Source organism: Papaver somniferum, chromosome 6, assembly GCF_003573695.1.
Source record: "Papaver somniferum cultivar HN1 chromosome 6, ASM357369v1, whole genome shotgun sequence".
In the NCBI taxonomy this organism is placed as follows: domain Eukaryota; kingdom Viridiplantae; phylum Streptophyta; class Magnoliopsida; order Ranunculales; family Papaveraceae; genus Papaver; species Papaver somniferum.
In genome coordinates, this window is record NC_039363.1 from 114,372,195 (window position 1) to 114,516,373 (window position 144,179).

At 36.2% G+C, this 144,179-nt stretch overlaps 5 protein-coding genes across 17 annotated transcripts; all 5 read left to right on the forward strand.

Annotated features, from left to right (window-relative positions):
- The first annotated feature begins 53,011 nt into the window (after positions 1 to 53,011).
- On the forward strand, positions 53,012 to 55,214 carry LOC113288934 (ATP-dependent DNA helicase Q-like 5). Of its 12 annotated transcripts, none has more exons than XR_003330777.1 (5): positions 53,012 to 53,334; positions 53,828 to 54,421; positions 54,538 to 54,611; positions 54,701 to 54,827; positions 54,928 to 55,214. XR_003330777.1 is itself a non-coding variant. In XM_026538092.1 (5 exons), exons 1-4 carry the CDS (start codon positions 53,287 to 53,289, stop codon positions 54,604 to 54,606), a joined length of 276 nt encoding a protein of 91 aa, XP_026393877.1. In that variant the 5' UTR covers positions 53,012 to 53,286; the 3' UTR covers positions 54,607 to 54,611; positions 54,886 to 55,214. The 12 variants fall into 12 exon arrangements, 6 of the variants coding, with proteins under 6 accessions (XP_026393877.1, XP_026393878.1, XP_026393876.1 ...); XR_003330779.1 differs by lacking the exon at positions 54,701 to 54,827 and having other exon boundaries at positions 53,828 to 53,972; positions 54,368 to 54,421; positions 54,886 to 55,214; XR_003330775.1 differs by having other exon boundaries at positions 53,828 to 53,932; positions 54,368 to 54,421; positions 54,538 to 54,827.
- Positions 55,215 to 66,996: 11,782 nt separating this feature from the next.
- On the forward strand, positions 66,997 to 70,499 carry LOC113288933 (protein EARLY-RESPONSIVE TO DEHYDRATION 7, chloroplastic-like). The gene is made up of 4 exons (XM_026538089.1): positions 66,997 to 68,269; positions 68,415 to 68,581; positions 69,388 to 69,472; positions 70,024 to 70,499. Exons 1-4 carry the CDS (start codon positions 67,332 to 67,334, stop codon positions 70,211 to 70,213), a joined length of 1,380 nt encoding a protein of 459 aa, XP_026393874.1. The 5' UTR covers positions 66,997 to 67,331; the 3' UTR covers positions 70,214 to 70,499.
- Positions 70,500 to 71,869: 1,370 nt separating this feature from the next.
- On the forward strand, positions 71,870 to 80,874 carry LOC113288932 (histidine kinase 1-like). Of its 2 annotated transcripts, none has more exons than XM_026538086.1 (13): positions 71,870 to 72,284; positions 73,076 to 73,318; positions 73,425 to 74,216; positions 74,559 to 74,806; positions 75,047 to 75,206; positions 75,459 to 75,585; positions 75,710 to 75,799; positions 76,027 to 76,206; positions 76,291 to 76,360; positions 76,927 to 76,969; positions 77,054 to 77,194; positions 79,000 to 80,184; positions 80,355 to 80,874. In XM_026538086.1, the coding sequence occupies exons 1-13, from the start codon at positions 72,000 to 72,002 to the stop codon at positions 80,568 to 80,570; spliced, it is 3,780 nt and encodes a 1,259-aa protein (XP_026393871.1). In that variant the 5' UTR covers positions 71,870 to 71,999; the 3' UTR covers positions 80,571 to 80,874. The 2 variants fall into 2 exon arrangements, with proteins under 2 accessions (XP_026393871.1, XP_026393872.1); XM_026538087.1 differs by lacking the exon at positions 71,870 to 72,284 and adding an exon at positions 72,498 to 72,809.
- Positions 80,875 to 110,192: 29,318 nt separating this feature from the next.
- On the forward strand, positions 110,193 to 111,422 carry LOC113286065. Its single transcript, XM_026534782.1, has 3 exons — positions 110,193 to 110,918; positions 111,022 to 111,243; positions 111,338 to 111,422. Exons 1-2 carry the CDS (start codon positions 110,403 to 110,405, stop codon positions 111,199 to 111,201), a joined length of 696 nt encoding a protein of 231 aa, XP_026390567.1. The 5' UTR covers positions 110,193 to 110,402; the 3' UTR covers positions 111,202 to 111,243; positions 111,338 to 111,422.
- A 23,961-nt stretch (positions 111,423 to 135,383) lies between these two features.
- On the forward strand, positions 135,384 to 138,389 carry LOC113288936 (proteasome subunit alpha type-7-like). Its single transcript, XM_026538096.1, has 3 exons — positions 135,384 to 135,647; positions 136,820 to 137,234; positions 137,952 to 138,389. Exons 1-3 carry the CDS (start codon positions 135,475 to 135,477, stop codon positions 138,111 to 138,113), a joined length of 750 nt encoding a protein of 249 aa, XP_026393881.1. The 5' UTR covers positions 135,384 to 135,474; the 3' UTR covers positions 138,114 to 138,389.
- Positions 138,390 to 144,179: the final 5,790 nt, after the last annotated feature.

The following is a 144,179-nucleotide window of genomic DNA, read 5'->3' on the forward strand; positions in this document are numbered from 1 at the left end:
TCAGCATAAGTTAAGATCTATTCTACCTGATTTCCTTCCTTAGGTTTGAATTGGCCATCCAATATATCTTCATAGAAAATCGGACCAAAACACCTATTGATTTCCTTTTGATTATGTAACAAGTTTGTATATCTACTTCCTTAAAATAATGTAATAAAACAAAGTTTCCTAGGATGAAATCATACTTATATCCAATACGTAATCAAGTAACAAGTTACATAGATTATGTCGATATCGCATTTGCGTAGTTCAAAAGATAAATGTCATACCTCGTAATTCACATACTTCCTTGACACGTTGATCATACTAATATGATGGAGTATAATACTAGAGCATCATATATAACCTCGTATGTTATGTTTTTAATATGTTATGGTTTTTTTATCTTAAACGATTTGAAAGAAACGATAGGAATGGAAACAATTCAATTCAGTATTACTAACCACAAGTGGAAGGATGATGTTTTCGTTGTAGTCATTACGTCTTCACGTTTTTCGGGTCTTCGGAGTAATACTTGTATGTCTCAACATTCGTAGACTTTCTAGTCTAACCTAAACGAAGTTGTCTCTAGTAATCTTAGTCAAGCGACTCTAGTTGAGTTTTGATACTAAAATATGAAAACCAACGCTTGGTGGGTTCAACCGAGCAATGCTCTAACAATGTTGGTGTGACAAGCAAAGACACACAGAAGAAGCTTGCAAGTATACAAGGCCAAGTTATGATATAGAAGGTAAGAAGGGGAAAGTCCACAGGGAGTGGGAGCAAACTAGAGAGAAACCTAAGCTAACAATGGAGACAGGGCACTATGGCAGTGAGCAAAGCAAGGTAATGTGGCAGATTCAAAGAACTAAAACAGTTACACAACAAAGCAGCACAGCAGAATAACAATAGCAGGGAACCAAGGCTATAAGCCAAGGGCAAGGTGAGGATTGTACACTGATTTCAGTGCACAACAGCTAAAAATTGCAGGAATTTAAACAAGAAAAACAGGCAAGGAGAATAACTGATCAGGAAGCAAAATAGAACTGAATAGAGGTGACTGCAAAGGGATTGGTGGTTAAGCCAAGGCTTAGGATCCACCTTGTGTCCTAATCAAACAACATGTTTCTAGGTTGAGTTTGATCCTATGCATACATCTAGAAATAGAAGAATACTAAATTGCTCAATAGTTTGCCCCTAGCATTGGCTGTCTTTTGACAGCACAGCCAATCACAGGCACTATGAGCATTGGTATCTCCCATTTGCTCAATCAAAACATACATCAGGAGAACTATCCTAGCAACCTGTCAATTGACAGTACACAAGGCTTCAACAGAGCCTTAGCTTAGTGCTACTTAGCTCATGCTCAACATGTTACAAACACAAGCATTCATCATACAGAAATAATTCAAACATAACATAACAATCAACTGTTAATTGCATAAGAAGACTGAAATTGGAATTGCATAAAATTTTGTGGCAAATTCTCTACTGGCTAGTCCAGAGAGATACACAGTGTCCTTCACACACACCACATAATACCAATTTATACCCCCCAATTATCAGTTTAGGGTTCACAGCCCCTTTTCCCCAAAAACAGAAAATTAGGTAAATTTGGTTTACCTAATTTTGATGAGATACTCACTCCATCTCGTCGACCCACTCTCCAATTACTTCTTCTCGTTCATCTCCTGCTCCAATTGCTGCTCTAACATCAACTTATATCTTCAATTTCTCACCTAGGGTTTCAGTGATGAGAGATGAGAAATTGAGGAGATTAGTTGATGAAAAAGAGGTAAAACGTGATAGTGATGATGGGTTTTTGGTTATAGGTAGAGTAGAGTGATTTGGTGGCGTAGATGGTGGAGTGATTTGGGGAGAAGATGGTGGTGATGGAGACGGACATGGTGGTACTGTTGCAGAGAGGGGGGGGGGGGAAAGATGGTGTCGATGGGGTTTGAGGAAGGGTGTGTTTGGCAATGGGTATAGGTATTAGGTACTAGGGTGTTGAGCAGGTGTAGAGGATTTTGATGTTTCGCGAAGCTGGACCGATGGATGGGAAGATGGTAGGTGGATCTGACGGCGATGCGGAGGCAGGCGATGAGCGACCGTCGGATGAAGAGATACAACGAAACGAACGGTACTTGATGGAGTTAGGTACTGTAGTGTAAGGCGGAGATATCAAACTTCGATGCACAGCAAGGGAGCGACCGTCGGATGCTTCTGAGAACTGATCTGACGGCTGAAGACGCAAGCGGGTATGGATTTGGGTTTTAGGCTTTTGGGTATAGAATATGGGTTTGGGAAATGAGTTTGGGCTTGGAAAACCTTGAGCCCACTTCTTCTTTAAGAACAACTTTCTTCTTCTTGAGCCCATTTCCAGCTTTTTGGACGTGCGCTCCATTCTTTGCGGCTTCCTTGCGTAATTTCTCCCGGCTTTTCACTACTTTTCTGCTCTTTTTGCTCCGCATCATCCAACTTTATTTATTACCTAAAAATGCAAAATTAATAAGTAAAAATATTTATTCTTGAAAACAATGAAAATACAGAATATGGGATAAAATGTAGAATTAATGCATAAAAGATGAGTTAAATGCCAACAAAAAGGGATAAATATATACAATATTTGGCACTCATCAAATACCCCCAAACCTGAATTTTACTTGTCCTCAAGTAAAACAAAACTAAGGAAATCCTAACTATACCACTGTCGCTGGTCTCTCGAATGCATTTAGCGTATGCACTAAGCCTTTTAAACCACTAAGTGTCCCTAGTGGACGAGTTGAAGTCTCGTGAAGGTTTGCTTAGAACGTACCTACAAAGTTCTAGGTCAAAATATAAGCTCAGATTCCATCAAATGTGACATGTGCAAAACAGTTTAAGCTCACAGCAAAATGGAGATGTCAATCTAGCTATCGAAGGCACAATCCTAGCACTGATAACAAAAAAAGACATGTGATAAGAGTGTAAAGTGTATCTACACATGTGTAAAGAAAGATCTGAAGTTATGACTACTAATCACCAAGAGATAGTTTCTCAGGCTAAGAACTGAGGTCGAAATCTAGCTAGCTGTCCGGACTTTACGAGAATTGTGAATGAGTTGGAGGTATTTCACAATTACTCGCGTTGTACATCAATGGCATACACCCTCCTTGCTTATTACAAAAAACAACAAAATGACTCTTTACATGACTCTTATTTACATTGACTATTCTCTTTTATTTTTGGAACAAGAGATGGAATTGATAAATACTTGATTTTTTTTGTATTTTTCTGATTTTTTTTTTTTTTTTTTTTTTGAATATTACATTTTTTTTTTTTTTTTTTTTTTTTATAAGGAAACACTTTTGATACATACAAAAGGAAACAAAAATTACATGACACTTTGCAAGAGGTAGCCCTTTTTGATGCACCCAGTTAAATTCGATGGTTGTCTTTCTTAATGTAACCTCCACCTTCTATCCCAACCAACCAAAGAACAAGCTAGTCAAGTTTCGTTCAGTATTCTAAAGTGATTGGCAATCGTAACTTCCTATCAAACACCTTGAAGATCGAGGCCATACATGTATTGGTAGATCGTGCGCGTGCAAATTTCTTATCACTATGTGAATTGTGCTAGAATCAGGGTGCCTAAATATCTAGACTAAGACTCCTAATAAAATACATATTTGCACAAGAGTCAACATTTCAAGGTAAATGAGCTCCATTTTTTATGATTTTTTTTTTTTTAATTTTTTTTTTGAATTTTTCAATTTTTTCAAAAGAAGAGAGTTCGTTTTCAATTATAGCATTATCATGGTATCTACTCTATACCCCCAAACCTAAACTAAACATTGTCCTCAATGTTTCAAAATATGGAAAGAATTATAAAACAATATATGAAGAGGAACATGCTGAGTAGAGTAAAGAGAGTAAAAGGAGAGAATACCCGATTGTACGGCGAAGCTCGATTAAAACTCCGTTATTCAAGGCAAAAATCCATCATATTAGGAGTCACAATGGATGAGCACAAAATATACAAAAGGAAATTTAACTAACACATTATCTACAAGAAAATTTGGTTTTTAATGGGATTGGACTTTTTGGAAAAAATTTGGTTTTGTTGGGAAACATTTGGTTTTGATGGGAAAACGAAAAATTTTGGTTTTTAGGGAAAGATTTGGAAAACTTTTTGGTTATTTAGGGAAAGAGTGGACCAGTTTAGTCCACATAGACTGGGTCCTCCAGGTTGGTTGTTTCAATGTCGGGTGGAAATGGCTCAAGGAATGGCTTTAATCTCTGCCCGTTGACTTTGAAAACGTTCTTGTTGGAGACATCCTCCAGCTCTACAGCTCCATGAGGAAAAACTGTGCGTACTAGGTACGGACCCTTCCATCTGGAACGCAGTTTTCCTGGAAAAAGATGTAATCGGGAGTCATACAGCAAGACTTTCTGACCAGGAGTGAAGGATTTGCGCAGAATACGCTTATCATGAAACATCTTCATCTTTGCTTGTACAGCTTGGCACTGTCATAAGCCTCATTTCTCAATTCTTCCAACTCGTTGAGTTGAAGTTTCCTTTGAATTCCAGCTTCGTCCAGAGAAAGTTCAGCTCTTTGATTGCCCAGTAGGCACGATGTTCTAATTCCACAGGTAGATGGCACGGCTTTCCATACACTAGACGATAGGGGGACATGCCAATTGGTGTCTTATAAGCTGTTCTATAGGCCCACAAAGCATCATTCAATCTCAATGACCAATCTTTCCTGGACGGGTTGACCGTCTTCTCCAGAATGTGCTTAATTTCCCTATTAGAACTTCCACTTGTCCACTAGTCTGAGGGTGGTACGGAGTAGCAACCTTGTGAGTTATGCCATACTTGCGTACTAAAGACTCAAAGTACTTGTTACGAAAATGTGAACCGCCGTCACTGATGATAGCTCTAGGGGTACCAAAACGTGCAAATATGTTTCCTTTAGAAATGAAAGTACCACCTTGTGGTCATTTGTTCTGGTTGCTATGGCTTCTACCCACTTAGAAACGTAATCAACTGCGACTAGGATGTACAACTTGCTGTCAGACATGGGAAATGGACCCATGAAGTCTATCCCCCAAACATCAAAAATCTCCACAATCAAAATGGGGTTCAATGGCATCATGTTTCTCCTCGAAATGCTTCCTAGCTTTTGACAGCGTTCACAAGCAACACAATAATCATGGCAATCCTTGAACAATGATGGCCAATAGAATCCACACTGCAAGATCTTTGCAGCGGTTTTCTTGGCACTGAAATGGCCTCCACATGCTTGGTCATGACAGAAAGATATCACATCTTTCTGTTCAGTGTTGGGGACACATCTCCTAATGATTTGGTCTGGGCAGTACTTAAACAAATATGGGTCATCCCAAAGGAAATGTTTGACTTCAGCCAGGAATTTAGAGCGGTCTTGTCTCGACCAACGTGAGGGCATCCTACCTGTAGCGAGGTAGTTAACAATATCAGCAAACCAAGGAAGGTCTGAGATAGACATCAGCTGTTCATCTGGGAATGATTCTCTAATCAGCTCAATTCATCAATAGACTCTAAAGTTAATCTAGACAAATGATCAGCAACCACATTCTCACAACCTTTCTTATCACGGATTTCGAGATCGAATTCCTGTAATAAGAGTATCCATCGAATAAGGCGAGCTTTAGCATCCTTCTTGGAAAGAAGATACTTCAAAGCCGCATGGTCTGTGTATATGATGATCTTAGACCCTATCAGATAAGATCTAAACTTGTCTAATGCGAAAACGACGGCAAGCAATTCCTTCTCGGTAGTTGAATAATTGAGTTGGGCATCATTAAGGGTTTTGCTAGCATAGTATATCACATATGGTAGTCTATCAACTCGCTGTCCTAAAACAGCACCAACAGCATAATCAGAGGCATCACACATAAGTTCGAACGGAAGCTTCCAATCGGGTGGTCGGACTATAGGAGCGGTGGTGAGAAGGGTTTTTAATTCTCCCATGCCTTCACACAGCATCATCGAAATTGAAGGCAACATCTTTGGAGAGAAGACTGCACAGAGGTCTGGAGATTTTGCTGAAATCTTTGATGAATCGCCGGTAAAAACCAGCATGACCTAGAAATGATCTGATCTCCTTCACAGAGCAAGGTTGTGGTAGATGTTGAATGAGGTCAACTTTAGCTTTATCCACTTCAATTCCTTTTTCTGAGATGATGTGTCCTAGAACTATTCCTGAATTCACCATAAAATGGCATTTTTCCCAATTTAGAACAAGGTTCTTTTCTTTACATCTGGATATCACGAGGGCAAGATGCTTCAAACATTCGTCAAACGAGGAACCAAAAACAGAGAAATCATCCATAAAGATCTCGAGAAAACTATCTATCATGTCAGAAAAAATGCTCATCATGCAACGCTGAAAAGTAGCAGGTGCATTACACAACCCGAAGGGCATACGTCTATAAGCAAACGTCCCAAATGGACACGTGAATGTAGTTTTTTCCTGATCTTCTGGAGCAATGTGAATTTGGTTATAACCGGAAAAGCCATCTAGAAAACAGTAGTGACTGTGTCCAGACACACGTTCTAGCATTTGGTCAATGAAAGGGAGCGGGAAGTGATCCTTCCTTGTTACTGTGTTCAACTTCCTGTAGTCGATGCATACTCGCCATCCTGTGGTTGTACGAGTAGGGACTAATTCATTCTTGTCGTTCTGAACTACAGTAATGCCTGACTTCTTAGGCACAACTTGAATGGGACTAACCCATTTGCTATCGGGAATTGGGTATATGATACCCGCATCAAGTAGTTTCAGGATCTCTCCTTTGACTACATCTCTCATGTTAGGATTAAGTCTCCTTTGCATTTCCCTCGATGGTTTGGCATTCTCTTCAAGGTTAATGTGGTGCATGCAAATGGTGGGACTAATTCCTTTGAGATCTGAGATGGTCCATCCTAAGGCCTCTTTGTGTTCCTTAAGTACTTCTAAAAGCTTACTTTCCTGTTCCGTGTCTAAACATGATGAAATAATGACGGGTAAAGTATCAGAAGAACCTAGGAATGCGTACTTCAACGTACTAGGCAATGTTTTCAATTCAAGCTTGGGTGGCTCAACAATGGATGGAATAAGCTTGGAATCAGAGAGTAAGGGTGGTTCCACTTCATATTTCCTTTCAGTGATGTCCATTTGAGGTACAGATTCGAGCAGAGATAGGACGTCACTACAGTATGCATCATCATAGGAATCTGGGTTAAAGTTCTCCATACATGCTTGAAAGGGGTCGACGGATAGAATGTTAGTCAACGAATCTTGCATTAATCCTTCAATCATATTAACTTCATGCACATCATCATCATCAAGATTCACAGGTTGTTGACTAATATCGAACACATTCAATTCTACCGTCATGTTGCCAAAAGACAGTTTCAACACTCCATTACGACAATTAATGATCGCGTTGGACGTAGCCAAGAAAGGACGTCCTAAGATGACAGGAATGTGACAGTCTGGGTTTTGTACAGGTTGAGTGTCTAAGACAATGAAGTCTACGGGAAAATAGAATTTGTCAACCTTGATCAAAACGTCTTCGACCACTCCACGAGGAATCTTGACAGATCGGTCTGCCAGTTGTAGAGTGATAGATGTTGGTTTCAACTCCCCAAGACCTAACTGCTCATAAACAGAATATGGCAGTAGGTTAACACTTGCACCTAGGTCTAATAACGCTTTATTGACCGTGTGTTCTCCTATAGTGCAAGAAATTGTTGGACATCCTGGATCCCTAAACTTGGGTGGAGTTTTGTTCAGAATGATGGAACTCACCTGCTCAGCTAAGAAAGCACGTTTTTGCACATTGAGCTTGCGCTTTTGAGTACACAAGTCTTTGAGGAATTTGGCATAAGCAGGGATTTGCTTGATTGCTTCAAGAAAAGGAATGTTGATGTTGACTCTCTTGAACAGATCTAACATCTCATTGTAATGGGTACTTTTCTGTTGATAGATCAATCTTTGAGGAAATGGGGCAACAGGAGAATGAGTTGGCAAAGGGACATTCACAGCAGTAGAATTGTCAGATTTTCCAACTTGCTCAGTTCTTTGGTTTTCTGGGGTTGTGGAGACAGCGTGGAATTTGTATCAGATTCATTAGGTTCGCCCACGTTGTTCTCGATGACTTTACCACTTCGGAGGGTGGTAATGGCATGGATTTGATCGGGTGAGGTTTCAGTGCAGGATGTTGTGCCTGTTTGAAATATCCTCTTTGGATTTTGTTGGGGTTGGCTCGGAAGTTTACCCTTTTCTCTCTCACACATTTGATCCATCTTTTGATCTAGATTTTTCTGACTTTGCATCAAACTCTGGAACATTTCCTCTAGGGTGGATAATCTCTTGTCGGTATTGTGTTGAGGATATGATTGTTGTTGAGAGTTTGATTGTTGTTGAGGGTTTCTCGGGTGTTGATAACCTTGATTGTTCTGATATCCCTGATTGTTTTGATAGCTCTGATTGGGTTGAGATGGTCCTCCCTGAGTGGGGCCTTTGGACCATGAAAAGTTAGGGTGGTTTCTCCATCCTGGATTGTAGGTCTGTGAATAAGGGTTATGCTCTGGTTTTTGAAACATGGCATGTGCCTGTTCAAGCCTAGATTCCTGGACTGCAACAATTTTGGAATTGATGGTTGGGATCGTTACAAGCGGCACAAACAGACGAAGCGACATGTTCTCGGAGAGTAGTGGTGGAAGGTTTTGAATTTTTATGTAGTTCTAACTCTTCTAATCTCCTAACTATTGATGCCATGTTTGCTCTTCCCTCGAAATCCGCTTCAATCCTAAAAGCCTTTGCTTCGGATGTAGTCTTTCTGGTTTCACGGATGGATTCCCACTGTTGCGTCTTTTCAGCTACTTCAATCAAGAAGTCCCAAGACGCATCAGCAGTTTTGTCTACGAATAGACCATTACACATCGACTCAACCGTTGTTCGGGTGGACACATCTAGACCTTCATACAAAATTTGCACAAGTCTCCATTTTTCAAAACCATGATGGGGACATTGGAGCAATAATTCATTGAATCTCTCCAGGTATCTAGCTAAGGTCTCACCTCTAATTGCACAAAGCTATTCAGACTTTGACGAATTGTCGCAGTCTTGTGGTTCGGGAAAAACTTTTTGAAAAACTCCTTTATGAGGTCATCCCATGTCATGATGGATTGAGGCTGTAAAGCATAGAGCCAGGCCTTTGCCTTATCTTTCAGGGAGAAAGGAAAAAGCCTTAACTTTAGGGTTTCGTCGGACATTTGAGTGAAACGCAGAGTTCCACAAATTTCCTCGAATTCTCTCACGTGGTGGTACGGGTTTTCATTCTCAACACCTCTAAAAATAGGAAGCATCTGTATTGTGCTTGATTTCAGCTCATAATGGCCATTAGCCTCGGGTAGCACAATACAAGAAGGTTGACTGGCTCTAGTTGGGTACATATAATCCTTGAGGGTACGGGGTTCTCCCATTGTTTCTGGTTGATCTGGACTGTCTCCCTCAGAACTTAGAATTTCGATAGGTTCGTCTGGGTTAATTCTAACAAGTCTGTTTGTTTGGTCTCTGTAGGTCACAATCATGTCCTAGTAGGTACCTTAACTAACATTTTAGTCAGAGCAATCGGAAACAGTTTTGGCCCACAAGGGTTATGAAGATTTGGTTTTGAATGGGTGTTGGACTAACAAGGGATTTTGGTTTTTGGTTTAAAATTGGGCTTTGGAAAAAAATTTTGAACTAAACCTAGCATAAATTAGCACAACTCATAAAAGAAAATAAAAACAATAATAATAATTAAGACAAGCCCATAAAAGAAAAAAGAAAAATAAAAGAAAAATAAAAAAAACAAAAAAATAATTACAGTCCCAAATATAAAAAAAAAAGAAAAAGAAAATAAATAAAAATTATTACAATCCCCAAATAAATAATTAAATTAATTATTACAAGCCCGAATTTGAATTTAAATGAGGCCCAAGTGGGTTAACTCATGGGTTAGGCTTACTTGGTTTTTGGAGGGAAGACCAAAAATAGGCTTTTAGTCCCCTTTTAGTTGCACAGCCCAGTTGGGCTTTATGATCGTCCTAAGCAGCTCACGTTCAACCCCAGCAGCAATTGAAGTGACTCAGCAACACAGGCCCAGCAGAATCTGCAGCGAATCCCAGCAGAAAAGGGCAAGCCCAGGAGCAGAAGTTGCAAGCCCAGCGAAATTGAGGTTACTAAGCCCAGCTCAGTTGGTTCAAGCCCAGCAACAAAGGTTGGAACAGAGCCCAGCAGCAGAGCGTGCACAAGCCCGGCAGAAACAGAAATAGGCGAGCCCAGTTGACAGCTTCAGTTGGCAGCAACAGCACAGCACAGCTTGGCAGCAGCAACAGCAGCAGCAGGCTTTGGCAAAGAAGGCACCAGCAGCAGCAGCACAGCCAAGGTGGTACCTGCAATGATCACAGAGTGCAAAGATAGTCAGCCAAGATAGTCAGGCCAACCCTGCAAAGATAGTCAGGCAAGTATGCAATGATCTGCTGCAATGTTTGCAAGCAGAGGGTTGCAATGATAGTGAAGTAGGCCTGCAATGATTGCAAGGCAGAGATGCTAATGGAACTCAGCAGTGGCAACACCACTCCCCGGCAGCGGCGCCAAAAACTTGGTGTGACAAGCAAAGACACACAGAAGAAGCTTGCAAGTATACAAGGCCAAGTTATGATATAGAAGGTAAGCAGGGGAAAGTCCACAGGGAGTGGGAGCAAACTAGAGAGAAACCTAAGCTAACAATGGAGACAGGGCACTATGGCAGTGAGCAAAGCAAGGTAATGTGGCAGATTCAAAGAACTAAAACAGTTACACAACAAAGCAGCACAGCAGAATAACAATAGCAGGGAACCAAGGCTATAAGCCAAGGGCAAGGTGAGGATTGTGTACTGATTTCAGTGCACAACAACTACAAATTGCAGGAATTTAAACAAGAAAAACAGGCAAGGAGAATAACTGATCAGGAAGCAAAATAGAACTGAATAGAGGTGACTGCAAAGGGATTGGTGGTTAAGCCAAGGCTTAGGATCCACCTTGTGTCCTAATCAAACAACATGTTTCTAGGTTGAGTTTGATCCTATGCATACATCTAGAAATAGAAGAATACTAAATTGCTCAATAGTTTGCCCCTAGCATTGGCTGTCTTTTGACAGCACAGCCAATCACAGGCACTATGAGCATTGGTATCTCCCATTTGCTCAATCAAAACATACATCAGGAGAACTATCCTAGCAACCTGTCAATTGACAGTACACAAGGCTTCAACAGAGCCTTAGCTTAGTGCTACTTAGCTCATGCTCAACATGTTACAAACACAAGCATTCATCATACAGAAATAATTCAAACATAACATAACAATCAACTGTTAATTGCATAAGAAGACTGAAATTGGAATTGCATAAAATTTTGTGGCAAATTCTCTACTGGCTAGTCCAGAGAGATACACAGTGTCCTTCACACACACCACATAATACCAATTTATACCCCCCAAATATCAGTTTAGGGTTCACAGCCCCTTTTCCCCAAAAACAGAAAATTAGGTAAATTTGGTTTACCTAATTTTGATGAGATACTCACTCCATCTCGTCGACCCACTCTCCAATTACTTCTTCTCGTTCATCTCCTGCTCCAATTGCTGCTCTAACATCAACTTATATCTTCAATTTCTCACCTAGGGTTTCAGTGATGAGAGATGAGAAATTGAGGAGATTAGTTGATGAAAAAGAGGTAAAACGTGATAGTGATGATGGGTTTTTGGTTATAGGTAGAGTAGAGTGATTTGGTGGCGTAGATGGTGGAGTGATTTGGGGAGAAGATGGTGGTGATGGAGACGGACATGGTGGTACTGTTGCAGAGAGGGGGGGAAAGATGGTGTCGATGGGGTTTGAGGAAGGGTGTGTTTGGCAATGGGTATAGGTATTAGGTACTAGGGTGTTGAGCAGGTGTAGAGGATTTTGATGTTTCGCGAAGCTGGACCGATGGATGGGAAGATGGTAGGTGGATCTGACGGCGATGCGGAGGCAGGCGATGAGCGACCGTCGGATGAAGAGATACAACGAAACGAACGGTACTTGATGGAGTTAGGTACTGTAGTGTAAGGCGGAGATATCAAACTTCGATGCACATCAAGGGAGCGACCGTCGGATGCTTCTGAGAACTGATCTGACGGCTGAAGACGCAAGCGGGTATGGATTTGGGTTTTAGGCTTTTGGGTATAGAATATGGGTTTGGGAAATGAGTTTGGGCTTGGAAAACCTTGAGCCCACTTCTTCTTTAAGAACAACTTTCTTCTTCTTGAGCCCATTTCCAGCTTTTTGGACGTGCACTCCATTCTTTGCGGCTTCCTTGCGTAATTTCTCCCGGCTTTTCACTACTTTTCTGCTCTTTTTGCTCCGCAAGTCATCCAGACTTTATTTATTACCTAAAAATGCAAAATTAATTAATAAAAATATTTATTCTTGAAAACAATGAAAATACAGAATATGGGATAAAATGTAGAATTAATGCATAAAAGATGAGTTAAATGCCAACAAAAAGGGATAAATATATACAATATTTGGCACTCATCAAATGCCCCCCTTGTCAATTTTAGTGACAAAACTCTAATACATATGGAGATAAACGAATTAAAAAAAATAACTCATTCTTCATACGCTTGGTTCCAAGTTTCAACATCGTAATATCCTGCACATAATTGAAAAAATAAATGCTGATGTTGACATTTGAATAATAAAAAGTTTTACTCCCCCTAAAGGAAAGCTAAGTATATATTCAATCTGAACATATTTTTGATTCCTATTTTATAGTATGAAATACCACACAACATGATGATATGTTTCTCCCCCTTAGTCTATGCTTTACTCTTTCGTTAAATATAACATTTAAGCACATATGTCCTTTCCTAGTGATCACAAAATCACTTGTTTATTCCATATATTTCTTCCTATTTTTGTCACAAAAATGACAAAGAAACTAATAAACATAAGAGCAAACAGAAAGGATCTTACAAATTCATCAGAACTTGTACAACCTATAAGAGTTAAGTACAAAGATTTCACATACCATTTTAGACAACCAATACTAAAACCAAAACTTCCTAAGTAATCTTATTTTAACATGTTATCAAGGAAATAATTGCTCGAAGCAATTTTTCCTTAGTCCGATTAGTTAACTAAGAAAACTTAGTTACAAAATCGAACCGATTATGTATGTATAATCGCTTTATTTGATAAGACTCAAATGAGATCAAAAGTCACTCAATTTCTCTTACCAGATTTCAATTATTCATAAAATAACTGTACCTTCTTTTAGACAAGACAAGAACTAGTTAACTAGTTTTTCTCATCAAGGAATCGACTAGACTTGATAATTGAATCCTAAATTTGACAAGCTTAAACTAAAATCATAATTAACTTAGTTTTTCTTATCATGAATCAAAAGGACTAAAACGAATGATCCTTTTTTCATTAATAAAAAAAAAATCAGTCGACATAGTTTTTCTTAACAAGAAGCAATTGAAACATAATAATCTAAACAAAATAATGGAAATATAACAATTGCACCGTATTTCCTTAAGCAAAAAATAAAATAAAAGGCAATTAAATTAGCTTTTTTAACATGAAGACGATTAACTAACATAAAAATCGTTACCTTATGCTTTGATACGACAAACTAAGATCAGAATTAACTTAATTTCATATCAGGAAAGATTATAAGCATAATTTTCCCTCGATTTTTACAACCACTTTCCCCATAAAGATATATCATGAAGCACCAGCTCAAATAAAAACTCTCCCCGTGTTAGTTTTTATTCCCCTGCAGAACAAAAGAATGACAAGCAAAACAATCTTTACCAGAGAAAGGTTGAACCGGTTTTAGCTATTACATGTTAATAGTAAAAGTCTAAAACTGAACCTCATATGGTATGCTAAATACACAAATTATGCAAACATAAATTGATAACGGCATCATTGTGACTTTCACACATGAGTTTTAATCAGTATCCCAAATATGCAGTATAAAATTTATTTTTTGAACTTCGTAAATGCGACATCGACATAATCTATGTAACTTGTTACTTGATTGTGTATTGGATATATATGTGATTTCATCCTAGGAAACTATGTTTCATTACATAAGTTTAAAGGAAGTACATGCTTCGTAATCAAAAAAAAATAATCAATAGGTGTTTTGGTCCGATTTTCTATGAAGATCTATTGGATGACCAATTCGAACCTAAGGTAGAAATTCAGGTATAACCGATCTTAACTTATGTTGAGAGTCAAGGTAGAAACGATTCCTACCTACTTTGGGATACATGGGAGAATGGATCCTAGCTTTTTTGGGGAGTCTTGTAGAACCGATCCTTACCTATATTGGGAATCTTGGTAGAAACAATCCTAGCTATTATTGGGAATCATGGTAGAAACGATCGTTACCTATATTGGAAGGTTTGGTAGAACCCATCCCAATTTATGTTGGGAGTCATGGTAGAACCGGTCCCAAGAGAAAAATCGTTTTTCAACACATATTACTTTTTCGGTTTAGAATTAGGGTTTATCTACATAGGAAATTTCTAGATGTCGATATAATTTGAACATATACATAATTCTTATAATTGATTGTTCAAAAAAATTCCTTGATGAAAACGCGGGGGTACCAAAATAAACCACAAATTTTTTCTTACGCAATCTTATGGAAAAACTCAAATATAATTCCGAGAGTCCAACTTAATGAAACTCAATCAAGAAATAATATTTAGAGTTATATCTTTATCTCTCAAATCATAATGTTTACAGACACAAGTCCGTAAACCTGATTTTCGGGTGAGAGTAATTGGGTGATTCCAAAGATCAATTCACAAGTAATCAATCAAGTCGTATACAACAAAAAAGGTCTAATATATCTACTATGATTGGTTAACGAACAACCTATGATATTTCAATTATAATGATAAATAATTTAATACGGAAAAAGAAATAACACAGACACCAAAAGTTTTGTTAACGAGGAAACCGCAAATGCAGAAAAACCCCGGGACATAGTCAAGATTGAGCACCAAACTGTATTAAGACGCTACAGACACTAGCCTACTACCAATTAACCTCGGAATGTAATGTAGTTGAGACCGAATTAAACCCTCCCAACAATTCAGTTACAGTCGCGTTACTTATGCCTCTTAAATCCCAGCTGGACTCCACGCAATTGATTCTTTTAGATGACGTCACACAAATTAAGAGTTGCTTCAACTCAATTGAAAACTTTAAACCAATCTGCCTCCCACGGATTAAGATTGTATATAATTTCCTTGACGACCAAAAAGTTTGATCAAGGTGATGAAATCGATAGCAATAGACAAAGTCTAGCTAACCTCAAAATTCGGACTTATGGAACTCGAAGTGCAGCCTAGATTATTATTCACCTCACAAGTATAAAACTTGTGGAATCAACAAAGTCTGAGACAAAGAAAACTTTGATGTTTTTTATCTATCTTGTTCAAGTGAGCAGCTCAACAATCGAAAAAGATCATGATACTCGATCTACCAAGATAAACAAAAGTTGGACCTGGCTTCACGAATCCCAATAAAGTCTTTGTAGTCGTTGAAACCTTAAAAGGGTTTTAAGAAGAGGAAGACTCTAGTTACAAGTAGGACACACCAAGGAAGTAGTGTCGGGATTCAAAGATCTTAGTTGCTTGACGTTCCCCTTTTATAAACACTCAAAGCATGGATTGCTTTAAATTTAAGCTAAGATAACTTTAGAACCAAGCAATCAATATCCACCGTAAGATGAATCTTTGAATCTGATTTACATAAACAAGATATACACTCTGGTTAGGTGAAACCGTAACCGAACCGTGTATAAAGACTATGTTCAAGGTAGTTAGCCGAAACTAGCCAATTGAACTTATAAGCTTAATATTCATTTTCATAAACACTTAAGACTTTAACCTTGAGTAACAATCATGTGATCAAACAAGTATATAGCGTTTTTAGAGATTTGATAAAATGATGATTATCTCATAGAAATAACTCTCTTGCATTTGAAATAATCAACATGGTTAGTAGATGTACAAAGTAAAAATACCATAACTGTTCGTGAGTCAGGTCAGTTACAGTATGTATACCGGTTTGTATACTATTAAGCACAACCAAGTTCTGGAGTTCACAGAACAATTTAGGTATGCGTACCGGTATGTGTATCTTAAGATTATAACCGGTTCCGGAGTCCACAAAACTATTTTGGTATGCATATCGGTATGGATACACAAACCGAGTTTCGGAACACATAACTTTTATGGTACTATACCGGTATGGATACCAAACTGGTTCCGTGACCACAGTTCCTTTTCGATTTGCATACGGGTATGCGTACCGATATGGTTCACGAGCTAACAGATTTCTACAAGATGTGCATAAGGATATGCGTACCCAAAAATTTGCTTGTAGACATATAGCTACTCCGCTACGTGTACGAGTACATGTAATACGACTTCAGATTTATAACAGTTTTCCCAGTTTGTAAGACTGATAACAATGTCTTATATCTGAATCTACATAGTTTTATATTTATCTCTAAATCGATTCAAAACATTCCCGAATAACATTAATGACACATATCACTGTTCTAGGCTATTTACGAATGATAAAACTTGAATCATGATTTTGATTTAGAAGAATAAATTGTCCTTAACCGAAATTCATCAAGTATGAACAAATATTCATTAAGCTTAGTCATCATATTTTGAGAACTAATTACTAATTGACTTGAAATTCTTGTATATGTATGATATAGTCTAATTAGTTATACGACGTCGTCTCATAGATAGAAAGATGAATATAACTTGAGAAATAGGTGGTTCAGTCTTCACTTACCTTTTGTTGAAAAAGTTCTCCAAAATCTTCGGTTAATCTTCTCCTTCAAACGGTAGAACATAATGATGGCTGCCGCGATGTCCGTTTCTCAACTACATTTCTATCCTAATCCGAGACTTAACTAATTGTAGACGAGAAATCAAGATATAGTTTTGACAACTAAGTTTGATAACAAGCTTGAGATAGAAACACTGCGAGCTCGACCGAGCAATGCTCTAACAATCTTCCCTTTTGTCAATTTTATGACAAAACTATTAATACATATGGATAAAAAAAACTAAAGCTTTGAAAACTCCTTGAATCCATCATGCTTGATTTCTTTGGTTTCTTCAACTCCTTGAATTCTTCGTTACTTCAAGTTGCAATGATTTTGAACGTGTTTAACTCCGCAATGTTGTTGTTAAAGATCCGTAGCGATAACAACTTTGAAAACAAATATTCTCAATCGTTGTTATACAGAAACGTAGTATTATTACCTTCTCCAAAGTTCATTTGTATCCCAACTCTGAAGTAATACTACGGTGATATGTTTCAATACTTACATCTTTTGGATAATAGGTGAAACCTATAGATTATTGATTCACTCCCGTTACATAATGATCCGTAAATCATATGTATGTAGTGCGGAACTACTAAATAATTCTCCCCGTTTTTGTCAATAAAATTGGCAAAGGTACGAAAATCGTGGGATCGTAATGAATACAACCAAAACATACTTCAGGATTCCAAGGTGTTTACATATCAACTTTATTTAGAAAACATCACATAGTAAGACAATACTTAGCGATCATCTAGGAGATTTAAGATACAAGCATCCCCTTTAAATTCCACATCCACAGACCCCACAAAGATATAACAATTAGGCACAAGTTCATTTAAGAACTCTCCTCCATTTGATGTCATTCCTAAGAGAACAACATGAGTGACCTTTCTTTATGAAAAAGAAGGATTTTGTTAGACATTAACAAATCACATGGATTTGTATCCTCAATAGACTTAAATTAATCTCAACGCCGGTTACAAGCAAATAGATAATTTTAATCGGAATAACTGAATATAAGAAAATCTTACGGAGTGTATGTTGCAGTAATAACACAAAAGTGTGATCACAAGTAGATCAATACTGCGACAAAATTCTCAAAGGGTTTGTTCTATTTTCAGTTTAAAAAAAAATATATTTAGCTTCTGAGCATATATGAAATATCAGCTCGATTCACGAAAAACGCATGCAAAGGCACATATATTTCATAAGACTTTTTCAATAATTAAACCAATAATGATTACATACTACAAGTTCATCTTCCAACAACTCTTAGAATTTAAATAAATAAATCTAAAAACATGCAAGATGAAAACCGTTGGAAATAACTTGTGTAATTACAATTTGTGCTATACCAAACCCTAGTTATCCTTCTCAAAAGTAAGAATAAATTCTCACAAGAAATTTCCTAGTATTTAAAATCTTTCAAAAGTTCTTTATCATCTCCAAACTCCTTATCAAGGACTGGCATAGGAACATATGGTTCATGAATGAAAGAGTTAGTTCCTACAAACCTGGTATGTTGTTGATTGACAAGTGCTTCTTGTAGTTTAAGAGATTTCTGTAGAATTTTCCTTAGTCCCCGCACCTCCTTTTTAGTTTTCTTAAGTTCTTCAAGAAGTTTTTCAAACCTTTTCTGATTGGAGTTGTCCGATCTAGGTTTCTTCTGATTCTTCCTTTTCCTCTTAAGAGATGAGACAATAGGATAAGACATCTCTTGTTCCGTTTTAGTTGGATTAGAATCAACAACCTTTGGAGCATAGGTTTCACAACAAGATATTGTGCTCGGTTGAACCCACCAACCGTTGGTATGTCAAGTTTGGTTGTCATATTTTAGTGAATCAAAACTCATTTAAAGAGTCGCTTGATTATTTACTAGAGTCAACTTCGTATAGGTTAGCTAGAAAGTTACTAGGATATGAGATTTACAAGTATTATGTGAAGACTTGAAGAATGTGAATAAGTAAAGAGCTACATCGACGACATCATCATTCCTATTGATATTATTAATATTTGACTTGAACTGTTTCATTCCTAATGTATCTTTCAAGTCGTGCATGTTACAAACATAAATGTGAAGCTGTGAGCGATTATACTCTAGTTAGACATAGTATTAAGGAATTTCAATACGAAGTATAAAGTCTATCTTTTGAACTTCGTATATAAGACATCGACATAATCATATGAATACTATTGTGATTATGTATGGGTATGGGTGAATATTTCATCCTAGGAAATAATGTTTTACATTCGTTTAAAGGAAGTACAATTCGTAAACTTGTTTTGTGAATCGAAAGGGAAATCGCTAGGCTTATTGGTATTGTTATTCATTGCAAATCTTTGGATTACCAATATGTGTGTTTAGTATAACCGCTCATAACTTGTTTATGTATCTTGGTAAAACTATTCACAATGCCTGACTTTTGTATTGGCATGAATTTTATTAGTGAAACCGATCTTAAGTAATCAGCTGAGATGGTATGATTGATATAATGTAATTGGTATGCCCAACTCTAGACACTGGGAAACCGATCCTAGTAAGAGGTGAAACCGACCAAAAGTATGTGGAATCGATCCTTGTAAGAGGTATAACAAGTCTTAGTAATTGGTAACTGATCCTATGACGCGTGCAACCGATTACAAGTAATACCATAATAATGTGGTAACCGATCCTATCACCTAGTCAACCAATTTTTGGAAAGCTAGTGTGACCGATCCTAGTACCCACATGGAGGTAGAACCAAAGCTTTGTGTTTTGGTATAACCGTGAAACCCACTAATGGTGATTTGATAGGATAATCAATCACATAATTCTTGGAAGTCAGATGAACCAATTCTAAACTCGTTTGGAAGTGTGGCAAATCGGTTCCAAGATTGTAAATATGAAAAAGGATTTACAAAGTAAAGATGTCGAAATACTTTGAACATGTGCAGTAATTCTTATCTTTTATTGTTCAAACATATTTCTTAATAGCGAAAGGAGAATCCCGGATCGAAATAAATTGAGAATCTTTTAATTAAGGTTTTTAGTTTTTATATGCTTTTAATTTCCAGCAATTAAATGCATATCTTTAGGAAATAAAAATTGGTAATTTGCATTTACTAGTTGGAGATTTTCTACTGAGATTTCGGTCAATATTTGGACAGAGCATTTCCAGGAATTATGAAAACCGTTTTTGGCTTTATTGCATATCTTTGAGTCGGTTTTGGAAATTCGTTGGTGTCTAAACTTCCTTGGTCTATAAATATTGAAGTTTGCATTTCTAGCAAACTAATACTTAGAGCAAGAAAACTACCAAGTTGTGTTATTACTGGTAAAGCCGTCTATTCGGAGAGGAAAGTACCCTAATTAGACGAAATCTCTTACGACCGCTCGTTTTAAAGACTTCTTTGGGATTGGGAAGCTCTACGAGTACCGTTGCTGGGAAACTAGATAATTGCAGTTTATTATTAGTTTTCGATTGATTTGATTGACTAACGGTTGTTGAACTTTGATTGCACCTAGTTTATTTATGCTTGAGAATCTTCTCTTATGATATAAGATTCACCCAAACTAGATCGAAGTGTCGATGGGGATCTTTAGTACTGTTTGTAGATCTAAAGACATATTGTGATAATCCATTGTTAACAGACTCCGTTCTGTGTGTGATTGATCACAAGAGATTCAAGTTGTTTGTGTGGAGGTGTTTATTGAATATCTAAGAAGATTTGAAGAAAAAGAAGATTTTTTATTTGAGTTCATAATCTTTGGTGTGCACAAAACTTGATCGGCTGGGGATCCAACTATAATCGGTTTATCTTTGCGATAACCTTGATTGATTAGTTGAGTAGATTGGCATCAATACATTTTTCTGTGATTAAGAGTATTGATTGCATAGTCTAAACAATTACTTTGGAAGTTTTTGAATAGATTGATTTAAGAACCTGACAAAGAAGTTTATTGGGATAAACGGAAGAGCCTTTTGTCAAACTCATACCACTTGTTTGAAAAGAGTTGTTACCGAACAAATTTGTTGTTCCTTTACTGTTTGGAATACGAACCAAAGGAATCGTTCCAAGTGTGTAACTTATTGCAAGTTGGAGGCGCAGGGATACATAGGGAACTAGGTGAACTATAGGTTTAGTTGTTTTGTCTCAATTATACGAAGTTGGTTTAGATTTTGTATAGCGGCTTAATCCTGAGAGTATTCAATTCTGGACAAGGTCCCGGGGTTTTTCTGCATTTGCGGTTTCCTCGTTAACAAAATCTTTCTCTGTCTTTTACTTTTCAATTTCCGTAATTATAATTAGAAGTAAAATACACAAACGTTAATTCCTAATTACTTGATAGCAATCCTATTGTGTTTGGCTAAGTACAAACCTATTATCAAGTAATCATACTTAGTTGTTGTATTGTCTCGATCTTGTATCCATAGTCAATCACGCAAGTTATCTTGTTGTTGTATTGTCTCGATCTTGTATCCATAGACGATCACACGAAGTGTGAACCGATTAGTTGTATTGTCTCGACTCAGTCCATAGACAATCACTTTCGAAGAAAGGACTTATAGGTGGACAAGTTTTAGATTGAGGTATATTTGGGTACCCTCGTCTTTTCGATTGGTATCAGAGTAGGCAAACACGAAAAAATCTAACAATCTGTGTTTGGTGCGATCCAACCTATAAGAATTGAATCTATGTCTGATTCAGTTAATGTTATGCAATAGTATGAATACTCAAAAGTTGAAGATGTTACCAATTCGTTGAGCCATGATCTAGGAGTTACGAAAATCAAGTGTACATCTGAGTCATTCTCTGATGGAAAAGAAGATGCTGATAAAGAGTTGGTAAAACTCCTAAAGCCTATAAAATCTCTGTCTTCAAAAGTGCTAATATTAAAGACAGAGTCAAGTCTTCTTAAAAATGAGATCAGAGATAAAGACATTCAGCTGAATATTCTAGCCAAAGAGAATATGGATCTCACTGTCAAATTAGAAGCTCTTTGAAAATCTCTTACTCAATATAAATAGACACGTCTTATGACTCTGACTAATGATTCTGTTATAATTTCTTCTGATGAAGAAACCAAAGGTCCTTGCTCGACTTTGAGAGATTGTGATAACAAAACTTTTTTGATCACATCTGAAACAGATCATGATGATAGTAGTTTTCCTAACTACATCAAGTCAGAAGAGGATGAAAAATCATCTTCTACATCTACTGATGATCAGATGAAATCTTGTCCAAAGGAAACTTTGAACCGATTTCGTGAATGTGATCTTAAGGAATACAACTTTCAGTCACTTGACAGGAAACTTATACTTCTTCAAAATACGGTGGTAAAAATTTTGAAGGAAGTTTCTTGTCTTAAAAAACTGAAAGACCATTCCTCGGTAGAAAGACAGAATATACCACTCCGCGATAAGATCAACTCAAAAGAATCAGAAGAAAGAGTTGATAACCGCTTCTGGAAAAAGGTTCCTCCTCACCCATATTGAAACAATTCTTGTTTTGATGAAGAACGATTCCAGAAGAAAGGGAAAGAGAGAATCTCTGCCAAAGGAAAAAATCAGAAATTTCTGATAATTGTTTCAGATAATCATGCTGATGTACATCACAAAGAAATCCTTAGAATGACAAAATCATATGAAAATCCCCTTAATAAAATTAAGAGATATTTATCCATCTCTGAAAATTCTCACGTCAGTATAATGACTCCTAATGATCAGGCTTTTAGATCAAGGAAGGATCATCTTCTAGGGAGAACAAATTTTGGGCAGAAATTCCCAAAGAGAAACATGAACTATGTTTCTGATGCTCGTTGTAAGCTAGAAAAAACTTACTCCGATACAACTAAAAATTGTGCACTCTCATCCTCTTTCGTGCTCTTAATTATGGATGAAAAAAGCACAATAAAACGAGAGCACATCCTTTGTGTGTGTTTGTTTATCAAAAAAAAAAATCAGTGACATTTTATGGATGACTGCGAATCCATGACTGTCTAAAATGTGTTCATGTTTAACATGATCTTCCAAAAATAGGTTTTATTTAGAATCTTCGATTTTTAATAAACCTTCCAGCATGAGAAGTTCGGACAAAGGAAATTGAATATATTCTTTTAATATTTTCGGAATTTCCTGATATTTTCGGTCCAAGAATTGTCTATTCTTAAAGAGAAATTATCTCTTGCTTGTATACTGAAACCCTGATCAATCCCTATTTAAATAACCGAGCATGCCTCCAATAACTCGCAGTGTCACAAAAGTCTAATAAGGAGGAAGCTCAAAAGGTTAAGGATTGTCAAGGAATCAATACAGAAAGGAAAAAGAAAAAAATATCAAAAAACATGTCTGATTATGATTCAGATAGTTTGGATGGATCTTAAGATGAGTCATGTCTGTTGGCTTACAAATTTCAAGATCCAACCGAAACCAAGTGGATTCATTCTAATAGTATGATTCACTATTTCCAAGGTTTTGAAGAACTGAGAACCAATCTCATAATGACAGTTCAACATCAGGATTGGCTCAAAGAAAGAATTGATCAAACTATAAGTGCTCTTGCTGAACTCAAGGTTCTAATTGAAAAACTTGAAAAACAGGAAGTGGTTGCAGACAAGTCTCTTGAGACATGCTTCAAAAGTTTAAATACCGATGAAACCTCAGTAAACAATAAGAGCACAACTAGAGATTAAGTTATTTGCTGTAATACTTAATCCAGGAAAATATACATCAGCTTTTGATTTCTTTTAATAATTGTATAAGGTCTATTTTGAATAAAACTATCTATTATTTTTAAAAAAAATTATTATTTTATAAATTTTGTTGTGATAGTTTTCGATTACATAGCTTGTGCTTGAATGCTTTGTATTATTGCTATGTATGTTTATGAGATGTTTGATTTCGGTTTTCATAACCTTATTATTCAATCTTGTTAGAGCACTGCTCGGTCGAACTCGCATGCGTTTCTATCTCAAGCATGTTTGTCAATGTTAGTGATCAAAACTATAAGTCTTGATTTCTAGCCTATTTATAGATGTCTCGGACTAGGACATAGATTGTGTAGTTGAGCTTAGTTTTCACGACGTTCATCGTTTGAAGACGAAGAACTACTAAGGCGAGCTTGTGGAACTTCATCGACAAAAGGTATGTGGAGATTTGAAATATTTCTCTATATACACATTTGAGATTTCGAGCTGAGTTTAACTCGCTTACATATTTCTCGAAATATGTGTTGGCAAGCTTTCGCTTCGACCAAGTTCATCTTATATCATGTGAAAATTTCCGAGTAACATCTTACATGGTTTGTGTGATACAATCATTTGGTATTGTCTTGGAATGTTTCGTAATGATTATTTCAATAACTTGAAAATTGCTTTGATGCTAATAGTGTGTGAAAAACGGTTATTGTCATCCTCTAAGAAAGTTTCAATGATTGAAATAAGAATTTAGAACACTTAACCATTTATTGGATATGTCATGTTGTGCACTTTTGCACATATGTAATCCATGTCCAGGAACCATACTATGCGCACCCATTTGCGTACCTGTTGGTTTGAGAAATCCGGGAACCTAAGTATGCGTACCCATTTGCGTACTGGCGTACAGGTTCATGTCCGAGAATTTCGGCTGGGATTTGAAGTTTGCGTACCCGTTTGCGTACTGGCGTAACTCAATCTTAGTACGGGTATTTCAAGTATGTGTACCCGTTTGCATACTTGAAGGTTAAAGTTCTAAAATCAGTTATGAACATGAACATAAACATAAACATTTACATAATAAGGAATGCAATCTTTGCAAACCGTGGATACGAGTGAATCAAACCTATTTTGCTTCAATTGTGTTCTTGTATAATTCTATCAGTATATATCAATTGAACAACTCTTTACTAGTTTCATTTGAGTCATTTGAACTAGTTATGGTTAAGATGAATAAGGTTTATATGAGAGTAATCATATGGCTAACCTCGGTTAACTATTTGTGAACCAACATGGTGTACACGTTTAGGTATGGTTACATAAACCTAAATGAGGGTACATTTCATTTGTTTGTAACAAGCTAAGTTTGATCTAACGTTTGAAAGATATTAGCTTGGTTGAATCAGGATTTTCATCTAACAATGAATATTGAATGCTTTGTTACCAAGGTAACTTGGATTGCAAACCCTTATTTGAAAACTATATAAAGGAGAACTCTAGCAACAGGGAAACCTAATCCCCACACCTCATGTGTGTTATTAGTTGCATAAACTAGAGTCGATTCTCCTTTAACCTTAGGTTTCTATCTAGACCTTGTAGGTTAACGACTTTAAAGACTTCATTGGGATTGTGAAGCCAGACCCAACTATTTTCTTTGTAGGTGCGTGTTCTGATCTTTCCTGATTCTATCGTATTGAGTACAATTGAAATAATTGACTCGAGATTAATTTCTTTGACAGTCAAGATAAAAGTAATCACAAACATCCTCGTCTCATAGTTTGTGATTCCATAATATCTTGTTTCACTAGTCGATTAAGATTATTGTGTGGTGATTGACAATACTAGGTTGTTCTTCGGGAATATAAGTCCGGTTTATCAATTGGTTCATGTTCACCTTGATTTATCAAAAGACGGAACAAAAACTCTTGGGTATCTCTGTGGGAGACATATTTATTCAATCTATAGACTTTTCTGTGTGAGACATATTTGTTTATCAAGTCTTCGACTTTGGGTCGTAGCAACTCTTGGTTATGGGTGAGATCAACTAAGGGAATCAAGTGCGTAGTATTCTGCTGGGATTAGAGACATAAGGAACACAAATGTACCTTGAATCAGTGTGAGATTGCTTAGGGTTCAATTACAGTCCGGTCGAAGTTAATTGGTAGTAGGTTAGAGTCTGTAGCAGCTTAATACAGTGTGGTGTTCAAACTGGACTAGGTCCCGGGGTTTTTCTGCATTTGCGGTTTCCTCGTTAACAAAATTCTGGTGTCTATGTTATTTATTTTCCGCATTATATTTCGTTATATAATTGAAATATCACAGGTTGTGTGTTGAATAAATAAATTAGAAAATCCAACCTTTGGTTATTGATTGAGATTGATTGATCCTTGAACACTGGTCTTTGGTACCGTTCAAGTTTACTCCTCTTATATTCAATCGGGCTCGCAGATTTCTATTTGCTGATTGCAGATTGAATTAAGAGTTAGAGATATTAAACTCTTTGATATACTTTACTCTAGATTGAGTCTGATTGTCTAGTTGATTCTCTAGAAAATGTATTGGAGTAAGTCCTCTCAAATTTCCAAACGAATTGTTGGGTGTGGTTGTTAGACCCCCGCATTTTCAATTGGTATCAGAGAAGGCAAACACATTAAAGACCTTATAAGTCTATGTTTGTAGCGATCTGATATGGACATAGGTGCTATCTCTATAAACGTACCACCAAACTTCGACGACTCAAGTTAGTTGTGGTGGAAAATTGATATGCGTGCCTTTCTTCAAGCGTGTGATTTTCAATCATGGGTTTATGTAGTTAATGGCTATGATGCTCTCGTTGTGGCAGTAGGGAATGCAACTGTTTCTAGCGATATTGGTGCATATGAAGCTGCTGAGATACTTGCTGCAAAGCAAAATTCCGACGGTTTGAATGCCATCATACATGCCATTACCCCAGATATTCAGCACCATGTGACTACATGCACTTGGTCTAAAGATGCTTGGGATATCTTAGAAACCGTATTTGAAGGGAATGCTAGTGAAAAGGAAGCTAGGCTTCAAAACCTTATTTCCGATTGGGGAAACCTTCGTATGGCAAATGAAGATTCATTTGATGAGTTTATCACAAAGTGTCTGAAATTGTTAATACATCTTTTGCATTGGTTAAGACTATTCCTGAAAAGGACGTTATGATGAATATTCTCAGATCCCTGCCATCTAGATACGATTCTAAGAAGCATTCCATCGTTGAAGGAAATAACCTTGATGCTCTCTCCAGAAACATGCTGTATGGAAAGCTAAAGATCTTTTATCATGAGCATACATCCAAAATCAGAAAGGATGTTGCCTTCAAAGCACAAAAGAACATTGAATTGCTTGACAAAAGTAGAAGTGTTCATGTCTCTGAGGATGATCTTTCTGAGACTGATTCATCATGTTAGAGCACTGCTCGGTCGAACTCGCATGCGTTGATATCTCAAGCATGTTTGTCAATGTTAGTGATCAAAACTATAAGTCTTGATTTCTAGTCTACTATAGCCAAGTCTCGGACTAAGATAGAAAGTGTAGTTGAGCTCAATAACTCCATCGAGATAATCATACAAGACGAAGAACTACTCAAGGAACAGTTGGAACTTCATCGACTAAAAGGTATGTGGAGACTTGAACTTATCTATCACTCAAAAGTCTATCTCTATCTCCTATATTGTGACAAAAGTCGTTTTGCTATATAAACTTTGATTATACGCTTTTGCTATTTGGAGCCGAGTTTATCTCGCTTATCTATTTCTGGAAATATGTGTTGGTAAGCTTCCTCTTTGGCCAAGTTCATCTTTACCTAGTGACGAAAGTCATGTTATGTTTAATCACTTGAAAATGGCTTTGACGAAAAATAGTTTGTGAATAACAACTATATAACGTCCTCAAAGAATGTTTCAATGATTGAAATGAGAGTTTAGATTATATAACCAATGTTGGATATAAGCATTGTGTGGCAACACATACATGTATAAATCCTTATTCCTTGAACCAAAGTATGCGTACTTTGTTGATATGGAAAACCAGAACAGAGTCCGTGAACCCAGTCCGTGAACTGTCGGAGGTTCTCTTCCCGAGAAAATCTGCTGGAGTTTACAAACTCATTCCGGGTACTTAAGTCCGCGTACCTGGTCCGCGTACTTAAGTTGGTTATTTCTAAAAACGATTATTCGTGAACTTATACTTATATAAACTAAGGAATGCAAGTTTGCAAACCGTGGCTATAAAGTTCATGAATCGATTCGAGTGAATCAAATCTTTTTTGCTTCAATTGTGTCTTGTATACTTCTATAAGGTCTAAGCAATTGAACAACTCTATAACTAGTTCATTTGAGTCATTTGAACCAGTAATGGTGAAGAAGAACATGGTTGATATGAAAGTGCTCATATGGATAACCATTTGGTTAACTACTGTTGAACCAACAAATGTACATGTTTGGGTACGGTTACACAAACCTAAAACGTGCATTTCATTTGTGTGTAGTAATCTAAGTTTTCGATCTAACGGTTGAAAGATATTAGCTTGAATCTAATCAGGTTTTCATCTAACGGTGAATATTGAATGCTTTGTTACTAAGCTAACATTGATTGCAAACCCTGATTTGAAAGACTATATAAGGGAGAACTCTAGCAACTGGGAAACCTAATCCACACACCTCCTGTATGATACTAGTTGTATAAGATAGAGTCGATTCTCCTTTAACCTTAGGTTTCTTCTCGATACCCCATAGGTTAACGACTTGAAGACTTCATTGGGATTGTGAAGCCAAACCGATACTACTTTCTTGTAGTGGTGTGATCTGATCTTGCTGATTCTATCGTATTTAGTACAATCGTAACGATTGGCTTGAGATTGATATCTCAGATAGGCAAGATATAAAAGTAATCACAAACATCTTCGTCTCATCATTTGTGATTCCACAATATCTTCTTTCGTCGCGTTGATTAAGATTATTGTGAGGTGATTGATAATACTGAGCTGTTCTTCGGGAATATAAGTATGGTTTATCAATTGGTTCTTGTTCACCTTGATTTATCAAAAGACGGAACGAAACTCATAGGTATTTCTGTGGGAGACAGATTTATCTATTACCGTAGACTTTTCTATGTGATACCTATTTGTTTGTTAAAGTCTTAGACTTTGGGTCGTAGCAACTCTTAGTTGTGGGCGAGATTATCTAAAGGAATCAAGTACGCAACACCCTGCTGGGATCAGAGACGTAGGAGCGTAATTGTACCTTGGATCATTGTGAGATTGATTGGGGTTCAACTACAGTCCATACCGAAGTTAGTTTGTAGTAGGCTAGTGTCTGTAGCGGCTTAATACATTGTGTGTTCAATCTGGACTAGGTCCCGGGGTTTTTCTGCATTTGAGGTTTCCTCGTTAACAAAACTTCTGCTGTCTGTGTTATTTCTTTTCCGCATTATATTTTGTTATATAATTGAAATATCACAGGTTGAGCATTTGAATCAATCAATTATAATATCCAACCTTTGGTTGTTGATTTACATTGATTGATACATAAACATTGGTCTTTGGTATTGTTCAAGTGATTTCTCTTGTATTCAATTAGACTCACATATTTCTATTTACTTGAGTAATAATTGAATCGAGAAAGAGAGATATAACTTTTTGATATGCTTTATTAAGATTGAGTCTCGTTGATTCTCTTGAAAGTATATTGGAGTTAGTCCATACAGATTGCTAAGCGAAATATGGGGTGAGGTTGTTGTACCTCCACTTTTTCAATTGGTATCATAGCAGACAAACATGTTTAAAGACCTTACAAATATGTGTTTGTGGCAATATGAGTCTGAGGATAGAATCTTTTAATTTTTAACCATGAATTCTGATTTTGATTCTTCTGAGGAGGATATGGAGATGAATGACATGTTATACGAAGAAGATGAAGAAATGTGTATAGAGTTTTTGCATCAAATGGATGATGATGCAGATCAAGATAGAAAAAGACGAAATATTATGTTGCAATTACAAATCGGGATCATACCAAAGCCTTTAGAGCCATATCAAGTTGCGACTAGAAGATGGACGTGGGGGAATCGACATTTTTACCACGAAAAGCTGATGCATGATTATTTTAATCATGACTGTGTGTATTCCTATGAGAATTTTCAGGGTCGATTCCGCATAGGTCGCAACTTGACGGAAAGGATTATTTATGAGCTTTGTCAGGTACAATCTTTATTTAACTATCAGTATGATGCACGACATATACGAGGATTTAGTCCCGAACAAAAGGTCACTGCGGCCCTCCGTATACTATGTTATGATGTACCAGCGGATTCCATGGATGATTACATCCGTATTGGGAAAACAACCACCTTTAGGTATCTCAAACCGTTTTGCGAAACAGTAGTCGAGCATTTTGGTCCAACCTTTTTAAGAAAGCCTACTCAGGAAGATGTTCAATGAATAACTGCAGAAAACACCGAGAGGGATTTTCCATGAATGCTAGGTAGTCTTGACTGCATGCACTGGACGTGGCATGCGTGTACGGTAGAATGGGAAGGCCAATATAAGGGTCATTATCCAAAACCAACTGTAATTTTGGAAGCTTCAACTACTTATGATTGTTGGTCTTGAGAATATTGTCAAGGAACTACTCTACAGCGTGAAAAGATTAGTGGTCTTGAGAATATTGTCAAGGAAGACTCAATTAGAGAAAAACGTTTGATCGAGACGCATTCATCGGATCTAAACAGACTTCGTGTCGAAAAATAGAAACTAGGTGCATCTCTTATTCTAGCCCATGAACGGTGCAGATCCTTGGAAAAGGAAAACTTTGTCTTACGGAGAAATTCTTCTGTACCAACTAATTATCATGAATTACAACACATGAAGAGATGTCCTCCAGAAGAGGGTTGTGTGAAGAAAGGTTTACATAACGTACAATCTTCTCATATGTCTATGAAGTTAAAACAGGTGCCAGTTATTGCTTCTCCTTTATGAACCTGTACATTCTGTGGGAAAAAGAATCACCATGCTATTCATTGTTTTTCCAAGAGGAAACAAATCTCTAATCTTCATAATTTGATTCTTTCTACCATCAATGGAGTAAATAGTCTGTCGACTTCTACAGTGAATCTCGTACCTGCAGAAAACTAGAAATCTTACAAAAATGATTTCCTTTCTAGAAATCATCACACGGTACAAGTTTATCCCAATGGTATAAATTCTTGTGCCACTAATGAACACATTACCCGTGTTTATAAGAATGAATATGTTAAATCTAAGTCTAGAAAATGGATCCCTCTCTATCCTGATCCTCTTGAACCAATCTCAAGAGGTCATAGATTTAGTCCTCAGAGAAAGTCTTCTGACAGATATGTTAAACAAGCTGTGTCTTACTCTTCTGGGATAAAAGACAACCAAAGAAAGGCGAAGAACACAAAGATCAAACTGTCAGATGATATGTACAACTCATTTCTCAATTATCATAGTGGGATCATTTCTCACTCTACCACCTGATTCCAGATATTATTTTCCTTGTATCTAACTTGAGAGGTGCAAGGAAAATTATTGAGAAATGCTCAAGTATGTTGTATATTATTTTTTTGTTGAGTTTTTGTGCTGACGGTCCACAAACGTTCGCGTCCTCCTCTTGTGATTTCATAGGATTTCCATAACAAGAGTTTCCTTATCCTGTTTACAAAACACATATATATATATACTCTATATGGTGTGTTCCATCCCTAACAAAAAATTACATGGAGAACTCTGCAAAATCTCAAGAGATTGTGCATCTTGATATGGAGGACGACAATCAAGGACGTAAATCAATTAAAGAGCTAGTTCTAAAGAAGATACTTGAAAGAAAGGATCAGAACTCCTGGATTGATGATTCCGTCAAGGATTTAATGCGTTTTCAGAATGATTCAAAGGTCGACTTTGCAAATCTTCAACTGCAAATAAACCAACTCTTAGATGGTCAGGCCAGAATCCTTGCTAATCAGAATATTCTGATACATAATCAAAAGAAGCTCATCATGGACTGCGTCAAGGATAGACAGCTTGCTCGGGTTGTTGATCGTAAAGTTGGTATTCTAACTCACGAACATGGTGTCTCTAAGGTCAAGAGAGTAAAGAAAATCAGTGATACCTTCTTTCATGGATTCATTGAACGGTATGAGGTTCTCAATGAACTTTGATTTCTATTGATTAGTAAATCTTCAGATGAGAATTTTATTTTCTTGTTTTGTTTAGAAAAATAACTAGAGTTTGGAATAGCCATTATTGTGATTGCACATAGCTATGTCCAACGTTTTCATCTTCATGTTTTTAAGTTTATTTGTTTAAATTCTAAAATTGTTTGGAAGATGATTTTTGCAGTATTAATCTTTATGGTTTTATATGTTGCAATTTGTTATGGGATATGTGTGTTTGCGTCCATGAACTATGATTGTCCCATACCTTGTCAAAAGTTAAGTCTTTCGAATGTCGATATGCATGTATTGATAAAAGAATGAATGAGCTTTTGACATCACAAAAGTTTATAGCCTATTATGTCATTATGCAAATATTGATGGAAGATAGGATGAACTTTTGTTTACAAGGATTATGTCTGTTGTATGTCATTGTGCAAATAGTGATGAAAAATAGAATGAATCATTGTCTATTCTGCAGTATTGATCTTCCCTGATCCATATTTTATGTATATACCGTGAGGCTTCGTAAGTTCACTTATGTTGAGCATGACCAGTTAAATTGATCACACTCTTGTGGTAATTTAGTTGTGTATTCCGATTGAATTAATCATGGGTTCTCTTGTGGTTAATTTAATTGAATATTATTTGGATTCAAATTCATATTCGTATGTGATTTTTTATGTCCAAAGAAATCCTTCTTTTCTCTTGAAATTAAGGTCGCTCTTGTTGTTCTTTCGGGAATGACATTTTATGGGGGAGAGTTCTTAATTGAACTTTTGCTTTATTGCCAAATCTTTGTGGGGAGTGCGACTGTGGAATATTATATGAGTTATCTTGTATCTTTATAAACTCCTTGATGAAAGCATTTAGCTTCGGCTTTATGATTGCATCTAAATAAGTTGATATGTGATTACTTTTGGTCATGAAATATCTCTATGGAAATTTTCATTAGGATCCGTTTTTGTACCTTTGCCAATTTTATTGACAAAAATGGGGAGAATTAATGTGTAGTTCACTACAAATACATATGGTTTTCGGAATATTATGTAAGGTGGAGTGGTTTCCATGTGAAATGGATTATTGACTAAGGGGGAGTGATACATATCACCATAGTATTGTTGTCGAAGTTGTGAGACAATTAAACTTTGATGCTGTATAATAATACTATGACACTTGTTTGAGGGTGAAAACAGTTTCTGCTGATTTTGGTAATTCGAGTGTGTGGGTGAGAAACGAGTCTAAACCCTAAACAATGTATTGCAAGGGAGTACTTTGATTCGAGAGATCAATCTATACAAATCCGGCATAAACCAAGAAATGGCCATTCCAGACTTGCTTCGGTCACAACGTGAAGGAGAAGGGTTGGTCCAGAGAGGGAAGCAAAGAGAGTGTTGAGACCAGAATAGTTGATTCAGGAAGAGTAGTTGTTTGACGACTTGTATCAGAAAGTGGAAAGCTAACAGATGGGAAAGCTAACAAGTGATTTCTGAGTGTTGTATTCTCCTGACGAAAACTTGTTCTTTGGTGGAAATAGGTGAGACCTATTTATACAAGTCACAACGAAACGTACCCTGGTCTCGTAAGAAGTGAAAACGGTTGAGTAAATGGAAGAAAGCGGTAACGGGTAACGCCTGAAATTGATGTTTCCATAATGAAGGAAACGTTTCACCATTACTTCTTGTATTTACTAACCGCCTCACTCTTATGACACTTTCTTGTAGCGGGCATAGTGTACGCCGCACGCTGTAAACCGCCAGACTAATACCCTGATGAGCATCCCCCAGTTTGTGACATGTTTTGATGTCTCGAGTGTTTTGTGTAGCATGTTGCTATTGTTTGTAAAGTTGAGCTTGGGAGGCTTGCGGGCTCGGTGGTGACCTTCGACAGTCGAGATTTTGCATCTTGAGAGGAAGGTTAGCCGTTGATTGTGGTTACCTTCCGTTAGTATCCAGTGGCGTGGCCACGGTACTGGAATGGCTTGTGCATGTTCTTGGCGTGGCTAATTAGTGTTTGGTGTCGTGACCATAGAATTGTCATAGCTAAGTGTGCGACGTGGCCAAAGAGTTGGCAGCGTATCCAAGGTTGCCACAAGTCGTTTGGTTTAGTGGTGAGCTTGTACGGCTAAGATTTGCATCTCAGAAGGAAGGATATCCGTTGATTGTTGCAACCTTCCGTTTGGCAGCCAGCGGCATGGAGGCATGGCCGGCATGCTTTGGCGTGGCCAAATTAGGGCTTTGATACCGTGGCCAAATTAGGGTTTTGGCACCGTGGCCAAGAGTTGGCACCGTAGCCAAGATATTGCCACAAGTCGTTTGGTGGCAAGTTTGTGCGGCTGAGATTTGCATCTTAGAGGGAAGGGTAGCCGTTGATTGTTGCAACCCTCCGTTTGGCAGCCAACGGCATGGAGGCATGGCCAGCATGGCTTTGGCCAGGTTTAGGCGCGACCAAGCTAGGATTTTGGCATAGTTTTAGGCGCGGCCAAAATTAGAGTTTTGGCATAGTTTAGGCGCGGCCAAAATTAGGGCTTGGCATTGGGCTAAAATTTGCCACGCGTTTGGTGGCGAACTTGGACGGCTGAGATTCGCATCTCAGAAGGAACGGTGGTCGTTGATTTTTGCAACCCTTCATTTGGAAGCCAGCGAAATGGAGGCATGGCTTTGGTGTGGTTTAGGCGCAGCCAAGCTAGAATTTTGGCATAGTTTTAGGCGCGGCCAAAATTAGGGTTTTGGCATAGTTTAGGCGCGGCCAAAATTAGGGCTTGGCATTGGGCCAAAAGTTTCCACGCGTTTGGTGGCGAACTTGGACGGCTGAGATTTGCATCTCAGAAGGAGGGGTGGCCATTGATTGTTGCAACCCTTCGTTTGGCAGCCAACGACATGGAGGCATGGCCGAGATGGATTTGGCGTGGTTTAAGCGCGGCCAAGCTAGGATTTTGGCATAGTTTTAGGCGCGGCCAAAATTAGGGTTTTGACATAGTTTAGGCGCGACAAAAATTAGGGCTTGGCATTGGGCCAAAAGTTGCCAAGCGTTTGGTGGCGAACTTGGACGGTTGAGATTTGCATCTCAGAAGGAAGGGTGGCCGTTGATTTTTGCAACCCTTCGTTTGGCATCCAGCGCATGGAGGCATGGCCGGCATGCCTTTGGTGCGGAGGTGTGGCTGGAATGGCATGCCATTGGAACCATGGTGCGGATGGCATGGTTGGTATTCCTTTGGCGCGAAGATGTGGCTGGCATGTGATGAGTGAGAAATATTGCATATTTCTACACATTTTCATTGGCAATTAACTCATCTTTTGCGCTTTAAAATCATATATTATCCCAATTTTTTTATTTTTATTGTTTTCAAGAATAATTACTTTTACTAATTAATTTTGTGTTTTTAGGTACTAAATTAAGCTTGGATGAATTGATAAGCCAAAGAGAAGGAAATTCGTGGCCAGGGGCGTAAAGGCATTGAGAAATTCAGAAGAAATGTTGCGCAAAGAGCAGATGTAATCCACTTGCACTCATTCTGCAAGTCGCTTTCAAGAGATACACTAGCAGTAGGTTTAATATATTAGGTTTGAAGAATACATGTGCTTGGTAGAGAACCCAAAACCTGAACCCGTTTTCCAAACCCGATTCATCAAATATGATACACCCGTTCAACACCCAACATATGTTCAAGATCCAACAACATCTCTGCTCGTTGCATCAAAGTTTGATGTCTATGCTCCACACTGTAACACCACCTATTTCTTTCCCTGTTCGAACAGAAACCAAAACCATCTCCATTTCTTTTCTTTATTCATCTCCCCGACCATCAATGTTCACTTCCCTCTTCCATCAAATCCATCTTCCCGACCATCTCTTCTCACAGCCGCCAACACAGTTAAACTCTTAATCTCTATCTCTCTTAATCTTATATTTTTCTTTATCAAGAACAGTAACCCTAGGATCTAGGATTGTGAGAGATAAGACTGGGTTTTTGTTCAATAATTGGAAAATCAGTTTTGCAGAGTTAAATTGAAGATAAGAACTGTCAGAAAACACGTTTTGGTAAGTTGGGTCCCTCTTAATTGTCGAATTGAAGAATAATAGGGAGAATTTTGTGTATAAATAGGGGTTGATACTTTGTAATTCAACATCCAATTTTACCTAGATCAACTGCTTAATTTAAAATCATCTTGTTTTAATCATCTTCATCATGTTCTAATTTACTTTGCTAGGGTTTAGATGAAACCCTTGATTGTATGCTAGGTTAGTAAATTTCATGCTATTATTCTTGATGTGCTTCACTGCTTTAGGAAGGATAGTTAGATAATTGATCAAATTAGCCTGTGATTAGTTGTATTGTAAGAAGATAGCTAATACTAGGGGTGAGTTAGTGAAATTGGTTGATAAATCATCCATTTGAGACCTTCAAGGAAGGGACAAGAATATAACTTGAATTTGTATTGTCTTAGTATATGATTAGGAGGTGGATTCAATCACCCTAGCACTCCTCAGCCAATTATTTACAATCTTTCCACTGCAGCTTTACTTTACCATTTGCTTATTGTTTGATCACTGCTAATATCTTGTCGTATCGACGCAAACCTCCCCATCTTGTGTTACTCTTGTTTAGAATCAGTTTTAGGAAGACTTTGATTTCGACTTACACTCACCTTTTCCATGAGGATCGACTCGTACTTACCCTGTTTACATAATCAACGTTGTATACTTGCAGTAATACAATTGTAGGTATTGTTTAAGACCTACCAAGTTTTTCGCGCCGCTTCCAGGGACTAGGTAGCGGTCTAGTTGAATCTGTAGTGTAGCTTTACTGATTTTTAGTTTAGGATTGCATACATATCCTTTGTTTCCCATTTTCAATTTCAGTAAAATTAGTCATATATAGTTCTGAAGGTTGAAAAAAAAAGTTCTTCAAAATCTTTGTAAATATTTCCATAAAACCTCCAACTTTTAGAGATCTTAGAGTCCCTAGCATGCTTCTAGCTATGTTTACATAGAGAGTCTGACCGAAATAACTGAACTTGGAAGTACCGGAGAACACAATCGGGTTTCTTAGTTGTTTGAGCGTTAAAGTTGGATTTAACCATGCCGGTGAGCGAATTAGGTGCAGCAAAGTTATTTGGTATTAGAGTTGTGATCACCCTTAGTGGAGACTACCTATTTTACATCAAACGAGGCACCAACCTTCATTTTTGTGACTATATAAAAAGTCATTTTAGAGTGTGTGTCACCGTACGTCAATTCCTGGTAGGAATGGTGAGCTACCCAACTTCGCACCACTTTCAACACTATTTTTGATCTCTTGAGTGCTAATTTTTTAAATCATGAGGATGACGTCTAAAGATAAAAACTCCTTCTTGTAGTTTGATTTGCAGTTGGCACCATTCTCTCTCTCGACAACATCAAACAGATCTATAGAAACACATCATCATCAACTAGCAGCGCGACATCAGAATATTTGAAGAAAGTTGAAATAATCCAAGGTTTACATGCAACAATACAAGGAAAATAAAAAGTCTTATTCAAAAGTGAAGATACAATACAAAAAAGCAGAATTCTATACACAAGTGAAGACTTATCTTACAAAAGCAAAGAAAACAGAAAAAGATGAGAAACAGTGAAATTCATAAAATCAGGACAATACAGGTTGTGAAGTATTCAGTGATAAAGTCCTTCATCCATGGCTTTAGTAGTTTCATTATTTATTCTCAGTTTGTCGCTTTACTTCAAAAAAAATTAAAAATTAAAAAAAAAAAAAAAAAAAAAAAATTATGTCAAAAATAAAATGATTAAACTAAAGGCAGAGTTGTAATCATGCTAGGCCTTTGGTGTTCAGAAAAAAATAAAATAAATTATATCTATTATTGTAGTTTGTTTTTAGTTTTGTAGACACCATGGTAAAGAAGAAAAAATTAAGAGTAAAATTTAAGCAACAAGGAAATTGGAAAGAAGAATCAGAAATCGTCAAGGTTTTACGAAGTTCAGAAGTTCATCATAAACAGTTGAAGACTGAATACGTTTCTATGGATGCTGCGAGAATGGTGTTGATTGCGGATCAGATGTGAAGGTAAGTGAGTACTCTCATCCTTGCTAATGGTTGATTTCCTTTCTTAGAGATCTCAGAAAAAGATTCTTATTCCCACAACTTTGTGGAGTCTCCAGAAATTATTTCGAAAGGTTTTCCTTCCCACCATTCAATGTGTGCAGGATTTCACTCTTTATTCCTTTCTGCACACATGAGTGACTAGGAAAGCGGTCTTTTTGAGTGCAACTATCATAAAATCCTATTGATGAGGCAAAAGTCGAGGCTTGTGATCACTCTCGAACCCGAATTCTTTCATATGGTGTGATTACTTCTCGCTCAACTCTTAAGGATGAGAATGCGTTCTTTTGGTATTTCTAACTTCTTATTACTAGCATGCAGAAACTCTATGTCCTCATAGCTCCTTGGATGCTTGGGACTCTATTACGCTCTGAAGTTGGAGAAGGTTTTGTGGGTACACCTCTGGTAGGCCCTCACAAGACTACAACTCGTCCACTAGGGACACCTAGGGGTTTAAGGCTTGGTGCATACGCTAAATGCATTCGACAGACCAGCGACAATGGTATAGTTAGAATTTCTTAATTTCTGTTTCACTTAAGGACAAGTAAAACTCAGGTTTGGGGGTATTTGATGAGTGCGACATATTGCATATTTCTACACCTTTTCATTGGCAATTAACTCATCTTTTGCGCTTTAAAATAATATATTATCCCAAATTCTTTATTTTTATTGTTTTCAAGAATAATTACTTTTACTAATTAATTTTGTGTTTTTAGGTACTAAATTAAGCATAGATGAATTGAGAAGCCAAATAGAAGGAAATTCATGTCCAGGGGCGTAAAGGCATTGTGAAATTCCGAAGAAATGTTGCACAAAGAGCAGATGTAATCCACTTGCACTCATTCTGCAAGCCGCTTTCAAGAGATACACTAGTAGTGGGCTTGATATATTAGGTTTGAAGAATACATGGGCTTGGTAGAGAACCCAAAACCTGAACCCGTTTTCCAAACCCGATTCATCAAATCTGATACACCCGTTCAACACCCAACAGATGTTCAAGATCCAACAACATCTCCGCTCGTTGCATCAAAGTTTGATGTCTGTTCTCCATACTGTAACACCACCTATTTCTTTCCATGTTCGAACAGAAACCAAAACCATCTCCATTTCTTCTCTTCATTCATTTCCCCGGCCATCTCTGTTCACTTCCCTCTTCCATCAAATCCATCTTCCCGACCATCTCTGCTCACAACCACCAACACAGTTAAACTCTTAATCTCTATCTCTCTCAATCTTATCTTTTTCTTTATTAAGAACAGTAACCCTAAGAGCTAGGATTGAGAGAGATAAGACTGGGGTTTTGTTCAACAACTGGAAAATCAGTTTTGCAGAGTTAAACTGAAGATAAGAACTGTCAGAAAATGCGTTTTGGTGAGTTGGGTCCCTCTTAATTGTCGAATTGAAGAAGAATAGGGAGAATTTTGTGTATAAATAGGGGTTGATACTTTGTAATTCAACATCCAATTTTACCTGGATCAACTACTTAATTTAAAATCATCTTGTTCATCTTCATCATGTTCTAATTTACTTTGCTAGGGTTTAGATGAAACCCTTGATTGTATGCTAGGTTAGTAAATTTCATGTTATTATTCTTGATGTGCTTCACTGCTTTAGGAAGGATAGTTAGCTAATTAATCAAATTAGCCTGTGATTAGTTGTACTGTAAGAAGACAGCTAATACTAGGGGTGAGTTAGTGAAATTGGTTGATAAATCATCCATTTGAGACCTTCAAGGAAGGGACAAGAATATAACTTGAATTTGTATTGTCTTAGTATATGATTAGGAGGTGGATTCAATCACCCTAGCACTCCTCAGCCAACTGTTTACAATCTTTCCACTGCATCTTTACTTTACGATTTGTTTACTGTTTGATCACTGCTAATATCTTGTCGTATCGACGCAAACCTCCCCATCTTGTGTTACTCTTGTTTAGAATCAGTTTTAGGAAGACTTTGCTTTCGACTTACACCCACCTTGTCTCTGAGGATCGACTCGTACTTACCCTGTTTACAGACTCGCCGTTGTATACTTGCAGTAGTACAATTGTAGGTATTGTTTAAGACCTACCAGCATGGCATGGCATTGGCACGGTGGTACGGCTGGCATGGTTGGCATGCCTTTGGCGCAGAGATGCGGCTGGCATGGCATGCCATTGGCACGGTGGTGCGGCTGGCATGGTTGGCATGCCTTTGGCACGAAGATGTGGCTGGCATGGCATGCCATTGGCACGGTGGTGCGGCTGGCATGGTTGGCATGCCTTTGGCGCGGAGATGTGGCTGGCATGGCATACCATTGGCACGGTGTTGCGGCTGGCATGGTTTGCATGCCTTTGGCGCGGAGATATGGCTATTAGGGTTTAGCGTGTCGAAACCCTAGTTTAAAATATGTGGCACACGTGATTGGCATGTTTGGCTAGCATGCGCGGCTGGCATGTGCAGATATGATGCCAGTCAGTACCGGGGGCTCTGCCGTGGGGCATGTCATATAAAAAAGGTACCCCGGTAATTTTACGCAGACATGTTGAGTGGTTCAATAAATGTGCTAGTTGCGACATTATTACTCAAGTGTGACGTCACTGTCTGTCTAAGGTTTTACGATTTTAACCCTACGCTAAAAACCACCATCAACATTAAGTCCCTTGCTTAGCTCGGAACATGGGCATTATTGTGAGGTAAGCATAAGATTGTGACATACAAGGACAAAATCGAAATGGCAAGTCATGAAAAGATGGTCAGGAAGATCCGTCTAACCTTTTCGAGAGGTAAGGAGAATTCGTGATTCTTGTGTTAGTGGATTTGCGTAGATTCTGCTCGTGGTGCTGCTAGCTAGGACGCGGAGTAGTAGTAGTGGTTGTTGTCCGGGATGCAAATAGTTGGCGTCAGCTTGGCTAGGATGGGGAACGTATAGTTTTTGGTGTTGCTGGCTTGGCTTGGCAAGCCATTGGCATGGTGTGGCTTAAAACGAAGCCGCTGGCGTTGTTCGGATTGGGATGGATCCGTTAGCGTTGGATCGGTTTGGGACGAGCGCTGGCTTGGCACGGTGCTGGCTTGGCGTGGCGCGGACTGTTGGCGTCGCTTGCAGGCCCGGTTTACTCTTTCCATGCGTGGCTCAGATAGGAAATCCTTTCCTTATTCATATCCCAAAGTATCACATCCATATGAAAGGTGTTATCTCTCCTCCTTATGTTATACTGCCGGTTTCGCTTTCAAGTTCCGGGGATGGCAGTAGAGCAGAAGCGATAACGCAGACCAGCGTGTTCCAAACACGTACTTCTATTTTTTTTACCAAACCCTGATTGACTCGCATAGATAAATATCTTTTCCATCCGACATCACGCCTTAATTCACGACTAGCAGAAAGTTTTACTTTTTCGTATTTCATCGCTCTGCTGAATATAAGAGGCGATTTTGAATCCTTCGTTCGTACAGATCATCTTGAAATCACGTATATCCTCTTTACAGTTATCGTCTCGTGCTTTCTCCTGGTTCCTCACTCTGTTTTCTTGTTCATGTAGATTGCTGGTGCAGATAGGGCGAAAACTTTTCCCATATTTTTATTTTGTAGTACATAATGGGATCTTCCAGTGACAACCGTACCTCTGACTCTTCGGAGAGAAGCTTTGGGATCGACGAAAACTGGTTTTCTTCTCATGAGGAGGCATTGGACAGAATTAATTCTCTGTTTCATGAAGCTGGCGAATTATTCAGGACATGCCTTCCACCTATTTATGTGGAGCGCGGATGCATGCTCAGGCTTTCATGACTCTGGTGGACATGGAGGAAAAGCGGGGAGATGGTGAAGCATCCCAGCGCGTTGAGATACCTCAGGGAAATGAATACCTAGGGAACTAATTAGCTAGGGGTAGTCTGCTTGGTCTCAAGTATATGAAGTTGGTATTTGATTTTGTATTGCGGATTAATACTGAGAGTATTCAAAATTAGACTAAGTCCTGAGGTTTTTCTGCATTTGCGGTTTCCTCATTAACAAAATCTTGTTGTGTATTTTACTTTGTTTTCCGTATTATAATTGTTATTATAATTAAGTAAAATACGCAAGTACTTTAACTCCGTAATACTTGATATTGATCCTATAGAGTTTCAGTTATTACTGAACCTGTTATCAAGTACACACTTGGTTGTATTGTCTCGATCTCGTATCCGTAGACGATTACACGCAGTATGAACCGAATTGTTGTACTGTCTCGACTCTGTCCATAGACGATCACATTCGGTTGAGGACTTATAGGTTGATAAATAAAAAATTGTGGTGTATTTGGGTACCCTCGTCTTTGCAATTGGTATCAGAGCGAGCAAACACGAAAACATCTAACAATCTGTGTTTGGTGCGATCCAACCTATTAGATTTGAAATCATGACTGATTCAAATAACACATTAAAAAATTTGAGTACTTTATAATTCAATTTGGATGATACAGAAGAGTATTATTCGGTACTATTTAAGATGTTAAATGAAAAGATTGAACAAAATCAGTCATATGCTAAAGACATCTGTAATATCTTGATTGATAGAGGACTAGTCAAGGAACCTTGAAAGTTCATAAAAATAAGTCTCACTGATGTTCAACTCTGACGTCTGGACAGTTAAAACCGAATAAGAAGAAACATAATATAAAACCTCTTCTAAAAAGGAGTAAAGTTTTGAATCAGAAGATTTGTTGTGCAAAAAATCTGATAAACCAAGCTAAACTACAAAACCTCCTGATACAGGATCTAAAAACCAATTTGAAAATTCTGTGGAACCTGTTGAAAGATGTCATTGGGAGCTTTTGCACTCATGAACATTTCTTCTTTCCAATGGTTTCTAGATAGTGGCTATAGTAGACACAAGACATGTGATCTCTCTTGGTTTATAAAGACAAAAGACTATAAAGGATGGTCAGTAACTTTTGGGGATAAAAGCAGTTGCCTTATCAGCAAAAAGGGAACTATCAAACTTCCAGGTATTCTTGAAAACTATGATATTGTTTATGTCAAAGGTATGAAGCTAATCTTCTTTTAGTAAGTCAAATTTCTGATAAAGGTCATAAGGTTATTTTCAATATGGGAGATTGTGACATTGAAGATAAGTCCGGAAAAATATTTTTCGAGGACGACGAAGTATGAATAACTGTTATCTCCTTGATATACAATCAAATTTATATTGTAACCTGACCAAGGTAGAGTCAACTCATTTATGGCATGAAGGGTTTGGCCACATCAACTACCGAATGCTGGGTATGTTCATTAATCGTGAACTTGTCAGAGGCGTTCCCAAAATAAATACTAAAGTAGAAGGTGTATGTGGATCTTGTCAAAAAGGTAAGCAAGGAAAAGTACCACACAAACTTTCTCGAGATATAGCCACCCGTGCTCCTCTCAATCTTATTCATATGGATCTTTTTGGTCTTATCCAACAAGAAAATGTTGGTGGAAAGAAATATGCTTTAGTAATGGTAGATGACCACACACTATTCACTTGAGTTTCTTTCCTAAAACACAAAAATGACACTCTTGAGGAGTTCAAGATTATTGTGAGTAGAATTCAAAATGAACAAGGTCGCAAACTTAAGAAAGTAAGAAGCGATCGTGGTACAGAATTCAAAGATACAAAAGTATATTAATACTGTAACAAACTAGGAATCTCTCATCAATTCTCTGATCCCATTACACCGCAGGAAAATTGTGTGGCGAATAATGTCGAGTTATTCGGTACTGTTTAAGATGTTAATCGAAAAGATTGAACAAAACCAGTCATATGCTGAAGACATCGGTAATATCTTGATTGATAGAGGACTGGTCAAGGAACCTTGAAGCTTCATAAAAAGAAGTCTCACCGATGTTCAACTCTGACGTCTGGACAGTTAAAACCGAACAAGAAGAAACATAATATAGAACCTCTTCTAAAAAGGAGTAAAGTTTTGACTCAGAAGATTTGTTGTGCAAAAAATCCGATTAACCAAGCTAAACTACTGTTTAAAAACTTTACAAAACCTCCTGATACAGGATCTAAAAACCAATTTGAAAATTCTGTGGAACCTGTTGAAAGATGTCTGGGAGGTTTTACACTCAAGACCACTTCTTCTTTCCAATGGTTTCTAGATAATGGCTATAGTAGACACAAGACATGTGATCTCTCTTGGTTTATAAAGATAGAAGATTATAAAGATAGCTGCCTTATCATCAAAAAGGGAACTATCAAACTTCCAGATGTTCCTGAAATCTATGATGTTGTTTATGTCAAAGGTATGATGCTAATCTTCTTTCAGTACGCCAAATTTGTGATAAAGGTCATAAAGTTATTTTCAATATGGGAGGTTGTGACATTGAAGATAAGTCCGGAAAAATAATTTTTCGAGGACGACGAAGTATGAATAACTGTTATCTCCTTGATATACAGTCAAATTTATATTGTAACCTGACCAAGGTAGAGTCAACTCATTTATAGGATGAAGGGTTTGGTAACATCAACTACCGAATGCTGGGTAAGCTCATTAATCGTGAACTTGTCGGAGGCGTTCCCAAAATAAATACTAAAGTAGAAGGTGTATGTGGATCTTGTCAAAAATGTAAGCAAGGAAAAGTACCACACAAACTTTCTCGAGATATAGCCACTCTTGCTCCTCTCAATCTTATTCATATGGATCTTTTTGGTCTTATCCAACAAGAAAATGTTGGTGGAAAGAAATATGCTTCAGTAATGGTAGATGACTACACACGATTCACTTGAGTTGCTTTCCTAAAACACAAAAATGACACTATTGAGGAGTTCAAGATTATTGTGAGTAGAATTCAAAATGAACAAGGTCGTAGACTTAAGAAAGTAAGAAGCGATCGTGGTACAGAATTCAAAGATACAAAAGTATATGAATACTGTAACAAACTAGGAATCTCTCATCAGTTCTCTGCTCCCGTTACACCGTAGGAAAACGGTGTGGCTGAAAGGAAGAATAGGAATATTCAAGAAATGACTAGAGTTATGCTTCACAACAAAAATCTACCACTAACATTTTGGGGGGAAGCTGTCTTCACAACTATCTATCTCATAAATAAAATTTTTCTAAGATCAAAAACTCTAAATACCCCTTACGAGTTATGGTATGGAAGAAAACCCAATCTTAGATATTTAAGGGTTTTCGGAAGCAAATGTTATATACTTAAGGACAAAGAACATCAAGGAAAATTCGATTCCAAAAGTGATGAAGGAATCTTTCTTGGTTATGCCTCTGATAGTCGTGCTTTCCGAGTATATAATCTTCGAACCAAAGTCATGAAGGAATCTGTTAACGTAGTTATTTATGATATTAGTGATTTTCGTCAAGATAATCATATTGCTGCAGAGTACCTCCTTCGTAAACTGTTAACAAAGAAAAGAAAATTGCAGAAGAACCTGCAATTGTTCCTACCATTTATGACATAGATGATAAAGATAACAATGACAGTTTAGTTGAGCAACCCAACGATACTGAAAGTGAAGCCCACAAACCTGCAAAGTGGTTGCATCAAAGACATTCTACAGATGATATCATCAGAGATGCCAATGCCAGAGTTATGACTCGAAGGGAACCCCTGAATGTCTGTCATTATACATGCTTTCTTTCCTCAGTTGAGCCAAAAAATATTGAGGGATCTCTTAATGATCCCTCTTGGGTAAAATCAATGCATGGGGAACTTAATGAATTCGAAAGGCAGTTTGGGAACATGTTCCAAAACCATATGGCGTCAACATTGTAGAAACAAAATGGATATTCAAGAACAAATTAGATGAATACAGAACTATTGTTCGAATCAAAGCCAGACTTGTTGCTCAAGGATATTCTCAAATTTAAGGTAATGATTTCGATGAAACTTTTGCTCTTATAGCTCTTTTAGAATCAATTAGACTTTTACTTGCATATGCCTGCAATCTTAAGATTAAGCTATTTCAAATTGACATTAAGTATGCATTTCTTAATGGATACTTAAAAGAAGAACTCTTTGTTTCTAAACCTAAAGGATTTGAGATCCATTATTTCCTGATCATGTCCTTAAGCTCAAAAAGGCATTGTATGGCTTAAAACAAGCTCCAAGAGCTTGGTATGATAAGTTAACATTCTTTTTACTTCAAAAAGGATTTTCTAAAGGTGGTGTTGATAATCACCAAATGGAATGGAAAGAATGTACTTGTTGTACAAATATATGTGGATGATATCATCTATAGATCCGCCTAAAGAATTCTCATATACGATTTCCTAAATCTTATCAGTGGGGAATTTGAGATGAGTAATGTTAGAGAACTATCATACTTTTTAGGATTGCAAACCTCTTTAACTCAAGAAATCGAATCTCAAGAATGCATGCATAAATAGAAGCTCTAGAAGCTTCACCTAGTTCACTCGCCAAGTCTCTTTGCATCCATGGATAAAACAGGGAAATTCGTAGGTTTTCAGCTTGTGACACACCAAACCAAGTCAATAGTTCAGCATCTAAAAGACAATATTTTTATATCACAAGAAAAATATTCCAGGAATTTATTCTAGAAATTTGAGCCACGGGGTACAACTCCTATGGCAACTCCAATGCCAACCACTGGAAAGCTTCAGTCTAATCCTAGTGAAAAGTCTGTAGACCAGAAGCTTTATCGACCCATGATAGGAAGTCTGTTGTACTTAACTGCAACTAGGACGGATATTTCTTTCAGTATAGGATGTTGCACCAGATTTCAAGCAAATCCTAAAGAATCACATCTTAAAGCTATGAAAAGGATCATAAGATATGTCAACGTTACCTTAGATTATGGTTTATCATATTCAATGGATATAAATAACAGTCTTGTTGCCTACTCAGACGTTGATTGGGAAGGATGTGTAGAAGATTGAAAAAATACATCTGGTGGTTGTTTCTATGTCGGCCAAAACATTGTATCCTGGCACAGTAAGAAACAAAATTCTCAGTCCCTCTCAACCTGTGAAGCAGAATACATTGTTGCTGGTACTTGCTGTATTCAACTTCTGTGGATGAAACAAATGCTCATAGACTATGGAGTAACTATTTCAAATATGAGTAGTCTTTGTGACAACTCAAGTGACATCCGTCTAACAGAAATCCAATTGAACATTCTCGTACCAAAAACATAGATATTAGATATCATTTTATTCGAGAACTGAATGAGAATGACGTCATCAAACTTGAATATGTTCCTTCGGAACGTCAACTAGCTGATATTCTTACAAAACCACTAGAACATGCAACCTTTGAAATCTCATGAAGTTTATTGGTACTGTTAAGGTACATTAGTACCTTATTTTTCGGTTTTCAACTTTTGCTATTGGTAAAACCGATTTAACCTTTCTCTGGTAAAGGTTGATTTTGTTGTTGTTCTTTTGTTCTTGCGAGAGGATAACAACACATATAGGGAGAGTTCTTATTTGAACTTGCGCTTAATGATATATCTTTCTGAGGAGAAGTGGTTGCGGAAATTGTGGTGACGATTTTATTTGTAAGTTAATATTTTTTCATGTTTAAGAAAAGCCTGTTTATATTACATATATTTTTCTTTTGCTTAACAAAATCTCGATACAATTGATATGTTCTATTATTTTGATAAAGTACCCTCGTTTTTTGATATCTAAAAAATAAATGCCCCCGTTTTTTTACAATTTGTTAAAGTTCCCTCACGTTAGTTTTTCCATCTAGTGTTAGTTAAGTCTAATTTACTTTACATATTTACCCTTTATTTATTCCTGATGTAGTTTTAGTGGTAAACAAAGTTCATTCAACTCGGACTTGTATAGACTCGATTTCAGACTTAATAATATAAAACAATAAAAATAAAGAAAATATATACACAAGGTTTGTCACAATGTCGAGAGATTACTGAGACTCAGTATTCCACCAAACCTCATATCATGTGGTTCAAAAATCAATTCTTAGACAATTATAACTCTTGTTTATTGACTCTAATTCTTTGCCAGGGTAGATTTTAAAAATATTAACTGTAAATCACTAGCATGATGCATCAAAAGCACTTAGACCAAGCATACATCATCATACGACTTCACAACTAATTAAGAAAAATCATAAAACGATTAAATTAATGCAAAAAGTCATAAAAGAATTAAATATAATTACCACACGCATGAAATATGGCTTTCTTCGTCATCCCAGTGTTGGGGTTTAGCTCCTCATATTAATCACTTGCTCAAAATACATGTTTGTTGCTCAAAAGTTGATTAAAAGAGTGAAAGGTGTAAAACAGCTGATTTGCAACAACGTAAAAGTGTTACAGATCTCTGGTACAAAGAAGAACAATGATTAACTGTTGTATATAAATGTTACTGCTCTTCTGCTGTTGAACAACGACACTGTTCTGCGACTGTTTTTCGTGCGTTAATGTTCTTCGTGTTCTTGAGATGTGCAACAGCAGCAGCAGCAGCAGAAACAGAGTTTGATAAAACTCTGATTTCTTCTTCTCTGGCCCTCCTCAGGTCCCCAAACTCCATACCTCTTTTCCTTGACCTCACCACATGCTATATATACATCTCCGGGCAAAAATATCTAGATTAATCATTCCAATATTATCGCTTTTCCTCCACCACAAGTTTCGGGAATAATTCTCTCCAAATCTTTCTTTACGCGTCTTCTGGCGTATTTTACACTTTCCAAACTCTTCAAAGGATGTACTGATATCTAATAGAGCATCTTAGTTACTCATTTGGCCACGTAACTTCCATAAACAGAGAAACAAATCTCGGAAACTTTCTCCTTCTCTGTTTTTACGTAACTCACGTTACTCTCCTATTTCTTCGAAACCAAACTGCTTATCGTTCCTATCTTGTCGCAAAGTGTTGGTCTGAATTTATTCCCATGAAAAACTCCGGCTATTCCTCTCTCGAATCCTTCCCTGAAAACCCGAGAAACCCATCCTCCACTGTTTCAATCAAACTCGGTGATCCGGCCCTAGTTGATCAAATCTAATGGACCTATCCACCCTGTTTAACCTTAAGAAGTCTGTCCCAACCAATATTAACGATTGAGTCTCTTTAAATATTGCCGAAAAATCGAACCCTAAGTCTGAACTTTGCTGGACAAACTTTCCCGCCAAATTTGAGATTTGAATAGTTGAAGATGACCTCCCCTTATCTGTGGCTGGTCTCCCTTAAGCAATTGGGGTGTAGATAGCCATATGGTGTCCCTTAGTAACTGGGTGCCCCTTATCCAAACTCGAGGGTCCGTATAGCAGGTTCCTCCGGGTGCTTTTATCAACTTTTCGAGCCAAATTTCTCCGCACAAGTGTATTTCTCCAAAAACACCTACAAAGACATAAAATAACCAAATAAGCACAAAATCGAGCACTAACAATATATACAATTGGGATCAAAATAGACACATAAATGCGTCTATCAATTCCCACATTGATTTTATACATCATTTTTCAGGATTTTCAAGTCCGGTTCTGGATCGTTACACCGCTTTTAGGTTCGTTACCTCATTCCCCAAAAAGGGTTCATCATCTCAAGTGTTTTGGGGTTTTTGGTTGGAAGAAATCGACCGTCTACGACATATTTTTAGGTTCGTCGAGCCCGGTTCAGGATCGTGACAACGCTTTCAGGTTCTTCGAGCCCCGTTCAGGATCGTTAAACCATTTTCAGGATCGTCGGAACATTTACCCTCCCCTCCAAGGAGATGTAGTTCAGGGGTAAATAGGACTTTTAATCGGAAAGATAACTGCCACCTAGCACTTAACTGGATGGAATTTGCCTTTTGAATAAAATGGGGTACTTTAACAAATTTCAAAAAAACGGGGGCATTTTTTAGCGTAATGTGAAAAGTAGGGGTACTTTATCAAAAAGCCCTAGATTATTTTATATTATTCAATTGTTTCCGGTTAAGAAAAATTGTGTCAATTTATTTGGCTTCTGATTTGGTATCTTGTTTATTGTTAATCAAGTGTTTTTGCTTAACGAAATTCGGTGTAATTGCGGTGTTGTAATGTTTATATTTGTTTCAATTGCTTCCGGTTAAGAAAAACAACTGCAAGTCAATTTGTTTTGGTTTGTATCTATTGTTTTTGGCTTAACAAAATTACGGGGTCATTTGTTTAGTCCAATTGATTCCGGGTAGGAGAAACTAAGTTAATTATGATCTCAGTTAGACTTATGAATTGGAGGATTCGGTTATTCAAGTCTAATTGAATGCCTTGACAAGAAAAACTAGTTAACTAACCTAGTGTTTGTCTTGTCTAAAGGGAAAGGTCTAAGTTGTTTTCTGAATAATTAGAGCCCGATGAGAGAAATAAAGTTAATTCTGGTCTTTATTTTGGTCTTATAGAAACAAGCGATTGTACATACTAATCGGTTCAACAATAAAATTAAGTATCTTAGTCAATTTGTTGGACTATAAGGAAAATTACTTCTGTAAATTGTTTCCTTGATAACATATCGAAACTAAATTACTTTTGTAGTTTTGGTTTTAATATTAGTTATCTAAAATGGTATATGAAACCTTCGTGCTTAACTCTTATAGGTTGTACAACTCTTATAGATTTGTAAGATCATTTCAGTTTGTCCTTTATTTGCTCGAACCTTTGTTATTTTTGTGACAAAAAGGGGTACAAATATATGGAGTGAAAAAGCGGGGATACAACAACCACACCCAATATTTCGATTAGCAATCTGTATGGACTAACTCCAATATACTTTTAAGAGAATCAACTGGACAGTCAGACTCAATCTTACTAAAAGTATATCAAAGAGTTATATCTCTCTTTCTCGATTCAATACTTACTCAAGCAAATAGAAATCTGCGAGTCTAATTGAACACATGAGAAAACACTTGAACGGTACCAAAGACCAATGTTCAAGGATCAATCAATTTCAATCAACAACCAAAGGTTGGATTTCCCAATTGATTGATTCAAACGCATAACTTGTGATATTTCAATTATATAACAAAATATAATGCGGAAAAGAAATAACACATACACCAAAAGTTTTGTTAACGAGGAAACCGCAAATGCAGAAAAACCCCGGGACCTAATCTAGGTTGAACACACATTGTATTAAGCCGCTACAAACACTAGCCTACTACAAACTAACTTTGGTTTGGACTGTATTTGAACCCCAATCAATCTCACAGTGATCCAAGGTACAATTGCGCTCCTTACGTCTCTGATCCCAGTAGGATACTACGCACTTGATTGCCTTAGCTGATCTCACCCACAACTAAGAGTTGCTACGACCCAAAGTCGAAGACTTTGATAAACGAATCTGTATCACACAGAAAAGTATACTGTAATAGATAAATCCGTCTCCCACAGAAATACCAACGAGTTTTTGTTCCGTCTTTTGATGAATCAAGGTGAACATGAACCAATTGATAAACGATGAGACGAAGATGTTAGTGACTTCTTTTAATCTTACCTATCGGAGAAATCAATATCAAGCCAATCTTATGATTGTACTTAGTACGATAGAAACAACAGGATCAGATCACGCAACTACAAAGAAAATAGTTGGGTCTGGCTTCACAATCCCAATGAAGTCTTCAACTCGTTAACCTACAGGGTCTCGGTAGAAACCTAAGGTTAAAGGAGAATCGACTCTAGCTTATACAACTAGTATCACACAGGAGGTATGGGGATTAGGTTTCCCAGTTGCTAGAGTTCTCCTTTATATAACCTTTCAAATCAGGGTTTGGAATCTAAGTTACCTTGGTAAAAAAACATTCAATATTCATCGTTAGATGAAAACCTGATTATATTCAAGATAATATCTTTCAACCGTTTGATCGAAACTTAGCTTGTTACACACAAATGAAATGCACGTTTTAGGTTTGTGTAACCGTACACAAACATGTACATTTAGTTGGTTCAACAATAGTTAACCAAATGGTTAGGCATATGAGTATTTTCATATCAACCATATTCTTCTTTACCATAACTAGTTCAAATGAGTCAAATGAACTAGTTAGAGAGTTGTTAAATTGCTTAGATCTTATAGAAGTATACAATACACAATCGAAGCAAAGACGATTTGATTCACTCGAATCGATTCATAAACTTTATAACCACGGTTTGCAAATATGCATTCCTTAGTTTATATAAGTTTAAGTTCACGAATAATCGTTTTTAGAAAATAACCAACCTAAGTACGCGGACTGGTACGAGGACTTAAGTACCCGGAATAAGTTTGTTTTCAATTCACAAACTCCAGCAGATTTTCACGGGACGTGAACTTCCGATGATGCGCGTACTGGTACCCGGAATTTAGTTTCGGTTTTCCTGATCAGCAAAGTATGCATACTTTGGTTCAAGGAATAAGGACTTACACATGCATGAGTTATCACACAATGTTTATATCCAATAGTGGTTATATATTCTAAACTCTCATTTCAATCAATGAAACATTCTTAGAGGACGTTATATGGTTGTTATTCACAAACCATTTTTCGTCAAAGCATTTTTCAAGTAATTGAAACTTAATATGACTTTCGTCACTAGTAAAGATGAACTTGGCCAAAGCGCAAGCTTACCAACACATATTTTGAGAAATAGATAAGCAAGATAAACTCGGTTCGAAATAGAAAATGTGTATATTCATAGTCTATATATCAATACGACTTTTGTCTCAAGATATGAGATAGAGTAGATAGACTTTTGAGTGATAGATAAGTTCAAGTCTCCACATACCTTTTAGTCGATGAAGTTCCACCAGTTCCTTGAGTAGTTCTTCATCTTTGTATGGTGATCGCCATGGAGTCTAGAGCTCAACTACACTTTATATCCTAGTCCGAGACTTCACTACACCATTTTAAGGATTTAGCAACCCAGAGTAGCAACATCACTAGTGCCGTTGCGAAATTTCGGTTGCTAATTCCTGTTACTAATCTGTCACAACGGCAGGATTCTGTTGCTAATTTAGCAACCGCGACATTTCGGTTGCCAATAGCAACTGCTAAGTATTCATGCATGCGAAACACGTGTGTGGTCGGGAACACTTTGACATTGTTTTGGGCCCAAGTCAAAGTTTGGTCAAGTCTTCTTTTTTTTTTTCCACCCTTCGTACCTATATCTGCTTTTATCTTTCCTTCCTCGATTTTTCCGTATCGTCTTATCCCAAAAGTCATTCGAAGAGAATTCATTCTTCTTCTTCTTCTTCTTCTTCTTCCTATGCTGTCTTCTTTCTTTCTTTCTGTCGACTTCAATCTCAGAGATTTGAGGTTCTTTTGTGTGAGGGATTCATGAAAGCTTTGTATATTGATGAATCAAATAAGATGGTGCTACAGATAAAGTTGTTTGAGCACCGAGTGAAGCAAAAGTAATGCTGTTGTGAAATCGATCGTTAGAGTTTAATTTTGGAAGGAAGAATCAAGAGAAGTAGAGTGATATCGAGGAGTGGAGGATGGTGGTGATGATGATTCAAGTAGTTGATTCAGATTTGCAAGAAAAGGTATTTCAGAGAGAACAAAATTAGGGTTTCCTCAAATTGTTCATGTTTTTGTGTAATTGTTTGTTATTTGGTTGTTTATCTGGATGTGTTTTATGTTAATTGAAGATTTTGCTGAAATTCTAAGTGCAATTAAGTTCAGGTGAAGGATTAAAAAAAATTAGGTTTCTTGTTCTTCGTCAAATTAGAATTAGGGTTTTTGTGTTGAGAATTGCAGATGAAGTAAATAGTGGTGATTGTTTCTAATAGAGTTTGAAGTGAAGTACAAGGTTATAGGACTTAGAGATATTAATGATTGGAGAAGTGATGAAGCTATAGTTGTTGTGGTTGATATGAAAAAGGGATTAGACTCAGGTAAAAGGGGTTTATATGTGTTGAATGTTCATGAATCTGTGTAGTATTTGGCTGAAATACTCCTACAAATCCTATCGCCGACTGAATTATAGATGGGGTTGATAGCTCAACTTGATTTATCCTTTTTGTTTTTGTTTCGCAGGTCCAGAATTTGATAGAATACCGCTCCTTAATCAAGCGAATAGCAATGGACAACGTAGCATGGATCCTGATAACTTGGGAATTGGCGGCTAGGTTTGAGATGAGGGTAACTAACTCGACTGTTCATTTTTTCCGTATGCTAGAAGGTTTGTCTTCTACAACAAAATACAACTTTGTATTTGCCTCTTGACCCCTTAATTACAGCCTTTAATTGTAAGATTTTTTGGGCTCTATTGCATGAAATGATTTACACCTTCATTAATATTTCAGTGATGCAATGTTGGTGACAGTTGCCTATTTGTTGCATTTTCTTATTGTAGGATAAATTCCATGTGCTTTTAATGATGTTACTGCCATGTTCTGTCATCTACACCTATCTATGCCGCATGAACACAAACTTAAGAGCATGTGTTTTTTGTTAGAATTGTTAAGCTAATTAGTTAAACATGGTGAATACTTAAGAGCATGTGTTTTTTGTGTCTGTCACGTCTGTATGCCATTGTTATTTGGTACCCACCTGGAGTATTCATCTTTCCTGCAGTCTGAGGCTGATTTGCTTAGTAAATATCTTCGTGATAACAACGTTTCTGCAAAGGTGTGTATTTTGCTATCCTAGATCTTGCTAATCAAGTTGATTGCAAGTTCTTACTCTACATATGTAGAATTTGCTTACTTAACAATAACATGTATATGTTGATTGTTGCTCTGTAGAGCTACCATAGCGGTATCCTAGCAAAAGATAGAAGTCGAACTCGAGAGTTATTTTGTCGAATAAGATAAGAGTGGTAAGATGTACTTTCTAAATAGCTCATCCAAACTGTTATCATATATTAAGTATATTGTTGCATTATTGGGTCCTTGTGCAACTTTGCAGGATGCAGTCATGGCCTTTCAGAAGTATTTACTGTTGTTCTCGTTTCTTTTTTTTTTTCTTCCCGTATTTGAAGGTTGTTGCTACTGTTATATTTGGTATGTGGCTGAGTAAGAGTGACGCTGGAGCGGTATGATAAAATGCTTGCTATTCCATGAAACCTTATACACGTTTTTTTTCCTTTGCAGGTGTGGTTCATGAATCCTTATACACTTTATTTTCCTTTGCAGATGTGGTCACTGCAAAAGCCTTGCTATCACAAGTATATCTATGAAAAGGTTGCATCAGTATATAAACCTGGAAGGCGCTATCTCCATTTTTTTGTAAATGATGCAGCATTTATAATTTGATGTCATATGCTAGTCAATGAGAACTTTGCATGAGAAGGTACTTCAACTGTAAGAGTTTCTTTTTATTTAAAACATTTGATAAAATTCCCTTGGTGTGAAATTGAGTTTACAGCAAGTTATGTTGTATGTGTGATTCTTTTAATGGATTTCTTACTTTGTTGTGTGTATGGTGTGTGGAATACTTTCTAGATATGTAGTTTTGCTGGATTGGATTTCCATCTGAAACAGGGAAACTTAATTTTCTGAGCCGTGGCTTAAAATTTAAGTTGTAGCTTTATTTTTAGCCTCTTTTTTTCTGTTGCTAAAAAAATTCACAACGGCATGCATTGGTTGTGAATAAAAACTTTCGCATTTGCCGTTGCTGACCGATATTAGCAACAGAGCTTATGTCGTTGCTAAAATTTGCGACACCGTGTTTAGCAACGGCAAAAGTCAGTTGCGACCCCATTTAGCAACATCTATGGCAGGTTGCTAATACCTTAAAATGGTGTAGTGCTTAGCTATAAGTAGACTAGAAATCAAGACTTATAGTTTTGATCACTAACATTGACAAATATGCTTGAGATAGCAACGCATGCGAGTTCGACCGAGCAGTGCTCTAACATGGAGTAAACAAGTGATTTTTAATCATTAGGAAAGGACAATTGTGCTTAAACGTTATATCTAACGAAAGAGTAAAGCATAAACTAAGGGGGAGAAACATATTATCATGCTGTGTAGTATTTATGACTATAAAATGGGAATAACAAAGATTTGAAGACGAAGAAGAATTCTTATTAGTTTTCGTATCTTGTGGATTTAGTGCACAGGATCCAAATAGAATTGGTTTATATTTGATAGACTTGATTGATTAGTTATGTGAGATCGGCATCACTTTATAGTTTCTCTTTGAGATCTATACTGATTGATTGCAGATCTAAAGTGTTAGAGCACTTCTCGGTCGAACTCGCGAACGTTGTTATCTCAAGCTTGTTTGTCAAGTTTAGTTGTCAAAACTATAAGTCTTGATTTCTAGTCTACTTATAGCTAAGTCTTTGATTAAGATAGAAAGTGTAGCTGAGCATTAGACTTCACGGCGTTCATCGATTGAAGACGAAGAACTACTAAGGGGAGCTTGTGGAACATCATCAACAAAAGGTATGTGCAGACTTGAATTCATATATTAGTCAAAAGTCTATCTACTCTATCTCCTATTTGAGACAAAAGTCGTATATCTATATAGACTCCGATTATACACATTTGATATTTCGAGTTGAGTTTAACTCGCTTACATACTTCTCGAAATATATGTTAGTAATCTTTCGCTTTAACCAAGTTCATCTTATGTTCTTGACGAAAGTCAAAAGATGATCATGTAAAAATCGCCTTGTAACATCTTACATGATTTGTGTGAGACAATCATTTGATGTAGACTCGGAATGTTTTGTATTGATCATTCGGTCACTTGAAAATTGCTTTGAAACTAACAGTTTGTGAGAGACATCTATTGTTGTCTTCTAAGATGATTGAAATGGGAGTTTCAAATAAATAACCATGATTGGATATAACACAATATGCGTACTTGTATGCTAACTATTGCATGTTATTCCAAGTCTGGGAACCATAGTATGCATATACGTATGCGTACTGGTTGGTTTAATGAAAGTCCAGGAACTTAGTATGCATAACCATATGCATACTGGCGTAAAGTTCATGTCCGGAAATTCAATTGAGTTTGGAAGGTATACGTATCCGTTCGCATACTAGCGAACCCAAACTAAGTCCTGCTACTTAGGTATGCGTACCCATTTGCATAATTGAGTAGGTTATGTTCTAAAATCAGTTTGTTCATGAAATAATACTATATAATGAGGAATGCAATCTTTTGCAAACCGTCGCTATAATGTTCATGAATTGATTCGAGTGAATCAAAATCGATTTTGCTTCAATTGTGTCTTGTATACTTCTATGAGAATATAAACAATTGAACAACTCTAGAACTAGTTTCATTTGAGTCATTTGAACTAGTTATGGTTAAGATGAATATGGTTGATATGAAAGTGTTCATATGGATAACTACGGTTAACTATTGTTGAGCCAACAAGGTGTACACGTTTAGGTACGGTTACTCATATCTAAATGAAGTCACTTTTCATTTGTGTGTAACAAGCTAAGTTCGGTCTAACGGTTGAAAGATATTATCTTGAGTCTAATCAGGTTTTCATCTAATGGTGATATTGAATGCTTTGTTACCAAGGTAACATTGATTGCAAACCCTGATTTGAAGACTATATAAAGGAGATCTCTAGCAACTGGGAAACATAATCCCCACACCTCCTGTGTGATACTAGTTGCGACTAGAGTCGATTCTCCGTGAACCTTAGGTTTTTCCAAAACCCATTAGGTTAACGACTTGAAGACTTAATTGGGATTGTGAAGCCACACCCAACTATTTCTTTGTAGTTGCGAGTTCTGATCTTGCTGTTTTCTATCGTGATTGAGTAGTATCTTCTCTAAGATTTGCTCGAGATTTAATCTCTGATAGGGAAGATAAAAAGTATTCACAAACATCTTAGTCTCATCGTTTGTGATTCCACAATATCTTGTTTCTCTACCACACGATTAAGATTATTGTGAGGTGATTGATATTACTAGGCTGTTCTTCGGGAATATAAGTCTGTTGTATCAATTGGTTCTTGTTCACCTTGATTTATCAAAAGAAGAAACAAAACTCATAGGTATATATGTGGCAGACAGATTTATCTATTCAATAGACTTTTCTGTGTGAGACAGATTGGTTTATCAAGTCTTCAACTTTGGGTCGTAGCAACTCTTAGTTGTGGGTGAGATCAGCTAAGGGAATCAAGTGCACAGAATCCGGCGTGGTTCTAGAGGAGTAAGGAACGCAACTGTACCTTGATCAGTGTGAGATTGGTTAGGGCTCAACTACATTCCAGTCTGAAGTTAACTTGGAGTAGGCTAGTGTCTGTAGCGGCTTAATACAGTGTGGTGTCGAAATCTGGACTAGGTCCCGAGGTTTTTCTGCATTTGCGGTTTCCTCGTTAACAAAATTTCTGGTGTCTGTGTTATTTTTTTCCGCATTATATTTGTTCATATAATTGAAATATCACAGGTTGTGCGTAAGTTCAATCAATTGTGAATTCAACCTTTGGTTTTTGATTGAATTGATTTACACTTGGATATTGGTTTTTGATATCATACAAGTTATTTCTTATATTCAATTGGGCTCGCAAATTCCTATTTGTTTGATTGCAGATTGAATTGAGAAATATATATATAACTCTTGGATATACTTTTCTTAAGATTGAATCTGACTGTCTACTTGATTCTGTTGAAAGTATATATATTGGAGTTAGTCCATACAGATTGCTAAGCGAAATATTGGATGTGGTTGTTAGACCCCCGCTTTTTCAATTGGTATCAGAGCAGGAAAAAACGTTCAAGACCTCATAAATGTGTGTTTGTAGCAATCTGACTATATGGACGAGTTTATCTCTAATAATGTACCAATTCAGAAATTACCAGATGTTTCAAAGCTTAAATTCTCCTGAGAGAAATTCACATATAGGTCAATGTCTAAACATCCTCGTGATGTAGAAATTGTTGATAACTTGGAAACTCGGTTAGAAGAAGAGTTGGATGAACTTTCTGACGAAGGTAACTCAGATATTGATAGAGATGCTGATGAGGAAATATCAGAGTATGTTAAGTTGTTGAAACCAGTGGAAAAGTTGGCGACTTCTTCTATCACTTCTTTTCTAACCCATCTTTGTCGAGAAAACAAGAAATTGAGAAGATGTTACGCAGGTGTTTATGTTTCGAATTGTTCTAACGAATCGATCCTCAAGGATTCTGAAGAAAACCTACATATAAAGTCACTTGAATGTGATAATCTTTATCAAAATTACTTTTTGTTGGAAGAGAAACTTGCAGAATCTGAAGCAAGGATTAACTGCCAACAAGCAAGTTTTGATGATATAGAAAGCACTTATCTCGCTCGAGAAAAACGCCCCGAGGTTGATTTAACTGCTGTTCTTGATAAAATCAAGATGTTGGAAGATGACTTGAAAAAGTTCAATATTAGTTTAAGAAAATTAACCACAATGCTAGGATCAAGTAAAAATCATCATGATACACGAGGATTGGGCTATAAGGGAATAGATGCTCCAAGTATTAACAAAGAGGTAAAATTTGTCAAGGCTAGTGATTCTTCTCAACAAAAGGTTTTCACTGATGGCAAAAGTGAAATACCTTCACCGGTAGTTAAGGTTCGAAAGAGAAAATTATATCAACCTCCAAAGTCAGCACACAGAGATCGAGGTAAGAAGATTCCTTATGTTTGCCACTATTACGAAAATAAAGGTCACCTGGAAAGGAGATGTCGTTTCCGTATGAGGAATGAGAAACTTCATGATGTTCTTGTTTGGGCATCACAAGAAGTTGTGTAACTAAGATCATATGTTAAGACTAATCCCCTTAACGTTACAGGTTGTAACTGTCTAACCTTTAGGAAAAGGAATCAGTGTTGTGATAAACCTAGATTTTCCTATAAACGTCATAAGAAGCCTTTTAACAATCGTAATGATTATCAAAAGGATAACTTTGAAAGACGAATACAAGATCCGATGCTCCCAATTGGAGAAAAACTAACTTGCAAAAGAATAGTCAATACTATTCTCTTCAGAAATTTCCAGAAGAGAGTAATGGGAAGAAGGGTCAGGTTGTTTCTAAACACACTGAGAAGTGGATAAGAAAGTTAACGATGCTTTGAGTGTGAAAGGAATTATCTCCCAGAAAATTCCATGACTATGGAGAAGGCAATATCCATGACGTTGGAACTTAAAAAGTTCTTTGGAAAGATGAATTTGGATGTGAAAGGCTCTAAAAGCGATCTCTTTCATGATAATCCAAAAGTGAAACAGAATAAGCCAAAAAATATAGATGGTAAAAATTCCATAGTTATAGAAAAGTATGTTTCAGTCACTTGTGGAGAGCAAGACTTTGTTCACCTCAACAACTTGATTGTGTTGTAAGTGCATCATCACCAAGGAATGCCCTGTTATGTATACGGTGAGGGAAGCACGAGAATTGGGGAGCACAGATTATGTTTGGTAAGGCTGTAGAATTTGATTGGATTCCTCTAAAAAGACATGTCTATAAACTTGAAAAAAATTTATATTTTTATTATTTGCTTAGAGTACTTATAATGATCCATGTACCTTGCTCATCGTTCATTTGTACCTAACTTGATCTGTGTTTAAGGTTCTTAAATGTTTAGGTTTGAAAATATTAGTTCGGGATGTTTGGACTTCACGGTACACATACCAGGTATGCATACCATCATTTAAAATCAAAATCCAGGGATTTTAGTTCGCAAACCCATTTGCATACTGCTCCAGGTCATGAAAATTCGTTTGCAAACCGGTATTCATACTGGCATGTAGACGTCAATATTCGATAAACTTGTTTTGGCCGTAACTTCTTCGTCCGAAGTCAGAATAACCTCATTCTTTTTGCATTCTCTTACCCTTTGAATTCTCTTCAAAATAGTGATTAGAATTCCTGAATTTGGATGAGTTAAGATTGGTCTTTGTCCCGACTCTGGTTTTTGAGTGTTTTGCTCCGTTTCGTAGCACTTGTTCCACTTCTTGGACTTGGGCACTTGGATTCCTGGAGTACCTATCTTCTAAGCTCATTTGTAGTTTTTGGAAGATGATTTTTGCAGTATTAATCTTTATTGGTTTTATATATTGCAAAAATAATGTTATGGGATATGTGTGTTTACGTCCGTGAACTATGATTGTCCCATATATGTCAAAAGTTAAAGTCTATTGTGTCATTATGCAAATATTGATGGAAAATAAAATGAACTCTTGAATTGAAAAGATTAAGTCCATGATATCATTATGCAAATATTAATGAAATGTAAAATGAATCTTTGAATATTCCGCAGTATTGATCTTTTCCTGATCCACTTCTATTTGAAAGTACTGTGCGGCTCCATAAGTTCTCTTATGTTGAGCATTTATGATTAAATTAATCATGGGTTCTCTTGTGGATTAATTTAATTGAGTTTTCTGGATACAAATTCATGTTTCATGCAATTTGTTAATGTCCAAAGAAATTCTTCTTTTCTTGTAAAAATAAAGTCGCTTTTGTTGTTCTTTCGGGAATGACATTTTATAGGGGAGAGTTATTATTTGAACTTGTGCTTAATTTCCAAATATTTGTGGGGAGTGCGGATGTGGAATATTATAGGAGTTTTCTTGTATCTGTATTAACTCCTTGATGAATGCATTCAGTTTCAACTATATGATTGCATCTAAACAAAGTTGATATGTTCTCTTTTAGTCATGAGGAATCTCTATGAGAATTTCATTATGATCCCACTAGTTTTCGTACCTTTGTCAATTTATATTGACAAAAAGGGGGAGAATTAATGTGTAGTTCACACTACAAATACATATGGTTTACGGATCATTATGTATGGGGGAGTGGTTTTCATGTGAGATGAAGTATTGACTAAGGGGGAGTGATACATATCACTATAGTATTGTTGTCAAAGTTGTGATACAATTGGACTTTGATGTTGTGTAGTAATACTATGACACTGTATAACAATGATTGAGAGCTATTGTTTTCTCATTGTTATAGCTATGGATCTTCAACAACTATGATGCTGATTTGAACACGTTCAGAATCACTGGAGTACTTGGAAGTGACGAATATTTCGAGTAATATTGAAGAACCAAGGAAATCAAACATTTGGATGAAAAGCTACAAAGTTTATTTATTTTATAATTCATATATATTGATAGTTTTGTTACCAAAATTGACAAAGGGGAGATTGTTAGAGCACTACTCGGTCGATCTCGCAAGCGTTGCTATCTCAAGCTTGTTTGTCAAGTTTAGCTGACAAAAACTATAAGTCTTGATTTCTAGTCTACTTATAGCTAAGTCTCGGATTAGGAGAAAAAGTGTAGTTGAGCATTAGACTTCACGGCGTTCATCGATTGAAGACGAAGACTTGTGGAAATTCATCAACAAAGGTATGTGCAGACTTGAACTCATCTATCACTCAAAAGTCTATCTACTCTATCTCCTATTTGAGACAAAAGTCGCATAGCTATATAGACTTAAATTATACACATTTGATATTTCGAGCTGAGTTTAACTCGCTTACATATTTCTCGAAATATGTGTTGGTAAGCTTTCGCTTTAACCAAGTTCATCTTATATTCTTGGCGAAAGTCAAAAGATGATCATTTGAAAAGCACCTTGTAAAATCTTACATGATTTTTGTGAGACAGTCAGTTGATGTAGACTCAAAATGTTTCGTATTGATCATTCGATCACTTGAAAATTGCTTTGAAGCTAATAGTTTGTGTGAGACAACATTGCCGTCTTCTAAGAATGTTACAATGATTGAAATGGGAGTTTAGAACAAATAACCATGATTGGATATAGCACAATATGCATACTTGTATGCTAACTGTTGCATGTTATTCCAAGTCCAGGAACCATAGTATGCATACCCGTATGCGTAGTGGTTGGTTTAATGAAAGTCCGGGAACTTAGTATGCATACCCGTATGTGTACTGGAGTTCATGTCCAGAAATTCAACTGAGTTTGGAAGGTATGCATATCCATTTGCATACTGGAAAACCCAAACTAAGTCCGGCTACTTAGGTATGCGTACCCGTTTGCATAATTGAGTAGGTTATGTTTTAAAATCGGTTTGTTTATGAACTAATACCTTTATATAATAAGGAATGCAATCTTTTGCAAACCGTCGCTATAATGTTCATGAATTGATTCGAGTGAATCAAAATCGATTTTGCTTCAATTGTGTCTTGTATACTTCTATGAGAATATAAACAATTGAACAACTCTAGAACTAGTTTCATTTGAGTCATTTGAATTATTTATGGTTAAGATGAATATGGTTGATATGAAAGTGTTCATATGGCTAACTTCGGTAAACTATTGTTTAGCCAACAATGTGTACACGTTTAGGTACGGTTGCTCATATCTATATGAAGTCACTTTTCATTTGTGTGTAACAAGATAATTTCGATCTAACAGTTGAAAGATATTAGCTTGAGTCTAATCAGGTTTTCATCTAACGGTGATATTGAATGCTTTGCTACCAAGGTAATATTGATTGCAAACCCTGATTTGAAGACTATATAAAGGAGATCTCTAGCAACTGGGAAACCTAATCCCCACACCTCATGTTTGATACTTGTTGTGACTAAAGTCGATTCTCCTTTAACCTTCGGTTTTTCCAAAACCAGTAGGTTAACGACTTGAAGACTTCATTGGGATTGTGAAGCCAAACCCAACTATTTCTCTGTAGTCGCGTGTTCTGATCTTGCTGTTTTCTATCGTGATTGAGCACTATCTTCTCTAAGATTTGCTCGAGATTTAATCTCCGATAGGCAAGATAAAAAGTATTCACAAATATCTTCGTCTCATCGTCTATGATTCCACAATATCTTGTTTTGCTACCATACGATTAAGATTATTGTGAGGTGATTGATATTAGTAGGCTTTTCTTTGGGAATATAATTCCGGTGATAAATTGATTCATGTTCACCTTGATTTATCAAAAGAAGGAACGAAACTCATAGGTATATCACTGGGAGACAAATTTATCTCTTCAATAGACTTTTCTGTGTGAGACAAATTGGTTTATCAAGTCTTCGACTTTGGGTCGTAGCAAATCTTAGTTGTGGGTGAGATCAGCTAAAGGAATCAAATGCGCAGAATCCGGCGTGGTTCTAGAGGCGTAAGGAACGCGACCATACCTTGATGAGTGTGAGATTGGTTAGGGCTCAACTACATCCAGTCCGAAGCTAACTTGGAGTAGGCTAGTGTCTGTAGCGGCTTAATACAGTATGGTGTTCAAATATGGACTAGGCCCCGGGGTTTTTCTGCATTTGCGGTTTCCTCGTTAACAAAATTTCTGGTGTCTGTGTTATTTCTTTTCCGCATTATATTTGTTTATATAATTGAAATATCACAGGTTGTGCGTAAGTTCAATCAATTGTGAATCCAACCTTTGGTTGTTGATTAAGTTGATTGACACTTGGATATTGGTTTTTGATACCGTCCAAGTTATTTCTTATATTCAGTGGACTCGCAAATTCCTATTTGTTTGATTGCAGATTGAATTGAGAAATAGAGATATAACTCTTGGATATGCTTTTCTTAAGATTGAGTCTGGCTGTCTAGTTGATTATCTTGAAAGTATATTGGAGTTAGTCCATACAGATTACTAATCGAAATATTGGGTGTGGTTGTTAGACCCCCGCTTTTTCATAAAGATTTTGATTATTTCTGTAGTCATTATTTAGATTGATCTAACCAGACAAAAGAGTTTATTAGATTAAATATAAGAGCATTTGTCAACAACTCACGTATCTTCTAGCAAGATTGATTAGAGTGGTTACCGAATAGATTATTCCTTTGCTCCTTTGGAATACGATCCGAGGACTTGATATTAACGTGCGTGACTCTAGAGGTCGAAGAAGGAGGCACACTGGGGGAACTAAGTAGCTAGGGATAGTCTGCTTGGTCTCAACTATACGAAGTTGGTATTTTATTTTGTATAGCGGCTTAATTCTGAGAGTATTCAAAATTGGACTAGGTCCCGGGGTTTTTCTGCATTTGCGGTTTTCCTTGTTAATAAAATCTTGTTGTGTCTTTTACTTTGTTTTCCGATTATAATTGTTATTATAATTAAATAAAATACACAAGTACGTTAACTCCGTAATACTTGATATTGATCCTATAGAGTTTCGTTTATTACCAAACCTAATCAAGTACACACTTTTTGTTGTATTGTGTCGATCTCGTATCCATAGACGATCACACGAAGTGTGAACCGAATTGTTGTACTGTCTCAAATCTGTCCATAGATGATCACATTCGGTAGAGGACCTATAGATCGGAAAATAAAATATTATGGTGTATTTGGGTACCCTTGTTTTCTCAGACTTAGCACCGGAGGATTACCACTAGTAACTACCTATCTCAGCTAGTGTTGTAACACAATATCACGTAAAGGGTTTGTCTTCATAAAGTCAATATGACAATTAACCTTCAAGTTAAGGGTCCCTGGTCGAAAACGCTTATGAAATCTTCTCTTTTATGTATTTTACTTATTTTTTAACCTAGTAGTGAGTTTATCTCTACTTAGTTGTAGTGGTTGGATTTTAATCAACTACATTATTGTTTCTTGAAATACTGAGACATTTGTATGTGTTTTTCAGTTACCCTTACGAATGTACTCATCAGTAGCATTCGCTGGACACCTATAACATAGAATCCTAAAGACTGCAATTTTTGTTTTGTTCATATCATCTGGTTTAGCAAAGAAAGCCAAGAGATGATTATTGCCATACTTGATGAGGTAAGTTGTGCATTAGGCATATCCATGAAAGGAAGCTAAACCACGGTATTCAAGTTAGGGGAGCTTGCACAAGCCACCTGCATCACAAGACAATTCAATACAAGTACGACATGAGCCTGATTGTTGCTGTGGTGCATATTAATTAACTAGTTATATCATGCACGCTAGATTATTTGGAAGTTAAGGGCCTAAGTATCGTAATTTAACTCAAGATGGTTTCATTTTGGTGGGAAACAACCCAAAGATCCAGACATGTTGATCTATAGATACTACACGGTCGCCAGAATTTAACAAAATTTTATCGTTTAGGACCTCAAAAAGTCTTTTGTGCTATTTTAGGAAAATTTTGGCGAAGTAAGGAAGCTGAGAACAGGCTTGTATTGTCCTATGTGCAAATCCAAGGAACACATTATGCCTAGACAAGACTTGGAAGCTGGCGAATGCAAGAATGCATCGGCATTAGCCTTTATGGCTTTAAACCCTTCGCAAAACAAGGGTAAAGTTGGATGATATGGAAGCTATATCTGAGACATCATGCTTGCGAAACATGTTTGCAAAGGCAAATAAACGTGCATTTGCCTGGTGATTCTTGAATTTTAAAGGCCCTGTCACTGCATTAGGAGAGACACATAGGGGAGTTTCGCCATATGCGATTGGGCGTCGTAAGCGAAATTTTCCGGTCCGTTACAGTTAGTATCATGACTATATCCTTAAATATGTTGTGCATTATACTCAGTTTAATAATGCGTGGGTGGGCCCGTATGAGGACTCCAAAGAGAGAATTGGTGCGAAGCATGATGGGTGTCCGCTTCACATTAAATTAAATTTGGGTTATACCTAATAAAGCACTACAATAATCTTTTGAACCTAATAACGATCCATGCAGAATCAATGTCGGAAATCTTGATCCGAGTATAGAGATCAAAATAGTTGTTCTTCAGCTTTTGATGGTAAAATCCCCGGCTTCAAAAAGTCCATCAAGTTGTGAGTATCTGTTTTAGCTTTGGAGGGATAAGTTTGATGGCTACATGTTGTAACGCCAATATATTGTTTTTATCTTGTCTATCCTCATATGACTCATCATTCAATTATTAAGATAACTGTGAATACTTTTGTTAATCTTAATTGTACCCTCTCCTCATCGTAAGAAGCTAATGTGGAACCCATTGATCAGAAATTAAATTGAATTGAGATAATTGAGAAATTTATTTTTAAAAAAGGTAGAAATTTACGAAAAATTTGTGTAGGTTGTATAAGTTAGTTGTGCTGTGTAAAAATGAGTTATATAGGATTCAGTGATTTAGCAGTTATTCAACAGGTAATAAAAAGTAGCTGTTAGGCGGTATAATGTGTGTTGAGAGGCAAAGACTGTGCCGCCGAGTGATAAAACTTTTTCTCGGTCGGCTTAGTATCTACCACGCCGCTAATCATACACGGCTTTATGGTTTTTTACATGGTCGAAAACTTTATATGCCAATCCGAATGGCTTGTCAAAATGGAAAATATTTGGCTAAGTTTCTAAATTTTAACCTTCAAACAGTTCAACTTGAGCTCAATCAGTGGGGGCTCAATTTGTCTCAAGGTTCACCAAATTAGTACTTAAGTACAGTAGTCAGTAAGTAGTACACTACCTCTGCTCTAGTCCTCTCTTTTCCTCCCAATTTCATAACCGTTGCCTGAGAAAGCGCGGGAAATTCGGACTATCAATGGCAGAAAATGGTATCTTTCCAATTCCTCCTCAGTTCTTTCCAGCCAACAGATTATATCTTTCTTTCTTCTTCAATTTGATAGTCTTTTGCTTATTTATTTTTTCTGTTGGTTTTTGTAACCCTAACCCCATTTTTCTGCAAACCCTAATTTTAGAACAATGGCTAGTGATAAAATCCATAAGCCTCTATATCCAGAAGTAACTCAATCAAACCCTGAATCCATCCCTAAGTACCACTCAAATGATTCAAAACCATCATCATCATCAAACTTGTATCCAACAATAGTTGTTGAAGAATATGTTGAAAATCTCTTCCCACATTGCGAAGAACCTCTTCATAATCCCAATTCTAATCCACCACCAACAGCTCCAACAGAACCAATCGAAGAAATTATACTTACAATCCCTGGTGCAATTGCTCATTTGATAGATAAAAAATATAGTGTTGAATTAGCATCTGGTGATTTATCGATTCTTAGGCTTCGTCAAGGTATTCACGTTGTAGCTGTTCTTGCTCGTATTGGTGATGAGATCCAATGGCCTCTTGGAAAAGATGAAGCCGCTGTTAAATTAGATGAATCACATTACTTTTTCTCGCTTCGTGTTCCGCCTACAGATGATTGGGATTCTAGTGATGACGACGAGGATCATCATAAAGGAAATGAGTCTGAGAGTATATTGAATTATGGTGTAACATTTGCATCAAAAGGACAAGAATATTTGCTGAAGGAATTTGATAAGATTTTGGAGACTTATATTAGTTTTTCTGTTCAGAAGGTATCAAAGAAATCTGAGGTATTGGATGGATTGATGGCTAAGGAGACATCGCCAGCGGAGTTAACTCCAGAGAAGCAGAAGGATATGGAGAAATTGGCTGCGGCTTATTGGACGACGTTGGCTCCAAACGTAGAGGAATATAGTGGGTTTGTTGCTAAGGCCATTGCAGTAGGATCTGGTCAGGTGATTAAGGGAATACTGTGGTGTGGGGATGTTACAATTGATAGGTTGAAATGGGGAAATGAATTTTTGCTTAAGAGGATGGCTCCCTGTGCTGAACAATCAGAAGTTAGCCCTGAAGTAATGAAGAGAATAAAAAGGTTTTTACTTCCAACATGAATTCTGTAGTCTTATGAATTTGCTGTTTTCAGTTCCTTCTTTTGGATTAAAATTTAGGCGGATTAAATATCTGCTGTTAAAGGTATCCATGTGTCATAACCTTTGTCATTATGATGATTCCCTTAGGGTTAAGAGAATCACCAAGATGTCAGAGAAAGTGGCAACTGGAATACTTTGTGGGGTTTTGAAGGTCTCAGGATACTTCTCGAGTTCAGTTGTGAACTCCAAAGTGGGAAAGAAATTCTTCAGTATGCTCCCGGGGGAAGTCGTTCTTGCTTCCCTGGATGGATTAGGTATGTTAATCATATTGCCTGATTGACTATTGCAGCATATTGTCTTCTTGCTTTATGGTGTAGTTTGAGATCATATCCTTACAATTTACACAATCTCTTCGCTAACGGCTTAATATTGCTTGAGTATGTGTTGCAATCACAATGTTTTTTTTTTTTTTTTTACTTTAAGGAGTTAAGATTATTTTGCTCATTTGTTATTATGCATATCAGGCAATTCATTATTTCGGTAATTAGCTGTTACTTTCTTTACTTAAGTGTATTCCATATCATGTGTACATTGTTTTGGAGGTACTGTGTGTTCATTGGTCGAGGATGGCAATTGAAATTTCTATTTTCCCTTAGCTCGGTTTGGTAACTCCTGAGGGGTTGGGAAGGCTGAAGGTCCCCGCACATTACAGTCACTTAGGGAAGAAAATCCGCAGCATTAGCATTACCTGCTATTCTATGTTTAGTCTTAACCATCATTCAGTACAGATGGAGGGGGCTTCATGTTGTTGGATATGTGCAGGCACTTCAGTAGTGGGGAGTCTTAACTTGTTCAACAGGCTAGAATTATACAACAGAAATATTCATCTGTTGTGAACTTGTCTGGCCTGATCCCCGATACTTAGATGTTCGAAACTTTGTTCCGTAACTCTTTTTCTGTGTTGGGGTAATAAATTGTGTTGACTACACGAAACTAGTAGATTTGGTTCCCCTTCGGCATTATCTTTGTTATTTCCAAACCTTTCTTTTCGTATTACTTGGTATAGAATATGATTTCTCGGTCGACAGTATTGAAGGTATCTTTCTTTGCTGGTTAACAGGGAGGGTTTGTGATGCTTTTGAAGTAGCTGGAAAGAATGTCATGTCAACATCATCCACCGTCACAACAGGACTTGTTTCACACAGGTAATTATCATGTCTACCCTTGAGACCATTCTTTGAAATTACCTTTTAGTTTAATGCTTGCTCTGTCTCCTACTACGGATTCATTGTTATCCAGTCTTTTGGAGGACTAAACATCTGAATCCTTGCATTATTTGTTTTTTCTTTAAATTCTTAGTAATTGTAATCTGTGCCTGAAATTTGCTAATGCCCCTACTATCCCTGATCGACCCTGCACCAGTATTCTTGTGTATAAAGATGTTCAAAAATAGTCCCGACATACTCAAATGTAGGTATTTCCATATTTGCATCAGGTTGAGACAACAAGCCTCTGACAGTGAGGTTAAGTCAGTTTTAACCAGATATACTAAGTCAAAGAAAAGGTGGTTTACCTAATTGCACACATACATGTTCAACCTTAACTGTCTGTATCTGAACATTAGTACACTATATATCTTGTTTCTTTAGTTTTCTTCTAGTAACCAGTTTTACCAGAACCTGAAGAAAAAAAAGATGAATGCGAAGATGGTCGATGTTATGAATGGTAAAGGCGCTAATAAGCTATCTGATTGCAGGTATGGAGAAAAAGCAGCAGAGGTAACGAATGAAGGGCTAGACGCTGCAGGGCATGCTGCTGGAGCCGCATGGGCTGTTCTGAAGATACGTAAAGCGCTCAACCCTAAGAGTGCAATCAAACCCACTACCCTTGGGAAGTCAGCTTTTAAGTCCGCAGCTGAAGATTTTAAGTCTAAGTACAAAAAGTAGCCTATATGGATCTCAATCTGAATCCCCATATTCTTACATGAAGCAAGGTTCCAGCAACGAGGTATGCATTTCATTTGTTCATTTTTCCACAAATTCTGTAATATACTAAGCTCTATTTGAGCATACCTAGATACATATTAACTAGATCAGACATAGACACATCTCCTCAGGTGTTGCTTAATTACAGGACCTTGTGAATATAACTTGTATTATGCTAATTACATTTAGTCGCAGCATATAAAAATAAATCTTCTTATATATGGATTGTTACATTTCTTCTTTTGGAGTTTTCCGACTTTACAGTGGATATCTCAGACTCAGTATGTGATCTTTTCCTAGTTCCAGCAAAATGTTGTATAAGTCGAAAGATCACTCCAGTGAGAGACTAAAAGTAACCATATTATGAATCTTGCCCCAACCCATGAATGTGCTTGTCCTTGTATTTTGTTGGGTTTTAGGCTTTATTCAAAAAGTTAAGAGATAAAGAGATAGGATTGTCCTAACATGAAGCATGTCCAGCACTGAAACTGAAAAACTTTGATGGTTTTATAATACTTTAATGCTTTTGTTTTGGTTGCTGATTCCACATTGCAACCAAAGAATTGATAAGTGGTAGACTGCTGGCGGTTGATAGTGGTCTGATGTGAGCTAGAGCTAGTACTGTACTGTTTGATAAAGATTGGTCAGGGTTCTTCTATATGTATGATGAAGTGTAGTCCTGTAAACATACTTAAACAATAAGTCTAGATGGATCTTTTTTGTTAGAGAAATGAAAAGAAACAAAAAGGGAATAAAGTTTATGATAAGTAATAGATGTATTAGTTTATCATTTAAACATACTTTGTTTGTTTAAGTCATCACCGCCCACTAAATTTCAACCTAGAATGATTGTACTGGTTCATGTACACGCCTCAAAAGATATATGTTCAGAGCAATTGAGACTGATTTTCTCTCACAAAATCTAACTGGTAATAATCTTAATGATCCAAAAGTCACTCACTTATCATCTCATACCTAGACTGCCCTCTCTTCGAAATTTACTCAAATTCATTTGCTTTTGCCAAAGGAACGAAGTCTTTAACAAACTGTCAACAACAATAAATACTAACATCCAACTCTTTCGGTCTTGAAACATCAACTCGGTCTTGAACATCAACTCAAGTGAAGTCTCTTTTTAATAGTGTGAAAATGTGCTTGCTTGAATATATACTATTCCAAGAGACCACACATATCTGTTAATTAAGGCTGTAATCCAATCCCATCCCAACAGCTAATGCAAAATTTTGCTTTAGAATTACCCAAAGAAGAAAGTGATATTGTTCCCTTTAGTGTCTTTTGCCTTAAAAGTTAAAACTATTACATGGTTTCTGCTTGAAGGCTTATTAGGTAAAATTCCTTATCTTTTTTCTGTCTAAAGAGAAAATTCTATATGCACAACTAGATGGTCCAAATCAAATCTTTCATCAACAACAATCTAACAAAGTGATAAAAAAACGAGAGTGATATATACGGATTAGATTAGGAGAAAACAATGACCCCCACTTTTGACAAGACATACACTAATAACGATTCGTCGGTTTCAGAAGAGTGACCAATCCACTATCACATCAACAACCACTTTCAAGTTCACCATAAACCAACTTCATCACCACACCACCAAAGAATCCTTTTATTTAGATATCTCCCTCTACTCATCAAGCAGGAAAAAAGATATTTAAAAAAAAAGAAGAGAAACAAGTAGTAGAATAGTTAGTTTAATGGTAGTGAGTGATCATAAGGATATTCAATGGAGAGAAGCAATTCAATGAGTACTTCTGAATCGCCGCCAACAACACCTTCGACTCCTATTCCATTACGTCTAAGAAGAGTGCTCAGAGGGTTGTGTAATGGTTCCGATGAGAACAGTTCTATTCATCCTCGAAGACGACGTACTAATGGCGGAGGAGGAGAACATGGTGCTAAAGATGAAGAAGATAATACAAATGGTGATCAGTTTCAGTTTGGAACAAATTATAATACACATTGCCTTTCTTCTTATTACAGTGTCTTCGTTGCTCGACTTGCCATCATGGTAAGCATACAAGTACTCAGTTACTAATCAAACTTTGTTTTTGATAATTTAGCAAGCCATACATAGCCATGATGCATCACTTGATCTTCAATGGCAACTGCAAAATGAAACTAGCTAAGAAAACAAATTACAAACTCGAATTTTTCAGATTTTCAAAAGTGCAGTCAGAATTTGGTCATACAATATTGACCCAAGTCGTTGTATCTGGGGGCCAGACACGTGTTTCACTGTTCTGCTGCTTCTCAAACAAAATAAAATTACCGCGACATAGCGAATTACTATTATTCTTTCTTTCCACTATTGTTAAAGATTTAAGTCCGGTCTTTGATGCGATTTTTATCACTATTGTTATAGATTCTTTAATCAACTATCATCATTATTGGCCAACCATGATCATTATTAGGGTTCTTATGTCAAATCCGTCTATTCAGTTTTTATTCGACAAAAATTCTCCCCATTTTCAAAAATTCCAAATTTCAAAGATGATGATGTTGCTGATTGAGCTGAAACTTGTACCACTACCAGGTAAGATATTTGGAAAACCCATTTTAGATTTTTTATTTATAAGTAATAGGAGATTAAGAAGTAAGGGTTTTTGTATTGAAGCGTAAAATCAAGTAGTTATTAGGTTTTCATTTTGTAGAAGATCCTACTATGTCTTTCCGTTGGAAAAATAAATAGTGAAGAAAAGAATGCCATGTTTCATCCTGCATTGTTATATACATCAATGGGTAGCTTTTATGCTTACCACTTACATTCTTAGAACACTCCTAATTACATTCTTAATGCAGGTGATGCTAGCAATTTTAATTGGGATGTTAACCGTATTAACATGGCACTTTACAAGGGTGTACACAACAAAATCAATAAACAGCTTAGCATTTGGTCTCCGTTACGAACTTCTACAGCGTCCAATATTACGGATGTGGAACATCTTGAATTCAACTGTAGAAATAACAATGGCGCAGGTTAAGCTTTCTGAATACGTTATTCGAAGATACGATGGGCCAACTACCCAGGGACCGAAAGTTGAGGTCAGTTATAGATACATTCTACTTTTGCTGTTTCCATTTATCTAATTTAGGACTATTGTTTATTCCTTGGTGCTTCTTTGATTTATGCAATGCTGATTGGTGGCAGCTTTATGAAGTAATGAAGAATGTAACATGGGCACTCTTTGCAAGTCGAAGGGCTCTTAATGCGATAACTATCAGTTACAAGAATGGGTTCGTCCAGGCTTTTCATAGAGATCACAAGACTAATAACACATTCTATATCTACTCCGAACTCGTTAACTCTTCGGCTGCAGGAACCCACAGTACTGGTGTGCAGTCAACATATCCAGGTTGGAATAATCAATCCCTACATGGTAATCTCTCAGCTATTTGGTACCGTGAAGCAGTAGATCAAATAACTGGCGAGACAAAAGGGAAGCCGAAACGGGTTCCGCCAGATGGCTTAATTGATATAGCCGGTCCATCAGAAGTTGCAGATGGTGCACCTTCATGGCATGTAAAAGTAAGCAAATTCACTGATTCACCACTGTTATCAGCAGCATTACCGGTTCGAGACTCTCCAAATGGAAGTATAGTGGCGGTTGTGGGTGTTACTACAGCATTATACAGTGTGGGTCAGCTAATGAGGGAACTGGTAGACTACCACAGTGGATACATGTACTTGACTTCTCAGGAGGGCTATCTACTTGCAACATCTACAGATGCCCCACTTTTGAGGAATTTGTCGGGAGGTCCTGCACTTATGTTGCCATCTGATTCAGAAGATCACGTAATAAAAATGGGTGCCAAGTGGTTGGGGAAAGCTTACGGCAGCAAGTTGCGTCCTAATCACGAGGTTCATGCTGAGAACGTTAAGCTTGGACACCAGCAGTACTACATCGATTCCTTCTTCCTTAATCTTAAGAGACTTCCACTGGTAAGAAATAACTACAATATAGAATGTTTATTTGTCTCGTCTTACTTTTTCCCTTTTTGTCAGAAATGAATGAGAACAGCTGCATTGTGTTTTAGTTGGCCAATGAACAAATCATATACTACTTGATTCAACCAAAAGATTTTAGAAGTTTATCACATTCGACAAAGAAATTCATTCACTTTTAGTTGTCTGTAATAGCTCTTCGAAAGCTAGACCAAATTCATAGATGTCACACCCACTCTTACGTTTTTCCGTGCTTCAAATCATGTCCAAAGAGAGATATTGAATTGTGTTATTAAACAGCCTTTATAAAGATGATGTGATGGCTAATACCTCGTACAGGTGGGTGTTATTATCATTCCGAGGAGATATGTTATGGGAAAGGTAGACCAGAGAGCGTTTGAGACATTGGTCATACTAATATCGGCATCTGTTTGTATACTATTCATCGGCTGTCTCTGTATTTTGATATTGACCAGTGGAGTCTCAAAGGAAATGAAACTGAGAGCAGAACTGATAAGCCATCTCGATGCAAGAAGACGTGCAGAGGCATCAAGCAACTATAAAAGCCAGTTCCTGGCAAACATGAGGTGAGTCTGTGGATGTTTTTTACTGTACATTGCTTTGCACTTTTGTTAGTTAATATGACAAAGTTTGGTGATGTTACCTGTTATGTCTTATAAGTTGAGGTGTCTTCTTTCTTTCTGGTCAGTCAATTCCATTATTTTGGTGCTTTTCGCTCTATTAAGACTTAGCTGACTATTTCTGAATCTGGTATACCGCTTTTTATAGTTGCGGTAAGTAAAATTTCTTCTTCTAATATAATGCAGTCATGAGCTACGGACACCTATGGCTGCAGTTATAGGACTGCTGGATATTCTGATATGTGATGATTGTCTAACAAACGAACAATACTCAACGGTAACTCAGATTCGTAAATGCTCTACTGCTCTTCTTCGGCTTCTCAATAACATTTTGGACCTCAGCAAGGTGAGACAACCATAGAAATTTTTAAGTTTCCACTTTATATGCAACAATGACCCACTCGAAGCCCTTCACTTGTATTCAGAAAAAAAAAAAAAAAAAGATCCCTGATTGTTATCATCAGTTTACTTGTACAACATACATAAAGAACAGAAACATAACATTATTACACATTAACGAATAATGAGCAGAAAGCACTCTGAGGCTGATAGAAGAAGCAAGCAACTATTTTGACCAGTTATTATCTCATTTTTGAAGGTTGAATCTGGAAAACTCGTACTTGAAGAAGCTGAGTTTGACTTGGGACGGGAACTCGAAGGACTAGTGGATATGTTTTCTGTGCAATGCATCAACCACAATGTTGAGACTGTTCTAGATCTCTCTGGTAAGTACCTATCTTGTCGTTTGAATATTTCAATATATATAGAATTGAGTGGAAACAAAAATGGTACTAAGAATTATCTTATCTGATTATTTGTTTCAAATGTGTTGTGCGTCTACTTTCGCAGATGATATGCCAAAGCTAGTTCTTGGAGACTCTGCCAGATTGGTTCAAATATTTGTAAATCTCATCAGCAACTCTATCAAGTTTACATCATGTAAGCCCCACCACTTCATTGCAACTTTTAATTAAAAATCGAATTGTTGCAGACTGTATCTCCCTTTACGTTGCTCACTTCAATATATAAACTATAAAGAAAAACTTAATGTAAAAACTAAAAAGAAAAATTACTAATTGTGCTCATCTCCACCAGTTATATAAGTACAGTGGTATTTGAGCATGATCAAGTAAGTTTTTGGTATCTAATTTATGAATTCCTTACAGCTGGTCATATTGTTCTGCGGGGATGGTGTGAGAGCTCTGAAACTGGCACAAATGCCTTGACATTATCCACTTACCGGAAATCTACACCTAAAATCAAGTCAAACGGAAACCATGAAAAGAGACCCTTCAAAAAGGATAACAAAATTGTTCTTTGGTTCGAAGTTGATGACACTGGCTGTGGTATTGAACTTACTTCATTCTGATTAGTGATTTGAGAATTAAGGCACTAGTGCTACGTTAACGTTGGCTTCTATTTTCATGTAGGGATTGATCCAATCAAATGGGAATCTGTATTTGAAAGTTTCGAACAAGCAGACCCTTCAACAACACGAACGTAAGCAGTTTACCGTCCCTTGTGTACTTAATCATGAAATATTATGTGATACCTCCAAGTCACTCAGCTTTAATGTACATATAGATATTTCACATCCTCATCATACGATTCATACCACACCATTCAATCAATGGCGACCTACTGGATTTGGCTGGATAGGTGTATCTGATGTTCGACTTTTGAATACCGGATAATTACCTCTGTTATCCAGTATTCAATCGCCCACCTCTATTATCCGGTATTCAATCACCCACCCACTTGGATGTGTAAATTGGAAAGTAGCATAAGGGCTTAGAATTGAATCTTGGTTTACTGGGAATAAAATGTGTTAAAATTTGGCATTGGAGCTTTAAGACTGGCTGAGGTAAAAGTAAATGGTCTCAGAAAATTATCTCTCAGGCAATGCTTACATTATCTTCTTTTGACTGATCATTTACACCGAGTCTGAGCAATAGTTGTTGCTAGATACTGTTGTTAATCGAGATTCCATGTCATATTAGCGTACTTTCATTTGATACACAATTATGCATAAAGTTCCAATGTCCTCGAATATTTGCTAACTGCAGGCATGGTGGAACTGGACTTGGCCTGTGCATAGTTCGCACTTTGGTGAGTTGAACCTTCTTAACTGCTATTTTCTTCCAGTTGTTGTGTTTGTTTGCTCTCTAGCTTATAGATTAATTGGTTTGATAGGTTCATAAAATGGGTGGAGATATCAAAGTTGTGAAGAAGAATGGTCAGGGAACCCTGATGCAACTATCCTTGAAGCTCAGTACACCTTTTGATTGCTCGGGGAAATATGCTCAAATAAAATTTCGCAACCATAATATTATAGTAAGTAAATATACATCTATCGTTTTCTCTTTTATTTTATTTTTAAGTGTTAGGTTAAAATTGAATGATACTCAGCTCTTTAACCATCAATACTTAGCCCTAAACATGATATCAAATTAACCGGATCCTGAAAATAGTTTGATTTTTGTTAGAGGGAGAGCAAAACTAGATTCAGGGAGTGTAAAAATTGTGGTTGACTCACTAACATGGACCCGATTTAATAAATTTATGTGAGTTGGACAAAGTTAACCCTGTCCCTTACCAGTTACAATCGTTGGCAATTTCATTAATGAGAACAAATGTTGTTCTTAGTTCTCTCACAGAAATACTTCTCAATGTTTTGTTTTTTCATTTAAAACAAATAATTGTCAAAACAAAAAATAAAGGTGTTTTTGCTCGATCAATTAAAGATTTGTTTGTCTGTTATTATAAACAATTTTCAATTCTTTTTTTATTTTATTTTCTGGTGATTTCAATCACAATACCAATCCTAAACTCAATTCAGAGAAGACTACTGAAAATATTGGATGTGGTGAATCAAATCAAACGGGACATAAACTGTGTCCGGTTCATCATTTTGATCAAGAAATATAAACCCATGAAATTGCATCGCTGATAGAGAAAATGTCAAAAACGAATAAGATGAATCAGACACTCTTCCCCGCAAATCTGATTAAATGTTCACTAGTTTGTATGACTTGTGGACTGTTAACGCCTTAGTTCATATCAAAGATTGAAGAAGAAAAATTTAGGTTTAGAAGAACGCAATTGGTGCTAATGGTGGAAAGTGGAAAGATCGCATGGGTAGAACACAAGTTGGCGATGAGAGGGTTAAGTGATACGGGTAACTTCGTCCGAGTCATGCATATATATTACTCAAATCTTTTTTTGCTTTTTTTTGCTCTCCCTCCAACAAAAATCAATAGTTTTGACCATGGTATTGAATTAAACAGAATCACAAACAGTATATACGGCTTCATAAACAACACATAAAACATTGTTATGGAGAAGAAAAGGAAGCTAACTTATTTGGCTCCTGACTTGGACTTCTACTTCTACTTTCTCATGATTATGGATAAACTTATTCTCTCTTTATTGCAACATGATAGAAGAGAATCTTGTCATGCTTGCCACTTGTCATTCTAACCTTCCATTATGAATTCGAGTGACGCAATTCATGGTGACATTGGATAGTTCACTAGTTATTAGCTTTAAATTAACAAAACTAGTCATAAAGACCCAAGGTGACCAAATTTGTGGTACAAAAACCCCACTCAAAATGTTGGGATTCATTAAAACTCCATCTTAAACTAAATTGATACAAAAACTCCAAATTTAAAAGAGTTGATACAAAAACCCCAAATTTCAAAAATGGTTTCATCAAAATCTTTGGGATTTTTGTGTTACTTTTGTTTTTTAGGGGTTTTGTGCTACTTTTCTTTTGACGGGTTTTTTGTGGATGGATAGTGACACCTTTGGGGTTATAACTCGCGGACCGTTAAATTAATCTAGTCTTTAGTGCATGATTTACCATAAGCGAACATTATAATGGTTCACTACTAATCTGGCTTAACTTAATCAAATTCGGGATTAGCTTAGAGTAATTTAGATTTGTTGTTCAAATAAAAAAGCCACCAAAAATATCTTATTCGGTTAGTTGTTGGTTTCTAGCATTATTTTCTTTTGGGAAGCATCCAACTGCAGATGTTTGAAGTGGCATTTCGGAATTTTGTACTCATATGTTTAATATATTAGCCAATTTGTCAATCTGAATGCCTTCCCTAAGTAACTTTACGTAAATGCAGGTATTGCTAGCACTTAATGGTTCAATGAGTAGATCTATCATGTCTGAGTGGTTAAGGAAAAATGGCGTAGGATCTTGGGAAGCATCTGAATGGAACGAGCTTACTCAAATTCTTCGTGAAGTCTTTCAAAACAGTGGTATGAATGGCTTCAAAGTAGAGAATTCAGCAAGTGAAACCCTGAGGACCGGAGTACGAGTTCAAAACCTTAAAGATTCAACCTTTGTCATAGTAGTTGATATTGGAGTACTTAACTTGAGCACGGATATATGGAAGGAGCAGCTTAAATTCCTTGAAAGATATCATAAAAAGGCAAAGTTTGCGTGGATTCTAAACCATGATACCTGCAATGCAATTAAGATGGAGCTGCGTAGGAAAGGGCATTTGTTGATGGTAAATAAACCATTTTACAAAGCGAAAATGATTCATATTCTGGAAACCGTTATTAAAGAAAGTAATGTGGAAAACACCCAAAGAAATGGATCCAACACTTCAAGGAATTCCACAATGCAGGGTGATTTGCATGAATGTCTTGAAATTGATCCCATCCCTTATGATGATGCAACTTCGGATGAATCTGATATCTCTGATGGTGGAAATTTTAACTCAAGACGAAGTAGGTCTCATGCTGAAGAAGCACTAACCGGAAGAAGTCCGGCATCTCGACTTCCGCATCTCAATGGGATTAACAACAACTCAATTGAGCTAAGCCATGTTTCATCTTCAGTGAAGAAGAAATCACCCCAGTGTTCATTTCATGTTAATCCCGGTTCATTCAATGTTGAGGACTCATTGCGTAATTTGTCGCATATAAGAAAAGCATCAGAGTCTACAAAAGTTGAAGATGGAAGCTTGGAAGATGGTGGGATTTCAGGGACTAGAATCATCCAAGAAGATCGTGTAGACTCAAGCAGGGTCATTCCTGGAAAGAAATCTCTAGAAGGTTTATGTATATTACTGGCAGAAGATACGCCTGTGCTACAAAGAGTTGCGACAATAATGTTGGAAAAGATGGGTGCTATGGTAGTTGCAGTAGGAGATGGGTTGCAAGCAGTAGAGGTTTTGAGATACATGCTTAATGCAGAAGAACGTAGAAAATGGGAATCACTTCAACAAGATGGTGAAACTAGAAAACAACCAAAGTTCCCAGAGTTGATGTTGTTTGATTTGGTCCTCATGGATTGTCAAGTAAGTACCTTTAATCCTCGATCAATTGCACTTGTTAGCTAGCTATTCTTTTAGCAATGTTTTTTTTCTTTTTTGATTTTTATCATATCTATCTTACGAGCCTCGATTCGAGTCTAATGAATGTTCCGGCTTAAACTAATTAAAACACTGCTATTGTTAAACAATTGCAGATGCCTAAGATGGATGGTTACGAGGCAACGAAAACCATCAGAAAATCCGAGATGGGAACTGGTTTGCACATACCAATTGTTGCACTGACTGCACATGCCATGTCGTCGGATGAAGCAAAGTGCTTAGAAGTGGGGATGGATGCGTATCTAACGAAGCCAATTAACTGCAAATTAATGTTATCAACCATTCTTTCTCTCACCAAAAGAATGGTGTAGCAAATTTCCATGCCAAGAGTACCAAGCAACGTCATGGTATCTATCTGCCAACGCTAGGCCAATTAATGCTGTTGGTTTGGACATCATCGGGATGCAGAGATAAGCGAAGGAAGAAAGTAAAAGATTTCAATCGTGTTGCAGCAACAAAGAAGTTGCTCACAAACAGTACGAAATGGAAAGGAAGAAAGAAAGAAAGAAAGGAGAAAGCAATTATGTATTTTCATCTTGTGTCCTACTCTTCTATACATGTATCTTCTTCTTTTTTTCCCGGAAAATTCTAATTATATAGATAGCTCTGATTCAAGATCGGGTCCATTACATGACAAATCGATATCAGGATCATTACATAGCAAATCATTTAAATGAACATCAAGGTACACTGCAATTACATCAACACCATAGTTTCTCCATCTCAACGGATGACAAGATTCTTCCACATTAGTGAATCCTAAGTTTCCAATAAACCAAGAACAGGCTATCAGAACAAGGTTAAATGGCTGAGTTTGTTTTGATATGAACAAAACCAAACTACCTAACAACACTATATAAAGCAGGTATGTTAGAATCATAAAATGATTTGACCATTTCTCAGGGTTTTGAATGACAATACAACTATGTAAACTAAAGTAGATTTCTAAACTAAAAAAGCCTGCTCTGATTTCTGGATCGGTCTGGATCGGTAGGAATCTGTAACGGAGTTTTTGTAGCTGTAGTGTCTGTGTCTTTTGATGTTGTTGTGGTGTCTTTTGATGCTTCTATTGCTGCTGAAGTATTAGTAATTGCCTGAACTGCTGTTGTTAATGTTGCATTTGAAGTTGAAGAAGAAGTTCTTTTCGTTAAACCCAAATTCCACCTCTTCTTAGACACCATCACCAGACAAACCAGAGACCAGGGATAGCCTAACAAAACCCAAACTGAAAAGAAGTTTGAAGGTCTAAAAACCAAGAAAATAAGAGCTTCAATGAAGTAAAAACGAACATCTAAGGATGATTAGGAAATAGAACTGGAGAGTTAGTGATCTAGAAGAGGATTAAGAGAGTTTGGTCTGCCCAAATCGGCTCCCATGGAGCAGATCTGGGCAATAGAGATTCAGGCGGCCTTCGGTTTTGTTATCGCAAGGAGAGAAAAAAAGAAAAAAATTATATATGTATCTATATGTAGTTAAAAGTGTTAGTGGAGTTAAAAGTTTTGGCAAACTAAAGAAGGGATCAAACCCATAATTTCATGAAATCTAACCTAATTCCCTCTCATTCTTACATTTTTCTTTTAACCTTGCTCTTAGCGGTTTGAAATGGCTCTTCCGTTTCACTGGTACACAAACAAAACAACTCTAACAATTCCATTCCAACATACCACATAACTGAACATTGAGGAGGGAGACGAGGAGAAATTGGTTCAAACATTTAATTCCTTTCCTCGATCTCTCCGCTTCCAAGAGCATACCAATATTAGTCATTGTTACGTCAGTAGCTTTGCAATTTGTGATATGAAGTTAATTAACCCCAAAACAGTAGTAAAGAGAGAATAAGAGAAAATTTGGTCCACAGTATACGTTCTGCAAGGGACTGGATAAGAATTCATGATATAAAGCAACAATGAAATGGATAAGAAAACTAGCCTATGAAACCACTATCAATATTTCAATAACCTCGGCTTGAATCCACTAATAGTATTCTCTCGGTCTAGGGCTGCACAAAACCGACTCAATCCACCAACCCAACCCACACCCGCCTGAAATTATCCGCACCCGACCCAACCCACTTAGGAGCGGGTCGACTATGGGTCACAACATCAAAACCCATCGTATGGTGGGTCGACTGTGGGTGACAACTTCCCTCACCCGACCCAACCCACTTAAATATTTCTAAATTAATGCTAACCCTTAGATTACCTATCCTAGATGAACCACATCAATTGAAGTGATAATATATAATGCCTAAACCTAATCATCGGTAGCTTCTCTTCACTGAAGAGTCTTCAATCAGTTCCCTTCAACGGCAGTCTCAGAGGCTCAGTTTATTTTTTCATTTTCTCTTCGCTTTGTAAATCAAATCACAACATCACCAGCAGCAATTAATCAACATCGTCACCAGTAAACCAACAACCAAAGGTGAGACTAGGAATCATTGTAATTTGTAAATACTAATTAGGGTTTTGTTTCCTAAGATTGATTTTGGGTTGGCTTATTTCAATTAGGTTCTTAATGTAATGTTCATTGTATTTTATGGTGGGTAATCCACCACCCACCCGATCCAACCCACCGTAATGTGGGTCGGGTGAAAATCGACCCATTGTAATGTTGGGTTGGTTGCGGGTGACAACTTCTGTTACCCACCATCAGTGGGTTGGGTGACGGGTGAGGCCAAACCCGACCCAACCCGACCCATGTGCATCCCTACCTCGGTCCCAAATTAGATGAGCTAGTTGGTTTTAAATTTTTTTCCATAATAGATGAGCTATTTCTCTAATGGAGGAGATTTTTCTAAAATTATCCTTTTAATTGATTATTGTTACTACAAGAAATATGAATAATTTGATAGCCATATTTATATTCGTTACGTAGGTGTATTAAAATGCTTTCAACGGTATAAAGTTTATGAAAAACCGTGGTATAGTTTAAGAGATAAATCATTTCTAAATTTTACTAGCTATTATCCATAAAGATATAATTATAAAAAAAACTTAAACATACTCCTTTTTCCTCTTTGCCTTAAGAATTGTGCAAATTACAACTAGCTCATCTAAATTGGGACGGAGGGAGGATATGATTACCGCTACTTGACTGTCACAGAAGATTACATTGCCTTACCAATATGTTGTTTTTTACTATTAAATCCATGATGAACTTTTTCGTACTCTTGGGCCATTACTCATCTTCATATTGGCCGCGTTTTCCACGGTTAATGCTTAACAATAGATGCAATATCTATATGATACACTTTATGCAAAATTGTTTGATACTGCAGACCAGGGAGTTTGGACAGGTTCATTGTTGATGAAAAATAGCAAAATTGCTTACAGCTGTGAGTCTAAAACATATTTGAAGTTGATTGAGCATTTGGATTCTTCCAAGAGAATGTGCACACTGAAAAGAAATAATAGATTATGGAAGTACAAACTGCTCCAGCTTATTCAGTTAGGTGAGGTGAGCTTAAGTGGTGAGACTAAAAGAAAGAGGAAAAAGTCATGGCTCTCAAAGCAAGTGGGAGAATTCATGCCTAGATAACGAGTTTAATATCTTACTTACAAACTATTATTACTATTACTATATGGCTGGCACGACAACCTGTTCAATTAATGTAGTAGTACGTTGTTAGAGCCTAGCTTGTTAGGCTTCCAACTAGTTTTTTTGTAATAATACTCTTAATTATTGATATTATGTTTTATTAAAAATCAAAATTAAACTCAAGGTTACAAAAGATGGTAGGTAGCCTAGCGACCAGCTGGGCACCAATGGCTTTTTGAATAACAATCCATAGCCTATGAAAAAGAGAGTTGTCTATCTTAAAATTAGCATCATATCTTTCCTAGCACTTGTGGATGGAGAAACACATGTGACGTCCATGCATACATCCTTACCATCTTCCCAATTGTAAACCATAATATCTGATGGCTTAAGATCCTTTCCGTCTTTAGAAACAAAACCAAAAGGAGCTTCCTTTCTAGCTGCAACACCTGCTTTATATATAACACATGTCATCCAAAACATCTTTGACCATATCATGTCGAAATTTCTAGCTGCAACACCTGCTTTATATATAACACATGTCATCCAAAACATCTTTGACCATATCATGTCGAAATTTGAGCCCCACCTCAGTAGCACATTGGATAACATGGTCGCCAAATACATCCATAAGCCTGCCGCAACAAGAACACTTACTATCTTCCTCAAAGAGAGGTATGCCCAAGCGATATTGTAAGACATAACTAAACTGTCGATGGCCAACAACTTGATTAATCTCAGGTATATAAATCGCCTTAAGAAAATCCATTGCATGATCTGTTTTATTGCACTGCTATATGGTAGACTCACGTACAAATAAAGAAAAGCAAGAAGGTACCTTTTCCTTGACAACACCAAAATAAATAACTGCCAGAGACTTCATGTAATGGGGGGCAGCACCATTGATGTTGAAACCAGGTAAAGAAAGACCGCAAGCTTGAGTGGAACCATGTAGTGCGTGTTGAAATCCATGAGACAAATCTGTTGTTGCTGGCACCTTCAAGATCGAGTTCTGCAAGTGTTGAGTCTGAGCCTGAGATGCTACATAATAATACGTCATAGTATCGTCCATAGTAAGCACACCAAGACCACCATCCTTGATAGGAAGGGTGGATAACCGCAGTTGAACCATGCCGAAACCGGCACCATCTCCAACGATTAGACGACGCAAATACTGCATAAGGTGGTTATCAAAACGAGACGCATCAATCAGAAGTTCCTTGGGGAAAGTAGTGCGAAGGGCGAAGTATAACTGAGAGACCCCGGTGCAACTACGTAAGAGCATCAACTCACTTTGGGGATCATGCAATTCCTGATTTTGGTTCATGAGTTGTATGGTTTTACCAACCCTGTTCAAAACAATGCCACTGCAAAAATCCATATCCAATCTGACTGGGCCACTGAGAAGTTTAACACCACCCACTGGCTTGCCAACATTGGTAAGGAAGGCATTATCAGCATCTCTTCTTGGGTCATAAGAAGGCCAAAATAATTCCGTCTTCGATATGTTCAAATGTAAACCATATCTAGGACCATCTTCTTGTAGAATTCTTAGTGCTTTAGAAACTTCCATGGTATCCCATGCAATGGTAACATCGTCTAAATACCAAGCATGAAAATCTAAGGTGCAACTATCCAGAATATTCAACGCAAGTGGATGAAGAACTAAGGAAAATAAAAGGGGACCAAGGGGGTCACCCAGCTGAACACTACTGCCGAAGAAAGAACATGATCTTGGTAGCATAACTGGTTTCGTGTAACAAAACTCAACCCAATAAGAGATACTTGGAAAATGAGCTCCTACTTCCTTTATTATAGTGGATCGATCAACAAGATTGAAAGCATTCTAAAAGTCTATCAGTATCATAGACCTTGTATTCTTATACCCATACATCTCCAATAACTTGTTGGCAGAGTGTAAAATACCCTCCCCTCAGCAAGAAATGCCAACACCGTACTGATAGGAGCCTAGATAGGATATTATTTCCTTACAGACCGATGTAGAAGCTAGTTTGGAGCAGAGTATGCACCATGTAGTTCCTACTGCAATTGGTCTCAAACCTCCCCCAGGTTTGAATAATGGAGTTAAGGGAGCGTTAGATACAAATTCACTAAGAGAAGGAGGGAATTTATCTGCAATCCATAGGTTAACAATGCCAGTAATTAACAACAACAAGTCTTCAATAACATCAGCGCCAGCACCGCTCATAGGGTCTAACAAATGTTGAGCCCTGAGTCCGTCTATCCCACATGAAGTACCTTTGGGAAAGCTTTTGATGGCCTAAATAACATCCTTAGCCTCAACAGTCAAGGCTGGTGTTGAAATATCATCAGCTGGTATAATAGGAGGCCGAGCATGGGGATGTTTTTGCTGATGTTCAAAAAGAGTATCTGGAATTGGAGGAGCAACGCCATTAGAATATAAAATACGGATAGCCGCAGTATATTGACCATAACTCATCTTCTTCCTAACAACCATCAAACACTTAGTCTTCTTTTTCTTACCCGGAGGTTGTTGTTGAGGAATTGGTTTGGCCAGGCCGAGCAAACGTTAAGCCAAATTGAAACAGCCTGATGGTTCTTTCCAACTCAGCAGTGCTTCATTGATAACGGCTATCTGTAGCTTCCTGCTACTTCTCGAGGGTTCTTCTTTAGAGCTTTTAGGCACATAAAAGTGAAGAGTGCAGGCAGGAAGTAGAAGCAGTCGTATCCAGTCAGCGATGTTCGTAGGGTTTGCAAGAACAAAGTCCAGAGCAGATTTCAGGGTGCGTGAGAAGTGTACCCTGCAGGGTGGTGGGATACTAACAGTTTTAGTGTTTTGTTTCTGCAGAATCTTGTTAAGTAGCTCCACTGTAAGGCATGCAACATCATCTTTAACTGGATTACAAGACTCAGCATTGTCAAATGCGACAGGAATCTAGTATTTTTATTTATTATAATAGAAAATAACGAGAGTAATTATTACGCGTATGTATAGGGTATCCGAGCAAAAAGATGGGCACCCACACCTTTCTGAATAATAGGTCCTAACCTATGAAATAAAGACCCTCCTAATTTGCAATTAGCGTCTTGACTTGTGAGACATTTGTTCAACCTATTCACAAAATTGCACGTGTATGTTCCAAGTTCTCCTAGAGTCGTAAAGGCAAGCACGCTAAATTCATGACCAAGTGATAAACACTTGTCCAAGTATTTAGCACGCTTGCGAATAACATCCATGGAGAGAGCATGTCCGGCTGTGAAGTTTGTGGTGCAAGCACTTTTAAAGGGTGAGACACCAGTGACATCGAAGCATACATCACGGCCTTGTTCCCAGTTGTACACAAGTAGTTCAGCTTACCTTAAGGCATTAGATTTTTCCGATAAAAATCCCATAGGAGCTTCTTTCCGAGCAGACATAAAATGTGTTAAAATTTGGCATTGGAGCTTTAAGACTGGATGAGGTAAAAATAAATGGCCTCAGAAAATTATCTCTCAAGCAATGCTTACATTATCTTCTTTTGACTGATCATTTACACCGAGTCTGAGCAATAGTTTTTGCTAATACTGTTGTTAATCGAGATTCCATGTCATATTAGTGTACTTTCATTTGATACACAATTATGCATAAAGTTCCAATGTCCTCGAATATTTGCTAACTGTAGGCATGGTGGAACTAGACTTGGCATGTGCATAGTTCGCACTTTGGTGAGTTCAACCTTCTTAACTGCTATTTTCTTCCAGTTGTTGTGTTTGTTTTCTCTCTAGCTTATAGATTAATTGGTTTGGTAGGTTCATAAAATGGGTGGAGATATCAAAGTTGTGAAGAAGAATGGTCAGGAACCCTGATGCAACTATCCTTGAAGCTCATTACACCTTTTGATTGCTCGGGCAAATATGCTCAAATAAAATTTCGCAACCATAATATCATAGTGAGTAAAAATACATCTATTGTTTTCTCTTTTATTTTATTTTTAAGTGTTAGGTTAAAATTGAATGATACTCGGCTCTTTAACCATCAATACTTAGTCCAAAACGTGATATCAAAATAAATATATGCTGAAAATAGTTTTGACCATAGTATTGAATTGAACAGAATCACAAACACTATATACGGCTTCATGTACAACACATAAAACATCGTTATGGAGAAGAAAAGGAAGCTAACTTATTTGGCTCCTGCCTTGGACTTCTACTTCTACATTCTCATGATTATGGATAAAATTTATTCTCTCTTTATTGCAAGAGGCTAGAAGAGAATCCTTGTCATGCTTGCCACATGTCAATCTAACCTTCCATCATGAATTCGAGTGACGCAACTCGTGGTGACATTGGATAGCTCACTAGTTAGCTTTAACTTAATCTAGTCTTTTGTGCATGATTTAACCATAAGGGAATGTTATAATGGTCTAATCTGGCTTAACTTAATCAAACCCCGGATTAGCTTAGTGTTTGCGCAAATAGAAAGCCAACAAAATATCTTATTCAGTTAGTTGTTGGTTTCTAGAATTATTTTTTTCTGGGAAACATCCAACTGCAGATGTTTGAAGTGGCATTTCGGAATTCTGTACTCATATGTTTAATATATTAGCCAATATTGTCAATCTGAATGCCTTCCCTGAGTAACTTTACGTAAATGCAGGTATTGATAGCACTTAATGGTTCAATGAGTAGATCTATCATGTCTGGGTGGTTAAGGAAAAACGGAGTAGGCACTTGGGAAATATCTGAGTGGAACGAGCTTACTCAAATTCTTTGTGAAGTCTTTCAAAACAGTGATATGAATGGCTTCAAAGTAGAGAATTCAACAAGTGAAACCCTGAGGAATGGAGTACGCGTTCGAAACCTTAAAGATTCAACCTTTGTCATAGTAGGTTATATTGGAGTACTTGACTTGAGCACGGATATATGGAAGGAGCAGCTTAAATTCCTTGAAAGATATCATAAAAAGGCAAAGTTTGCATGGATTCTAAACCATGATACCTGCAATGCAATTAAGATGGAGCTTCGTAGGAAAGGGCATCTGTTGATGGTAAATAAACCATTTTACAAAGCGAAAATGATTTGCGTGAATGTCTTGAAATTGATCCCATCCCTTATGATGACGCAACTTCGGACAAATCTGATATCTCTGATGGTGGAAATTGTAGCTCAAGACAAAGTAGGTCTCATGTTGGAGAAGCACTTGCAGGAAGAAGTCCAGCATCTCGACTTCCGTATCTCAATGGGGTTAACAATAAATCAATTGAGCTAAGCCATATTTCATCTTCAGTGAAGAAGAAATCACCCCAGTGTTCATTTCCTGTTAATCCCGTTTCGTTCAATGTTAAGGATTCATTGCGTAATTTATCACACATAAGAAAAGCATTGGAGTCTACAGAAGTTGAAGGTGGAATCTTGGAAGATGGTGGGATTTCAAGGATTAGAATCATCCAAGAAGATCGTGTAGACTCAAGCAGGATTATTCCTGGAAAGAAATCTCTAGAAGGTTTGTGTATATTACTGGCAGAAGATACGCCTGTGCTACAGAGAGTCGCAACAATACTATTGGAAAAGATGGGTGCTATGGTAGTTGCAGTAGGAGATGGATTGCAAGTAGTAGAGGCTTTGAGATACATGCTTAATGCAGAAGAACGTAGAAAATGGGAATCACCTCAGCAGGAAGGTGAAACTAGAAATCAACCACAGTTCCGAGAGTTGATGTTGTTTGATTTGGTCCTCATGGATTTTCAAGTAAGTAACTAACCTCGATCATTTGCATTTGTTATCTACCTATTCTTCCACCAATATTTATTTTTATCGTATCTATCGCATAGACTTCAGTTCAAGCCTGATAAATGTTCTGTATTAAACTAATTTACACATTGCTTTTGTTAAACAATTGTAGATGCCCAATATGGATGGTTACGAGGCAACAAAAACCATCAAAAAATCTGAAATGGGCATTGGTTTACATATACCAATTATTGCACTGACTGCACATGCCATGTCTTCGGATGAAGCAAAGTGCTTAGATGTGGGGATGTATTCGTATCTAACGAAGCCAATTAACTGCAAATTAATGTTTTCAACCATTCTTTCTCTTACCAAGAGAACGACATAACAATTTTCCATACCAAGAATATAAAGCAACAACATGCAGGGGCGAATACAAAGGGGAGCCTTATGGGGTCGCATGCCCGCATGGGATTTTGAGATCAATAATACTTATATATTCTTTACAATTTGTATATTTGAACAATTCTTGTTGGCCTTATAAACATGTTGAAAATAAAAAGATACTCATATATGTTTTATAGTTTTGAAGCTAGTTCTATTTTATCCGACTACTAAAACCAAAATAATTTTATGGATTTTTAGCATATTTTAATTCGTATTTTCCTGAAAAAAAATAAATTTTTCGTAATTTTATTTTTAAGTAAGTTTTTTTTTTCACGGTGGTTTCTAATTTCCAACTGTAGGAAACATATAGAATATTTAATTTTCTTTAAAATCGGTGTATGAAATTCTTCCTTGTTATATATTTGCTTCTAATGCGAAAAGGGAAAAATTTATTAAAACAAATATGCCATCAAGAAAGAAAAAGGAAAAAAATAAAGAAAGAAAGAAAAATGATAAAAGAAAAGAAACAACATAGTCCACTAAGGAGTAATTCAGAACCTTCGAAAAGAAAAAAAATAGAAGAAGTTCTAATCAAGATCTACCTAAATTCTTAAATTTTCAAGAAACCCCAAAGTCATTAGAAAATAAAAAGCAACTCACCTTCTAAAATTTATATTTTTATCCACCGAGCATATTTTGCAACATTGATTCATTCATCATTATCAGAATTATGGTCGAAATATCCAAAACTATCATCATACTTAATCGTAGGTGTTATTTTGTATTTGAGCGAGGTTTTGCATTCTTCCTAATAAGATCTCTGCACATAGATTTCATTGGATGGTCAGATATACCCGTTAACTTAATAAAAGCAATTTGAGAATCTATTCACGCATATATTTTGACCTTACTAATAAAGATTGTAGCCTCAGCCTCTTGGTCTTGCTTCAACTATCTAAAAATAGAGGAAATAGAATTTAAAGACAACCCCAAATCTTTCCCCATGAATTTGTTTTCTTCTTTTCCCTAACTGTTGTCCAACTCACTATTTGAGATGGAAGATGCATCTCCGAATCCGCCTTCCCATTAGAAATAAAAGTCAAATATGGAGTTGAAAATCCATTAACCACTGAATTGGATTGATTGCATTAAGACTCCAGCAAAATCCTTTTTCCTACTTCCATACTTTCCTTATCTGTTTGATATTCTTATTCTCTCAGTGTTAGAGCAGAGATCGGTTGAACCCACCAAGTGTTGGTATGTCAAGTTTGGTTATCATATTTTAGTGAATCAAAACTCATTTAAAGAGTCACATCATTATGTAATTGAGACAACTTCGTATAGGTTAAACTAGAAAGACTAGGATTATGAGACATACAAGTATTACTCGAAGACTTGAAGAATGTGAAGAAGTAAAACGCTACAACGACGTCATCATCCTTCCTCTTGAGGTTAGTAATATTTTGACTTGAATTTTTCATTCCTATCATATCTTTCAAGGCGTGCTATATTGAAAACATAATTGCGAAGCTGTGAATGATTATACTCTATTAGTGAGACATGGTATTAAGGAATTAGAATACGAAGTATAACTCTCATCTTTTGAACTTCATATATAAGACATCGACATAATCGTATGAGTGCTATTGTGATTATGTGTATGGATAAAGGTGAAGATTTCATCCTAGGAAACAATATTCACATTTGTTTAAAGGAAGTACATTCATAAACTTGTTTTGTAAATCAAAAGGGAAATCGCTCTTATTGGTATTGTTATTCATTGCATATATTTGGATTACCAATATGTGTGAGTTAGTAGAACCAATCATAATTTTTTATGTATGTTGGTAAAACTAATCACAGTGTATGACTTATGTATTGGTATGACTTTTATTAGTGCAACCGATCCTAAGTAATCACATAAGATGGTATGATCGATATTTGTAATTGGTGTAACCAATCCTAGTAATTGTATGACCGATCACAAAATAGTTGTGTAATCGATCCTTGTAATTAGTGTAACCGGTCCTAGTAATTGGTATAACCGATCCTAGTGACTTGTGTTACCGATCACAAGTAATACCATGAGTGTATGGTAACGGGTCCTGGTAATTGATGTAACCGATCCTGGTAACTGATGTTATCGGTCCCAGTAACCATATGGAGGTAGAACCGATCCTTGTGTTTGGTAGAACCGTAAACCCATGATTGGTGATTTGATAATTGATCAATGACATAGTTCTTGTAATACATATGAACCAATTCTAAACTCGTTTGGAAGTATGGTATAATCGGTTCCAATAATGTAAATATGAAAAAGGATTTACATAGAAAAGATGTCGACATACTTTGAACACGATCATTAACTCTTATCTTTTATTGTTCAAACATATTCCTTAATAACTTAAGGAGATCTCGAACCGAAATAAATTAAGAGTCTTTTAATTAAGGTTGTTAGTTTTATATACTTTTAATTACCAGCAATTAAATGCATATCTCTGGAAAATAAAAATTGGTAATGTGCATTTCTAAGAATTAAGAAAACCAATTCGGGGATTTATTACATATCTTGAGAATATTTTCGGTTTTGAAAATTCCTTGGTGTTCAAACATTCTTGGTCTATAAATACCTAAGTTTGCATTTCAAGCAAACTATCCTAAGAGCCAGCAAAACTACTTCTTTATGCTGTTACTGATGGAGCCGTCTATCCAGAGAGAAAATTACCCTAATTAGGAGAATCTCTTACGACCGCTCGTTTAAAGACTTCTGTGGGATCAAGAAACTCTACGAGTACCATTGGTGGGAAACTAGATAATTGCAGTTTATTTTAGTTTTCGATTGATTTGATTGACTAACGGTTTTTGAACTTTGATTGTACCTAGTTTGTTTATTCTTGAGAATCTTCTCTTCTGATATAAGATTCACTCAAACTAGATCGAAGTGTCGACGAGATCTTTAGAACTGTTTGTAGATCTAAATACCTCTTGTGATAATCCATTGTTAACAGACTCCGTTTTGTGCGTTATTGATCACAAGAGATTCAAGTCGTGGTGTGCAGGTGTTTATTGAAGATCTAACAAGATTTGAAGACAAAGAAGATTTCTTATTTGTTTCATAATCTTTGGTGTGCGCAAAACTTGATCCGCTGGGATCCAACTATAATCGGTTTATCTTTGATTGATTAGTTGTACAGATCGGCATCACTATATAGTATCTTGTTGGATGTTATATTTGATCGGAAAGTCTAACTCTGCTACTTTGGTAGTTGTTGGATAGATAGATCTTAAACCCGACAAAGGAGTTTATCGGATTAAACAGAAGAGCCTTTGTCAAACTCATATCACTGAGATTGAATAGAGTTTTTACCGAACAGATTTGTTGTTAATTCACTGTTTGGAATACGAACCAATGGAATTGTTCTAGTGCGTGCACTTGTCGAATGTCAGAAGCGCAGGGATACTGAAGAAACTAGGTGAATGATAGGTTTAGTTGCTTGGTCTCAACTATACGAAGTTGGTTTAAATTTTGTATAGTGGCTTAATTATGAGAGTATTCAATTCTGGACTAGTGCCCGGGGACTTTCTGCATTTGCGGTTTCCTCGTTAACAAAATCTTGCCGTGTCATTTAATTTTGTTTTCCGTAATTATAATTGTTGTTATTATAGTTTAAAGTAAATTACACAAACATTAATTCCGTATTACTTGATAGTGATCCTATAGAGTTTGGTTAAGTCCAAACCTATTATCAAGCAATCACACTTTGATTGTTGTATTGTCTCGATCTCGTATCCGGAGACGATCACAAAAAGTGTGAATACCGATTCGTTGTATTGTCTCGACTAAGTTCATAGACAATCACTTTCGGTAAGAGGACTTATAGGTGAAAAAGTTTAAGATTGTGGTTTATTTGGGTACCCTCGTATTTTCACTCCGAATCATCAGTAGTCTCCTTTAATTTTTCATCCTTTTGTCTTTATCCAAACCAACTTGTTTTCCGGCTTCATCTTCTCCCATACTCTCGGTCTATATTTATGCTTTTTGTTGGTACATCAATGAAGAATTCTAGATTTAGTATTTGCAACAATAGGCCGGTTGGAATCGGTCGAGAATCAATATAACCGAAAGTTACTTGACAATTTCAGTCTTATGGTATAGGTTGTGACTCTACATCAAACCCCAATCTAATGACCAGGGTTATAATCTTCTTTTCCATGTGGCTATTTTTGAAGGGACACCACTTTAAATAAGCACAAAAAAAAAAGTCTAGTTTGAAACCAAGAGTCGAAAACAAATTGCATAAAAAAAATAGGGTTTTGTTATCCATCTTGCGTTTGACGCTTTTGAAATATTCAACCGCACCGTTACTATAGAATGAATTGTTGTATCATACGAAATCCTCACCATTAAATGATCAACCAAAGTATATCGGGAAATTGCGTTTCAAGGATATGCTGATCATCACATCAGTTAGTTGACTCATTCATTATTTTTTATTCATTTAATCTATTGTTTGATTCATTAATTGTCATTCTATAGAGCACATGGAAGAGAATATATTTACGCGCACAACTAGTTATTCAATCGCATCAATTGGTTTTATATATTTGAGCATATGTATGTATCTTCAGTTGGTGATGTTTTATTATGATTGTGTCATACTTTTCTTAATTAATACGCGGGCCTTGTATTTAAATTTCTACTAATCTAATTTAACTTGAAGAAATTGATTTGGAAAATATGGTGTGTGTAAAATATCCACTAAGACTTATTATATAGTACTTGTATCCAATTTTAGTATCATAAGGTACTTGTATGGATAACTAGTTGAAATCTTGTTTTAGGAGATTAATGACTTTGTGAGCGGATTTCATCCACCATTTGCTTGACTCAAACACATAGGATTTCTATTATATTATTCTAAATATTTGAATTTTTGTGTATCAATACTATGTAAGAGGATAAGATGAATAAAAAAAATTCTTTATATTTTTTTGCCAAAATAAAAGATGCAATTATAACATAAATATATCTTAGCAACTAGTTTTGGTGTCAAGTTTGCGAGCGGATTTCGTCCACTATTTCTTAAATCAGACGCATAAGATTTTTATTCTATTATTTTATATATTTGAATGTTTTTGTAACAATAATACGTAAGATTTTAAGATAAAAGATAATTTCTTCATGATTTTTTTTCCAAAATAAAAGAAGCAATTATAACGTAAATATATCTCAACAACTAGTTTTGTTGTCAATTGTTTTTGTCACAATTGACGATTTATAATTCGCTTTGTCATATATAAGTTTGAGATATACGATAACTTAATTAGACGCAACGACTTTTTTTTTTGCATATAATATTTCTCTTATGATATAAATTTCCTTTTTACATGTAAATATTTGCTAGTAGTATATCCGCTAATGTATAAGCATTACAAAAAAAGTTGAAACAAACATAAAAATATCGTTAACATATTTACTTAATACACATATTATGTACATTAATACTAATTAAATTAATCACAAAATGCATCTTTTGTGTTAAAAATGTAATTTCTTATAATATGATGAGTTTTTATTTCTGCATATAAATATTCGCTGATGACTTTTTTTTACATATATTTATTCTTATATGATATATTATACTTTGTTTTTCATATGTTTAATATATTAGCCAATTTTGTCAATTTGAATGCCTTCCCTGAGTAACTTTACGTAAATCCATGTATTGCTAGCACTTAATGGTTCAATGAGCAGATCTATCATGTCTGGGTGGTTAAGGAAAAATGGAGTAGGCACTTGGGAAGCATCTGAATGGAACGAGCTTACTCAAATTCATTGTGAAGTCTTTCAAAACAGTAAAAATTCAGCAAGTGAAACCCTGAGGACTGGAGTACACGTTCAAAACCTTAAAGATTCAACCTTTGTCATAGTAGTTGATATTGGAGTACTTGACTTGACCATGAATATACGGAAGGAGTAGCTTAAATTTCTTGACAGGTATCATAAAATGGAAAAGTTTGCATGGATTCTAAACCATGATACGTGCAATGCAATTAAGATGGACCTTCGTATGAAAGGGCATCTGTTGATGGTAAATAAACCATTTTACAAAGCGAAAATGATTCATATTCTGGAAACCATTATTAGAGAAAGTAATGTGGAAAACACCCAAAGAAATGTCCTGAAATTGATCCCATGCCTTATGATGATGCAACTTCGGACGAATCTGATATCTCTGATGGTGGAAATTTTAACTCAAGACAAAGTAGGTCTCATGCTGGAGAAGCACTTGCAGGAAAAAGTTCAGCATCTCGACTTCCGCATCTCAATGGGGTTAACAACAGCTCAATTGAGCTAAGCCATGTTTCATCTTCAGTGAAGAAGAAATCACCCCCAGTGTTCATTTCATGTTAATCCCGGTTTATTCAATGTTGAGGACTCATTGCGTAATTTATCGCACATAAGAAAAGCATCGGAGTCTACAGAAGTTGAAGGTGGAAGCTTGGAAGATGGTGGGATTTCAGGGATTAGAATCATCCAAGAAGATCGTGTAGACTCAAGCAGGGTCATTTCTGGAAACAAATCTCTAGAAGGTTTGTGTATATTACTGGCAGAAGATACGCCTGTGCTACAGAGAGTCGCAACAATACTGTTGGAAAAGATGGGTGCTATGGTAGTTGCAGTAGGAGATGGATTGCAAGCAGTAGAGGCTTTGAGATACATGCTTAATGCAGAAGAACGTAGAAAATGGGAATCACCTCAGCAGGAAGGTGAAACTAGAAATCAACCACGGTTCCGAGAGTTGATGTTGTTTGATTTGGTCCTCATGGATTTTCAAGTAAGTAACTAACCTCGATCATTTGAATTTGTTAGCTAGCTATTCTTCCACCAATATTTATTTTTATTATATCTATCACACAGACCTCAGTTCAATCCTGATAAATGTTCTGTCTTAAACTAATTTACACACTGCTTTTGTTAAACAATTGAAGATGCACAAGATGGATGGTTACGAGGCAACAAAAACAATCAGAAAATCTGAAACGGACACTGGTTTACACATACCAATTGTTGCACTAACTGCACATGACATGTCTTCGGATGAAGCAAAGTGCTTAGAAGTGGGGATGAATGTGTATCAAACGAAGCCAATTAACTACAAATTAATGTTGTCAACCATTCTTTCTCTTACCAAGAGAACGACATATCAATTTTCCATACCAAGAATATAAAGCAACAACATGCAGGGGAGAAATTTGAGAGTCTATTCACACAAATATTTTGTCCTTACTAATAAAGATAGTAGCCTCAGCCTCTTGGTCTTGCTTCAACTATCTAAAAATAAAGGAAATAGAATTTAAAGACAAACCCAAATCTTTCCCCATGAATTTGTTTTCTTCTTTTCCCTAACTGTTGTCCAACTCGCTATTTGAGATGGAAGATGCATCTCCGAATCCGCCTTCCCATTAGAAATAAAAGTCAAATTTGGAGTTGAAAATCCATCAACCACTGAATTGGATTGATTGCACTAAGACTCCATCAAGATAAATTTTCCTACTTCCATACTTTCATTATCTGTTTGATATTCTGATTCACTCCGTATTAGAGCATAGCTCGGTTGAACCCAGCAAGCGTTGGTATGTAAAGTTTGGTTTTCATATTTTAATGAATCAAAACTCATTTAAAGAGTCACTTGATTATGTAATAGAGACAATTTCGTATAGGTTAAACTAGAAAGACTAGGATTATGAGACATACAAGTATTACTCGAAGACTTGAAGAATGTGAAGAAGTAAAAGGATACAACAACGACATCATCCTTCCTCTTGAGGTTAGTAATATTTTGACTTGAATTGTTTCATTCCTAACATATCTTTCAAGGCGTGCTATATTGAAAACATAATTACGAAGCTGTGAATGATTATACTCTATTAGTGAGACATGGTATTAAGGAATTAGAATGCGAAGTATAACTCTTATCTTTTGAACTTCATATATAAGACATTGACATAATCGTATGAGTGCTATTGTGATTATGTGTATGGGTAAAGGTGAAGATTTCATCATAGGAAACAATATTCACATTTGTTTAAAGGAAGTACATTCATAAACTTGTTTTGTAAATCAAAAGGGAAATCGCTCTTATTGGTATTGTTATTCATTGCATATGTGTGAGTTAGTAGAACCAATCATAATTTGTTATGTATGTTGGTAAAACTAATCACAGTGTCCGACTTATGTATTGGTCTGACTTTTATTAGTGCAACCGATCCTAAGTAATCACATAAGATGGTATGATCGATATTTGTAATTGGTGTAACCGATCCTAGTAATTGTATGACCGATCACAAAATAGTTTTGCAATCGATCCTTGTAATTGGTGTAACCTCTCCTAGTAATTGGTGTAACCAGGAAAAATATAATCTACAACTGGAACTGTACAACTCTTTGCTAAAAGTCGTAGAACATCCCATATTTTACAACCTTTTTCAAAGGAAGAGTCGTGGAATGGCATCACTACTAACCCCCAAGACCAAAGGGTTGCGACAAGAAAACAAACAGCAACCCTTTAAGCAAAAGAGATGTAACGACATTTAGCTTTAATAAGCGTTTTACGGATATGTAGTTCATAATCCTATCACAACTAGCCACAAGTGTCGTTGAAGATAAATATAATAAAAAAAGATTAGTGTTGAGGGGATTCGAACATGAACCTAGTGTGTGTTAGTTTAACCCATCAACCATCCTTACACTTCACAAGTTTTGTTTTTTTGTGTTTTTTTTTATCAAAATTTATAAAAATCTTTATAAGAGTTGTTGAAGTAAAAATATAGGAAAACAAAATATGATAAAAAAGAATAGTGTTGAGGGGATTCGAACATGAACCTAGTACCATCCTTACACTTCACAAGTTTTGTTTTTTTGTGTTTTTTTTTATCAAAATGTATAACAATCTTTATAAGAGTTGTTGAAGTAAAAACATATAATGTTGGAAAATGAGGTTGAGGGGATTTGATCCTGAGCCTCCTGCGTGCAAGTCCACACCATCAACCAAGCCTACACCATCACAACTCTGTCAGGTTTGTGGTTTTTATGGTTATACTTGCTTTATGACAACCTTTATAAGAGTTGCAAAAGAAAAATATGATGTTTAAAAATAAGGCTCAGTCACCTGAGCCGCAAACAACGCAAATCCTTCCATGTAAACAATCACATATATTGTACAATGATAATGCATCTCATTTCATATCTCTTAGTTCCCTGGCACTTCATTTCCCAGTTAAAGTACCCAATTTCTTCCAATCCACCAAAAAACATAACAAGAATGGAAATTTTTCAGAAACAATGACCACCCATAGCACCATATGGTAACAAAACACAAAAAAAAAAGATAAATTACTGTGCATATCTAGTTCTCTGACTGTAAATGATTGTACCATCACAAATTCCCTTATTCTCTCCTATTTTTTTCGGGCTTGAGACCGGTAATGAAATGATAAATCATTTTCATTGGCGGGGTTAAAAAACGGTGTTCACTCGGAACTAAGGTCAAACATCACAATTACAATCACAGTAATAAGATCAAACACCACAATCAGAAGAACAATTATAGTATCAGCAAAGGATGCACAAAAACCGTGACAACAAGATCCACAATGTCAACAATGAGAACGAAGAAGACAGTAAAAAAATATTACAGTACACATAATACACTGCGCATGACCTAACTTGTGAACTTCTTTTTCTTCTTCCTCTTGTTCTTCTTCTTTGTCAGAACCACTACGACAGCTTCAGCATCTTCTCTTGCGTAACTCTTGCTCTCGCCATCCATTTGTAATCCAAGAGTTACAGTACCCACAGGTGGCAACTTGTGTCATCTTTTTCATTGTATACCTCTAATTCATGGAAACCCCTAGGTGGTGGTTTCAGCATCACATACCAGTTAGATGTATGTGACTCTCGAGAATAGAAAACTTGCCGCGCTTGTGATGCTAAAATGAATGGGTCGTTACGAAATTGGTTCTTATGCTGCTTTAAGTTGACTAATGTGAAGCCTTTCTCTACCTTCACACCAAAAATAGGTGTGAGCCCAGTCCTATTTGAATATGGGAACTTGAAGAGTAATGTAGTCCAACACCAAAATTTCTTCTAAAACACCGTAGAAACCAGTGGTTTCTGATCGTCCTACAACTAAAGTTTTTGATTCAATTGAGACACCACTGTTTTGCGTGACTCTTTGACATCCTTCGTAAGAAACCTAGACCCATTGATTAGCAAGCCTTTATATGACACACAGTTTTCTAAAGGCCCTTTTGACAACCACTCTACCGTGTTTGATACTGACATGCCTTGTTCAATTTGCATATAAACCTACAAATGCATACTCAGAACATAAAAATATAACTAAAATGGTTATCTGAACATGAGAAGACATATTTATAGCAATTTTGTGCCTAACATGGATGGTTCTAAGTGACAAAATCAAACAGAATATCTTGAACCCATACATGAAAACAGAATCAAACAATCTATATAGCACATCCGTGGACGATGGTTATATTTTTGTATTCTGAAGTCTCAAAAGCCATAAGTGATTAAACTACTAAGGTGCAATCTGACTAAAAATGGAAAAACATACCTTTTGTTTAAACCAGGCTCCGAATGTGTCTGACTGTATGGAAATGAACTGGTCTTCATTGGTAATAGACCTTCCAACGGAAGATTTTAACTCATCCATATGCATTATAAGATAAAAGTAAAATCAAAACATGATGTATTAACTGACAAACCATTTCTAATGAACAACAATGTGATACTTACGTCAAATATGGGTCAATTTCTGCCGTTTTAAAAAGCACATTTCTGTGAGCAATCTTTAGCTTTTCACTATCCATACGCACTTGGTTACCTTTAGAAAGAGGACGTGATGCCGGTGTGGTACCATCGTTTTTATCAAGCCTTGTCTTTTCTCATATTTCAGCTGTTTTGTCCTTGAGAATAGAAAAACTAACATACTCCATTCCAAGATAACACTCTGCTATACAAGCTTCAGGTAGTGCGTAATTTTTAACATATTCTTTGAATGTATTCATATACCTATACGAAAGTAGCATATGAAAAATTTATACCAGTTAGAATACTTAAATATTAGTAACTCTGTGCTACAAGGGAAAGCTACTGACATGTTACATAACACACCTTTCAAATGGATACATCCAACAATATTGTACAGGTCCACATAAACGCACTTCTCGAGCTAGGTGAATTGTCAAGTGCACCATCACATCAAAAAATGATGGAGGGAAGTACACATCCAACATACACAAAGTCTCAACAACTTCTACTTTAAGTTCTACTAATCTTTCGAGATGAACTACCCTTTGAAATATTTCGTGAAAATAAGAACACAACCTGAAAATCGCCTTACTTGGCCCCTCAAGTAAAAGTCCCCTCAAAGCTCCAGGTAATATTTGTTGCATAAGAACATAGTAATCATGAGCCTTAAGGACACCTAAGCAACCATCTTTCGAGAAATGCTTCCTAAGATCCGAACTATACCCATATGAAACCTTCAAATTTCTCATCCTATTATAAAATATAGCCTTATTCTTGTTGCTTAAGTTGTATGGTTCTGGTCAAAGAATTGTTTTGCCATTTATCTCTTGAGGATGCAATTCTGATCGTATTCCCATACTCTTCAGATCATTACGGGATTTTAAACCATCTTTTGTTTTGAACTTTATATTCAAAATAGTACAATGACGCTCTCACAAACATTTTTTTTTGTATGCATAACATCAATATTATGCCGCGGTAACATATCCTAGGAATTCATGAAAAAACCTAATATTAGTAATTCCAAAAACAAAAGATGAGTCATGTTCAATGAAAATCAAGTTTTACACATATATAATTACCTATAAAGCCATTTTGACAATCTAATATATATATCTAGCATGCTTTTGGTAGTTGCTGGTGGTTGTAATTAAGTTGAAATGATTCTATGTAATGAACAATAACCGTATAAATAATGATTTGAAATTGCACAATTGGTACGTGCTAATACTACACACTAAGAAAAATAACTAGAAAAACAGGATACATGTAAACCAAAAAGCACATATATATGAAGTTATAGTGAGTTCAAGCAAACATGACAGAACCTCATAAAACTATTTGGAAGTTCAGGGGGTAATGGGTATTCAGGTTATAGTGAGTTCAAGAATAGATCAAGTGCACGAAACTATTTAAAAAGTAAATGTGAAGTTGGAACTGACCTTCCAGTAAAGAAAGTCGAAGAATATCGACCGTTTGTTAAACACCCGAAGCTCAGTTTCCTCGTCAGGTGCACCAAATCTAGCCGCATCAGAAACAACATCCCTTTTCCGCTTCCCACACTTAGAATTACCATCCTTTGCACCTTTTTCCGCACTACTCTGACCCTTTTCCTTTACCATCTTCTTCTTATTATTCTTCTTCTTATTCTCCTTCTTTTCCTCTTTTTCTTTCCTTTTATCCTCCTCGTTCTTCTTCGCTTTCCCAAAATCATTCACAATACTGCTCTGACATTCAAACACCGTGGCACCAGACATAACAGGTGGTTTTTCTCTCCTCTCAATTTCTTCATTAAACATGTATTTTTTCTGCCGAAGAGGATGATTATGACGCAGAGATCTCCTATGATTCATGTATACAGTTTTACAACTAAATGGCAACCAGTTGCTAAGTGTATTATCACCACAAAGAGGGCAGGCTTCCTTCCCTTTATATGTACATCCAGATAGATTTCCATATGCAGGGAAATCATTAATTGTCCACATAAATAAAGCCTTCAAGTTAAATTCGGTTTTACTAAACAAATCATATACCTTCACGCCGTTTTCCCACAACTCAATGAGATCATCAATCAATGGATTCAAGTATACATCAATTTCTTTACCCGATTGCTTTTTTCCCGGAATCAGCATGATGAGAATAATTTTTTCGGCTTGCATACACAGATGAGGAGGCAAATTATAAATCACGATCATCACCGGCCAACACCTGTGGGTTGGGGAAAGATCGTCAAAAGGATTGAATCCATCAGCAGCAAGCCCAAGACGCAGATTACGCGAATCTGAAGAAAATGCAGGAAATATTTTGTCTACGTGCTTTCAGGCCAAATAATCTGAAGGATGACGTATCTTCCCATCTTTACTCTTGTTCATCGCGTGCCATATCAACTGCTCATCCATCTCTGTTGATTGATATAATCTCTTCAGTCTCGGAACAATGGGGAAGTATCTAAGAACCTTCACTGGAATCTTCTTTTGGGGTTCGTCAATCATGTATGCATCGTCGTCCATGTTAGATGTGTCTTGCTTCCACCTAGAATAATGACATTAAGGACATTCATCTGCATCTTTCAACTATTTTCTAAACAAGCAACAATCATTCTCACGGGCATGTATTTTCTCGTAAGTCAAATAATAAGATTTCAACAGCTTCTTCACTTCATACGTGCTTTTAGGAAGACAATGACCTAGCGGCAACAGCGAACCAATTGTATTGAGAAGCTCGTCAAAATCCTTCCTAGATATATCACTAACTGTCTTGTGCATTTACAACTCAAGATTGATAGATAACTGTGTGTGTGTTTTAGAATTAGCGTATAACGGGGTGTCAGCCGCCTCATCCACCTGGCCCTGATCTTGATGTGCATCACCTTCAAAATTATCCTCTACTTGTATCTGTAATGAACCATGTGTCGCTCCCTCTTGGTGAACATCATTAGAAATGATAGTCGATTCTCCATGAAAAACCCACTCGGTGTATGTAGGATCCATACCTCGTTTCAGCAAGTCAAGATGCACCATAGTCGAAGGAAGTGGCAAAGCAAGATTCTTACAATCAACACAAGGACAACCGAACTTAGAAGGATTTCCAAGTTTTTGACAAACAGTCTCTATGAAATTCTTCAATGCATCCTGATATGGAAGACCACCCCTACATAAAAGATAAATAAAATCAGAACACCGTAATAATAATGTAAACAATCAAGCAAACCGATGTAAAGAATATAATTAGTATATATCCTTATGTTAAACATATTAACCTTGGCCAATGAATTCAATCTTTATTTATCATTTAGAACGAATTCAATCGATTGATATATGTTAAAATGAAACTTGAATCTGCGCAACTTAAAAAAGAAGAGTTAGAATATGGCTCACAGATCTAGCCCTGCAACTTAATTATGTAAGTTATAACCAGCATAATTAAGTAACCATAACAACCATAACCTGTAATTAACTTAAATAAAGTACTTTTTATTTCTTTTAAATTAGGTCTTACACATAAAATTAAAAATTATTACATATGAAGACTTTTCCCTAGCTTTGTAACTAGATCAGCTATTTGATTCGTAGAAACTCTAACTTTTTATTTTGCAGCAATGAAGATAGCATCTGAAGCCCATGTAAAAGCTCCACATTGTTCACATACAAGGTAAGCTATGTGCTTATTGTGTTGATTGTTGCATATTTTTAGGGTGAGTTTGGAGTTGCAGGTTGAAGAGAAGCACAACTGATTGTACAGTGGACAATCTTTAAAAGAGTGATCATCTTCTCCACAAGCATTACAGCTTTTCTCTGATGGTAATAACAAAAACTTGGCTTTGCAAGGGTCAGAAGTATCCTTAAACCATTCAAAGTAGGTGCGGGTAGGTATGGTGCACTTGAAGAACATTTTTCCATAGGTTTCAGTTGTTGTAGATCGTAGAAATGCTCTCACACCATTACAAGGAACATGCTTGCACCTAGAATAGATCCAAGGACACACTTTTGTCTCATGGTTCCCTTGTTCACACATAGCACACTCAGTTAGGATTTTTTTTCATTCTCATCTTACTGTTGCTGTCGTTGCAATTATTACTGCTACTTGGAGAGTCTTTCACACCTCCACCCATGATTGATTCAGTGTTTTTAAAGCTGATTAGAAGCTAATTTCACTCCCTATAGCTAGTAATGCGCAATCCTGCCACATTTGACTACTTCTTTTAACAACAAGTAAACACACACACACACACATTAAACAAAGAGCTCCAAAGTATGTGTATAAAAATCACATTAAACAAAGAGCTCCAAAGTATGTGTATAAAAAACACACACACACACATTAAACAATGCTCTAAATATCTAAAGCATATACCTTTGAACTCGCTCTTCTCTCAAATTAATCTTTGTTTCCCTCCCCAGTATGTGTACATGAAATTCTTATGAAATCCTAAACTGATTTCATGATAAAATTGAAGAAAATCCTGCAAAAGAATTGAAATTTTAACCAATATAATGCAAATCACCTGAATTCAATGCAAACCCTAACTCTAATCATTTGAATTAAATGCAACCTAATTCAAATCACCTTAATTCAATGCAAACCCTAATTCAATGCAAACCCTAATTCAAAATATTAATGAAACTGATTTTATTGCAACCACCTAAATTTAATGCAATGATTGAAAAATTTAAATGAAATTAACTGAAATTGATGGCCCCTATTATCAAACGAATTAAATTCAATGATTCAAAAAAATTTAAAAATAAAACTCAAAAAAGAATATCAAAATCAAAATAAAATAAAAAAAGAAAATTAAACCCTAAAGAGATCGAGAAACCCGATTTACAGACCTGGGTATGTCTTCAGCTAGGTCGATCTGTTGATTGTTGTAAGTCTTCAACTCGATTTGTTGATTGTTGTAAGTCTACAACTCGAACTGTTGGTCTAGAAAACTACAGGTAACTCGATCTGTTGGGTTGATGATGGTGGTTTTGATGATGGTGAGTTGTTGATGATGAGCTTTTGATGATAGTGAGCTGTTGATGATGGTGGTTTTGATGGTTGCGGGAGATGATGGTTTTACAGAGAAAGAAGTGATGAAGCAGGAGGAAGCTGCAGGGGATAAGGTTAGAATGAAAAAAAAGAAGTGGCTGAGAAAGGTTAAAGGAAAAGGAAAAAAACAATGGACGGTTATAGATTCAAATGGATGGTTAGGATGCAATATTTTCTACAAACCCTTTCACAACCTTTGGTAGCAGTCGTCATAAGGCGTTTGACGAAACTGTGCGTGTTTAAGGTTTTCGAGAATATTCTAATGGAATCTTACCTATTAAAGGTTAGATATTCATCGTTCTTACCAAGTTTCAGACTTATAGTAGCTTGCCAACACAACTAGTGGTTAAGTTCTAGAAAGTACTTTTTAAGATTATCGGTAAATGGTGTGATTCATCGTTCTTATGAAGTTTCAGACTTATAGTACTCCGCTCCTGGCTAGGTTTCGATCTCAGAGACAATTTGTTTCTCGAAGTTGACAAAACTGTGTGTGTTTAAGGTTTTCGAGAATATTCTAATGGAATCTTACCTGTAAAAGGTTGGATATTCATCGTTCTTACCAAGTTTCAGACTTATAGTAGTTTGCGAACACAACTAGTGGTTAATTTCTACAAAGTACTTTGTACGATTCCCGGTAAATGGTGTGATTCATCGTTCTTACGAAGTTTCAGACTTATAGTACTCCGCTCCTGGCCAGGTTTCGATCTCGGATCCAGTTTGTTTATCGAAGTTGACAAAATTGTGTGTGTTTAAGGTTTTCGAGAATATTCTAATAGAATCTTACCTGTAAAAGGTTAGATATTCATCGTTCTTACCAATTTTCAGACTTATAGTATTTTGCGAACACAACTAGTGATTAAGTTCTAGAAAGTACTTTGTATGGTTACAGGTAAATGGTGTGATTCATCGTTCTTACGAAGTTTCATACTTACAATACTCCGCTCCTGGAAAGGTTTCGATCTCGGAGCCAGTTTGTTTCTCGAAGTTGACGAAATTGTGTGTGTTTAAGGTTTTCGAGAATATTCTAATGGAATCTTACCTGTAAAAGGTTAGATATTCATAGTTCTTACCAAGTTTCAGACTTATAGTAGTTTGCGAACACAACTACTGGTTAAGTTCTAGAAAGTACTTTGTACGATTACCGGTAAATGGTGTGATTCATCGTTCTTATGAAGTTTCAGACTTATAGTACTCCCTCCTGGCCAGGTTTCGATCTCGGAGCCAGTTTGTTTCTCGAAATTGACGAAAATGTGTGTGTTTAAAGTTTTCGAGAATATTCTAATTGAATCTTACTTTTGGAAAGCAAGGTGTAACCGGTTAAATGCTTCTTCGGGAAGCAAGGTGTAACCGGTTACCAGCTACTTTAGTTAGCCGAACCAATCTTACCTGTAGATGATTGGATTCATCATTCTTACCAAGTTTCAGACTTATAGCCGTCCTAGCCAGGTTTCGACCTCGGAGCCAGTTTCTTTCTCGAAGTTGACGAAAATGTGTGTGTTTAAGGTTTTCGAGAATATTCTAATGGAATCTTACTTTTGGGAAGCAAGGTGTAACCGGTTAAATGCTTCTTCGGGAAGCAAGGTGTAACTGGTTACCAGCTACTTCAGTTAACCGAACCAATCTTACCTGTAGATGATTAGATTCATCATTGTTACCAAGTTTCAGACTTGTAGGAGTCCCGTCCTGGCCAGGTTTCGACCTCAGAGCCAGTTTCTTTCTCGCAGTTGATGAAAATGTGTGTGTTTAAGGTTTTCGAGAATATTCTATTTGAATCTTACTTTTGGGAAGCAAGGTGTAACCGGTTACCAACTACTTCAGTTAGCCGAACCAATCTTACCTGTAGATGATTGGATTCATCATTCTTACCAAGTTTCAGACTTATAGGAGTCCCGTCTTGGCCAGGTTTCGACCTTGGAGCTAGTTTCTTTCTCGAAGTTGACGAAATTGTGTGTGTTTAAGGTTTTCGAGAGTATTCGAATTGAATCTTACTTGTAAAAGGTTGGATATTCATCGTTCTTACCGAGTTTCAGACTTATAGGATCCCGGTCCTGCCCAGGTTTCGACCTTGGAGCCAGTTTCTTTCTCGAAGTTGACGAAACTGTGTGCGTTTAAGGTTTTTGAGAATATTCTAATTGAATATTACTTGTAAAAGGTTAGATATTCATCGTTCTTACCAAGCTTCAAACTTATAGGAGTCCGCTCCTGCCCAGGTTTCGACCTCGGAGCCAGTTTCCATGTGGAAGTTGACGAAAATGTGTGTATATATTAGTTTGGTTTTTTGTTATTATTTCTAATCCGACGATCTATAATTCAGCAAAAACAAAAACAAGGATCACTACTCAATCTAACAGTCACAATTTCTTGTTTGGTTTGGAAAAAACATACACATTTCTCAATCCGTAACATATTCTCTTAACCAATCAGATTGCACGAAATCTCATCTAACGGCTCTAAACCCAAATTTAACCTATCATGCAGATTGAGGATTTTACACCCCAACATCCCGCCCAAAATTAGCAACGTGTCACTTCTACAATTTTCGATCGATTTTCGGAAAAATAAAAAATTGAGGACCACACAAAACTCCCTCGGTCCCTTCTCCTTCTCCATTCAACTCTATCTCTTTTCTTTCTCTTTCATCTCAGAGTAAAACTCTCTGCAAAAACTCTTAGTTTTTAGGGTTTTTGATATCATAAACCCTAAAGAAAATCATATGCTTTTAGTTCATCTCAGAAGAAATCATATACTCTCATCTCATAAACTCTCCTCAAATCCAATTACCTAAAGGAAATCTCTCAAACCTCAGATCTGTTACTTATAACTCATCATAAAATCTCTCTATAGTGGTAAAATTAATCTCTGAAACCCTCTTTCTCTTATTTCCTTTGATTGATTATAGTTTTTAGTTCTAGGGTTTCATATATATGAACATGCAATTTTACATGGTTAGAAAGATTTTGGTTTTTTTTTTTTAATAACATGAAATTATTTGTTGGTTGTTCTAGGATTTTTGATTTTGTTTTAGGGTTCTTTTTAAATTTACTGATTTTAGTTTTTTTTTTCTTTTTCGATTGATCCAGGCATGATATGTGATTCCATGAAATGTGGATTTCTCCTCGCAGTTTGTTAGATATGTTCTTTAAATGGTTAGATTTGGGTTTTTTTTTGCATGAAAATATTTAGGTTTTTTTTTTCCTGAAAGTATTTAGGGTTTTTTTTTTTGTTAGGGTGCAGATGAAGAAGTTCAATGAAGTTGTTTCGTTAACTTCTCCTTGAGGACACATTCAATTTCTGATGCACATAGTAGTGTCTTTTGTTGTATATATATGCATGCTTTTCTTGATTTTTTTCTCCCCCCCCATGATTGTAGTGATTGTGTAGTTGTATTGCCTATGTGCTGTTTTTTACTAGTCATGTTTATTTTGTAAATAGGCTTGTGTTTTGCTTTCTAAATTAGTTTTGGTGCACAAATGATATCTGAATTTGTGTTTTAGCTTGTAATCGTTGTTCGATTCAGTATGCGAAATTGATATATTGCTTTCCTAACCCTGTTAACATGATGCTTGGTTGATGTTGCCATGATATCCATCAAGTGAATCTGTAAGACCTGCTTCCAGGAATACGGAACCCCCGGTTCATTCTCAACTGAGAATTATGCAGGGCTTCCATACTCCAACTAGCAGGTGTCAGTTTGCTTGGTGGTTATATTTAGGTTGCTTTATTTTGATTCCGTATTCCAACTGAGAATTTATTCCTGATATACATGCTTGTTTGCAATTTTGTTTAAGGATTGATGAGAGATAGTGCACTCTCTATCATATGGGCGAGACAATTGCTTCTTAAGTGATCGACTTACCCATACGATAGAGAGTGCACTACCTCATTTAAAAATCCTTCCAAGTTGGTACGTTAGTTTTCATAAGTAAGTTGATGTAGTTTGCATAATGTTATACTGATTCCATTTTTGAATTCTGTTTTGGTAGCTCGTTGATGAAAACAAATCTTACAACAATGGGAAAGAATAAGGTAAAGACTGATTTCATTATGATTCAGTTGCTCTTGTTCATGTAAATGATTCGCTTTAAGTTGACAATAGATACTAATTAAGCTTTTATATTTAATGTTGTAAAAGTCAACAATAAAGAATAATGTCAAGCAGTTTCCAATCAAGGTAAACTCTTTTCATCTCAATTTCATTACATTAACTTAACAAATTTCTTTACCTTCTCCATTTAACTAAGTTATATATGGTTTTTGCAGATGAAGAAGGGACTGAAGAGTCAACAGTCCAAACCTGATAATGCATCTCCATCTAAAAGTGCTGCACTTGCTTCAAAGTGCCCGAGAAAGAACAAGTCCGTAGAACCAACTGATCCTACATCTCCAATTGATACAATTACTTGTCAGAGGCGATCATCACCAAGGTTCAAAGTGCACAGAGAACCAACTGATCATACATTTCCAACAGATACATTTACTTGTCAGAGGCGATCATCACCAAGGTTCAAAGATCCTGTAGAACCAACTAATCTTAAAAGTACTATACAAACTTCATCAAGTCCAAAACCTGAAACTTCCCAATCAACTCCATACGCCCGAAAGAAAGTAGCTTCTAAGAAGAAGAATGTGCTGACACCTACAAAGTCTAAAGAAGATGCCCAAAGAAGGGAGCAAGAAAGTAAAGTGGAAATTGGACACAAGCACTAGCCCATGCCCAAGTATTCAACTCAGGAATCCAAATGACACTTTTTCTGATTTTGAAGAGGAAGAAGAAGATGAAACTTTACAACATAACAAAGATGTGCAAGAGGAAGAGTCTGCTGTTGATTCTGATGAAGGAAAATATGATGGTGATGAGAATGGTGTGGGAAATGAATTGGAGAATGATGATAATGGTAGTGATGATAAGCTGGAAGATGAGGTTGTGGAACCAACGAAGAAAATAAAGTTTGTTCCACCTGGACCAACGCAGATGCATGCATTGAAGTTAGATAGCACAGATCCAAAAGCCACAGTTCCCTTCAAATTTAAAGAATATCCAATTGGTGATCTATCCATGCAGCTGGCAAGTTCTCTAGGGGTGTTAGTTCGGCGAAACATTCCGTTAACATACAAGGATTGGACAGTTGTTCCTCCTCAGGACAAGGAAAACATATGGAAGATAGTCGAGGTAATTAAAATGATTAATTGTTAAATCTTCAACTCTTTTCATTAGTCGCCAACTCTTTAATTCATAGCAGATTCTAACTAAAATGATCTACATTTATTTGCAGCAACGGTTCGTTGTGCCTGAACATTACCAAGACTACTATTTTGCCAAAATGGCAGCATATATCAAAGAATTTCGATCTAGCAGAGCCGGTTCAGTACTCGAGGCTTTGGATCAACTACAAGGGGAAGAAAGAGAGAAAAGGCTTGCAAAGCTAATTCCCACGAGCATGTCTGTCAATTAGTGGGAAACGTTTGTGAAACGTGTAGACTCGGCTAAATTCAGGGTAAGTGTTTCTAATATAATGAATGACTATATTTTAAGCTTGAAAATTTGAAATGTGTCTATTGACTGCTCAATTTCCCTTTGCATGTCAAAAGGCTCAAAATGCAAGAAATTCGTGCAAATCATAGCACCCCTCACACGATTAGCCGACAAGGTTACGCCCGACTAGAGGTTCAGTTGGTATGTTTTATTATTTTTATTTTCAGCTTCAACATTTGTTTGCTAGTTAAGGGTTTTAATTTGATTTACAGAAATTAGGGTTTCAATTTTTTTGGGTGTTTTTAATTTATAATTATAGGGTAAGTTCAACTGAAATGAAATTGATTGATGAAATTATAAATGATTTGAGCATCAAATTATTATTTTATGAATGGTATGATTGTTGAAATTGTAACAATGTTCTACCCCCGATTAGGCATTTTGTGTGTTCCATGGCCTGCTCTTTTGTGCTCTAATTTTGACTTATTAGTGTTGCATATGTACTGTTTATGCAGTAACTATTGATTGATAAACATATAGTGGATCCTAGAAGTAGAAATGGATATGTTAAGTCATCATATCTCAATTACGTTAACCTGGTCATACTTATGCATGTCAAAATAAAATCACATCTTAGTTACAGAATGTTTTCCCATATGTGTATCCTTCCCTTTGTAGCCTATATGTGTATCCTTCATTTCCCTTGTATGAAATTACTCTTATGATAGACCTTGATTATACTGATGCATGTCCAAACAATAATTAAGACTACAGTTTACTTGACTTCATTTGTGGAAGCTGTTAACTAACTTGGATACATTTTCCTTGCAGAAAAAAGATATGAACACAGCTGAACAGATTGATAGAGCTTATTTATGGAAAGCGGGTCACAAACAACGTGAAGGAAGGGACCCAAATCCTGGTATTCTAAGAGATTTAGTGAGAAATATTCTCTTCTTACTTATTTGAATTTATGTTTGCTTCAATAATGCAACAATATCTTATATGTTTCACACTTGTACAGAAAAAAATTGAAGAAGCTCAAGCACAGCATGGTTCTGATGGTGGATCGTTCTTGACAGACGATGTTCTTACTAAGGCTCTTGGTGAAGATAAATGGGTATGACTTAAATGCATGGGGTTTGGAGTGACACGTAAGAAGATTGCAGCCAATACCCACTATAACTTTATCATTAAAGAGTGCCAGGAAAACTGCAAAGCAATGAATGATCGTCTTGTGATGTTAGAGGTGAGAATTTATTTTGTTCATGGTTTGGTTTTTTTTTTTTTTTTTATAGTTGATGAATTCAAATATGATTGTGCCACTCATACTTTATATTTGTTTTTTCTACAGGAAAAGAGCTCAAAATGTATTTGTGCTGAAGTCCATTCTTACATGGACAGTCCAGTTGCAAGAAATAACATGGCTAGTACTAGCACATGGTTCACTGCAATGGAAAAGCCTCAACTCCCGATGCTAGTCCTGTCAGCAGATCAAATGAAGTGCAAGTGCCAGAAAGATTTACACCCTGCCGGTTACTAAGTTGGTACAAGGATGGAGAGGAGGTGGTTGATGCAGAAATTAGTGAAACAGATCCGACGAAGGAGGTACATGGGATGCCAATAGGTTTTGGATCCTACACTGAGTGTGTGATGATTTCTCATGTGGAACGTGCTCATGTCTACAAGCCAACTTCAGAGTTCAAGTATGTTGCTGATGCTGTCGGAAGTGTTATCTCATGGCCCAAGGATCGAATCGTGTTCTTATAGACATATTATCTTAACTTTAACTTTTTGGTGTGTGTTCAGGAAACTTTTAACTTTTGGTAACAAACATCTATAGCACTGCCATTTTTTGGATGTGTGCGTTTAACACTAGCAGGTGAACTTGAATGAATGTAAATGTGTTACATTGGAAGGTTTAATATGAATGTGAATTACTTTTGGCAATTCGATTTCATCTCTGATTTTTTTTTTCAAAACAATTCTATGCACACAACTCCTAACTAAGGTTCTATGTCAATATTCATCTACTGAAAACCTTTGTTGTATTAGAGATTATGACTACACTAGGCACAGGTTGTGAAACAAAGTATAACAATATAAGTAAGGGTTGTGCAAATTATTTCAACCTGTCTAACAAGAGTAGTAATAGTAATATTCACAACATTCATAGAAGTTGTGTTATGGACTTTTACTATACATAGCAGAGGTTGTGCAAAATGTTTCAACCATTTTAACTAGAGTAGTAATAGTACTATTTACAATATTTATAGAAGTTGTGTTATGGACTTGTACTATACATATCAAAGATTGTGCAAAAAATTTCAACAATTTTAACAACAGTAGTAATAGAACCATTCACAACATTCAAAGAATTTGTTGAAATAATTTTACCACACCTATCAAGAATTGTGAAAGAATGTATAACAATATAAATAGGTGTTGTGAAAGAAACTCTAGAAAATTATGTTAGAGTTTGACAACCTAACTGAGGGGTTGTCATAAAGTTTTCTACTATACACAGATGTTGTTGTGGAAAGATGTCATACAACTCTAGTATGTATAGTGAAAGATGGATTCACAACTCTTATAAGATGATGTGTTAGGCTTCCAAAGTAAAATCGAGAGAAAATCACAACTGAACCACAAGGTAGTCCGAACTTGAACCACAACTAAGTTTACGACTATTAGCTACAAGTCGTAGTAAATCGGGGACCTTCTTCACCCCCCCCCCCCCCCCCCCCCCCCCCCCCTCCACAATCCATAGAAAAGAGTCGTCGTAGGTATACTACGACACTTGTGGGGGGTCGTCAAAGTATGTTTTTACCGTAGTATGTATCTTGGTAAAACTAACCACAGTTCTGACTTATGTATTGGTATGAATTTTATTAGTGCAACCGGTCCTAAGTAATCACATAAGATGGTATGATCGATATTTGTAACCGGTGTAACCGATCCTAGTAATTGGTATGACCGATCACAAAAGAGTTGTGTAATCGATCCTTGTAATTGATGTAACCGATCCTAGTGACTTGTGTAACCGACCACAAGTAATACCATGAGTATATGGTAACCGGTCCTGGTAATTGATGTAACCGATCCTGGTAATAGATGTAACCGGTCTCTGTAACCATATGGAGGTAGAACTGATCCTTGTGTTTGGTAGAACCGTAAACCCATGATTGGTGATTTTATAATTGATCGATCACATAGTTCTTGTAATACAGATAAACCAATTCTAAACTCGTTTGGAAGTGTGGTATAATCAGTTTCAAGATTGTAAATATGAAAAAGGATTTACCAAGAAAAGATGTCGACATAATTTGAACACGATCAATAAGTCTTATCTTTTATTGTTCAAAGATATTCCTTAATAACTCAAGGATATCTCGGACCGAAATAAATTATAAAACTTTTAATTAAGATTGTTAGTTTTATATGCTTTTAATTACCAACAATTAAATGCATATCTCTGGAAAATAAAAATTGGTAATGTGCATTTCCAGGAATTATGAAACCGATTTTGGCATTTATTGCATTTCTTGAAAATATTTTTGGTTTTGAAAATTCCTTGGTGTCCAAACATCCTTGGTCTATAAATACCTAAGTTTGCATTTCGAGCAAACTATCCTAAGAGCCAGCAAAATTACTTCTTTGTGTTGTTACTGGTGGAGCCATATATCCCGGGAGGAAATTACCCTAATTAAGCGAAATCTCTTACGACCTCTCGTTTAAAGACTTCCGTGGGATCAAGAAGCTATACGAGTACCGTTGGTGGGAAACTAGATAATTGCAGTTTATTTTAGTTATCGATTGATTTGATTGACTAACGGTTGTTGAACTTTGATTGCACCTACTTTATTTATTCTTGAGAATATTCTCTTATGATATAAGATTCACTCAAAATAGATCGAAGTGTCGACGAGATCTTTAGAACTGTTTGTATATCTAAATACGTCTTGTGATAATCCATTGTTAACCGACTCCGTCTTGTGCGTGATTGATCACAAGAGATTCAAGTTATTATGTGCAAATGTTTATTGAAGGTCTAAGAAGATTTGAAGCCAAAGAAAATTTCTTATTGGTTTCATAATCTTTGGGTGTGCACAAAACTTGATCGGCTGGGATCCAACAATAATCGGTTTATCTTTAATAGATTTGATTGATTAGTTGCACAGATCTGCATCACTATAGTATTTTGGTGGATTTTATATTTGATTGAAAAGTCTAAACTCTGCTACTTTGGTAGTTTTTGGATATATATATCTTAAAACCGATAAAGGAGTTTATCGGTTTAAACAGAAGAGCCTTTGTCAAACTCATATTACTGAGATTGAATAGAGTTGTTACCAAACAGATTTGTTGTTCCTTTACTGTTTGGAATACGAACCAAAGGAATTGTTCTAGTGCGTGCACTTATCAAATGTCGGAAGTGCATGGATACTGAAGAAACTAGGTTAACTATAGGTTTAGTTGCTTGGTCTCAACTATACGAAGTTGGTTTAAATTTTGTATAGCGGCTTAATTCTGAGAGTATTCAATTCTGGACTAGATCCCGGGGTTTTTCTGCATTTGCGGTTTCCTCGTTCACAAAATCTTGCTATGTCATTTACTTTTGTTTCCGTAATTATAATTTAAAGTAAATTACACAAACGTTAATTCCATATTACTTGATAGTGATCATATAAAGTTTTGTTAAGTACGAACCTATTATCAAGCAATCACACTTTGATTGTTGTATTGTCTCGGTCTCGTATCCATAGACGATCACAAAAAGTGTGCATATCGATTTGTTGTATTGTCTCGACTAAGTTCATAGACAATCACTTTCGCTAAGAGGACTTATAGGTGAAAAAGTTTAAGATTGTGGTATATTTGGGTACCCTCGTCTTTTCACTCCGAATCATCAGTAGTCTCCCTTACTTTTTCATCTTTTTGTCTTTGTCCACACCAACTTCTTTTCCAGCTTCATCTTCTCCCATACTCTCGGTTTATATTTATGCTTTTTGTTGGTACATGAATGAAAAATTCTATATTTAGTATTTGCAACAATAGGCCGGTTGGAATCGATCGAGAATCAATACAACTGAAAGTTACTTGAAAATTTCAGTCTTATGGTATAGGTCATGACTCTACAACAAACCCCAATCTAATGACCAAGATTACAATCTTATTTTCCATGTGGCTATTTTTGAAGGGACACCACTTTAAATAAACACAAACAACAAGAAGTCTAGTTTGAAACCAAGAGTCGAAAACAACTTGCATAAAAAATAGGGTTTTGTTATTCATCTTGCGTTTGCCGCTTTTGAAATATTCAACTGTAGCGTTACTTTAGAATGAATTGTTGTATCATACGAAACCCTCACCATTAAATGATCAACTAAAGTATATAGGGTCAGGAAATTGCGTTTCAAGGATATATTGATCACCACATCAGTTAGTTTACTCATTAATTATTTTTTATTCATCTAATTTATTGTTTGATTCATTAATTGTCATTCTATAGAGCACGTGGAAGAGAATATATTTACGCGCACAACTAGTTATTCAATTTCATCAATTGGTTTCATATATTTGAGCATATGTATGTATCTTCAATTGGTGAGCTTTTATTATGATTGTGTCATACTTTTCTTAATGAATACGCGGGCCTTGTATTTGAATTTCTACTAATCTAAGTTAACTTGAAGAAATTGATTTGGAAAATATGGTGTGTGTAAAATATCCACTAAGACTCACTATATAGTACGTGTATCCAATTTTAGTATCATAAAGTACTTGTATGAATAACTAGTTGAAATCTTGTTTTAGGAGATTAATGACTTTGTGAGCGGATTTCATCCACCATTTACTTAACTCAAACACGTAGGATTTCTGTTATATTATATTAAATATTTGAATTTTTGTGTATCCATACTACGTAAGAGGATAAGATGAAGAAAAAAAAATTCTTTATATTTTTTTGCCAAAATAAAAGAAGCAATTATAACATACATATATCTTAGCAACTAGTTTTGATGTCAAGTTTGTGAGCGGATTTCGTCCACTATTTTCTTGAATCAGACACATAATATTTTATTCTATTATTTTATATATTTGAATGTTTCTGTAACAATAATACGTAAGATTTTAAGATAAAAGATAATTTCTTCATGATTTTTTTTCCAAAATAAAAGAAGCTATAACATACATATATCTCAACAACTAGTTTTGTTGTTAATTTATCACAATTGACGATTATAATTCGTTTTGTCATATATAAGTTTGAGATATACGATAACTTAATTAGATGCTACGACTTTTTTTCTTTTCTTTTTTTTTGTATATAATATTTCTCTTTTGATATAAATTTCCTTTTTACATATAAATATTTGCTAGTAGTATATCCGTTAAGGTATAAGCATTACAAAAAAAATTGAAACAACCATAAAAACATCGTTGACATATTTACTTAATACACATATTATGTGCATTAATACTAATTAAATTAATCAAAAATGTATCTTCTGTGTTAAAAATGTAATTTTCTTATAGTATGATGAGTTTTTATTTCTGCATATAAATATTCGCTGATGACTTTTTTTTACATATATTTATTCTTATATGATATAATATACTTTGTTTTTCATGTTAAATACTTTTCGAACATGATTTTTTTTTAATGAGAACATTTTGGTAGACAAATAAAATAACTTTGTAACTATTCATATTTTAATGAGTTTGAATATGAGGGACATATTTGTACTCCCATACTCTCCCATAATCTATTACATGCATTCTTAATTATGATGTACAGGAATAAAACTTGCCCCTTTAAAGTACAACTCTGGATTTGCCATTGACAGCATGACATCTGCTAACGGTGGGCCAATATATTCCTTTGGTTTGGACATCATTTACATGCAGAGATAAACAAACTAAACAACGACAGATTTCAAAGAAGTTTCTCAGAAACAGTACGAAAAGAAAAGGGATAAAACCTTTTTCACGTTAATTTTATCCCCATAACGTCATGAAATCTAAGCTAATTCCTTCTCATTCTTACGTTTTTCTCTTAACTTGCACAATGTGGTTCGACATGTCGCTCTTACCTTTTATTGTAATCCAAACAGACCAACACTACAACTGACAAATTTCTCCAACTCAGCACCTCCAGATTGACACTCAACTTTCCCTTTAACATCCTGATTATGTACTCAAATTACATACCCCCCCATAAACCAATGGGTTAAAAGAAATAACTCCAGAAAAATAACAAAATAAATAGCATCACCAAATGTGAAAGAAAAAAGAAGCAACCTACGTCTATAGCCAACTCCTCTCAAACTTCCTCGTCGGTTACTAATTCTATAAGCTTTACTCTTGGAAAAAATTGTAGACATAGTGTCCATATCCTCATAATGACCATCATAAATATCATGTTCTTCATCATCATCTTTGTTAGATCATAGCTCGGTTTAACCCACCAAGCGTTGGTATATCAAGTTTGGTTGTCATATTTTAGTGAACCAAATCTCATTTAAAGAGTCGCTTGATTATATGCTAGAGTCAACTTCGTATAGGTTAGCTTGAAAGTATTAGGATATAAGACTTATAAGTATTACTTGAAGCCTTGAAGAATGTGAAGAAGTAAATAGCTACATCGACGACATCATCCTTCCTCTCGAGGTTAGTAATATTTGACTTGAACTTTTTCATTCCTAACGTATCTTTCAAGTCGTGCATATTGAAAACATAACTGCGAAGCTGTGAATGATTATACTCTAGTTAGGCATAATATTAAGGAATACGATATAAAGTATAACACTTATCTTTTGAACTTCGTATATAAGACATCGACATAATCGTATGAATGCTATTGTGATTATGTATGGGTATGGGTGAAGATTTCGTCCTAGGAAATAATGTTTTACATTCGTTTAAAGGAAGTAAATTTATAAACTTGTTTTGTGAATCGAAAGGGAAATCGCTAGGCTTATTGGTATTTTTATTCATTGTAAATCTTTTGAATTACCAATATGTATGATTGAGTATAACCTTTCATAAACTTGTTTATGTATCTTGGTAAAACTAATCACAAGGCCTGACTTTTGTATTGGTATGACTTTAATTAATGAAAACGATCTTAAGTAATCACCTGAGGTGGTATTATCGATTTGGTGTAATTGGTATGACCAACTCTAGACATTGACCAATCCTAGTAAGAGGTGCAATCAATCACAAGCAAGAGGGAATCGATCCTTGTAAGAGGTGCAACAAGTTTTTAGTAATTGGGGAACCGATCCTATGACTTGTGCAACCGAATACAAGTTTATACCATAAATATGTGGGAACCGATCCTCGTACCTAGTCAACCAAGTTTTGGTAACTAGCGTGAATAATTTTAGTACCCACATGGAGGTAGAACCGAAACTTGTTTTGGTAGAACCGTTAAACCCATGTTTGGTGACTTGATATGATAATCAATCACATATTTCTTGGAAGTCAGATGAACCAATTCTAAACTTGTTTGGAAGTGTGGAAAATCGGTTCCGAGATTGTAAATATGAAAAAGGATTTACAAAGTAAAGATGACGACATACTTTGAACATGCGCAGTAATTCTTATCTTTTATTGTTCAAAGGTATTCCTTAATAGCTAAAGGAAAATCCCAGAATCGAAAAAAATTGAGAATCTTTTAATTAAGGCTTTTAGTTTTTATATATGCTATTTGACTTCCAGCCATTAAATGCATATCTCTGGAGAATAAAAATTAGTAATGCGCATTTACTAATTGGAGATTTTCTAGTGAGATTTCAGTCAAGATTTGGACAAAGCATTTCCAGGAATTATGAAAACATTTGGACTTCATTGCATATATTTGAGAATATTCGGTTTTGGAAATTCCTTGGTGTCCAAACTTCCTTTGTCTATAAATACATAAGTTTACATTTCTAGCAAACTAATCCTCAGAGCCAGCAAAACTACCTAGTTGTGTTGTTACCGGTGAAGCCATCTATCCAGAGAGGAAAGTACCCTAATTAGGCGAAATCTCTTACGACCATTCGTTTTAAAGACTTATTTGAGATTGGGAAGCTCTACGAGTACCGTTGGTGGGAAACTAGATAATTACATTTTTATTAGTTTTCGATTTGATTTTATTGACTAACGGTTGTTGAACTTTGATTGCACCTAGTTTGTTTATGCTTGATAATCTTCTCTTCTGATATAAGAATCATGCAAACTAGATCGAAGTGTCGACGGGGATATTTAGAACTGTTTGTAGATCTAAATACGTCTTATGATAATCCAACGTTAACAGACTCCACTCTGTGTGTGATTGATCACAAGAGATTCAAGTTGTTTGTGCGCAGGTGCTTATTGAAGATCTAAGAAGATTTGAAGACAAAAAAGATATTTGGGTTCATGATCTTTGGTGTGCACAATACTTGATTTGTCTGGAGGATCCGATTATAATCTATTTATCTTTGTGATAATCTTGATTGATTAGTTGTGTAGATCGGAATCAATAGATTTTCTTTCTGACTTAGAATATTGATTGCAAAATCAAAACCTAACTACTTTGGTAGTTGTATTTTTAGATAGATCTTTTGACACGACAAAGGAGTTTATTGGTTAAACGGAAGATCCTTTGTCAAACTCATATCACGTTGTTTGAAAAGAGTTGTTACCGAACAGATTTTTTGTTCCTTTACTGTTTGAAATACGAACCAAAGGAATTGTTCCAATGCGTGACTTACTGCAAGTTGGAGGAGCATGGATACTGAGGGAACTAGGTGAACTATAGGTTTAATTGATTGGTCTCAACTATACGAAGTTGTTTTTTTATAGCGGCTTAATTCTGAGGGTATTCAATTTTGGACTAGGTCCCGGGGTTTTTCTGCATTTGCAGTTTCCTCATTAACAAAATCTTGTTGTGTCTTTTACTTTTCTATTTCCGCAATTATAATTATTTTATTATAATTAGAAGTAAAATACACAAAAGTTAATTCCTTATTACTTGATAGTCAATCCTATAGTGTTTGGTTAAGTACGAACCTAGTATCAAGTAATCACACTTTGTTGGTTATATTGTCTCGATCTAGTATCCATAGACGATCGCACAAAGTGTGCATAGACGATTAGTTGTATTGTCTCGACTCAGTCCATAGACAATCACTTTCGGAGAAAGGACTTATAAGTGGAAAAGTTTTAGATTGAGGTATATTTGGGTACCCTCATCTTTTCAGTCTTCATCTGAAGCATAAGCATCAACCTTCTTCTTAGATGCCTTATCCCTTAGATCCTGCTTTTCCTTAAGATAGTACTTTTTATAGGAAGGATCCCTAATAAATTTTGCACGAATTCCATCGTTTTTTTTTATTTTGCTTATCTCATCCAATTTCTCTTTAGAAAGAAGAGGAATTATCACGTCGTTTCTTAGAAGGACTGGGAGACACTCCCTTAAGTACCTTTTTTACCAAGCCCAGAGATGGCATCTTCAACACTCTTGCCTGAATCTGAATCACAACTAGAAGAAAGTTGCTTTCTTAGGGCCACTACTCCGGTCTCCTTGTGCTAAGTTGAACTATCATCCAAAAGTGTACCCCACTCTTTTGAGTTTTTCACTTAAAGGGTTGCAGTTTGCACCATACCAAGAGAGTACTCTGCTGGCATAAACATCTTAAATGTCATATCTTTGAAAAGCATCTCAGCACTTTCATTAACACAATGTAAATTTAGTGTAAGAATATAAATAAGGAACATTAAAGAAAAAGAGGATATTTTGGTCATTTCGAATAAAAGGAGGTACTTCATAAGTCAGAGTGTTGACTTGTTGAAAAAGAAGCTCTAAATCAATTTATAAAACCCCAATTTCATCACACCAAAATCTCGAAACTAAAGTCAGATTTCAGATCGATCGATCACAGTAGAGAAGAAGAAGAAGGAGAAGAAGTAAACGTCCTTAAATATCTTGGAAAACAACTCAGCACTTTCATCAACACAGTGTAAATGTAGTGTAAGAATATAAATAAGGAAAATTAAATAAAAAGAGTATATTTTGGTCATTTCGAATAAAAAAGAGGTGCTTCATAAGTCGGAGCGTTTCCTTGTTCCAAAAGAAGCTCTAAATCAATATAGAAAACCCTAATTCTTTTCTTTACTCTCTCATCACACCAAAGTCTCGAAACTAAAGTCTTATTTCAGATCGATCGATCACAGTAGAAAATAAGAAGGAGAAGAAGTAGATGTCCTCAAATGTCTTGCAAAACATCTCAGCACTTTCATCAACACAGTGTAAATGTAGTTTAAGAATATAAATAAGGAAAATTAAAGAAATAGAGGATATTTTGGTCATTTCGAACAAATAAAGTTACTTCATAAGTCGGAGTGTTGATTTGTTCCAAAAGAAGCTCTAAATTAATATATAAAACCCCAATTCTTTTCTTTACTCTCTCATCACACCAAAATGTCGAAAATAAAGTCTTATTTCAGATCGATCGATCACAGTAAAGAAGAAGAAGGGTAAGAAGTAAATGTCTCAAATGTCTTGCAGAACATTTCAATACTTTCATCAACACAATGTAAATGTAGTGTAAGAATATAAATAATGAAGATTAAAGAATGTGAGGATATTTTGGTCATTTCGAACATAAATAAGTACTTCATAAGTCGGAGTGCTGCCTTGTTGCAAAAGAAGATTTAAATCAATATATAAAACCCCAATTCTTTTATTTACTCTCTCATCACACAATAATCTCAAAACTAAAGTCTTATTTCAGATCGATCGATCACAGTAGAGAAGAAGAAGGAGAAGAAGCTAGTAAATGTCTCAAATGTCTTAAGAAGCATCTCAGCACTTTCATCAACATAGTTTAAATGTGGTATACGAATATAAATAAGGAAGATTAAAGAAAGAGAAGATATTTTGGTCATATCGAACAAAATGAGGTACTTCATAAGTCGGAGTGCTTCCTTGTTGCAAAAGAAGCTCTAAATCAATATCTACAACCCAAATTATTCTCATTACTCTCTCATCACACCAAAATATCGAAAATAAAGTCTTATTTCAGATCGATCGATCATAGTAGAGAATAAGAAGGAAAAGAAGTAAATGTCTCAAATGTCTTGCAAAACATCTCATCAATTTCATCAGCACAATGTAAATGTGGTGTAAGAACATAAATAAGGAAGATTAAAGAAAGAGAGGATAATTTGGTCATTTAGAATAAAAAGAGGTACTTCATAAGTCGGAGTGCTTCCTTGTTGCAAAAGAAACTCTAAATCAATATATAAAACCCCAATTCTTTTCTTCACTCTCTCATCACACCAAAATCTCAAAACTAAAGTTTTATTTTAGATCGATCCATAATATTAAGTAATATTAATTTATAATATTAAGTAAAATCTCTAAATATAAATCTCTAATCCATAATATTAAGTAATATTAAACTAAAATCTCTAAATCTAAATCCATAATATTAAGTAATATTAATTCATCGTAGAGAAAAAGACAACACAGTTCACATCAATCCATCCACATCTAACAAAATAAACAAGAATAAAAAAGATTCACATTCAAGAAATTTTTGAGTGATGGAATAGAAGAGCAAATGAAAAGATTACTTACCATAACAAATACTAGATCCACTGATAGACGAATTTATGTGTCTAATATATCTCAATTGTATATATTGTTAGGGCTCGATTTTATACTTATTTGGTTATTTTATGTCTTTGTAGGTGTTTTTGGAGAAATAAGCTTTTGCGGGAAAATTGGCTCGAAAAGTGGTATTTGCGCTCGTGGGAGAAAATCACTAAAGGCACCCCTCATTTGGATAAGGGACACTCACTTACTAAGGGGAAACCACTTGCTATTTACACCCAGGACACCCCAAGTCTTAAAGGCACCCTGGATTTGGATATGGGCACTTCACCTTTTCCCATTTGAAATTTGGCGGGAAAATATAACCTCACCTGCATAAACCATACAATCACTGTGTATTACTTTGGAAGGATTTTGGGTCAATATTTTCTTGGATTTGGACCCAGATATGGACTGGTATTAACACTAGACCTCAAAGCAGGTTTGGTAACTCTCTTGGATTCGGAAAAACAGGGATAAGTTCACCGATTTGATAAAACAGGGAAGAAACGAAGTTGACGGGATTTTATTTGTATTTTTGGAAGTTATGTGAAAAGATAGGAAAGATTACTCTATGTTGATTTAGTTTTATCCTTGAGAGATTCAGGGACGTCAGATTGGACTAAAAAGACTCGTAAAGAAAACTTGGAGAAGATTATTAGCAACTTGGCAGCGAAGAAAAGAAGAGAAGAAACAAAAGATTTTCGGGAGGTTTTATTGGTCCTGAGGTATATATAAGAGCGGATGGAAGTTCAGAGAAGGGAGTCGAGGAGTTTGGGGCCTTTACGTAGTTTAGAGGAGGCTCTGGTACGAAGAAATCACACTGCAGAGAAAGTTGCAGCAGCAGGAGGAAGAAGACGAAGCTGAAGAACATTGGACGACCCAAGTCAGTCGCAGAAAAGTGTGGTTTATCCAAGACACACATAGTATCGTTCCCAGCAGTCTTACATCTTCTGTATCGTTAGTAACAATCGATCTGCCACGCATATAAACGTTGCAATTGATCTGTTTTGGTGATTTTCCTTGTACTTCCATCTTTAAACACTCTTTGAGCCATGTTTCTATCTTTTGAGAGTTTGTACGACATCATGAGATAAAACCCAAAACTGGGATGACGGAGGAAGCCATATTTCATACGTGTGGTAATTATATTTAATTCTTTCATGACTTTTTGCATGGATTATTAATTGTTTTATGGTTTTTATTGAACGGTTGTGATTTCAATTGATGGGTTATACTTAGGGTAAGTCTTTTGATATCCCATTCTTTAGATTTATAGTCGTTTCTTTTCAAAAATCTACCTTGGCAAAGAAACAAAGTCAATATTCTATTTGAGCTATAATTGTCTAGAATAACTATATGAATCGCATGAATGGATTTATTGGTGGAATCCTGAGTCCCAGTCTCTCATAACATTAAGTGAAACCAAAATTAAGTCTGAAATCAAATTTTTACAAGTCTTTGAACGAAATTCTACTTATCACTTTAAAAACTACATCAATTTTTGGCGCCGCCGACGCGGATTTGTATCTAGATTTGTTTTAGGTTTATTTTTATTTTTATTATTCTTTTTTGTTCCTTTTTACGCGTTTTGGTATTTTTCGATTCTTTTCAGATTTGGAGTGAAGCTACAAGGAAAGAAAAAGTGTTATAAAAGGAAAGCATCGGCAAAGAAGGAAAGAAAAGAGGAACCCGAAAGGAGTGAAGAAGAAGATTTTGTATATAGTTATTTTGTTTATTTTTAGAAACTGTAAATATGATTTTATTTTTGTAATTTTTCTTTTCCTTTTTGGACATTTTTATTTTTGGACTGGACATTATTATTATTTTGAAACCCTAAGGAAGGGTTAAAAATTAAATATAAACTGTTTGCAGGGAAGGACGACAGTTACGATACTGTCTCGGCCCCTCGGGTTCGTACACTGACATTGGAGTCGGTGGCCTGAGTCGACTTCAACGGTTCATCGCCCGTCTGGTATGGGAGGTAAGACTCTATCCACCCACGAATCCCCTGTCAGTGGGTTTTATTTTGTGTGACAACTCACACCCCTGCAGTAGAATGTCGAACTGGTATTACAATAGCCAATACAACGAATATCCGACTGAGTTTCAAAATGGACGTTACTACTTTGACCATAGTGTGAATAGTGGTTGGGAACATCAGCCTTCTGAAGATTATGGTCCATACCATGGTGAGCCCAATTACTATACGCACCGGTCATATGAGCAAAATTCTTATATTTCTCCTTTAGAAGAGTCTCTCAAGAAATTAGAAGAGTCGACACGTAGGATAGCTGAGATGAATAACTTAGTTTATGACGAAAGAAAACTTTCTATAGAGGAATCCCTCAAGCTGATAGCTGAGACGAACGAAAGAATTTCTCGAAATAATCTTAATTTTCAATACAGTTTCTCCAATAATACCCTTGAAAATGAGGATAGTTATTTGCATAAACAGGATGACGAGGATATAATTGGTAACACTACTTGTTGTTTAGATGAGGTTCAACCATTTTCATGTTATTATAATGATTATGATGAGGATAGTGTTGATGAAGAATTTGAAATAAATAGGCATAGTGATTAGGAATTTGCTACTCCAACTGAGCTTAATAATAATATTATTTCTAGTTCAAATCCAAATAATTTTAATAATTATTCACCTATTCAAAAGGACGAGGATTTGACTAGAGATACCCCCGTTTTAGACGATGTAGTTTTTCCTTTTGATTACGAATCTAATAATGGTTTAGTGGAACGAGTATATTTTGAGTCTAGCGATTTAGAAACAATAGACTTAGAAAAACAAAATGAACTCGTCGAGATGAGTGAGGATGTACCCGACTTAGAAGAATCAATTGACCATTTTCATGAATTAGATGACCTTGAAATTAGGGAAGTTGTGACTAGTCTTTCTAGAGACACTGAAAACTCTAAGTTTGGGGGTGATTATCATTCTCCATGTGATTTAACTCTTAGAAAGGTCCCTCAATTGGGACTTGACATATGTGCCTCAACCATTTTACAAGATTATCTTCATACACGTTTTCCGGAACCTAGTGATGTCCACAAGAAATTTTAGTTATTAGAAACCCATCCTCTGGTTGATGTGGTTTACCCAAGCTATGATACCCAGATTGACTTTGTTTTCCCACCAAATATTTTTCTTCAAAATGTAGGAATGTTTGATTTTCAAAGGTGTCGAATATTAAGTTTTGAGACTAAACCTAATTACTTTAGGAGATTAGGGTTGACATACTTGTTTGAGGAAGATCACCACTCTCATTGTAGTCAGCTATGTAAGTCAAATCTGATAGATTTAGAGGATCCTCAATTATTCAGGTTATTATTATGTGCTTCTAAGTTTTTATTTGAGTTTTTCCAGACTCTAGAACCTGAACATTTGGATCTAACCTATGAGAAAACGCAACCCATGAAAATATTTTATTTGGACCCAGTTATAGATCCTGAACCTGAACCACAACTAGATGTAGTTGTCTTAAATAGGAAACTAGACAAGGGTGTGCTTTATTTGTTCATTTTCTTGGCATGTTGCAGATTCCTTTTACTTGTGATAACTCTATTTGGTTTTGATGACCCACAAATATTTCGCTATTACTTTATGATTCTATGAGGTGACTAATTCTTTCTTAGTCTGGCTGAAGACGTTAAACTTAGCACTTCTTGGGAGGTAACCCATTCTCATGCAACATGGTAATATCTTTCCTTATCTCTTTTGCTTCAAATGGTAACCGTTTCTCCTTGTTCATGCTTTTAATTTCACCTTTGGAACATTGAGGACAATGTTAGATTTAAGCTTGGGGGTATAGGAGAAACTTTTTAGTTGCATAATTAAACTCCAGAGCCTAGAAATTTATGCCTATTAAGGATGGCACTAACCAATCTAAGTGGATGGAAGCATTCTGGTTGTAGGAGTTGAGGAACCAATATGACTAGATGGCAACATCTAAAAGAGTATATTCATAAAAGCACAGAGCTCAGGTGTTATAAATAACATGATAGTTTCACCATATCTCGTTGAGTCCTTTTCACTTCTGTTTTTATTTTGTTTTGTTTTTAAACTATGTTTCTCTAAGTGATTTTTTAAACTATGTTTCACCATATCTCGACCACTGGAACCCTTGTATATGCCAGTTGTGTTGACCTAGAGTTAGGATTATCGACCACTGGTACCCTTGTATATGCTAGTGTGTTGATATTAGTCAGACTAGTATCTCAGTCCATTAGGATAGGTTCATTTTTGCGGAGGCCTTCAGACAGATATGAGAAACACCGTTCACCTAGTAAACATCAAAACCATCTATGTTTTTCTCTATATCCATCTTCTTGATCTATCCATGTGATTAGTTTTGACTCCGGATATTGATGTCAGAGCTCTGTCACTTCATATGAATTTTAGTATGCTTGAATGCGAACTCGTGTACATCAATTGGAATTTCGCATCAGGGTACTTCCTCCTGTAGTCAATAAGTATGCCAACCAAGGAGATTCTTTAGTGCCTTCCAAGGTTCTGTGTAGATAGCTAGGGTCTGGAGTATAAAAGTTTTGTGGGTATACCTCTGGTAAGTCCTCCGGAGACAACACTCCTCCACTAGAAACACCTAGGGGCTTAAAGGCTTATTGCATACGCTAAATGCAATCGACGATGCCTGCGACAGTGAGTTAGGATTTTATTTTACTTGATTTGCTCGAGGACTAGCAAATAATAAGTTTGGGGGTATTTGATAGATGCATTTATGTGTCTAATATATCTCAATTGTATATATTGTTAGTGCTCGATTTTATACTTATTTGGTTATTTTATGTCTTTGTAGGTGTTTTTGGAGAAATAAGCTTTTGCAGGAAAATTGGCTCGAAAAGTGGTATTTGCGCTCGTGGGAGAAAATCACTAAAGGCATCCCTCATTTGGATAAGGGACACTCACTTACTAAGGGGAAACCACTTGCTATTTACACCCAGGACACCCCAAGTCTTAAAGGCACCCTGTATTTGGATATGGGCACTTCATCTTTTCCCATTTGAAATTTGGCGGGAAAATATAACCTCACCTGCATAAACCATACAGTCACTGTGTATTACTTTGGAAGGATTTTGGGTCGATATTTTCTTGGATTTGGACCCAGATATGGACTGGTATTAACACTAGACCTAAAAGCAGGTTTGGTAACTCTCTTGGATTCGGAAAAACAGGGATAAGTTCACCGATTTGATAAAACAGGGAAGAAACGAAGTTGACGGGATTTTATTTGTATTTTTGGAAGTTACGTGAAAAAATAGGAAAGATTACTCTATGTTGATTTAGTTTTATCCTTGAGAGATTCAGGGACGTCAGATTGGACTAAAAAGACTTGTAAAGAAAACTTGGAGAGGATTATTCGCAACTTGGCAGCGAAGAAAAGAAGAGAAGAAACAAAAGATTTCCGGGAGGTTTTATTGGTCCTGAGGTATATATAAGAGCGGATGGAAGTTCAGAGAAGGGAGTCGAGGAGTTAGGGGCCTTTACGTAGTTTAGAGGAGGCTCTGGTACGAAGAAATCACGCTGCAGAGAAAGTTGCAGCAGCAGGAGGAAGAAGACGAAGCTGAAGAACATTGGACGACCCAAGTCAGTCGCAGAAAAGTGTGGTTTATCCAAGACACACATAGTATCGTTCCCAGCAGTATTATATCTTCTGTATCGTTAGTAATAGTCGATCTTCCACGCATATAAAAGTTGCAATTGATCTTTTTTGGTGATTTTCCTTGTACTTTCATCTTTAAACACTCTTTGAGCCATGTTTCTATCTTTTGAGAGTTTGTACGACATCATGAGCTAAACCCCAACACTGGGATGACAGAGGAAGCCATATTTTATACGTGTGGTAATTATATTTAATTCTTTCATAACTTTTTGCATGGATTATTAATTGTTTTATGGTTTTTATTGAACGGTTGTGATTTCAATTGATGAGTTATACTTAGGTTAAGTCTTTTGATATCCCATGCTTTAGATTTATAGTCGTTGCTTTTCAAAAATCTACCTTGGCAAAGAAACAGATTCAATATTCTATTTGAGCTATAATTGTCTAGAATAACTATATGAATCGCATGAATGGATTTATTGGTGGAATCCTGAGTCCCAGTCTCTCGTAACATTAAGTGAAACCAAAATTAAGTCTGAAATCAAATCTTTACAAGTGTTTGAACGAACTTCTACTTATCACTTTAAAAACTACATCATCCACTCATGGAAGTATCAATTTTAGACTTTGAAAAAACACAACTACTACCCAAAAAACAGTTGACGCACAATATTTATCTTTTTTTCTTCCGTCTCATCATCATCATCTTTCTTCTTCTTCCTTTATGTCTCCACTTGAATTACAGCTGCTTCAGGAGGTCCTGATTGAAAAAGCGGGGGTCTAACAACCACACCCGATATTTCATTTGGAAATCTGTATGGAACAAACTTCAATATAATCCCAAAAGTAAAAACTCAATTGAGAAATAATATTAAAGAGATTTATCTCTTACTCAACACAATCAATAGTTAAACAGAAGCAAGTTTGTAAACCTGATTTTAGTATGAGGTTCTTGAAAAAAAATCTTTTGTGTTAATCACAACCTATCCAATATTCACCGTGTATAAACCTCTTTAAGCAACAATCACTAAAGGATTATTTCAACACGGTGTCCACTTGAAACAGGGTTAGTCCAGACTGGTTTAATAATGTAAAAATAACAAAATAATTGTTCAAGATCAATCAAGTCTTATCAAACAAACAAGGTCGGATTTAACAACTATGATTGATTAATGTACAACCTGTATTATTTTAATTATATACATAAAATATAATGCGGAAAATAAATAACACAGACACCAGAAATTTTGTTAACGAAGAAACCGCAAATGCAGAAAAACCCCAGGACCTAGTCCAGAATAAACACACACTGATTATAAGTTGTTACACCAATTTCCTACTACCTATTCGGACTAGATGTAATACCTGCTTCAGCTGTATTCAAGCACTTGTAGAACTCCTAGCAGAACACCGATTCTCTTTAGGAATTCTTCTCGCAAATTTTTTCTAGCAGAACCCAAGGCACTCTTTAGAAGATACAACAACACGATTGATACGATTCGATCTTTTTTTTTTGCAGAAAACACCGGTTTGATTTCCCTTTAGATGTGAATCAAGGTTTTGTAAATCTTGTGTTTTTTTTGAGAAAACAATTACTAAGTAAAAGTAATATCAAAACAAACTTGTAGATTATGTATTATTAAACTCTTCAAAAATAGGAAGCGGAACCTAATAACTCTACAACAAGAACAACTAGACTAAATCTAGAGATATCTTGTTTTAAACTTCAAAAGGATTTTTACGAGATACCTGAATCGAAGTTTTCTTTCTAGTCTCCAATTTCGACTAACAAGTGTTGGTATACGATCGGAAACTGAAATCTATCAAAACCTAGGGTTTATGATCAACAACTCTTGAATGGTTTTATATCAGAAGAGAAAACCTTAGAATAGACAAGAGGTGAAAAACCTAGATTACAAGTTGTATAATCAATCACCAAGATTAAATCCAACTCGGCTTTTTGATCCCCAATACAAGGACTTTTATCTCACTCTTGTTCATGAAGAACAGAAGACATAGAAAACAACCTTGAAAAGCATACACCAATTTTTCAAAGGGGATAAAAACGTGTAGCACTCATGAACCTTTTATTTATAGTGAACAAGGTAGCTTGAAAGCTAAGCTAGGGATTAGAATATTTTCCTTTTTCAAGACTCTCCTAATTATGGGAGTCTTTCCTAAGTTACAACTCTTACCAAAATAATTAAATAAATAATTAATTAGAAAATATTGTATTTATGTGAATAAATCACATTTTAACTTAGGCAGGAATCAAAAGTTATTACAAACACTTTAATATGATAATCAAATATGTTTGGATCAATAGCCATCTTGCCTAGATAAGGAAACATCACCAACTTGACCAAAAATGCCTTTTAGTCACGTAATTGGGCCCAAGTCTGTGAACCGTTACAAACAGTCCATGAATTGTTTCCTACTAACGAACTGTAACAATTACAGCAACACTTATAATTTTTACTTTAATAAATCACTTATAACTTCATCGTTATAACTCGGAGTTGAGTGATTCTTGGCTCGTTGAATTCGTAAGCTCATTCACTATAACACGAGATCCTCTATAGGGATAAAGGTTATTGTCACCAAAGTCACGAATCAAATAACCTCAAGTATATATACATAAAAATGTACATTTACCGTCATAGGAATTGTTCCATAGAGTGAGCATTTATCTCGATAGATTAGAAAGTTAGAATTGAACAAGAATCCAAATAAAATCAATCACATACCTTTGTTGATAATGTACTTGTTGATATCTTCTTGTAGTCTTCAATCTTCATCCTTTAAGGATAGCTTCAATTCAACTTCTTAGACCTAATCTAGTCCGAAACTATCTTTAGTATGCTAAATCAATAATGCATTTTGGCAACTAAAATTGACAACTATCTTGACACACCAACGCTAGTAGGTTCAACCGAGCAGTGCTCTAACACTGATTTCATTCCTCTATAAATCCCATATTTCCAAATACCCTAAATATCCACCACCACCGCTACAACATCACCACTCACCACCGCAAAAAATCAGAACCTCCACTATCTCTATCTCCAATTATATCATTCTAACTAGAGCCACCACAATCGATCAATTAAAACAATAAAATTGCTATCAAAATGTTCAAATATGAAATCGTTCAATTGAACTTTCGATTCATTTACCGGAAAAATTGGTTTTGAACATGAATTCTTCAAATTATAATTTTGATTGATCTAAGTAGCAGTGGTAATGACAGAGGTAAAGGTGGTTGTGGTGGTGGGACGAGGTGTAGAAAGCTACATTCCCCAAGTTTTGTGTTTTGGCATTATGTTCGGTGGGATGACACTAAAGCTACATTCCCCAAGTTTTGGAAAAACTAATCTACTTTTATCTTTAGTTGGGAAGCTTGATAAAAATCTAAACTAATGAAATATGCGTCCCCTCCTTGCACAAATGTGGTTTTCCCTGATTGCCGTAAATTCGTGTGAACTACCATCATTTATGTATGTATAGCTGTAGGAAATACTTCATATGTGAATGGATATTGGGTTAATAGGGAAATAACGACTAGTAAGTACGTTGGGAATAAAAAGGTTGATGACCAGTCACGAGTAGATGGTCAAGTTTGGTTTGGGAACGGACACCATCTGTCTGTTCAAACCGAAGCCCATCATAGGGACATAATCTGATGGCCACATAGTTATGTCTCTTCCAAACTTTGCCTTCCCAAAAGTTACAATTTCCCTTTAAGAACCCATCTTCCTGTTTTTGAAAAATAGAGCAAAGAAAAGCCTTTTGTGTATTTTGGAAATTTTGAACTTTGTCGAATTTTATTGATTTTCATTTCAAGAGTCCGTTAAGAGAGTTATGCTATAAGATCTCGCGTTCGCTGCTCGGTGTTATCGAAGTGCTGTGAAGAACATCTGAGATATTGTTAAATATTGGAGACTTATGCCGCTAAACCTGTAAAAACATTATATACAACGCATCAAATGTCTTAAGCAAAGAGATTACTCGCCTCACTACACCTATGTGGTCGTTTGATTACGGTTTCCATTATCAAGGTACAAACTTTTCATCTTTATATCTTGTTTTGATAGGGTTTACTGTTGAATTGGTTGTATACATGACATGATTATGATTTTGTTTTAATGAAATAAAAGAGTGTTTGTGTCATTGTTATCGTGTTGTCAAGAATTTTTGATAAGATAGAACCAAAACCTCTGAGTAATCTGACTGTTTTAGTGAATCTGCATATAAATTGTTCGTATTTATCCCAAGAAGAATCTTTGGAGTGACTGATTGGCATTGTAATATATAACATTTAGTAATCAAGATAGTTATACATATCCAACAATAGCTTCGATGATTAGTCCATATAATACTGCGTTGATTTTATCTTGATACTGGAAAGAAAACAAAAGGAAGAATATATCTAGAATTTTGGCAGCCCATTTTGTTTAGCAAGACACGATATCTTCTCATGGTTTTAGTTTGTAATACTGGGTTTTTTGTATTTTTCAGCCCAAATATATTTGTAGTGTTATACTTAAGGTTACATAAGAGCTCACATCAATTATTTACACAATAGGATTCTCCGTTCCTTCACAAGATATGAGATAATAATTTTAGTAAGATCCTAATAATTAACTTTAAAAAGAAGAAGAAATAAACATCCTAAGTTCACTGTAAGGGACGCCAATGTACCGTGGTTTTTGTAATAGATGTCAGTTCAGATTAGGATATGATTTTCATGTGGAATAGAGATTTGGTTATCAGAAACACAAAAAATACATAATATCAAACTTGGTGTAATCATGTAAACACCGCGGAGCATGTTTTAGTATCTGCTACTTAATTGGTTATCGTTGTTGTGGTGTTTTTTTGTTATTATCTTATTAACAAGTCTACTTTTTCGTCGGTTTTGTAATAGTTTTCGTTTCTGACTATGCTGAACCTTATTTACTTTTTCCACCGAAGAAAATCTGTCTATACTACGTTGTCTTTGTCACATATGTTTATGAAAGTGTTGCCGCAACATTTGAAAATGGGCTATCAACTTCATGTATTGTGAAATAGTTATCCAAGATACAGTTAGATGTATCTCCTAATGACAATCTACTATGTTGGCAGTGGCGGAAAAATGTGCAGATGACACTGTGAGTTGAACCAACAAATCAGCTAATCTGTAACGTGGAAGATAGTTGAACCAACAATCTACTATGTTGGCAGTAACTGATTATGGGCGACATACTAGGTGTTAACTAAAATATTTTGTTGATGGCACTTGATGTTTTTGGTTGAGTTTCGACTTTTGTATTTCGGTTAATTAATGGATACAAGGAGTGACTGTTTCTAACGGAAATCTATAATGATGTTCATATTTACGTCAGATGCATCCTACTGCTTCGTTTTAACTTTATGTTTACGAGACCAAAAGAATGAGATATTTCCAGAACAACAGAATAGGTATAAGGGTACCACTTTGTCGAAACTCTCTTATTTTTCTTTTATTTATGTAAGCAAGGAACTATATTCGATTGAACCAACGACTTGATTTTGGTGTGATTAGAAAAAGAAAAAATAGAAAATCTTTTCTATATCAATTGTCTATGCCTTCAAAATTATGGCAACCGGAAGACTACACGGTCTGATCCTTTTGCTTATGATGCTGTGTTGTTAAGGAGTATTATGTTACATTCATATGTAATCTCAACTGGCCAACGGGCAACTATGGATACAACCAAAATACGCACAGACATTACCAAACGTCACTTGCAAGTGCCTACAGGGTCATATGTTCTAGTAGGGAAGATTAAAGGAAAAAACGGGCTATGTTGGTCATTTCGATTAAAAAGAGGTACTCATAAGGAGTGCCTTGTTGCAAAAGAAGCGTAAATCAACATATAAAACGCCGATTCTTTCTTTACTCTCTCACACCAAAAAAACAAAAAAAACTCAATACTAAATTCCTTCAGTGAAGTAAAGAATGGCGCGATACGACAGAGCAATCACAGTATTCTCACCAGATGGTCATCTTTTCCAGGTTGAGTACGCCCTGGAGGCTGTTAGGAAAGGAAACGCAGCTGTAGGTGTTAGAGGTACTGATACCGTTGTTCTTGGTGTCGAGAAGAAATCTACTGCTAAACTTCAAGATTCTAGGTAAACCCCTTTTCTCTATCTCGCTGTTTTAGTATGGGTTTTGTTATTTAGATCTATATTTGTAACTTTTTGCTTCAGATTCTGTTCGTTGAAAATGGTGAAATTGGTTTTAGTTGAAATTTTAGGGTTTCTGTTTGATGAGGGTACTTTAGGGGAACTAAGATTGTGTTAGCTGATTAGCAATTGAAACGGATACCTGGATTTGATTCTAGAGCTCAATTTCATTAAGCTAGGGTTAGGCTGTCTTATGTACAATGAATATTTGGTCCATGTTTAATCCTTTATCTGTGAAACACTATCAGTGGATTGGAATTCCAAAATTTGTTGTGCCAGAAGATAGATTCTGATTGTGTGCAAGTAGCTCTGAGTACAAATTGGTACTACTAAACATATCTCCTATTCTGTTTGGATAAATTAAGTTCTTTTGCTTGCATCTAGTTACTATGGATGTAACATGATTGATAAAAACACTAGGAGAAGAAATGTTGGTTAATGAGGCTCTGATGACCTTCTTATGAATGAGAGGGTTGCATTCTAGACCTGATAATTGGGAAGTTTTAACCAACGCTAATGTTTTTTTTTCTACATTATACTGTAATTTATCCAAAAATGGACAGCATGAGTAGTTCTAACTGTGGTCTTGAATTATAGCTGAACCCCGTACTATTGTTGTTGCCTTGCTTGTTATTCAGCCTATTGGTTGCAATTTCTCTGTGTTCGTGTGATTAAATAGTTCCCCAATGTCATCTGAACTACAGTGGTGTTGATCTCTTGAGTAATGCATGTAATAAGAAAGCAGGATTAAGATTTTGAGCTTAACTAGAGGGAACCACGTCATGGTTTTCTTTGATTATAAGAATTGTTATTCCTGGAATTTGTTTTAAAATTGGTTGTTTTGATTTGATTACAGTTAATTGTGCATCTGTCTGTCTCTTTTCGTTGTTTCCGGTTATATAATATGCTCAGCTAGAACACACAATAGGCTCGACTTGAACTCACCTTGGTATCTGCTTATTAATTGTTATAGCTGTTGAATTATGATATCAAGGATTCATGGTATTATCCTAGTTTGAGGTTTACTATGTGTTCTGCAGCTCATAATTATGACATATGATGTCCTTGCGTAGCTTACATTGATTTTTTATTTATTTTCGCCTTCGGTGTTGTTGCAGATCAGTTAGGAAGATTGTTAACCTGGATAATCACATTGCTTTGGCCTGTGCTGGGCTTAAGGCAGATGCACGTGTTTTGATAAACAAAGCAAGGATTGAGTGTCAAAGTCATAGACTCACAGTTGAGGATCCCGTAACTGTTGAATATATCACTCGTTACATTGCTGGTCTTCAGCAAAAGTATACACAAAGTGGTGGTGTGAGACCATTTGGGCTATCAACTTTGATCGTGGGTTTTGACCCTCACACTGATGTTCCATCACTCTATCAGACTGATCCCTCAGGGACATTCTCAGCTTGGAAGGCTAATGCAACAGGAAGAAATTCCAACTCTATGCGTGAATTTTTGGAGAAAAACTACAAAGAAACTTCTGGACAAGAAACTGTGAAGCTTGCTATTCGTGCATTGCTTGAGGTATGCTTTCTTCTTTTTGGTTTTTGTTGTGTTGGTTATAGGACGTCACTATAGGGTTCCTTGTATGATGTATATCCAAGTAAGTCAGATACCCTCAGCTAATCTCATGACCTTGTTAAGTTAATAGTAGTTTTAATAATCATATCCACTTGACTTCAAGCTTATGAAGTTATGCTAGCTGTACAAAAGTGTGTTTATCCTTAGCTAGCTACGATGACCATATAACATATGAATATGATTTGAATGTTTCATTGCATTTTAATTAAGTTTTTAGTGTGCATATATTTCTGTGAGCCTGTTCTTCACAAAAACAAACTTTCACAATGTTTGTTGCGATTTTAATTCATGGTGCTTTGGAAAAGCTGAGGCAATGGATGAATTATATAGAGAATAAGCTGCTGATTTAGGATCCTTGCTGGCATCTTAATCCAAATAACTATCACAGATTGAGATGTAACAAATAATTCTTAGGAAATTAAAAAAAAAATGTAACAAATAACAATCAATATCAGTAGATCTGATTACAGCAATCAACATTAATAGAAAATAAATAATAAAAACTTGAATTACTCTTAAATTAAATAAGATGTCCTGAGGAACTTATTTACATGTTACTTGTTAAGTAATATGTTTGGATATGTTACTTGTTAATTAATATGTAGATCTGGTTCTTCGAACTCGAAATGCAGTTCACTAACTTGGTTCTTTCACATCTAGGTTGTTGAAAGTGGTGGGAAGAACATAGAGATAGCTGTAATGGGAAAAGACAAGGTGTTGCGTCAACTCGAAGAATCTGAGATTGATATCATTGTTGCCGAGATTGAAGCAGAAAAAGCAGCTGCGGAAGCTGCAAAGAAACCAGCTCCAAAGAACACCTAATTTCCATCTCCTAGTAAGTTTTGTCCAATTGGCGAAAAATTCTGGATAAAGGTCTGGCAGTGGCTCTTTTGACTGGCATATTTCCATTAGTTTTATCAGATTTGGATTGAAACTGCTAAAGCAGATCTGCTATCCTGGTTTCAGTGATCCATTTAAGAATTACAACGCTCAGTGTTCTGTAAGAGTTATGTTTCTTTTACTTAAATGGACCGCATCTCTAGAAATACATATGTTTTCGTTTTGAACATTGTTCTTTATTGTTCTTGATGGGTTTCATTATTTGTGTACTCTGGGGATGGGGGGTTGCCTTGGGCACAGATGTGGATTATTTAGGGGGGCATAGATATAAGGCAGGCAGATAATAGCTAGGTGGTAGAGAACTAATTGACATGCACTCATTCTCTGTAAAATTTGTAAAATTTATTACTGTGTCAATCCTAATGCTGAATGCTGGAAGAAAACTCGACAGAATGTTCCCAAATCCTTCTGTAGACCCGTCAGCCGAACAAAGTTAACTAACCAATTCCGTGGAACTTTGTTATTTTGTTTTTTCTTCTCAAGGAACATGAGCAAATGCTCCCAATTTCATATATTGGTAAGGATGCTTATAAGCAAATGCTCCCAATTCCGTATATTGGTAAGAATGCTGACAACAATGAGATACATGATAACTAAAACACATGAGCAAATACAAAATTTATGTATTTGTTGAAGGAAAAATATGGTCTTCCCTATTTACCACCAATACTTTTTTTATTTCCCACCCTCACTTAAACCTCGCGTTTTTAGGGGCCACTCAAAAGGATTTAGGGGCCATCAATTTATACCCATCCAAAGACTTTAGTTAAGGGGTACCCTATATGATATTGAAGTTACATAAATGCCCTTCTGGTAAAACCGTATAAAATCCAAATCAAAAAAAATTCTACTCATTTCAACTCTTCTTCTTCCAGTTTCATATCTTCCGATTGTGGAAGAAAAAAAACTTTCCTCGTTCAACCGAAACATCGCCGCGAATCGTAAAATCAAAACATCGTCGATTCGTTTATAAAACAATGGATAAGGGAAATGAAACCCACAGACCTAGAACCAAAAATGTTGCTCGGGGTATCGATCCAAAGATTGGATTTTAGCAAGAAATAAAGAAATTCTTGCTGCAAATGAAGAAGAACGCGAAGAACGCGAAGAACAAGTACCCGGCAATGTAGTCGGTGGTGGCGATTCCGATAGTCAAACACTTCGTCAACTTCAAATGGCCCCAATTAGGTAAGAATCTATCATTTTTGGTGTTTATTTCGCTTTAATTCGTCGAATCGAAAAAAAAATTCTAGGGTTTTCGGTTATTTATCCAGATTCGGACGATATTCATGCTCATTTACTTCCGAATGTAGTCGTGTTCTTCATTTCTCAAGAACATCGACAGTATTCGGGAGAAAGATTTGATGATTATCTGCCGAATATTGGTGGCCATATCTTCCTGGATACAAACTGCTAATAATCGGTAGTTTAATGAATTTTTTGGCTACCGATATATTTAAGTAGACACAGTATTCGGAAGAACACTCACTACCGAATGTATATATTGAAAAAATCTCAAAATTTCTGATATAGGAAAAATCCTATTTTGGGGCCAGTATTTATTCGGAAGACAATATAATGTTTTATACCTCCGATTGTGTAGGATAAAATTTTAGAGTTTCTGAACTCCAGTTGATGAATATTCGGTTGTAAACATGTTTAGTTATATTCCGATTGTTTTTCATTCGGAAAAAATATGTGTCTTCTTACTTCCGAATTTGTACATTCGGGTTATAGATGTGCACTTTGTCTTCCGATTGTGTAGGATGAAAAATTTACAGCTTCTGAACTCCAATTGATGCATATTCGGTTGTAAATATGTTTAGTTATTTCGATTGTTTTGTATTCGGGAACAATATGTGTCTTTTACGTCCGAATGTGTACATTCGGGTTATATTTCCATACTTTGTCTTCCGATTGTATAGTTTGTAAATATTGTTCCTTTCTTTGTTGTTTAGACAAAGTCGAGAAGGAGGAAGAAAGTGACAGCTAGTGCTAGGAGGGAAAGGAGTGCCAAAGATAATTCAAGTGCTCAACAAAGCGAACAAGAACAAAGCAGTCAACAAGGAGTGCAACCAAGTGCTGAACAAGTGTAAACAACAAGGCAGTGAACAAGGGGTGCAACCAAGTGTTGAACAAGCCGCTCAACAAAGTGCAGAACCAAGCTCCACAAGTTACACCCCCATGTTGAACCAGTTGATCCAGTGCAAGAGTAGAAGAAGAAGGACAACCAAGTGGTACCCAAAAAGCCAAAAAAGGAAAAGATGGTGTAAGAAGGATATTGCTAAGAAAGCATCACATCTTGTCCCTCAGCACTTGAAAGAAGGGTATTCCAGCAGGCACAATCCTTGGGCTACCGGCGGATGGAGGAAAATTGCTATTTGGATACAAAGACTCATGGGCCAGAGAAATATACGAAACCGAGGTAATAAAATTACTATTTTTATTAATGTATTGTCTATGTGTTATATCGTAATATTTGTATTAAGTTTTTTTATGTACTTTAATAGGATCATCAAGATGCGGTCCGTCTACTCAAACCTACCGCCGCACCAACAAAAATGCTTGCGTGGCCTTTATCCGGTGAATGTGAAAGGTTCAAGTCAATTGTTGCCAACTCGGGGTTAGCTAATGCCGCCGAGAATTCATTGTTGGAACATGATCGTGTGGCCATATCGGCGTTCGTGGAGAGAATGTATCCTGAGACCGATACTTTCCATATGCCGTTTGGGGAGATGACGATTACTCCGGATGATGTTGTGCAGATTCTTAACCTTCCGGACCAAGGCACAACTGTGAAGTTTAACTACACAAAGCAGTTAAGTTGGGCACAACTTTATGCTCTAACTAAAAAGTGCTTAGGTTGGGATGAAGAGACAACAACATCAGAGTTTAGGAGGCATGCAAGTTACAGAACAAGACAGATCAACATTACAGCTTTGATGAATATGTTTCGAGGCACCTTGGAGAAGGAAAAGAATGGAACGTTAACTGATGAGCAAGTGAACCACGCTGCCACCGCATATCTCCTTTGTGTATTGGGATGTGTCATATTCCCCAATACTTCTGGCAACCGGATCGACGCCAACCTTATACAACTTTTGGATCCTCTCCATGAAGTCGGTGACTATTCTTGGGGCACGACATGCGTAGCATTCTTGATGGAAGAGTTGAGAAAGGCTTCGAGGCTAGGAACCTGCCAAGTTTCCGGGAATGTGGCTCTATTGCAGGTTTTTTCTTTAACTCTATAACTCACTCTATAGTTATTCAGTAGACAATACATATGATGCATATCCATAACTCCAAATGACGCATATTCGGTAGGAAATTATCCATCTCTTTTCCCGAATGTTGGTTATTCGGTGGTTAGGTACTTACTTTGTTTTACGATTATATACAATCGGAAATATTCTTTTGATATTAGAACCGAATATACAGGCCAGAAAAGCTATAGGTTACTGAACTCCAAATGACGCATATTCGGTAGGAAATTATCCATCTCTATTTCTGAATGTTTAGTATTCAGTGGTTAGGTACTTACTTTGTTTTCCGATTATACAATCGGAAATATTCTTTTGATATTAGAACCGAATATACAGGCCAGAAAAACTATAGGTTACTAAACTCCAAATGACGCATATTCGTTAGGAAATGATCCACCTCTATTTCCGAATGTTTGGTATTCGGTGGATAAGTATTCAGTTTTAGTTCCGATTATATATAATCGGAAATAAAGTTTGGAAATTACTACCGAATATACACAATCTATTTACTAAAACTTGGTTTCTTATGCATATAGGCATGGATCTATGACCACTTCCCTATCCTAAAGTTGGCCGGAGAGAACCCGGGGTGGTGCAAAGGTACTCCTAGAGGAACAAAGTATATATTTGAAGACAACCGTTCTAGGACAAAAGAGCAACAGTTGATTCGCATGAGGGAGATTTTGGACCAATTGAAGGCCTCGGACGTATGCTTTGATCCATACAAGGAAGATCGATCCAGTGGGCATATAAATGTTCGGTCAGACTTGTCCCTTTATTTTGGACCGTTGTGGCACCCCACAGGATATGTGATGTATAACCCCACTAGGGTGATGCGACAACACGGGTATATACAACAGCAACCTGTGGAGAAAATGGGGGATTACTACAAATTGGAGTTGGAGTTGTGCTCTTCTAGTGGTGATAATATCACGATTGTTCACACAGGCCCACCTACTGTTCTTGATAACTGGGATAAGAGGAATGACTTCATTATCGACACTGGTAGACGAACCACCCGAGGTGATGAAAATTCTCCAGACTATATGAGTTGGTATAACAAGGTATCACATCCTTTGGTTATCCGTGAAATCAAATCCAACACTACTGCGGCGGGTTCAAGTTATAATTGCATCATCAAAGACAAACCAGCTGGTTATGATAGACTGGTGCGTGTTCTTATATTTTTGTTCATTTTATATTATTCCTATAAATCTTAGGTAATTACCGTTTGATGTTATGTCATTACGTATAAAAAACAGGTGAATAGGTTCAAGCGTGTTTCCAAAATGTTAACTGCATGCCTGAAGAGCGGAGATCCCATGCCAGCTGAGAAGATAAAAGAGGCTAGAGATCTAGTTGATAATATGGATAACGAAGATTATGCTGCCCAGTTTGGGGAGAGAGTCACGAAGAGGCATCATCCCAAGGTGGCAGTACCAAAGACGGGTAAAAGAACTCGAGCTTCATCCAGCGCTGAAGATGCTCCAACTGAATGTGCTCAAACCCGTGGTCGTGCAGGACTGGGAGGTAGTCACGGTCGTAAAGTAAAGAAGAGCAGATAAATGACAATGATTTTTGTTGTACATTCGGAAATTTGTTTGGGTAACTAAGTTAGACAAGTTCAAATGACAATGATTTGTGTGGTATATTCGGAAGTTTTGGTAACTAATTTAACTTCCGATTATTTCAAAGACAAAATTTGAAAAGTATAAGTTTTTCCAAATTCTGATTTTTGGGCCATCGTACATTCGGAACTTTACAAAAAACCTATCCTCCGAATATTACAAGTTCAAAACAAACCACGCCATGGCTCCAGGTGGTTCCAAGGGCCAATATTGAAGGTTAGACAGCCCATATTCGGAAGTTTTGGTAACTAATTTAACTTCCGATTATTTCAAAGACAAAATTTGAAAAGTATAAGTTTTTCCAAATTCTGATTTTTGGGCCATCGTACATTCGGAACTTTACAAAAAACCTATCCTCCGAATATCACAAGTTCAAAACAAACCACGCCATGGCTCCAGGTGGTTCCAAGGGCCAATATTGAAGGTTAGACAGCCCATATTCGGAAGTTTTGGTAACTAATTTAACTTCCGATTATTTCAAAGACAAAATTTGAAAAGTATAAGTTTTTCCAAATTCTGATTTTTGGGCCATCGTACATTCGGAACTTTACAAAAAACCTATCCTCCGAATATTACAAGTTCAAAACAAACCACGCCATGGCTCCAGGTGGTTCCAAGGGCCAATATTGAAGGTTAGACACCCATATTCGGAAGTTTTGGTAACTAATTTAACTTCCGATTATTTCAAAGACAAAATTTGAAAAGTATAAGTTTTTCCAAATTCTGATTTTTGGGCCATCGTACATTCGGAACTTTACAAAAAACCATCCTCCGAATATCACAAGTTCAAAACAAACCACGCCATGGCTCCAGGTGGTTCCAAGGGCCAATATTGAAGGTTAGACAGCCCATATTCGGAAGTTTTGGTAACTAATTTAACTTCCGATTATTTCAAAGACAAAATTTGAAAAGTATAAGTTTTTCCAAATTCTGATTTTTGGGCCATCGTACATTCGGAACTTTACAAAAAACCTATCCTCGAATATTACAAGTTCAAAACAAACCACGCCATGGCTCCAGGTGGTTCCAAGGGCCAATATTGAAGGTTAGACAGCCCATATTCGGAAGTTTTGGTAACTAATTTAACTTCCGATTAT

Coding starts and splice junctions, on each gene's coding strand:
- LOC113288934 (XM_026538090.1), top strand. CDS start 53,287: ATGGTGGTGATGATGATTCAAGTAGTTGATTCAGATTTGCAAGAAAAG. Junction 53,335..53,827: donor ATTCAGATTTGCAAGAAAAG/GTATTTCAGAGA, acceptor TTTGTTTCGCAG/GTCCAGAATTTGATAGAATA. Junction 53,933..54,885: donor CGGCTAGGTTTGAGATGAGG/GTAACTAACTCG, acceptor TTTCCTTTGCAG/GTGTGGTTCATGAATCCTTA.
- LOC113288933 (XM_026538089.1), top strand. CDS start 67,332: ATGGCTAGTGATAAAATCCATAAGCCTCTATATCCAGAAGTAACTCAA. Junction 68,582..69,387: donor TGCTTCCCTGGATGGATTAG/GTATGTTAATCA, acceptor GCTGGTTAACAG/GGAGGGTTTGTGATGCTTTT. Junction 69,473..70,023: donor ACAGGACTTGTTTCACACAG/GTAATTATCATG, acceptor ATCTGATTGCAG/GTATGGAGAAAAAGCAGCAG.
- LOC113288932 (XM_026538086.1), top strand. CDS start 72,000: ATGGAGAGAAGCAATTCAATGAGTACTTCTGAATCGCCGCCAACAACA. Junction 75,207..75,458: donor ACATTTTGGACCTCAGCAAG/GTGAGACAACCA, acceptor TCATTTTTGAAG/GTTGAATCTGGAAAACTCGT. Junction 76,361..76,926: donor GACCCTTCAACAACACGAAC/GTAAGCAGTTTA, acceptor TGCTAACTGCAG/GCATGGTGGAACTGGACTTG.
- LOC113286065 (XM_026534782.1), top strand. CDS start 110,403: ATGCCCAAAGAAGGGAGCAAGAAAGTAAAGTGGAAATTGGACACAAGC. Junction 110,919..111,021: donor ACATATGGAAGATAGTCGAG/GTAATTAAAATG, acceptor ATTTATTTGCAG/CAACGGTTCGTTGTGCCTGA.
- LOC113288936 (XM_026538096.1), top strand. CDS start 135,475: ATGGCGCGATACGACAGAGCAATCACAGTATTCTCACCAGATGGTCAT. Junction 135,648..136,819: donor GCTAAACTTCAAGATTCTAG/GTAAACCCCTTT, acceptor GTGTTGTTGCAG/ATCAGTTAGGAAGATTGTTA. Junction 137,235..137,951: donor CTATTCGTGCATTGCTTGAG/GTATGCTTTCTT, acceptor TTTCACATCTAG/GTTGTTGAAAGTGGTGGGAA.